Genomic DNA, 114756 nt, shown 5'->3' on the forward strand with positions numbered 1-114756 from the left:
TCCTCGGAGCACACCCCCGACGAGGAAGGCGCATGAATTCACCTCATGGGCGGTGCTCGAGTGTTGCCGTCTCCAATGGCCAACACTCGAGAGGAATGGAGAGAATCGAGGGAACATCATGGGGGAGGGTACCTCCGAGCCCCTGCGTCTGCTCCTCTCTTTGTTCCAGCTCTGCCCAGCCGAGGAGGGAGTGGTTGGGGGCCTGAGGGCATGATTGTCCTTCACCTCCTCCACCTCGTGTCAAGCTCTCCCATTCTCTTTATGCCAATAAAGGCACGAGTTGACACTTCCCTCCTTCCAGTTTTCCCCTGGGGCGGCTTCACCTGGGCCTCTGATTGTAGGAGTAGCTAGGAATAGCAGGTGGCTATTAGCTTGTAAATTTCCTTGTAACACAGGCCTACCTAAGCCTCTGATTGTAATATGTAATTGTTTATGTTTGAATTAATAATATCAAGATCTTTTGTTTTCCTCTTTCGTTTTTTTTTTTTTTTTTTTTTTTTTTTTTTTTTGTTTTTTGGTCTTATTATTATTATTATTATTTTACTAACGTGGGTGTCTAAGACTGTTAGAGCACTTGATTAATCCCTCCGGTGTGTTTAGTCTCCCTCTTAGGGTGGCTCTAAAACGTTGATCAAGAAACTATACCAATTTACCCCTTCATTAATTACATAAAACTTGGAAACCACTTAAAACAACCCAATTGGATTAACCTCTCTGAAGATGTGTCTCTCGCTTTCATTGAGGAAAACTTCTTGAAATTTCAGTCATTTTCAACCATCTTTGTTTATCATTAAGAGAATTGGATGCATTTACTACCATCAAATAAAACAATCTCCATTATCACATACAAATTTAAAGCCAGAATAACTATCTTAAAAATGAGGGAGAACTAAAGTTGATAAAAAAAATGGAAACCCCTTAAATTTAGTAGAACCTCCTTTATTATAGATATATGCAGGAAAAATGCCAGAATTTACATTGGTTTTTAAATATAATGGATGAAAAAGGAAACCTATAGTTGTATTGTAGTAAACCCATAGTATTGTTTATTTTTATTTTTTATAATCTAAATCTCCACTATGTGTATGACATTGTAACTAGACGTTTGGTTGGGCTATCCAATATGCCATAAGGAAGAGCCCGGAGGCTATGGAAGTAAACACAATACAAATTGCTCCATCCTTAAACATTTGTTTCCTCATGTCCTCGCAAAAATCTGGCATGTAGCCAAGCATGCTCATGTAGTCAAACGGATAGGCTCCTGTAGCGGAAGCTGTAAACAAGATTCCCCCGGCAGCGAAGAATGCAACCCTGAGACAGATCAATGAAACCAAATTGGAAAACATATGAGCATAATATCTTACAGAAATTAAAATTAGTGACCCAATTGAACTAAGCAGCACATATGATGAATTGTGTTACATTTTCTTGCGACTAGGTTACTGAAGGTAGCCATATCTATATCTCTCTCTATATGTGGAGATAAATGCAAAAGAATATAAGTTGATGTTACAAAGTTACTGATTAAGGCCGAGTACCTCATTACTCTTATCTATATGCAATTAATTAAGCGACTCACTAACTTGCAGGTGGGGGTAGGGTGAAAATGAAGAGGAAAAAGAGAACTCTCACCAGGAAGCAATGAAGAAAGCAAATGCCCATGCCTTAGAACAACCAGGACTCAGATTCCTCCAACAAAACAACTGGTTTCAACCATGACAATCATTTGAGCACACGTGAGTGATATACTGGAGAAAATGCCCAACAAGGAAGCTTCGCCATAAGTGTAGGCACAACAGGCAGAATTCGTCTCGGAATTGTGTACCAGCGTTGCCTGATCAAGAAGAGGTTGATGGATTATTGGATATAATCATTCTGACAAACAATAGAAAAATCACTTGTATCAGGCAGCCAATGATCATTTTTAGCACTAATTGGATGAGTTGGCTAATGCAAGAAAGGTATTGATATTTAGTACTACTACTTTAAAGTTAACATTCTTGAAACTTTAAAGTTATTGATATTTAGTACTACTACTTTAAAGTTAACATTCTTAAAACTTTAAAGAGACTTAATTATTTAAAAGAGAACTTTGGTAGTTGATTAATTTTCTCATACTAAGGATTTTTCTAGGATATGCATTGATTACTAGAACGTAGTTTTTTTCATATAATTACATAATGAGCATTTGAGAATATTGTAGAATTTGTACATTTCTTGAGCATATTTTGTTTGGGGCCTACGCTAGCTACTATGCAAGTGTTCTTGCTATCAATTTTTTAAGTTCCTAAAAATGATTTCCTCTTTCTTGGCCACTGTGTCAAACTGATCAAAAAATCCTACAGGCAATGCAACAACATAAGCTATTCACTTCCAATAAACCTCATATAATGGAGGTAGCAAATAGAGGCCAATAAGAAATACTCTGAAGTGTAACACAAATAATGAGAAGTGCCACAAAACTCATCAATTTCTAAAACAGAACAAAAGAATGGATCAGTGGATTCTTCAATGCTTACAAAACTGCGTTTCTGAGCCATATAAGCCAAAGCATAGGACATCACTTCAGCAAGGATGATGAGGGAAAGAAAGAAGAGTAGAGAAGGCAAAGTTTTCTCCGTGATCACTCTGTGTTTGTGTCTTTGAGGAAACTAAAAGAGTTTTCTCATAGACTATAAGATAGGTGAAGGGATATATATATATATATATACACACACATACATGCAAATCTACAAAGACAAATTAAGGTAAGGGAATTCTTTGGGAAATTACATGGTTAACATAAAAAGGAAAAGTGACACACCATGTTAAGTAGTGGTTACTTGTTCTCCAAGTAAGTTAAATAATAATATATTAAAATTTCACTAAAGTAAAACAAGAAACAAAACTAGCAAGAGTTGAAATTTTACTTAAATATTGTGACTTGTATCCATATGTTATAAGCAATGCTACATGAATCAAGGTAACCATGGAACAAAGGGTAATGTATATCATCAAATACAGCTATAAAATTTCTATAAAAAATAAAAAATAAAAAAGGAGAAGAAGAAGGAAACATATCAAAAAGACCACTTTAATATTTTAATTTTTAAAACTATCAAGAATCCAATTCTATAATTATAATTATAACATTAATGTGTGAACACTTTATACAATTGTGATGAAATGTATCATGTATCATGTATGTATATATATATATATATATATAGTGAATCTCATAAATATATAAGACCACCAAATGGAATGGGTAGTGCTTGATCAGTAGAAAGAAGTTTATATTAAGACATTGTGCTAAATGCCAAATAGGTGACCTTTTAGGGTTATAATCTCTCACTTTCATCCATATTTCAAATTTCCTATAATATATAATCTCTCTTGGTTGGGCAAAAGGACAACGAGCCTAATCCTCAAATCATCAATGCTATAACCTGTTTATGTGATTAACACTTTTTTTTTTTTTTTTAAAACTTAGTTCTCTCCCACGTCACCAAGGTAGAGGCTAGGGAGTTGATGTGCCCTATATGGAGACCTTGGACTCTAAATGGTATTAGACCTTTTAAAATTGTGAAGGGCAATTTCATGCTAGTGATGAGTCGGGACATGACTAAATGGTATCAAATTAGATTCGACCCATTGGGGTGGTAGGTAGGTTCCACAAAGGGACATGTGGCCTTTAAGTGGGTTGACTTCTAGGAAAAGAAGCAAGAATTGAGCCTTGTACTCTAACTATATTACAATTCTGACTCTAGAATTTAATTTGTTACATTTCAAAAGTTCAAACTCCCCGCCCAAAATAGACAAAAAGGAGTACCACAGTCTGGGATTCACCTGCCAAGAATTTGATTGGTAATAATAGTACAATACCTAATATTACCTATAATAATAGTAGCCTTGCTTGAGCCTTTGACAACGCATACACGTTATATCTTAAATTGGCTGCTGTCTTAACTTCTGCTGACTAAAGGGATTTGAAGATGATCATTTCCATGACATCTCTCTTCAATTTTTTGGTCCATAATTTTACCATAACTCATGCCATGACTCTGCCATAGTTCTTCTCTATTTGGATTCGTTGATTGTAAATTTAGTTGATTGGTTACCTTGTAAGAGAATTGGGGAATTACTTAGCTAAAATAATTCATGTATAATCTCTATAAATATCTGGCCAAAGAAGTTCTCGTGAGAGAGTAGGAAAATCAGTAGTTCTCACTTTTTGTGAATGTAGGAATAAGATACTTTTATTTATTGTGTGTTGACTTTTTTCAACTCTATTTTAATTATTCATACAGGACTACTGAAGCTGGATTGTGTGAGTTTGATTAGGGTATCTCAAGTAGATTTTTCAAATTTTTATATGGTTTAAAGAATATAAGGTTATTTTTACTTTTTAACTACTTACTTTTTTAAATATACTTTTTAACAGATTTTTTATCCCTTTTTTTATCTTATTTAAATATTATTTCTTCATTCATTCATTATTCTTTTTTTTTTTATCATCATTTATTCTTCCTATATTTATTCTCAACAATTATATTTTTCAATGAAAAGTGTTACGTCCACAATATTTTTTGCAATACTTTCACAACAAAATTTATGTGAAAAGTTGTTACTAATTCTAATTTGAACCCACCACTAAAATTATTTTTTTACTCACCAATATTAACTAATAACAATCGGTTACTTAAAATTTATTGTGAAAATATTGTTGTAACATTTCTCAATTAGGATTTTTTACTCTTTATATTATTTCTCCTTTCTCTCATTTTATTTTTTTTTCTTGTTTTTCTCCTCCACACACGTTGTCCTATCTCTATCCTCCCCCCCCCCCCTCCCGTCCCCCTCTTTTATTTTCTTTTTCTCCCTCATTCAAGAACATTCCAGCACTCTCTCTCTCTCTCTCTCTCTCTCTCTCTCTCTCTCTCTCTCTCTTGATTCTAGAACATTTGTCCCAAATGTAGTCCAAATGGGTCATCTTCGTCCCAAAGCAGTTGGCCCAACTTGGAGCCATTGCTCATCTTTGTCCCAACGCATCCAGATGGGTCAGATGACTTCTGTCTTCTTTCTTTCTTTCTTTCTTTCTTTCTTCTTCTTTTTTTTTTTTTTTTTGGCTTTTATTGTTATGATTTGATTAATTTTAAAATTGTTTTTTTGAGTTTGTATTCTGATAATCTGATTATGCTTGAGTTTAGAGATGTTTGAGAGAAAGATTGTTGTGTTTGTAGTCGTTGTGTAGCTGTAAGAGGAGAGAGAAATTTTTTTTTTTTTTTTTTATATATATATATTGAGATGTATGAATTTTTTAAGTATAAAAATTCATTTTGAGTTGCTATAGTATTCTCTGTATCTAGAGAAGCATTGTAGCAACTTCAAAAAATATTTGGCAAAATTTTGGATTTAGAGAATCTGTTGGAGGGTGAACAGTGGGTGAATAGTGGAGTTTTCTCTCCAAAAAATAGATATAGACTATCTATTGGAGATGCTCTTATCTGTGAAGCCCAAGCTAGTCTAGTTCATAAAACGATGAAGCATAGGCTCACGTGTGGCATGCAACGTTTGTAAGGAGGAACTCTGTGTCTATGGAGTGTGGACCAATAATTCTCATGCATTTATAGTAGATTCACACAAATGGAAAATTATTGAATACTCCGGGAGTATCATAAATACGTACACTTCCTCTCACATAAATTGTGGGTGGGTCAAGTTTAGGTTCAGTGTCTAATAATACTGGACCTGTTGAGATAATGACGTGTGTTTATTTTTGGACACGCGTCACTATCTGACTGTGTTCAGTGCACTGATGCATTAGACCTAAACTAATTCCATTGTGGGTTCTACCATAATTTAAATAGTGAGACTCATAGATAAATTTAATTAGTAGGACTCACAGTTATGTGAGAGTGAAAAGTATGTATTTATTGTACTCTGAGATACCTAATAATTACCCCATACTCATACTTCCCATCTTGCTTCAATGGTATTATCCATTCAATTTGTGTATAATTAATTTTTCTTCATCAAGGACTCAACGTTTATTTCAAGGATAACTACCTATTTTTTGTTTGTTTTTTGGTCTAATTTGTTTTTATTATTATTATTATTATTATTATTATTATTTTACTAACGTGGGTGTCTAAGACTGTTAGAGCACTTGATTAATCCCTCCGGTGTGTTTAGTCTCCCTCTTAGGGTGGCTCTAAAACGTTGATCAAGAAACTATACCAATTAACCCCTTCATTAATTACATAAAACTTGGAAACCACTTAAAACAACCCAATTGGATTAACCTCTCTGAAGATGTGTCTCTCGCTTTCATTGAGGAAAACTTCTTGAAATTTCAGTCATTTTCAACCATCTTTGTTTATCATTAAGAGAATTGGATGCATTTACTACCATCAAATAAAACAATCTCCATTATCACATACAAATTTAAAGCCAGAATAACTATCTTAAAAATGAGGGAGAACTAAAGTATGATAAAAAAATGGAAACCCCTTAAATTTAGTAGAACCTCCTTTATTATAGATATATGCAGGAAAAATGCCAGAATTTACATTGGTTTTTAAATATAATGGATGAAAAAGGAAACCTATAGTTGTATTGTAGTAAACCCATAGTATTGTTTATTTTTATTTTTTATAATCTAAATCTCCACTATGTGTATGACATTGTAACTAGACGTTTGGTTGGGCTATCCAATATGCCATAAGGAAGAGCTCGGAGGCTATGGAAGTAAACACAATACAAATTGCTCCATCCTTAAACATTAGTTTCCTCATGTCCTCGAATAATCTAAATCTCCACTATGTGTATGACATTGTAACTAGACGTTTGGTTGGGCTATCCAATATGCCATAAGGAAGAGCTCGGAGGCTATGGAAGTAAACACAATACAAATTGCTCCATCCTTAAACATTAGTTTCCTCATGTCCTCGCAACAATCTGGCATGTAGCCAAAGCATGCTCATGTAGTCAAACGGATAGGCTCCTGTAGCGGAAGCTGTAAACAAGGTTCCCCCGGCAGCGAAGAATGCAACCCTGAGACAGATCAATGAAACCAAACTGGAAATCATATGAGCATAAGATCTTACAGAAATTAAAATTAGTGACCCAATTGAACTAAGCAGCACATATGATGAATTGTGTTACATTTTCTTGCGACCAGGTTACTGAAGGTAGCCATATCTATATCTCTCTCTATATGTGGAGATAAATGCAAAAGAATATAAGTTGATGTTACAAAGTTACTGATTAAGGCCGATTACCATTACTCGGCAGGTGGGGGTAGGGTGAAAAAGAAGAGCTAAAAGAGAACTCTCACCAGGAAGCAATGAAGAAAGCAAATGCCCATGCCTTAGAACAACCAGGACTCAGATTCCTCCAACAAAACAACTGGTTTCAACCATGACAATCATTTGAGCACACGTGAGTGATATACTGGAGAAAATGCCCAACAAGGAAGCTTCACCATAAGTGTAGGCACAACAGGCAGAATTCGTCTCAGAATTGTGTACCAGCGTTGCCTGATCAAGAAGAGGTTGATGGATTATTGGATATAATCATTCTGACAAACAATAGAAAAATCACTTGTATCAGGCAGCCAATGATCATTTTTAGCACTAATTGGATGAGTTGGCTAATGCAAGAAAGGTATTGATATTTACTACTACTACTTTAAAATTAACATTCTTGAAACTTTAAAGTTATTGATATTTAGTACTACTACTTCAAAGTTAACATTCTTAAAACTTTAAAGAGACTTAATTATTTAAAAGAGAACTTTGGTAGTTGATTAATTTTCTCATACTAAGGATTTTTCTAGGATATGCATTGATTACTAGAACGTAGTTTTTTTTTTTTTTTTCATATAATTACATAATGAACATTTGAGAATATTCTAGAATTTGTACATTTCTTGAGCATATTTTGTTTGGGGCCTACGCTAGCTACTATGCAAGTGTTCTTGCTATCAACAATTTAAGTTCCTAAAAATGATTTCCTCTTTCTTGGCCACTGTGTCAAACTGATCAAAAAAATCCTACCGGCAACGCAACAACATAAGCTATTCACTTCCAATAAACCTCATATAATGGAGGTAGCAAATAGAGGCCAATAAGAAATACTCTGAAGTGTAACACAAATAATGAGAAGTGCCACAAAACTAATCAATTTCTAAAACAGAACAAAAGAATGGATCAGTGGATTCTTCAATGCTTACAAAACTGCGTTTCTGAGCCATATAAGCCAAAGCGTAGGACATCACTTCAGCAAGGATGACGAGGGAAAGAAAGAAGAGTTGAGAAGCCAAAGTTTTCTCCGTGATCACTCTGTGTTTGTGTCTTTGAGGAAACTAAAAGAGTTTTCTCATAGACTATAAGATAGGTGAAGGGATATATATATATATATATACACACACACACACATACGCGCAAATCTACAAAGACAAATTAAGATAAGGGAATTCTTTGGAAAATTACATGGTTAAAAAGGAAAAGTGACGCACCATGTTAAGCAGTGGTTACTTGTTCTCCAATTAAGTTAAATAATAATATATTAAAATTTCACTAAAGTAAAACAAGAAACAAAACTAGCAAGAGTTGAAATTTTACTTAAATATTGTGACTTGTATCCATATGTTATAAGCAATGCTACATGAATCAAGGTAACCATGGAACAAAGGGTAATGTATATCATCAAATACAGCTATAAAATTTCTAAAGGAGAAGAAGAAGGAAACATATCAAAAAGACCACTTTAATATTTTAATTTTTAAAACTATCAAGAATCCAATTCTATAATTATAATTATAACATTAATGTGTGAACACTTTATACAATCGTGATGAAATGTATCATGTATCATGTATGTATATATATATATATATAGTGAATCTCATAAATATATAAGACCACCAAATGGAATGTGTAGTGCTTGATCAGTAGAAAGAAGTTTATATTAAGACATTGTGCTAAATGCCAAATAGGTGACCTTTTAGGGTTATAATCTCTCACTTTCATCCATATTTCAAATTTCCTATAATATATAATCTCTCTTGGTTGGGCAAAAGGACAACGAGCCTAATCCTCAAATCATCAATGCTATAACCTGTTTATGTGATTAACCCTTTTTTTTTTTTTTTTGGTTGAGGAAATGTTTATGTGATTAACCTGATTGCTATCAAATTATTCTTTAGCTCGATCAGCATAGTAAGTACAACAATTTCACCACAAGCATATATGCATCTTTCCGATGAAGTTATTAGTCCAAGAATAATCAAATTTAAAAATTAAAGGTTAAAACTTACGGAACAGCATCCAATCCTTAGTAAATTAATAAATACGAAATTACATACCAAGCATAAAAAAAGCATCCACAAGGCAAATGCACGGGTAAAAAGAAAGGGGAGGCTAGAAAAAAAAAACCATGATTTGATGTATTGTGGAATTATAAGTGTTCTAGACTTCTAGTCCAATTGCACGCAAGGGTTCACATCACATGTACTCGAATCATGAGATTTATGATCAAATTATTCAGACTTGTAAAACTACCACATCAATAAAACATTACAAATAATCCATTAAAGGATACAAACTATGATAAGACGGTATTTATTGATGTAGCCTCACCCTTCTTCTTTTACTTCTTTTTTATTTTATTTTATATATTTATATACATGATAGATGAAATTTGTTCAAAAGAATTATATATATATTATATAGTACGGATAGACATCTATTTTTTTTTTTTTTTCAAATTCATGGATCAAAATACCAAAATGTTTTTTTGGGATATAATAGAATTTGAACCTATGACTTGTGTGCTTCACGACGATTGCACTTTATTATTAGGCCAACACATTAACAGAATTCCTTTTGATATCATATATCCCATATTCGATTAATAGAAATTTTACCATATGAATAATAGTATATTTATTAATTTATGAGCAAAAATAAAGCAACCCCCTTTGTTTTATTATAGGGAAATGCAAAATAATTATTACTTTGTCGTATCTTATGTAAAAGTTTTAAGCATTTGATTATTTTGATGAACTTTAAGCATCTGATTATTGTATTAAGAAACCAAAGCTTTTATATTATTTTGTAAAGATCAAACTATTTCACATAGACCTGTTGCCTAAATAAAGTTGGTTCTAATTTTGCTCAATTGGAATCGTACGGCATGCAATTAGGAGGCTTCCATTTATGCTTCAAATGAGCATTCACATGGGTGACATGGTTTCTTGACGCGGACAAATAAAATTAATTTGTTAGTGATGGATTGATTGATGGTTGTGGTTGAATTTCAATTCTCTTCAACTTTCCTGGGTTTAGTAGTCAGCTGAAATGCCAAAAATTTGTTCAAAATGCAAATTCTATCTCAAAAGTTTCTAATTTTTACTTAAAAGCAATTTTTATTTTGTGTTTATGTTCATATTTTGTCATATATTAATTTCTAGGCATTTCATTATACGTAATCAACTCTATTCCCACAGGAAGATACAATATTCAACATAAATGCAGTAATAATATGTTAGATTAATGAAAACACACATACATACCAAAAATTATTAGACATTCATATGAATGTAGGATCATACCATAAATTTAAATTATGGAATCCACTATTATATGAGAAGTAATTATCATTTGTACGTGGTAATCTTGAAATATATAAACACACTTCCTCCCCCACACCTGCATGTAAAGAAAGGAGAGTACGATCCATTATTTTTCATTTCCAACTGATGCCATTCAACCTTTCATATTGCAAAAAGGGCGAGAGATAGCTATAATACTACTGACCTTAAGCTAATCGTGAACTAATTTTAGGGTTATGTTACTTGCAATACGAACATGATTCTTAATAGTTAATACAATGAATTTGGATTTCGATAACTCAAAGGATTTAAGATAGTAAAATGGGTCAAATACCTTTAATTGTGACATGCATATTAATAAACCTTACTGACATGTTTTGCTCTATCCTCACCCGTTAACAGTAGTGGTGGTGTTTGAGGTAGCGCATACTCCTATAGTATATTCCTTGTTCCCTAAACTGTTTTAATGGGTTTTGAATGTTATAATGGGAAAGAATGGATTCTTGATGTTACTTTTCATTGTAGCAGCACCATGTTATGTATTACTATTTCTTTATACAAGTTGCTTTCTACTCGCATCTTGGGTGGCTCTAAAATGTTGACTAAAAGACTTGGCCCCCTTCATGAATTCCATGGGACTAAATAAACGAACCCAATGTAGTTAACCTCTCCTTACTTCAAGGTGCATCTCTTGTTTTCATTTAGGAGAACTTGTTCAAAATTCAGGCATTTTCAACCATCTTAGTTTATCATTAAGTGAATCGGATGCATTTACTACTATCAGATAAAACAATCTCCATTATCACATATAAATTTAAAGCCAGAATAAATATCTGAAATATTGAGGGAGAAAGTAGAAAAAATGAAACCCCTTCAATTTAGTAAATCCTGCTTTATTATAGATATATATGTGCAGGCAATGCCAGAAATTAAATTGGTTTTTGAGAATAATGGACAAAAAAAAGGAAGCCTATATTAGTATTGTAGTAAACCCATTGTACCGTCTAAGCCCTGACATTGTATATGATTTTTAATGCCAGAATTTACAATGGTTTTTGAATATTCTGGATGGAAAATGAAGCCTATAGTATAATTGTAGTAAATCTAAGCCCTGAGCTAGCCCCTGACATTGTATTTGATTTTTCTTTAATCTCAATATCCACTATGATTGTGACATTGCCACTAGACATTATGTTGGGCTTTCCAATATGCCCAATGGTAGATCTGGGAGGTTACGCAAGTAAACAGAATATAAATTGTTCCATCTTCAAACATTTTTTTCCTCATGTCCTGGCAACCAACTGGCATATATCCAAACATGGTCACATAGTCAAACGAAAAGGCTCCTCTAATGGAAGCTTTAAGAAGGATTCCCTCTGCAGCGAAGAATGAAACCCTGAGACAGATCAAATGAAACCAAATTGGACAGTATATGAGCATAAGATCTTACAGAAATTAAATTAGTGACCCAATTTAGGGGTAAGTGTAGCATATGATGAATTATGTTATATTTTCTTGGGACTAGGCTACCAAAGTTAGTTCGTATCTTTATCTCTCTCTCTATATAACATATATAGAGATAAATGGAAAAGAATACAAGTGAATGTTACAAGGTTACTGATTATGCCGAATTCAAGTACCATAAAAGTAACAAATTAATCGACACACTAAGTTGCATGTGGTGGTAGGACAAAAAAAGGAGGAAGAAGAGAACTCTCACCATGAAGCAATGAAGAAGGCAAATGCCCATGCCTTAGAGCAACCAGGACTCAGATTCCTCCCAACAAAACAACTGCTTGCAACCATGAAAATCATTTGAGCACACATGAGTGATATACTGGAGAACATGCCCAACCAGGAAGCATCATCATAAGCGTAGGCACAGTAGGCAGATTTCGTATCAGAAATGAGCACCAGCTTTTAAAGTTAATATTCTCATACTTCAGAAAGATTCGAAAGAGAACTTTGGTTATTAATTATTTTTCTGATACTAAGGATTTTCCTATGATATGCATCTAGTAATTTACTAGAACGTATTTTTCATATAAACAAGCACATGAACATTTGAGTATATTGCAGAATTTGTGTATTTCTTGAAGTATATTTGGTTCGTGGCCTACGCTAGCTAGTAATAGTATGCAAGTGTTCTTGCTAGCAACAATTGAAGTTCCTACAAAAGATTTCCTTTTTTTTTTTTTGGCCACACTATGAAACTGATCAAAAAATCCTAGAGGCAATGCAACAACATAAGCTATATATTCTCTTTCAACAAACCACATATAATTAAGTTGGCAAATCGAAGCCAATGTGGAATACTATGAAGCGTAACACAAATAATGAGAAGTACCACAAAACTCATCAATTACTAAAAACAGAAAATAAGTAAATAAATAAATAAAGGATCAAGTGGGTTCTTGAATACTAACACTACCGCGTTTCTTAGCCATATAAGCAAGAGCGTACGAGAGTGCTTCAAATATGAGGATATGCAGGAGGACAAGCGAAGCCAATTGTATTTTGGAAGCCATGATCACTGTGTGTGAGTATTTGAAGAAACCAAAGGAGTTTTCTCATGGACTATAAGATATGGCAAGGGATATATGCGCATGTTTGCAAAGATAAAGATAGGGGAGTTTGTTAGGAAGCTACATAATTAACATAAAAAGGAAAAGTGATATACCCTGTTAAGTTGGGGTTACTTATCTCCAAATAAGTAAAATGAATAATGTATTATAAAACATTGATAAAGTTGCAAGGAAGCAAAATTCATCCTAGAATTTCATCTATGCTCAATTTCATAATATGCTTAGATGTCAACTTATAATTGGTGTACTATAATTTTAAATATATATATATATTTTTTTTTTACCAACTACCAATGGTGGACTGTGTAAAAGATGAATTTTTTTACCAACTACCAATGATGGACTTGTGTAAGTGGTGAAATTAATTACAAGTTAACACTTAAACATATTGTGAAATTATATGTGGATTTGGATGTGTCTCGTAGACGAACACCCAACTTTCTAGATCCTTTTAGATGTCAGTCAAGAAAAATAGGGAATAAAGCTAGCAAGAGTTGAAATTTTAACAAAAAATGTTCTGGTTGTGCGCATATGTTAGAAGCAGGGCTACATGATTCAAGTTAACAATGCAACAAAAAAAGGGGGCAACATATCAAATTACAGCTATAATATTTCTCCAAAAAAAAAAAAAAGATAATATATCAGAAATTTTAGTTTTAGATTTCTTTTTTTTTTTTTTTTGAGGAAGAGTTTTAGAAAAATTTATTAGGAATCAAATTCTGTAATTTTATTTTTTTGTGTGGGATGTGCTTGGTTATAGCAGAAAATAATAAAGTGTTAGTTATAAGGACAACCCCTCCAATCCTAAAATTCTCAATGCTATAACCTAGTTCATGTGGTTAACCTTATCGCTACCGAATTAATCTCTAGCACGATCAGCATGGTAAGTTCCTCAGGTATTCAAAAGAGAAAAATGAACAATAATTTCAACAAAAAAAAACATCCTCATGATGAAGAAGTTATTAGTCCAGAATACTTGCATTTAAAAAGATTCCAAGGAAGATCATCCAAACCCTATAGCAAATAAATACAGTACCAAATTACAAACCAAGTAAGAACACAAATTAACTTAAGAAAAAAGAGTAGGAATACAGAAAGTTCATCCACAAATGATGTTCTACGGTTTTTGTATTGTGCATAGTTTTCTCTCTCATAGAATACACTATATGTTCACATCATATTATCATATACTATATACTATATATAATAAAAGTTGAGTTGTAGTTGCATTAAGTGGCTGCATTCATTCTCCAAAAAAAAAAAAAAAAAAAAAAAAAAAAAAAAAAGAAGAAGAGTGGCTGCATTAAAGTTCTCAAAAAAAGAAAAAGAAAAAAAGTGAGCATTAAATTGCAATAGTTTTTACTAGATAAAAACAACACCTTAACCGTTCTTATATCAACTTTTCCTGGAAGGCTTTATCAATTTTTTAGAAAGACACAAAAACTTAATTGTTGATATCAATTCTTCTTCTATCTTTTTTACTTCTAATAATAATTTTTTATAACAAATTTGTGATACAGGCTCATACGACTAGTGGGTTTCAGTTAGCTTAACTGGTAAAGTCTTTGATGATTGAATAAAAGATTTGGAGTTCTATCCCTGCCTACACCAAAAACTAACCAGTGCCTTGGTCTAATGATAAATGACAATTATCAAAAACGGATATCATAGGTTGAAACTCTACAGACTCATACGACTAGTTGTTATGTGATGAGGAAAAATCCTAATCCTAGCTAGCCATGCATTTTCCTAAATTCCCTCCATTAGTTGTGGAACAATAGCCTAAAGAGTCTTCAATGGGCTGGGTCAGCCCATATTTACTTGGCCCAAAGGCACAATGAGTTGGACATAGCGGGTTGTTGACCAATTAATAGAACTGGCCGAAAGAGAAAATTTCAGCCCATGACCTTGCCCTTGGGCAATGCCCATTTTGTCTTTAGCGGGCTGGGTTATTGGGTTAGACTTAAAGGGTTGGGCTTGTGTTAGTATCTTGTTTTATTATTTTTTTCATAAAAAAAGAATTGATTTTTTTTTTAATAAAGGAAGAATCAATATTTAAGGAAAGAATCAAAAAAATTTAAAACTTATTTAATGGTCAAATCTAAGCTCTTCTTAGATCTTTCATAAAATTGCATTGTCTTCTGGCTAATGCAAATATGAGGAATAATGACACAAACACAAATATTTGATGTGGTTAAGGATATTATCCATCTAGAAACCCTAGACGGAAGAAAGGTCTAAAATGACATTTAAGTAATAATTCCTGGATCGAAAAAATATTTAGGTGATTCCCTTAGTGGAACTAATTAAGTCACAAGCATAAAACTTTGTACACAGATTTTTGTCAAACCACTAGTAGTAAATTATTTGTAGCTTACTCAACAAATTAGTTATTGAAAACTTTTATTACACAGTAATCAAAGAGAATTATAAAGAAAAACTCTGTGAAGAAGAAGAAGAACAAAGAGAAAGATAGAGGAAGAGAGAGAGATTGAGATTGAGAGAAAAATATCTTCTTGATTGAAATAAAAATATGAATACAAAGCTTAATTACATCAAAGATACACCTTCCTATATATATAGTTACAATCACAGCTATAACAGAATGGATTAGATCCAAACTATGCGTTTAAATTCACAGAAGCTCCAACTTAGCCATAACCGTTCTTTGTGCCACAATAACTATCATTTGAATAGCCCAAGACAACACCATTTAACACATGAAGGAGAACACTAGTTACACAATCAAAATGGTGCGTATCAATTATACCTTTAATGAAATGGTGTGCATCACTTATAGTTTTAATGAAACAATGTGCATCATAACCTCAACTGTTATAATCTCAAATGGTGCATTTGATGTTGAACCTGAGTTGAACCTGAACCTTTATTTTGAGTAGTTTGAGCTTCATCTTCAACATCCCCCCTCAAATGACAGGGGGAGGAGTCCACCAGGAGTTTGAAACGAAAGAAAAGAAAAGAAGGGGCAGGTAAAGGCTTGGTGAATATATCTGCCATGTTATCTTTACCAGAGACAAAACCAATTTTGAGATCTCTGTGAAGAACCTTTTCTCTAACATAATGATAATCAACTTCCAAATGCTTGGTCTTGGAATGGAATACCAGATTTGCAGAAAAAGCAATAGTTGACACATTATCACACCATATGACAGGAACATAGGGAAGAAAAATTTTAAGTTCCTTGACCAAAATCCTTAAACAGGAAAGTTCAGTAGCAGTTGTAGCTAAGGCCCTGTACTCAACTTCAGTGGAGGAGCGTGAGACAGTTGGTTGTTTCTTGGCAAACCAAGAAATGGGATTTGGACCTAGAAAAACCAATAAGCCTGTGGTAGAGCGTCTGTCTGTAGGGTCACCTACCCAATTAGCATCAGAGAATGCAGTGAGGGACAAGGGGCCAGGTGAGAAGAAAATACCATGATGCAAAGTGCCCCTAAGATATCTAAGGACACGTTTAGCAACTTCCAAGTGAACTGAGGTGGGCTTGCTCATGAATTGACAAAGTTAATGAACACTGAAGGCCAGGTTTGGTCTTGTAAATGTAAGATTCTAAAGAGCACCCACCATACTTCTATACATAGTGGGATCAGACAAGAGAATACTAGAATAAGGCACCGAACGAGAAGATGAGCAACGAGGAGTCTTCATAGGCTTTGAATTTTCCATATTGAACCTATGTAATACATCAGAGGCATATTTAGACTAAGTGAGAGTTATGCCATGCTTAGTTTGAGAAATTTGGATCCCTAAGAAATAGATTAAGGGACCTAAGTCCTTGATTTCAAACACCTGACTAAGGGTAGTGATGAGATGAGCAACCTGAGAAGCATTATTGCCTATAACAATAATGTCATCAACATATAATAATAGGCAGATAATGGTGCCTGAGGACAAAAAGATGAAGAGAGAACTATCAGCCAAAGAGGCAGTGAACCCCAAATGGAGAAGTTGAAAAGTGAACCTCTCAAACTAAGCTCTAGGAGCCTGTCTAAGACCATACAAGGATTTATGAAGCTTGCATACATATGAAGGATGAAAGGAATCCACATAGCCTGGTGGTTGCTGCATATAAACATCCTCATTAAGATATCCATGTAAAAAGGCATTTGATACTTCAAGCTGCCTCAAACTCCAATTGCAGCTAACAGCAATAGCAATGACAAGCCTCACAGTAGCAGGCTTGATGACAAGACTAAAAGTTTCATGAAATTCAATTCCTACCTGTTGATGAAAACTTTGGCCACCAATCTGGCTTTGTACCTTGAGATAGAGCCATCACTATTCAATTTCAACTTATAAACCCATTTACACCCAACTAGATTAACATTGGGAGGTGTAGAAACCAAAGACCATGTATGTTGCCTTTGTAATGCTTGGAACTTAGCATCCGTAGCCTCACACCACTTAGGATATTGAGAAGCAACCTTATAAGTGAGAGGTTTAGTAAAAGTATAGTCCAACACAGCCTTGTAACATAATTTGGGATGAGGTTTAGAAATACCACTCTTGGACCTGGTATGCATAGGATGGTGATTTGTAGGTATTGTGGTGATCAAGGGTTGAGCAAAAGGTAGATCAAGTAAAGGGTCTAATGGAGAAATAACCAAGGGTGAATTTGAGGTAGGTAACATATCTGATGTAGATGCAAGCTGTGAAGGCAGTGGTGGGAAAGTAGTAGATGGAGGTGAATATGCATTAGAATTTAGTTGTGGTAACAAGGTATTAAAATCAGATGCATTGGTAGTAGGCACAGTGGTGGAAGAAGGATTAGTGATAGCATATGGACCTAGAACTAAGAGTTGATTTGTAGAATGAAGATACAACAAATTGGAGAACCAAGAAAGATCAGAAAACAAAGGAAATGGGGAAGCAGTAGAAGAGTGAGTGATGAGAGAAGAAAAGGGAAATTTGGATTCATTGAAAACAACGTGCCTTGAAGTATATAAGTGGTTTATGAGTAAGTCTAAGCATAAGTAGCCCTTTGTGCCTATAAGGTATCCAAGAAAAATGCATTATGTGGTTCTTGGAGCAAGTTTATGCGGAGTATAAGGTTTGAGATGTGGGTAACAAGCACCACCAAACACTTTGAGTTGGGAAAGATCAGGAGAAGAAGAATGTAGTTTACTCCAGGGAGAATTGAAGGCAAGGACAGAAGTGGGAAGAAGATTGATCAAGTGCACAGCAGTGAAAATAGCATAAGAAAAATAGGATGAAGGCATGGAAGCTTGAGACAAAAGAGTGATGGTGGTTTCAATAAGATGTTTGTGCTTCCTTTCAACTAAGCGATTTTGTTGAGGAGTGTATGGACAAGAAATTTGGTGAACAATACCTTGTTGTGAGAGGTAGGTTTTGAAAGCAGTTGAGGTGTACTCACCACCACCATCGAACTTAAAGGTCTTAATTTTTGTAGAAAACTAAGTTTCAATCATGGCTTTAAAATGAACAAACTTAGTAAAAACACTAGACTTAGATTTGAGCAAATAGATCCATGTAAATCTAGTAAAATGGTCAATGAACAAAACATAGTATTTAAAGCCATTAATGAAGGAAATAGGAGCAGGGCCCCACAAATCGAAGTGAATAAGCTCAAAGGGAGATGATGCAGTAAAAAAAGACTTAGGAAATGGTAACTTGTGCATTTTACCACACAAACAGTGTGTACAATTAGTATTTACATGGATACACTTATTTAAATCAGATTTGGCATTAGGAAACAAATGTTTGAAAACCTGGTCAGATGGATGCCCAAGTCTCAAATGCCAAAGAGTTTTATTGAAAACAGAAACATGAAAAGCACTATTACAATTGTTAGGAGACAGAGAGTTGAGAAGCCTTTTGAGGATAGATGGGGTAAACACCATCTTCACTTTGCCTCGGTACAAAACTTTCCCCTTGGCTAAGGCTTGAATTGAAATGATATTTTCATCAAAATAACACCAACATTGATTATCATGATAGATTTTATGGACTGAGGCAAGGTTTGATGCAATAGAAGGCATTCTAAGCACATTATTGAGATGAAGTGCAGAGTGAGGAAGGGGAATAGAAGCATTACCTAGATGAGTTATAGGAAGGTTTTGAACATTGCCAACAGTAATCTGATCTTGACCTTAATAAGGCTTAGGGAAGCTGAGATGGCTAAGATTGGAAGTGACATGATCTGTTGCAGCACTATCAGCAAGCCAGGGCTGTTCTTGAGTGAGATATGCATTGGATGCAATGGCCATAGCTACAAGCTTGGTAGGTGGATGCTTACCTTAGTAAGCATAATCCATCCTCTGGTAACAATCAAGGGCCAAATGTCCAACCTTTCCACAAATCTGACAAATTGGCCTTTCTGACTTAATTCCATTGGAATTAGATTGTGCTTACTGAAACTGATTGAAAGGAGAGAATTGAGATGGTCCATTAGATCCTCTACCACCTCTGCCACCTCTATTATTGAAGTGACCTCTACCCCTTCCTCTGTTAAAAGACTGATTAATGCCATTATTATTAGGCTTTGGGGTTGATGTTGTTGCCATAGCAAAGATGGTATCTTTGATCTTGGATCCATCATTTAGAGACTCCTCTTCTGCATTGAGCGTAGTTGAAAATCATCAAAACTCACATGAGTACTCCTAGTCCTTATAGCTGACCTAAAGGCATTGTACTCTTTGGGAAGTCCTTTGAGAGTGATGTGAAGCAATTCTTCATCATCCACAATTACTCCAACAGCTAACAATTTATCTCTGACAACTTTTATTTTCTGCAGATATAGATCTACAGAATCAACTCCCTTCTTGATATTGTGAAGCTCACTCTTAAGGTTCATAACATGTGACCTGGAAATGGAGGAGAATCTGTTTTCCAAAACCTTCTAGACCTCTAATGCTAAAGAATGCCCCACAGCGAGTGCTAGAAGTGAGGGGTAGAGCTCAAGAAGTTAAGTAAAGCATTCTCTTTTAACTCCCAAATAAAAAAATTAGGATTCACAACAGTAGTATATACACCTGAGAGATCCTTGAGATATTGATCCAGAATCAACTGCGGTTCTTCAATCAACTCAAACTGTGAATAAGTTTCTAGCACCATTGTTATTTGATGCCTCCAAACTATTTAGTTTGTATTGTCCAGTTTTATGGTCATCATGTTGGCCATATTAGAGAGAAGAAGAAGAGGTTGATTAAATACATTGATTAAAGAACTTGAAGAGAACAATGACGATGAAGATGCAGCCATCATCGAACTTGTAGCTGCTGCCATTGTTGAACTTATAACTGCCATTGTTTCAATAACAGATGGCTCTGATATCATGAAAAATTTTATTACACAGTAATCAAAGAGAATTACAAAGAAAAACTCTGTGAAGAAGAAGAAGAACAGAGAGAAAGATAGAGGAAGAGAGAGAGAATGAGATTGAGAGAAAAATATGTTCTTGATTGAAATAAAAATATGAATACAAAGCTTAATTACATCAGAGATACACCTTCCTATATATATAGTTACAATCACAGTTATAACAGAATAGATTAGATCCAAACTATGCGCCTAAATCACAGAAGCTCCATCTTAGCCATAACCGTTCTTCGCGCCACAATAACTATCATTTGAATAGCCCAAGACGACACCGTTTAACACATGAAGGAGAACACCAGTTACACAATCAAAACGGTGCATATCAATTATATCTTTAATGAAATGGTGTGCATCACTTATTGTTTTAATGAAACGATGCGCATCATAACCTCAACTGTTATAATCTCAAACAGTGTGTTTGCTATTGAACCTGAACCTTTACTTTGAGCAGTTTGAGCTTCATCTTCAACAGTTATGACTTCAATAACCCTTTCTTTAGTTGATAAAAATTTCAAGGGGAAATTACAAAAGCCAATTAGCTAGTTTTCAGGAGCTATCTACAAGCTAATTTTTGAGTTACACATACAACTGCTACATCTAATTGCAGGAGTAAATTGAACCATTTGATTAAATCGATGGTCTCATGCTGAGTTATTCATCACCATCTTGGTTTTACCAATTCTTTCTTGCACTTTAGTTCATGGAAAACCACATATATTGTTGATAAATTTTCACAACCTAAAGAACAGTTTAATCAAGCAACAAGAACCTAAAATCAACTGTCACAATAGGGTAAAAAGAGAAAGGGAATCAGACTTTTTGTAACCAAAGGATTTTAAGCCTTAAAATCCATGAGAATGACATCTTGAAGCTTTTGCCAAAAATGATTATTTTCCTTTGAAATATCCACAAGAAGGTATTACATTTGGTGGAAATCCAGATTGACGAATATGCTCTGAATCCTGTCAAGATGTCAGTTTCTTTGGTTTCGTGTGAGGACTGAGGAGTGCCATAAGTCAATTTATATTCTTGCCTTCTTTTTCTTCCCCCCCCCCCCCCCCCCCCCCCCCCCCCCAAACACAANAAAAAAATAAAATAAATAAATTCTAATCGAGGACAACTTTGTACTATTTCCAAATTGTATATACATACTAACCACAATTAACAGATAACTATGAAAGGTAGTAATGAAAACATGTTACATGAGAAAATTCAATGAGGAGCTCTTCAAACAGAAAACCAGAAATGTCACAGGAGCTCGTGCCTAGTGCTATAAAAGGCAGATAGCTTTGTTATCTTACACGAGTTGTATGTTTCTGCCACAGCTCTTATTTTGTACAACCTCTTTCTTAAGAGCCCTGAATTTAGCTTCTATATCATCACAGTTGGGCAATTTGGGATGAACATGATTGGGATGTTGGAAAGGGCAAGAATTGGACCTTAGTATAGTTTCATTGCGAGCTTCTGTAAGCCGTTCTGCGGGCATTGTCTCAGCTCTGGAGTAAGGGGGCAGAGTTTCTTTTCTTGTAAAAGCACTAGTCACCCTTTGACTGGAAATGTTGGAAGAAACACAGCTGCTTGGTGAATAAGATCTGTCTGCTTTGCCTTTCATTTCCTCATGCTGCTTATTAGGCAGGAAATCTGGGTAGGTGAAAACATCATACACAGCAGCACCACTGTCATAACTTCTTCTTCTCCTAGGTTTCTTGAAGAAGGTATTCCATTCCATTTCCTTATCTAACTCTCTATTCCAGGACCAGTGGTGATGGTAACATTCATTACACACAAGCTCTTGTTCAGGACCATGAGTTGGGAGGCTTACCAAAGTTGTACTCCCTCTCTTTTGCTTCCACGGCAAAACTTCCCCGTTCTCTTCATCATCATAGGTACAAAAATAAAAAATTGGGTGTCTCAGGCTGCAGTTACATGACTCGAAGTTACTTCCTAAATCCAAACAACAAGGTTTCTTGAATCTCTTCTGAGAATAATATGATTGTTGCCTTCCTACTCCAGGATTCTGCTTATGATGCTTGATGTGATGATGAGTTGGAGAACTCTTGCGCAGATTGTCATAATATAAGAGACATTCAATATCTTTAACACTTTGAATTTCCCGAGACATTGATCTCCTCCTCAATCTTTTCCCTGATGCCTTCCCTCTCTTTCTAGAGCTCCTTGAGCCAGACTTCTCACTCCATGATTCATAATGATTCATATTACTTTGATCACCACTGCCTCAGCTTCTCCACTCTTAGGCAGGACAGATGATTTGAACTTAAATATTCTTTGGTCTGGGAAAGCTCTATTGTTTTTAGTCAAAGACTGAAACTCATCTATGTCATCAAGATAAACTACTGTTTCCTCAGGAAACTGAGGCAAACTTTCTGAAGAAGATGCTCGAGTCTTCCTCACTTCCTCATGCTCCAAACCCAAATTTTGTATTTGTATGGAGAATTCAGTTTGGAATTTTCTACTTCATGTGCTTTGTTATTCACAGAAGATTCCACTACACCTGAGGATGATTGACGAACAATAGAGGAGTTTGCAGAGTGAACAATGGAACTAGTAAAAGTAATACTCATATCAGAATCTTGGTGACTGAGAGAGTTGCACGGTTCTGTCAAAATTTTATTGCTCGTTGATAATGAATCAACATATATGACTTTTCTTTCTATCTCTTCAACACTTGAAGCTTGCATTTCAGATCCATTGGTTGCATCATAATAAGCTTTAACATCTGTATCCAATACTTGATGTCCACTATTTTCTTTCACCTGTAGTTGCATAGTATGGAAGTACATTATATAAATTTTGGGAATGAAAACATCATGAATGTGCTTTAACATTTTGATTCAAGTAAAAAGAATCACCTGCTCTTGTTTCCATTCAGGATAGTATTCAAGTGCTAAAACCTCTGGTTTTAGACTGTAATCCCTAGCTATTTCATCGATCAATCTATGCTTTACATCTTCTGGTACGGACTTCTGGGAGAGTTTCTCTATTATCTGTAGAATTAGATTTTATTGATTTGCATGCATATATTAGTGACAAATCCTTTCTTGAATAAACAGAAATAAGTCCCATCAAATTATATTGCTATTGTTGAAAATAATAACCTCACGATTCACAAGATTCCCAGGAAGTAGTTCAACAGCAGTCAATGCAAATTTCTGACCATACCGCTCTCCAAAGAGCTTCCGGATCACCAGAAGCTCAGGTAGATCCCCACATCTTGCAGAGGCATATATAAGACTTGAAACTGCTTCATTAATATCATTTGGACGGTCCCTAAGGTTGGAAAATTACAATAAAATATCATTGTTTTAGATCACAGGAACTTAGAAAATAGGAAAAAAAGAAGAAGAGGGTGGGGGGGGGGGGGAGGAGTGGTGACTTTAGAAAGAGGTTGTTGTAGTCCCATACTTGTGCTTTCGGATATAAGAAAGATTTACGAGGATTGATTCACAGAAATGGTCCAACAATTCATACAATGCCACAATGCTTTCATCTTTAATGAGCTGCTCAACCTGAAAAGGCAGAAAAATGATCACATAAGCAGGCCTGCTGAAACAAATTCCTGAAGCTATAAGTAAAATTTGCAATAAAAATTTGGTAACTATAATAGAAACCAATTCCACAAACAAGAAAGCAAATACAATCCAAGCATTGGTAAGTACAGGATGCTATTAAGATATTCCACAATTGAATTCCTTCAATTAAATAAAAAAAATAAAAGAGCAAAAGATTGCAGATCAGCTGAAAAAGTCATGATTTCATACCCACGTTACCTCAAACCCCTGAATTTCACAATTGTTAGTTCTCAAGTTTTACCAATCACTTAAGAAAAACAAAGAAATCATTTGCAGCTCTATGTTATTACCTTGAAAACATATTTTGATTATCTTTCACAAGAGATTGCAGGCACTTTTGCTAAGTAACTGTGCAATTAACCACCATTTTCTAGGTATAACTCCTACATTTCTGACTCTTCAAAACAAAACCAGGCATAAATTTCAATTATCAATCAAATTGAAGTTGGAGTTGATACTATTTAAGTCCTATTATTGTTGTATGCATGAATGGGACCACATCCTCAATTATAATTGCCAATCTGGCTAAGAACACTATTAATTTTGTGTACTCCTTTTTCTTTCCTGTTTCTAAGTTTCTCTCTATCTCAATCTTTGTGTAATTCAGCACTTTATGTGTCAAGAAATGATCATTACCTAACTCAAGGCTTTATCATCAATGATTAAACTTATCCTGATTGATTGGTTAACTTTATAACGACAAAACAGGACCAAAGATTCCAAATCAAGTTATCATGGAAACTTGGTTTATTGTTCTTTATACGAATCCTATAGAAACTTTTAGGCAAGCAATAAAACTTAAAAACCGGGAAATTCTATAATCAACAAAGAAAACAGAGGAAACAACAGAGGAGTGCTTGAATAAACTCATAGTGGAGAATTCATTAGAATACCCGGGTGAAGGCAATTTGTTCATGCCCAGTTTTGATCAGTTGAGCCACGTCTCCACGTATTTGCCTCACAATTGAATTCCTCTTATTCTTCAGACCCTTTAGCCGGCACTGAACTCGTTTAATCAGTTTCTTGCTGCAACAAGAAAGAAACACATAAAATTTACACGGTTGGCACACAAACCAACACTAAAAACTCTTTGAACTTAATGGGTTTTTACCATTTTGAAGCTTTTCGCCACCCGAACAAGATGTCAAACATGTCTAAAATCTCAGAGAAATTCTTAGGGTTCTCTTTGCTTTGGAGCTAGTAAAGCCGGTAGAGTAGGCTATATACAAGCCCTGAGAATGAGAATAAACAAAGATGAGACTGAAAATTTGACTTACATGATAGTATTATTGGAATGGTTATAAGTTGTGAAAGTGAAAGATTTGAAAAGACAAAAGGTGACAAGAGCAGCATGACAGTTAGACTAAATATGTATGTAATGTAGAAGTGGCGTTTGAAAAGGTGGAGAGATAATAGAGGGAGTGGGAGAGAGAGAGCGGCGCAGACACTTCTGGTCCACTTCAAAAACTGATCCACTACACCGGTTTTTGGGACACTTGTCAACATTCACATTAAACTCTTTGAAAACGGCATAGGAGGACATGGGGACGAGATTTTTTTTTCTAACACCTACGTGTGCAAACCCACAAAGAAAAACTTGGGCAAAACTAGACTGATGTACAAAATATTCTCAATTTGGTAATGTATAGGAGAGGAAAATTACTTGAGTGGTTCGAGAGTACAATAAATACATGCTCCTCATCTCTCTTAAAAGTGAGTTCCACATTTTTGCTAATTAAATTCATAATAAGACTTGCCTATACTATTTATGAGAGGAGAGGACACACGTTTAATATGTTTCCAAAACACTAAATAATTACACATTTTCAAATAATGTGATCCTGCTAGGGATAAAATTTAACTACTTAAAATAAAAATAAAAATAAAAATAAAAACCAATGCATGACATTCCATGCTTCGCGGTGTCAAGAGACTACGGGTTTGATTCCCCACTCGCTAATTAGAGGGAAGAAAAATAAAAATCTTTTTTTTTTTTTTTTTGGCGCTTATCATACATGTTAATCCGATTTATGAAATTAGCCACTAGTATAAACCATGTGTGCCCAATATTTGTGGATAAGAATAAGATGTGCGAATAAAATCATTTGAATATTTGATGAAAAATTAGGATCACAAAGTGCAATCATACAATGTAAAAAAAAAAACTTAAAATGAATGATGGTGAGTTTATACTTTATAGGTTCCTAGTCGACGGACCAACAATAATTATAAAAGCCCAACTTAGTCTTCTATATTATATATTTAGATTTTATTTTTATTTTTGTAGGCCACTTGAAGTTGGAAGAAAATGTTGGAAAATCGTTAAATAAAAGAAAAACTTAGCCTAGAGCACACTGAAGAGGCAGACGTATATAATTTTACCGATCCTTATTCCTTAACATTGACGAACTGACACAGCGAGCCAACCTGCTCAATCTCTTTATGTCAGGTGAAAGTGACAAAAAATATACCCGACATACAACAAGTAATCCAACAAAACAATAGCGGCGTGGTTGTTAGCATTTCAGTCAAAGGAACAGGTAATCAAACCCACCTCTCTCTCTCAATGGGCTGGTGACCAACTGATGGAATAGCATGTAAATGTGAAAGAAAGAATGAGGTGGGGTCTTTGCTGAGGCGTACAAGCTAGCTCTTGCTCTTAGGACCCATTGCTTTATGTCTTTTCTTACGGGTAGTCTGCCAGTGGAGTAACTTGAAGTATGTAAGGGAGGGTTAATTCTTATATATTCTCGGATAATAAAGAATTGTGCTCTTTCCTTGTTAAATTCATGGTGAGGTTAATTATGAATGTGAGAAGAAGGAGTATCATTTTACTATACTTTGAAACTACCTAAAAATTTTCTGTAAGACAGACTTCCCCTCTGCTCTGATGTTTTTTAATAAAATACTATTGAAGGTTAGCAAAATAAAAAGAAAAGCATTCAGGGAATTGGAAAACTTAGCAGATTACAGTTTAAAAACAAGTTCTATTGAGAATGGCCAAAGAAACAAGTCTATAGTTTTGTTAACAACAATAATTTTCAATAAATCTTAAGTGACTAGTTGTGATTCTTGTGAACTTGTGATTGGTTCTAATTTGAATTAGACACCCACTAGTTACAACCAATAACAATTTATTGCCTAAAATCAAAATTGGCCTAGTACTTAAGATGAAAGATTTCTTTGGGGCCTTTTATATATAAATATTAATTAAAAATAATTTAATATTAATCAAATTGAGGTTAATTGATGCATTAAATACATAATATAATGAATAATACTAATTAAAACTAAGGTTAATTTCTATAGAGAATTATATATAGTGAACATTTAAGATATTTATTTGAATATATGATGATACAGTGGGTTTTAATTAGCTCAACTGGTAAAGTCTTTAATGGTTGAAAAACTTATTAGTATTTGGTCTGATGATAAAGAATATCATTAAGAGCGGATGTTATAGGTTGAAACTCTCTCCAAATATATATATATATATATATGATGATAATAGTTAAGTAAATTTGTAATCTAATTTTTAAGAGAAATAGCTAATATTATTTGGTGTGTGGCTTTGTAGGAGATTAGTTTACCAAAAAAAAAAAAAGTCTCAAACTATTAGGGTAGATTAATCATCATTGATGATTTAACACATATGCAACTTTTTTTTAAAAGTATTTTAGGGTTTCAATTGTTTAGGTTTTTATTAGTCTCATACTTTGAAAGTCTTGTTGGAAAAAAAAAAAAAAAAAGTGCTAAAAGTAATTCAAAATATTCACAACATGATGTGACAATAAATGTGTTTGATGAATTCTAATAACATAATTAATGAATGCTTGAATTACTTTTTTGTTTTTTACCCAAAAAAATTACATTTTTGTAATTGGTGATATGTCAATTTGTAAGCCTATTAAAAAAGGCAGTATCCCTAGCATCAATAATATAAAAAATAAAATAAAATAAAAAAGTGCACAACCATTTAAAAAAATTCATATTTTTTTATAAAATTTTGGGTCTTTCACAATGGAGGTGGGCCTTTTTTTTTTAGAGGTAAAATTTTTTTGTGGTGGAGGTCTTAAGCCAAGTCCTAAATTTTTGTTGTAAACATCAACTTTCTCAAAAAACAAAAGTGACTTACTGAATTTTGTAATGTTTCATTCATGAGAAACATAAGAGAATGTGTAATCATTATTGCACAATGACCCAATTATCGCCCATTTGTTTATAAGGAGCAAGCATAATTAATTGAAAAGTTCTGAAGTAGCACTTTTGGTGGTTGCTATGCTTATGAATGGTAGACTCGTAGTACCCTAGTAGCAATCTTGGATATTGAAAATTAATCATAATACCCTAGCAGCGGAAACTATGATACCTACATGTTATGTGTATGCAAACTATGATGCCTATATTTCTAACAAAGTTTTGATATCATCGAAGGAAAAAAAAAATGGAAATCCCAATTAAATATGCTAGGAAGTCGAGAAATGTTTACGTAGGTACAAGTAAAATATCCTCGTCTCACCAGACTCTATACATATATAATACATGATGTTGGCAAGCGACCAGTTATATTTATCTTATCGTTGAATGATGTCCTACTGATAATTATGGAATAATTGGCTATAACAAATTAATCATTAAAAAAAATGGCTATAACAAGGGGTTACCTTTATAATGTAAATACAGTTTAAGTTTTCTTGGTTTTGGTCAACTACTTGTATTTTGGAATTTTAGGTAGGTTAGGAGTAGGGGTTATCCACCAGTAGGATGAAAATTTTCCCTAAGCATTAGAGAAGTGTGTAAATCACTAACTCTATCTATGAAAAGACCAACCGATAATATAAGAATCAGAATAGTATCCCAAATATGGAGCAGTTACATGGTGATAAACCAAATGTACCTTTTAACATCAAGCATACTAATATTAAGCCAAAACTTATTATACACAACTGTAGTTAACATACACACACAATTTGAATTTAAATTATGATAAATTGTGGGTTCCAATTAACTTGATTGCTAAAATCTCTAATAGTTGAATAAGAAATTTGGAGTTCAATCTTAGCTTACACTAAAAACCGATTAATATCTTAATCTGATAATAAAGAGCTGTTATTAAGAGCGAACGCTATAGATTAAAAAAAAATCATGGCAGCTTACGTATGTGTTTGGTTGTGTGAAACAAAGTGTGTAATAAACACTACTCTTAATATTAATAATAAATCATCATTGTGTATAACAACCCATATTGTAATATTAACATATTCAATATGACTATGTTACAAATCATATTATAATGTCTCATTCTCACAAACAAACAAAAAAATTGGTCATAGGTAGTCCAAGCCTTCAAAATGTTGGGTCATAAGAAAAATCAATCAATAAATATTTAATCAATCCCGAAACAATATTATCACTAAAATTACTAAGCCAAGGTATAAATTAGAACGTACACAAAAATTAATTTACATATAACACTTTTCCATCAAAGAGAAAGAACTGCCTGATATATTCTCTCAAGGAATTTAATGTAAAAACCTTCATTCACTCTGAATATAGATGTGCCATTCCTAGGAGATGTGGGCTGGACCATAAATCCAATGAACATACTTGGAGATACTTAAGCATTTTTTATATTTTTAACCATAGCTGAAGATTCCGTGACTCAGACCAAAACAAACAAACAAACAAATAAATAAAGAAGAAAATTCGTATGAATAATTATTACCCTGTTGCAAATAACCTTCTGATTGCTTTAATAATTATTCATGCTATTACAAATAAATTTTTTTTTTGTATTTATTTTTAAAATAAATAAATTCATGGGTTACATTTTACTGACAATTTATATAAGTCACTGGGTTTGGCTTGGTCTTTCCAATCCATAAGCTAGAAGTGGTAGGGTATAATTTTTAGGGCAAATAACACTCCCCTCCCTTGAGGTTTAGAGAAATGACACTCACTCCCAAACTTGAACGGAAAAAACACTCCCCCCTACCCCCCCCCCCCTTTCAGAGTCAATTTGATTGATTGATGAACAAACTCACAAAAACTTATTCTTTATCATCTAATGTTAAATTAGAAAAGCAGCTAAAAATATGGACTTTTGATGGAATAAGTTGAGAATAAGTTGAGGGCAATTTTGGGAATACATTATTAACCAAATGGTACGGTAGTGCACAACATTTTTAACGTTAATTTAACAGAGTTTAGATAAATAAATGTCAAAGGGGGGAAAAAAATTTTTTCCTTTAAGTTTGGGGGTGAGTGTCATTTTTCCAAACCTCAAGGGAGGTGGGTGTTATTTGCCCTAATTTTTATTCAACCACTGGGTCATAGGTTCATTGCACATAAATAATGATCTAGTCTCTGTAGTCCGCATTTATGGATGCAGTCACTAAATCTCTATTATTCTCCATTGATTCCCTGCTGATTCTGCTTTGTTTTCATTGTGTTATATCTAAGACAGTTTCCTGTGCATCAATAGAGAGAGAGAGAGGCAAGTATGAAGTAATGGAAGTCAAATAAGCTTATTCAGCTCCATTTATTCCACGCTAAAAACTCTTATATTAACAAGTCTCGCTCTTATAAGTTGTAACATTAAACTGTTACAATACAATGGCACACTACATTTTGATCGGTTGTGTCATGTGTGCCCAAAGAAAAGTAGTACCTGCAGGCTGCAATATTATGCTTGCTACTATTACCCAAAACTGGTTCTGATTATGCAAATCACATTGCTCAGTCTGGGGTATTGTATTGTATTGTTGTTTGAGGGTGATTATATTTACATCACTCCCGTTGTGGATCAGCTTCTATTTCTTTTGCTAATTCCCGGGTCAACATGTCTGCCCGATCATCTTGTCCACCTGCAAAGCTGTAGACCCGAAATGCAAGTTGGAAAACCCTCCAGAGCATCTTTAAATGTGCCTTCGCTTGGTTTTCAGTTTTGGATCTATTTTCTGCCTTGGCAGTTGAATTTGCATCTCTCCTTTCCTATAGCAAAAGCCAAAATATCATATACAAACTAATATTTAACTTATAAATTTGATAACCTAAGTAATAACTAATAAGTTGAACATTTTACCTTAAGTGCTAACTCTATGCAGCTTGAAGAAACATCAACCATAGATTCTTTAATTTGCACCAAAATATTAAAGTCAAAATGAATATTGTGACTCTGCAGCCGCTTGGACTCTTCATCTTTGGTTCTTTCTAATGCATCCACTTCCCCCTTGATCTGTTTGCAATAAATTTATCAGGTACGTGAAGAAAGTGCCTCAAGTAAAATTTTGGTTCATCCTTAGTCCTAAGAGTTTACCTTAGTGAAATATGATTCAACCTTGTCAAGAAGCTGGTTCAAAGGAAACATTATTTTCCAGTTCTGCAGTGTAGTAACTATTCCTTCCAATTTTATGTATAGTGCGGCTGCAATCCTCAATGATTCGAGCTTCTTCATGGGAAAACCTTCAAACCTTGCTAGCACCTGCATTACAAGAAATAGCGGGCTTTAGTTTCAAATAACCAAGATGGAACAGGATTAATAGATTGAACTATATGAAATGAGAACTAACCTGGGTCTCATCAGTCAATTTCTCCAAATTTTGTTCTACATATTTGTGGAATTTAATAAGGTCAGCCATGTCCTTTGTTTGAAAGGAATTAAGTGCAATTTTAACTTCCACAATTGCTTTTGCATGCTTCTGAACATCTTCTTCAATTTGTTGAAAATATGCTGACCTAAGAAAATAAAGAAGGAAATTAGTGGCAGGAAAGAGACTAATCTTTTTTGTCTGGTCTATAACTACTACCAATGGACCAGGCTGCATTTGTAGTCTGGGGTTGTGGAAAGAAGACCTTTTTGTCATCTCTGCTAGTGCATCAGCCATTCCCTTTTGTCCCCCAGCAGAACCTCCTACCTGAGTTTTACTCCCCCTTGTAAGTTTGTCCTTTAAACTTGAGCCTTCAACCTTTCCTTTCAGAACCCGATACATGTTGCCCATATGGGTTGATCTCTTAAGTTTGGTAGTTGCCTTCTTTGGGCGTAAGGCCTTGATGACACCGGGTGGTGGAGGAGGTGGTGCTGTGGCTCCCTTTGTCAATGGCATGGGAGGTGGTGGCATTGGCACAGATCCTTTAGAAGGTGGAATGGGTGGTAGTGGTGGAGGTGGGGTTGCAGAAGGATTTACAGATGGACTGGCTGGTGGTGACGGAAAAGTTGGAGGTGCATTGTAATGTGGTGTTGATGGTGGGGTTGGGGGGGTTACTGCTGCTGACTTTGCTTTGGGCATAATATTTGGTGGTGGAGGTGGGGTTGCAGAAGGATTTACAGATGGACTAGCTGGTGGTGATGGAAAAGTTGGAGGTGCATTGTAATGTGGTGTTGATGGAGGGGTTGGTGGTGTTACTGCTATTGACCTTCTTGCTTTGGGCATAATATTTGAAATATCTTGCAAAGTGTTTGTTTCTTTGGAATTATTTGGCCTCTCATGACTTTCTCTTTCTGGTGATTCTTCAACGACTTCTTCCATTTCTGAATTATGGTCAATGGCAGCCTTGTTTTTCCCTTCAATGGGGCTGGAACCTTGAGCTGATACACTAGAGGACAATTTGAATGAGAGACTCTTCATGTCAGTGGACATCAAACTCCCTACTGCCTGAAGTCTGAGAGGCAAAAGAAGAGGTCGGGAGCTGGAGACATTATCGAAGTTACCAAGTTTGATAGCATAGGTCATCTCAGGAGGAATTGAAGTTGGGCTATCTGGGGAAGGGCAGTAGCTTCTGTTTTGTGAATAGGATTTATGTAAACCATCCCCAATTGTGGATTCTTGTAACCTTCCATTATTGTCCTCGTCTTCTTCCATCACATCAAACATTTTTTTTGCTATGTTAGTCATGGAATTGAGCTTTGCCTGCACAAGTCCACCTTCAATACAATAAACTTATCAGTTTCCAATAAGAGAGTTTCTACATTTTCTGACACTAGTTTTCACAGAAATTAAGTTATCCTACCAAGTTGCTCCAAACTGATGTTCTCCAAGCTGTCTTTGGTCTCATCCCCGGCATTGGTTATCCACTTGTGGTTCTTTTCCCATGAATCTCCAATGCATCTCAAAGCATTATAAAATTGGGCCAATCCCTGTGTAAGTTGTTTTTATTAGTTTATAGATTCATGCAATCAGGAATAATAATTGCTAAGTGTCTTTGAGTAATTTATGGTCTTGGTAAGTGAACCTGATTTATTGAAGTTCCTTTCTTTTCTGAATTCAGATTGCAGGGAACAACGTTAGGGTACAGATTATGGAGATCCTCTATTGTTCCCATCAACAACTGCCAGAAGATAAAAACAAGATAAAATAAATGAAATGCAATTTCAGATAAATGTCTTTTCTGGTAATGGCGTACTGCTCAAGTAAAAAGTTGAATACCTCATAAATGGAGCTTGAACACTCACAAGGAGGAAGGTCAATGATGTCTCTAAAGGTTAGTATCTTCTTCCGGAGCTCTATCATCAGCATTAAATTTTGTCTGCACACGCTTGAACTGTCTATCATCGTTTCTACCACATCTTTTGTGGTGTTGGATACATCTAAGCTTGTTGCCTGCAGGAACAAACATTTCTTTTTTTCAAATGATAATTTATGCATCTAGTATTTTTCAATGTATTCTTATGTAACTCTCACAAATTTGATTTCACATTGTCAAAGTTTTCTCTGTTTTCACGAAATCTACTGACTGTTACAAGAAAAGCTTTTTCAATCAATAGTACAGTGATTGCAAGAACTCTTATAGGTTATCAAGTATTTCAAGGATTTATGATTTTGCAAACAAAGTGATTCTTGATCTGCTTAATCAATTTCTCTGTACCCCAAGAAAATCTTTCCATACTTTAGGTTGCTATCTTTATTAAACAAGCTGAAACTAGGAACACGCAGGAGGTGGCATAAATAGTTTTTCTTAGATTTCCATTTCTTTTAATCATTTTGTTTTTAAAAAATTCTTTTTACCTTATACTAGATGTACTGACTAAGTAAGGTGAGATATGTTTTGGCCATGATCCGGGAAGTGTGAAGAAAATTCATGCTCACAGACATCATGAAGTGAAGCACATTTTGACATGCTCAAGCTCCATTTGGTACGCAAGTTTAAACACATATTTTCAGTTTTTAAATAACATTACATGTATTTTCTTATACTTTTTCACCGACACGTATTTCTAAAAAAACTGAAAGCTGTTATTTAAATACACGTACCAAACGGGCCCTCAAGTGTCATAAAGTGAAGTAAAATTCAATTTGTAATAGTTAAGCAAGTTCTGCATCTGTCTTGAGTTCAGCGTTCAAATGCTCATCTTTTGTGGGATTTATCCTACTACGATGTGTAAAGGTTTCAACATTAAAAAATTTTATGTGCAACATGTCTACATGGCTCGCTCTTCTTTAGTGAGTTTCCATACGTTATAAAAACAAATAAAATTGCGTGCAACAGAAAATATGAAGTTGACAAAAGAGAACCATATATATTCATGATTACCTGGATTCTGCTTAAATTGCAACGGGAAAACAATGGTGCTGCACTAAATAATCCAGTCGCCATCTCTAACTCCAGTGCTTTTTCTTTTTTTTCTTTTTTTCTTTTTTGGGCAGAGGATGATGTTCGAAACTTTAATCACCCACCAATTTACACTTTAGATAGTTTCTGACATTCAAGAGCACAGATGACTAATCGAAACTAAGACTTGGGTGAACAACAAAGAAAAAGAAAATTGAAATAGCTAGTGAAGAAAAATCACCAGGTGCAACAATATCTTTACGCGCTAGTACATTGCCATTGAAAGAAACTAAGAGACGTGGCCAAGTTCCCAGAAAGAAAATGTTGCAATGCAGATACTCTAGTTAGAAAATAGCAGCAACACCTCCAAAATATCTTCTGTTTAGGGACCAAATAGAGTTAATGAACCGGTTACCCGGCAAGCTTTTTGGTGTTATTGCTGGAACTTGTATAGCTAATGTAGCCTTTCCCTAAAATTTAGAAACTCACAGGTTGAGAGATTGCCACTTGTGTGTATTTAGCTCTATATTAACTTCCAAGACAGCAATTCCACAGTCACCTCCAACCCTTTCGCTCTTTCTTTGGAACTGCATCAAGATGTCAATTTAGCTAATTAATATAGGCCCCAAATGCCAAACCCCTCGATATCACTGCATCGTTAATTGTTGATCATAAAACGATTTCTAGAATATATAAAAAAATAAAAAATAAAAATTATGCGCATGCTGTAGCATTTCGTTTTAAATGATTGTTTTTTATTTTATTTTTTGCAACACGTTTTATATGACTGTTTTTAACTATAGTGTATTGCAATCCAATGCAAGCTCTAAATGAAGAGGGGCTGGCAGCCTGGCACATAAACAAGCTAGGTAGTTGGTATTTCTCAAAAAAATAAAGGCGAAAATCACATTTTAGTTTCTACATTTTTAGGTGATTATCATTTTAGTCCATACATTTTATTTTTATCACTTTTAGTCCCTATCTTGAAAAACGCTTCTCATTTTAGTCCCTATCGTTACTCATTTAACAAAAATATCCTACGTGGCAAACGGTTCAACAGTAAATGCTGACGTGTCTATTAAAATAATATTAAAAAAATATTTGCATTTTTAAAAATGCCACGTCAGCAATTTAATTTTTTTAAAAAAGCCACATCGGATAAAAATAATATAAAAATTTCTAACATAATTATTTTTTTTTTTAAAAGAAAAGAAATTAGTTAAATTATTTTTTTTTTCCTTTTTTTTGAAAGAACATGAAGAACGTGCCAGGAGCATGTTTCCCATTCCTCTTGTTAAGACATATGTGTTTCACTTGTTAAGAACATATGTCATTCATTTATATAAATTGGCTAATCCTTTAATAAAACGCACTCTACTTGAACGTGCCAGGAGCATGTTTCCCATTCCTCTTGTTAAGACATATGTGTTTCACTTGTTAAGAACATATGTCATTCATTTATATAAATTGGCTAATCCTTTAATAAAACGCACTCTACTTGAACGTGCCAGGAGCATGTTTCCCATTCCTCTTGTTAAGACATATGTGTTTCACTTGTTAAGAACATATGTCATTCATTTATATAAATTGGCTAATCCTTTAATAAAACGCACTCTACTTGAACGTGCCAGGAGCATGTTTCCCATTCCTCTTGTTAAGACATATGTGTTTCACTTGTTAAGAACATATGTCATTCATTTATATAAATTGGCTAATCCTTTAATAAAACGCACTCTACTTGAACGTGCCAGGAGCATGTTTCCCATTCCTCTTGTTAAGACATATGTGTTTCACTTGTTAAGAACATATGTCATTCATTTATATAAATTGGCTAATCCTTTAATAAAACGCACTCTACTTGAACGTGCCAGGAGCATGTTTCCCATTCCTCTTGTTAAGACATATGTGTTTCACTTGTTAAGAACATATGTCATTCATTTATATAAATTGGCTAAATTTGCTGAGGCGTACAAGCTAGCTCTTGCTCTTAGGACCCATTGCTTTATGTCTTTTCTTACGGGTAGTCTGCCAGTGGAGTAACTTGAAGTATGTAAGGGAGGGTTAATTCTTATATATTCTCGGATAATAAAGAATTGTGCTCTTTCCTTGTTAAATTCATGGTGAGGTTAATTATGAATGTGAGAAGAAGGAGTATCATTTTACTATACTTTGAAACTACCTAAAAATTTTCTGTAAGACAGACTTCCCCTCTGCTCTGATGTTTTTTAATAAAATACTATTGAAGGTTAGCAAAATAAAAAGAAAAGCATTCAGGGAATTGGAAAACTTAGCAGATTACAGTTTAAAAACAAGTTCTATTGAGAATGGCCAAAGAAACAAGTCTATAGTTTTGTTAACAACAATAATTTTCAATAAATCTTAAGTGACTAGTTGTGATTCTTGTGAACTTGTGATTGGTTCTAATTTGAATTAGACACCCACTAGTTACAACCAATAACAATTTATTGCCTAAAATTAGAATTGGCCCAGTACTTAAGATGAAAGATTTCTTTGGGGCCTTTTATATATAAATATTAATTAAAAATAATTTAATATTAATCAAATTGAGGTTAACTTGATGCATTAAATACATAATATAATGAATAATACTAATTAAAACTAAGGTTAATTTTCTATAGAGAATTAAATATCATAGTTGAATATATGATGATACAGTGGGTTCTGATTAGCTCAACTGGTAAAGTCTCGAATGATTGAAAAACTTATTAGTGTTTTGGTCTGATAATAAAGAGTTATCATTAAGAGCGAACGTTATAGGTTGAAACTCTCTCCAAATATATATATATATATATGATGATGATGATATATAGTTAAGTAAATTTGTAATCTAATTTTTAAGAGAAAGAGCTAAATATTATTTGGTGTGTGGCTTTGTAGGAGATTAGTTTACCCAAAAAAAAAAGTCTCAAACTATTAGGGTTGATTAATCATCATTGATGATTTAACACATATGCAACTTTTTTTTTTAAAAGTATTTTAGGGTTTCAATTGGTTTAGGTTTTTATTAGTCTCATACTTTGAAAGTCTTGTTGGAAAAAAAAAAAAAAAAAAGTGCTAAAAGTAATTCAAAATATTCACAACATGATGTGACAATAAATGTGTTTGATGAATTCTAATAACATAATTAATGAATGCTTGAATTACTTTTTTGTTTTTTACCCAAAAAAATTACATTTTTGTAATTGGTGATATGTCAATTTGTAAGCCTATTAAAAAAGGCAGTATCCCTAGCATCAATAATATAAAAAATAAAATAAAATAAAAAAGTGCACAACCATTTAAAAAAATTCATATTTTTTTATAAAATTTTGGGTCTTTCACAATGGAGACGGGCTTTTTTTTTTTTAGAGGTAAATTTTTTTTTGTGGTGGAGGTCTTAAGCCAAGTCCTAAATTTTTGTTGTAAACATCAACTTTTTCAAAAAACAAAAGTGACTTACTGAATTTTATAATGTTTCATTCATGAGAAACATAAGAGAATGTGTAATCATTATTGCACAACGACCCAATTATCGCCCATTTGTTTATAAGGAGCAAGCATAGTTAATTGAAAGGTGTGTGGCTGTGTCACTGTGTGCTTGTGTGTGTGAAAGTTCTGAAGTAGCACTTCTGGTGGTTGCTATGCTTATGCGAATGGTAGACTCGTAGTACCCTAGTAGCAATCTTGGATATTGAAAATTAATCATAATACCATAGTAGCGGAAACTATGATACCTATATGTTATGTGTATGCAAACTATGATACCTATATTTCTAACAAAGTTTTGATATCAGCGAAGAAAAAAAAAATGGAAATCCCAATTAAATATGCTAGGAAGCCGAGAAATGTTTACGTAGGTACAAGTACAATATCCTCGTCTCACCAGACTCTATACATAATACATGATGTTGGCAAGCGACCAGTTATTTTTATCTTATCGTTCAATGATGTCCTACTGATAATTATGGAATAATTGGCTATAACAAATTAATCATTAAAAAAAAAATGGCTATAACAAGGGGTTACCTTTATAATGTAAATACAGTTTAAGTTTTCTTAGTTTTGATCAACTACTTGTATTTTGGAATTTTAGGTAGGTTAGGAGTAGGGGTTATCCACCAGTAGGATGAAAATTTTCCCTAAGCATTAGAGAAGTGTGTAAATCACTAACTCTATCTATGAAAAGACCAACCGATCATATAAGAATCAGAATAGTATCCCAAATATGGAGCAGTTACATGGTGATAAACCAAATGTACCTTTTAACATCAAGCATATTAATATTAAGCCAAAATTTATTATACACAACTGTAGTTACCATACACACACAATTTGAATTTAAATTATGATAAATTGTGGGTTCCAATTAATTTGATTGCTAAACTCTCTAATGATTGAATAAGAAATTTGAAATTCAATTCTAGCTTACATTAAAAACCGATTAATATCTTAATATGATAATAAAGAGCTATTATTAAGAGCAAACGCTATAGGTTAAAAAAAAATCATGGCAGCTTACGTATGTGTTTGGTTGTGTGAAACAAAGTGTGTAATAAACACTACTCTTAATATTAATAATAAATCATCATTGTGTATAACAACCCATATTGTAATATTAACATATTCAATATGACTATGTTACAAATCATATTATAATGTCTCATTCTCACAAACAAACAAAAAAATTGGTCATAGGTAGTCCAAGCCTTCAAAATGTTGGGTCATAAGAAAAATCAATCAATAAATATTTAATCAATCCCCAAACAATATTATCACTAAAATTACTAAGCCAAGGTATAAATTAGAACGTACACAAAAATTAATTTACATATAACACTTTTCCATCAAAGAGAAAGAACTGCCTGATATATTCTCTCAAGGAATTTAATGTAAAAACCTTCATTCACTCTGAATATAGATGTGCCCTTCCTAGGAGATGTGGGCTGGACCATAAATCCAATGAACATACTTGGAGATACTTAAGCATTTTTTATTTTTTTAACCATAGCTGAAGATTCCGTGACTCAGACCAAAACAAACAAACAAACAAATAAATAAAGAAGAAAATTCGTATGAATAATTATTACCCTGTTGCAAATAACCTTCTGATTGCTTTAATAATTATTCATGCTATTTCAAATAATTTTTTTTTTTTTGTATTTATTTTTAAAATAAATAAATTCATGGGTTACATTTTACTGACAATTTATATAAGTCACTGGGTTTGGCTTGGTCTTTCCAATCCATAAGCTAGAAGTGGTAGTGTATAATTTTTATTCAACCACTGGGTCATAGGTTCATTGCACATAAATAATGATCTAGTCTCTGTAGTCCGCATTTATGGATGCAGTCACTAAATCTCTATTATTCTCCATTGATTCCCTGCTGATTCTGCTTTGTTTTCATTGTGTTATATCTAAGACAGTTTCCTGTGCATCAATAGAGAGAGAGAGGCAAGTATGAAGTAATGGAAGTCAAATAAGCTTATTCAGCTCCATTTATTCCACGCTAAAAACTCTTATATTAACAAGTCTCGCTCTTATAAGTTGTAACATTAAACTGTTACAATACAATGGCACACTACATTTTGATCGGTTGTGTCATGTGTGCCCAAAGAAAAGTAGTACCTGCAGGCCGCAATATTATGCTTGCTACTATTACCCAAAACTGGTTCTGATTATGCAAATCACATTGCTCAGTCTGGGGTATTGTATTGTATTGTTGTTTGAGGGTGATTATATTTTCATCACTCCCGTCGTGGATCAGCTTCTATTTCTTTTGCTAATTCCCGGGTCAGCATGTCTGCCCGATCATCTTGTCCACCTGCAAAGCTGTAGACCCGAAATGCAAGTTGGAAAACCCTCCAGAGCATCTTTAAATGTGCCTTCGCTTGATTTTCAGTTTTGGATCTATTTTCTGCCTTGGCAGTTGAATTTGCATCTCTCCTTTCCTATAGCAAAAGCCAAAATATCATATACAAACTAATATTTAACTTATAAATTTGATAACCTAAGTAATAACTAATAAGTTGAACATTTTACCTTAAGTGCTAACTCTATGCAGCTTGAAGAAACATCAACCATAGATTCTTTAATTTGCACCAAAATATTAAAGTCAAAATGAATATTGTGACTCTGCAGCCGCTTGGACTCTTCATCTTTGGTTCTTTCTAATGCATCCACTTCCCCCTTATTTTCAGTTTTGGATCTATTTTCTGCCTTGGCAGTTGAATTTGCATCTCTCCTTTCCTATAGCAAAAGCCAAAATATCATATACAAACTAATATTTAACTTATAAATTTGATAACCTAAGTAATAACTAATAAGTTGAACATTTTACCTTAAGTGCTAACTCTATGCAGCTTGAAGAAACATCAACCATAGATTCTTTAATTTGCACCAAAATATTAAAGTCAAAATGAATATTGTGACTCTGCAGCCGCTTGGACTCTTCATCTTTGGTTCTTTCTAATGCATCCACTTCCCCCTTGATCTGTTTGCAATAAATTTATCAGGTACGTGAAGAAAGTGCCTCGAGTAAAATTTTGGTTCATCCTTAGTCCTAAGAGTTTACCTTAGTGAAATATGATTCAACCTTGTCAAGAAGCTGGTTCAAAGGAAACATTATTTTCCAGTTCTGCAGTGTAGTAACTATTCCATCCAATTTTATGTATAGTGCGGCTGCAATCCTCAATGATTCGAGCTTCTTCATGGGAAAACCTTCAAACCTTGCTAGCACCTGCATTACAAGAAATAGCGGGCTTTAGTTTCAAATAACCAAGATGGAACAGGATTAATAGATTGAACTATATGAAATGAGAACTAACCTGGGTCTCATCAGTCAATTTCTCCAAATTTTGTTCTACATATTTGTGGAATTTAATAAGGTCAGCCATGTCCTTTGTTTGAAAGGAATTAAGTGCAATTTTAACTTCCACAATTGCTTTTGCATGCTTCTGAACATCTTCTTCAATTTGTTGAAAATATGCTGACCTAAGAAAATAAAGAAGGAAATTAGTGGCAGGAAAGAGACTAATCTTTTTTGTCTGGTCTATAACTACTACCAATGGACCAGGCTGCATTTGTAGTCTGGGGTTGTGGAAAGAAGACCTTTTTGTCATCTCTGCTAGTGCATCAGCCATTCCCTTTTGTCCCCCAGCAGAACCTCCTACCTGAGTTTTACTCCCCCTTGTAAGTTTGTCCTTTAAACTTGAGCCTTCAACCTTTCCTTTCAGAACCCGATACATGTTGCCCATATGGGTTGATCTCTTAAGTTTGGTAGTTGCCTTCTTTGGGCGTAAGGCCTTGATGACACCGGGTGGTGGAGGAGGTGGTGCTGTGGCTCCCTTTGTCAATGGCATGGGAGGTGGTGGCATTGGCACAGATCCTTTAGAAGGTGGAATGGGTGGTAGTGGTGGAGGTGGGGTTGCAGAAGGATTTACAGATGGACTGGCTGGTGGTGACGGAAAAGTTGGAGGTGCATTGTAATGTGGTGTTGATGGTGGGGTTGGGGGGGTTACTGCTGCTGACTTTGCTTTGGGCATAATATTTGGTGGTGGAGGTGGGGTTGCAGAAGGATTTACAGATGGACTAGCTGGTGGTGATGGAAAAGTTGGAGGTGCATTGTAATGTGGTGTTGATGGAGGGGTTGGTGGTGTTACTGCTATTGACCTTCTTGCTTTGGGCATAATATTTGAAATATCTTGCGAAGTGTTTGTTTCTTTGGAATTATTTGGGCTCTCATGACTTTCTCTTTCTGGTGATTCTTCAACAACTTCTTTCATTTCTGAATTATGGTCAATGGCAGCCTTGTTTTTCCCTTCAATGGGGCTGGAACCTTGAGCTGATACACTAGGGGACAATTTGAATGAGAGACTCTTCATGTCAGTGGACATCAAACTCCCTACTGCCTGAAGTCTGAGAGGCAAAAGAAGAGGTCGGGAGCTGGAGACATTATCAAAGTTACCAAGTTTGATAGCATAGGTCATCTCAGGAGGAATTGAAGTTGGGCTATCTGGGGAAGGGCAGTAGCTTCTGTTTTGTGAATAGGATTTATGTAAACCATCCCCAATTGTGGATTCTTGTAACCTTCCATTATTGTCCTCGTCTTCTTCCATCACATCAAACATTTTTTTTGCTATGTTAGTCATGGAATTGAGCTTTGCCTGCACAAGTCCACCTTCAATACAATAAACTTATCAGTTTCCAATAAGAGAGTTTCTACATTTTCTGACACTAGTTTTCACAGAAATTAAGTTATCCTACCAAGTTGCTCCAAACTGATGTTCTCCAAGCTGTCTTTGGTCTCATCCCCGGCATTGGTTATCCACTTGTGGTTCTTTTCCCATGAATCTCCAATGCATCTCAAAGCATTATAAAATTGGGCCAATCCCTGTGTAAGTTGTTTTTATTAGTTTATAGATTCATGCAATCAGGAATAATAATTGCTAAGTGTCTTTGAGTAATTTATGGTCTTGGTAAGTGAACCTGATTTATTGAAGTTCCTTTCTTTTCTGAATTCAGATTGCAGGGAACAACGTTAGGGTACAGATTATGGAGATCCTCTATTGTTCCCATCAACAACTGCCAGAAGATAAAAACAAGATAAAATAAATGAAATGCAATTTCAGATAAATGTCTTTTCTGGTAATGGCGTACTGCTCAAGTAAAAAGTTGAATACCTCATAAATGGAGCTTGAACACTCACAAGGAGGAAGGTCAATGATGTCTCTAAAGGTTAGTATCTTCTTCCGGAGCTCTATCATCAGCATTAAATTTTGTCTGCACACGCTTGAACTGTCTATCATCGTTTCTACCACATCTTTTGTGGTGTTGGATACATCTAAGCTTGTTGCCTGCAGGAACAAACATTTCTTTTTTTCAAATGATAATTTATGCATCTAGTATTTTTCAATGTATTCTTATGTAACTCTCACAAATTTGATTTCACATTGTCAAAGTTTTCTCTGTTTTCACGAAATCTACTGACTGTTACAAGAAAAGCTTTTTCAATCAATAGTACAGTGATTGCAAGAACTCTTATAGGTTATCAAGTATTTCAAGGATTTATGATTTTGCAAACAAAGTGATTCTTGATCTGCTTAATCAATTTCTCTGTACCCCAAGAAAATCTTTCCATACTTTAGGTTGCTATCTTTATTAAACAAGCTGAAACTAGGAACACGCAGGAGGTGGCATAAATAGTTTTTCTTAGATTTCCATTTCTTTTAATCATTTTGTTTTTAAAAAATTCTTTTTACCTTATACTAGATGTACTGACTAAGTAAGGTGAGATATGTTTTGGCCATGATCCGGGAAGTGTGAAGAAAATTCATGCTCACAGACATCATGAAGTGAAGCACATTTTGACATGCTCAAGCTCCATTTGGTACGCAAGTTTAAACACATGTTTTCAGTTTTTAAATAACATTACATGTATTTTCATATACTTTTTCACCGACACGTATTTTTAAAAAAACTGAAAGCTGTTATTTAAATACACGTACCAAACGGGCCCTCAAGTGTCATAAAGTGAAGTAAAATTCAATTTGTAATAGTTAAGCAAGTTCTGCATCTGTCTTGAGTTCAGCGTTCAAATGCTCATCTTTTGTGGGATTTATCCTACTACGATGTGTAAAGGTTTCAACATTAAAAAAATTTATGTGCAACATGTCTACATGGCTCGCTCTTCTTTAGTGAGTTTCCATACGTTATAAAAACAAATAAAATTGCGTGCAACAGAAAATATGAAGTTGACAAAAGAGAACCATATATATTCATGATTACCTGGATTCTGCTTAAATTGCAACGGGAAAACAATGGTGCTGCACTAAATAATCCAGTCGCCATCTCTAACTCCAGTGCTTTTTCTTTTTTTTCCTTTTTTCTTTTTTGGGCAGAGGATGATGTTCGAAACTTTAATCACCCACCAATTTACACTTTAGATAGTTTCTGACATTCAAGAGCACAGATGACTAATCGAAACTAAGACTTGGGTGAACAACAAAGAAAAAGAAAATTGAAATAGCTAGTGAAGAAAAATCACCAGGTGCAACAATATCTTTACGCGCTAGTACATTGCCATTGAAAGAAACTAAGAGACGTGGCCAAGTTCCCAGAAAGAAAATGTTGCAATGCAGATACTCTAGTTAGAAAATAGCAGCAACACCTCCAAAATATCTTCTGTTTAGGGACCAAATAGAGTTGATGAACCGGTTACCCGGCAAGCTTTTTGGTGTTATTGCTGGAACTTGTATAGCTAATGTAGCCCTTCCCTAAAATTTAGAAACTCACAGGTTGAGAGATTGCCACTTGTGTGTATTTAGCTCTATATTAACTTCCAAGACAGCAATTCCACAATCACCTCCAACCCTTTCGCTCTTTCTTTGGAACTGCATCAAGATGTCAATTTAGCTAATTAATATAGGCCCCAAATGCCAAACCCCTCGATATCACTGCATCGTTAATTGTTGATCATAAAACGATTTCTAGAATATATAAAAAAATAAAAAATAAAAATTATGCGCATGCTGTAGCATTTCGTTTTAAATGATTGTTTTTTATTTTATTTTTTGCAACACGTTTTATATGACTGTTTTTAACTATAGTGTATTGCAATCCAATGCAAGCTCTAAATGAAGAGGGGCTGGCAGCCTGGCACATAAACAAGCTAGGTAGTTGGTATTTCTCAAAAAAATAAAGGCGAAAATCACATTTTAGTTTCTACATTTTTAGGTGATTATCATTTTAGTCCATACATTTTATTTTTATCACTTTTAGTCCCTATCTTGAAAAACGCTTCTCATTTTAGTCCCTATCGTTACTCATTTAACAAAAATATCCTACGTGGCAAACGGTTCAACAGTAAATGCTGACGTGTCTATTAAAATAATATTAAAAAAATATTTGCATTTTTAAAAATGCCACGTCAGCAATTTAATTTTTTTAAAAAAGCCACATCGGATAAAAATAATATAAAAATTTCTAACATAATTATTTTTTTTTTTAAAAGAAAAGAAATTAGTTAAATTATTTTTTTTTTCCTTTTTTTTGAAAGAACATGAAGAACGTGCCAGGAGCATGTTTCCCATTCCTCTTGTTAAGACATATGTGTTTCACTTGTTAAGAACATATGTCATTCATTTATATAAATTGGCTAATCCTTTAATAAAACGCACTCTACTTGAACGTGCCAGGAGCATGTTTCCCATTCCTCTTGTTAAGACATATGTGTTTCACTTGTTAAGAACATATGTCATTCATTTATATAAATTGGCTAATCCTTTAATAAAACGCACTCTACTTGTAATTGGGTAGTTCTAGGTGTTTTTAATACTTCGAGAAACAAGGTTTCAAGATCAAGTATTGAAGTCATCAAGTCTGTCCAAGAAAAACAAGCTGAAGTGCAAATTCATTAAATCTCGACACCTGCTCGATAGCTCCTCGACACCTGCTATTTGTCGAGAATTATAAAATCAGATTTTCTGATTTAATTTCTTGGAATCCGTGCATATGATTTTGGACCTTCTTTTCTCCTAACCCTAAACATATAAAAGGATTCTTTTTAGGGCCGTCAAAGTGTTCACAAGTTGCACAAGCATTGAACAAACTTTGTTCAAGCAAATTGTGACCAGAGACAAAGTTTTTGCCCTAGTTCATCTCTTCTGAAGAAGTTGCTGTGTATTTTGCACCAAAGGGTTTTGTGATCAAGCATTTTCTCAATCTTCATCGTGTAGGATGAACTGAAGAACTTTGCAGCCAACCTCTCCTTCAAGTTTGTGTTTAAAGTCGCGTACTGAAATCTGCGCATTGGTTAATCACGTACTTGGGAGCCGTGCATCAAAGGTGAGAACTGTCACTACAGATCAAGTCCAATTGGGTATTGGGATAAAGGTTCAACTGTAGGTTGATAAGGTATTTGGGATTCCTTTACTTGTAACCGCTTGATTTGATAATAGTGGAGTTTCGGGAGTGGTGACCTGAAAATCACTCGATAGGGTTTTTGCCACGAGATTTTTCCCCATTCGTAAACAAATCACCGTGTCATTTAATTTCCACTGCATATTTAGTTATTTGGTGATTTGTTTGTGCTACCACGCGTTTGCATGATAAATTGATTAATTAATAACTTGGTTAATTAATTAATTAATTTCTATCACAAGGGATCAATTCAATTTGTGGCCTATCAAGTGGTAATAGAGCAGGCACACTCTGATTAGGTTTTAATCTCTGCTATATTTGATCCATTAACCCTTGTTTGTCATGGATAGAGAACAGTCGTTAATTATACCTCCTTTATTTGATGGGATTAACTATGCATACTAGAAAGTACGCATGAGAGCTTTTTTGCAGTCCTTAGATGAAAATGTGTGGCAAGCTATAGAGATTGGCTGGACTAAGCTAAAGGAAGTACCGGCCGATTGGGATGAAGCCAAGATCAAGGCGGAAAACTTCAACAGCAGGGCATTGAATGCGTTATTCAGTGCGGTCACCAATGAGGAGTTCAAGAAGATATCCTCAACTGAAACTGCTAAGGAATCATGGACCATCCTCCAAACAACCTATGAAGGTACAAAAGCTATCAATGATTCAAAGTTTCAAAAGCTCACTACAAGCTTTGAAAAAATAAAGATGAAGGAGGATGAGTCATTTGATGAGTTCTATGCCAAGTTCAAGGACATAGTGAACTCAGCCTTTACTCTTGGGGAGATCATCCCTAAACCCAAGGTTGTAAGGAAGGTGCTTAGAGCTCTACTCGAGAGATTCCATGCCAAGATTACGGTGATAGAAGAATCAAAGGATATTGACAAAATTCCTTTGACTGAGCTGGTTGAAAACCTGCAGACCTATGAGCTAGGGCTGACAAGGATTGGCAAGACGGGTAAAGGCAAGAGCATGGCCTTGAAGGCAAAGAGCAATGATACAAATGAGTCTTCCGATGATAAAGATTCCAAGATGAAGTCCTACATTACGAGGCAGTTCAAGAAGTTTATGAAGAATGCCAATGGGAGGAGCTTCGATAAGAACCGCAAACAATCCAGTTCTTTTCAGTCTGAAGGGCAAGACAAAGGGAAAAAGGATGCTAAGGATGGCGGTCAGTACACTGTTCCTGCAGGACCGAAGTGTTTTGGATGTCATGAATTCGGTCACATGAAGCATGATTGCTCTACATATCTCAAGAGCATTGGAAAGAGTAAGGCACTTGCTGCAACATTGAATGACACTGAGCCTGAAGATGATTCCGACAATGAGGATGACGGAATCTTAAATGCCTTCACTGCCGCTATCAATCCTACTAAAGGGATTGTTAAAGAAGTGGAAAAAGAAGAAGAATTGGTGGAGTCCAAATTCGAGAAGATGGATGATCAAGATGATATCCATTCAGCTTATAAGAAACTTTACAAGCTCTCTAAGAAGCATCAGAAATTGTATAGGCTAGCCAATAAGAAACTTTGTGATGTGGAACTTGATCGTAAAGAGTTGTCCACAAAGTTTGATGAGACGAATCAAACTATTGGAGCGCTGAGTTTTGAGAACAATTTCCTAACTGAGAAGACCAAGAAGCTTGAAGCGGAGCTATTTCAAGTCAAAGCTCAACTGGAGAGGACTTCAAGTGCAAAGCTTGATGAGATGCTCAGCATTCAAAAATCTGCTTCGAATCGAACAGGTTTAGGGTATGGTTTTTCTTCCTCTCATATTGCTTCTACTAGTGCTACTGTTTTTATTTCTCCTGCTAATAACACTGATATTGAGAACACTGATGATAAAACTAAATTAGCTAGTGAAAACTTAGATAAGGGTAAGTCTATCTTAGGAGCACCCCATAAGCAGGATAAGAAAGATGTTAAAAACCCTAGAGTTAAGAAGGCTAACTCTCAAAAGCCTGAACAAAAGAAGCAGCATCTCTGTCATCATTGTAGAGCTGCCGGTCATACTTGACCAAATTGCTATAAGTGGCTAGCCACTCAACAGAGCAACAGCATGATCGCATCTGGAAGCCAAAATCAGCTTCAATCCTCTCTTACTCCTCTTGGTAATCTTCTTAAATCCCTCATGTTCCTTTCGAACTTGAACGGTTTCAATTCTTCCCTCTCACCGCCAGTTCAAGGGTTTAATCAAAGGAAAGGTTTTTCCAAGGTGTGGAAGAAAAAGGACTCTAAGTGATTTCATAACTTTCTTCTATCTTCTTATTTCTGTTTGTTGCATTGCTTGTGTGTTTTGCATTTATTTTGAGTCAGTCTAGTTTTATACTTTGCTTTGTTTAACATGTTTTTGTGTGTTTACTTTCAGTTTTGTTTATTTTGTTTTTGATATAAAAATAATAAAAAATTGAAAAATCATAAAAATACAAAAACAATGTGTGTTTTATGTACTTTAGTACTTATGTACCTTGGATGGCCATTGAAACAAAGTTTTCTAAACTTTGTATCTTGTGTAGCTTAGATGAGCATCTCTATGCACAACTAAACAAGTGAGTTTTGTGGCTCTTGTTTGTGATGAGTAAGATTAAGTTATATCTTAAACTTAACACTCGTATCACTCTTTTTGACGGGTATGACTAGAAAATTCTAAAAGAAAGGTATAAATAATCATCTCACCACTGTTACCCACTAATCATAATATAACACATGTATGCTTCGGCATTGCAGAAGTGCAGTGTCAAAGACACTTGTATGCTTCGGCATAGAAAAAGTGCAGTGTCTATGCTTAACATCTTGGGTATTTCTTTTCTCTCTTTTTATGCCCATGCATGATATGCTAAAAATAAAAGAAAATATGCAAAGAAAAATAAAAAGCAAAAATTTCAAAAATGCTTTAAATATGATTGCAAGCGTGTTTTCTAGGAGATGTGGGAGTTATAAGATGTACCTCGAAGGTGATAATCCTCATCAAACAGTTATGATTATGTCTGAGTTAAAGTCATTTTCTCATATCTCAGATCGTCATAACATGTATACACATATGCAATCTTGCGATGTTTTTCACACACAACACGCAATATTCTTTGCTACTCTTGATACATGTGCAGGTACAATGTGATTTGGCCATCATAAGTGTTTACATGTGCTAATGTATGCTCACTAAACTGTCTTGACTTGTTTTTGAAAAATAAAATTGGTTAGACTTGTTTAGTGTGTGTCTGTGTTTCTGAGGATCCATGTGCTTAAAATATTTATTGAGAGATGATTTTGAGAGTTTAATATGTTGATTGGATCATTGATTGAGGTGCATGATGGATTGCATTTATGTCTGTATTTTTCACTTCTCGAAAAACTGTTTTTAAAAGCTGGTCGTTACCTTGTCATCTGTTGAGATTTTCAAGCCTTTTTCTTATCACAATCTCGACACATCCTCGACACCTGGTGGATCGATCGAGAAAGTTCCTGCCTCCTCGTTACCTTCTCGATCGATCGAGCTTCTGTTCTTTGAAATGTTTCTTATTCCTCGATACCTCTCGACACCTTTAGTTATCGAAGGCCATTTCCTCGACACCTACCTCGATAGCTTCCTCAATACCTCTCGACACCTCAGCTGTCGAGATTTACTGATGCTCCTATATAAGCTGCTGTCACGATTCAGGTTTCATTTTCTCAATCTCTCTCGACCTATCCACGGCTGTTCATCTCCCTAAACCCTTTTTCTCACTCAAAATCTTCAACCCACGCGATTTTCGGCCATTCCTTGCTTCAAATCACTTGGTAAGATCTCTTTTTCCTTCATCATTCATGCATTTCATGTTTTGAATCTTAGGTTTTGGGGTTTTTGAAAATTTTTTGGGATTTTTCAAATTGATGAGTTTTTTTTTGAGATTTTGGGTTCGGTTTTCACTTAAATGTGTTCAAAATGTCATACATTGCATTTCATGTGCATTAAAATGGTATTTTCATGCATTTAGATGTGTGTTCTATGCTTGTGTGCTGGTAGGATTGGATTGGGCTAAACCCATGATGATTTTTATTTTGCATGACACATGTTCATGCTTTCCTCATGCATACGTACTCATTGTTCAATATATTTGATATATATGAATTGTTTTGGGACTTTTCTGATTGTCTCCTTCTCTATCTCTTTCTCATTTTGTTTACGTTAGTAGTGTCTATGGCACCTAAGCGTAAATCCACTTCTGCTCGGAACCCTCTTCGTTCTGAAGCTTCCTCCTTTTCTGATTCTGTTCCTCTTAACATTCAGTTCCGTGATAATGATGCCCACAAGGCATTCTTAAAAAACTTTTCTCGATGAGGTATTCATTTGGAACACCAAGTCATTTTGGCAGACTTCGCCAATACTGACCTTCCCTCTATCATTCATAGTAGGGGATGGGAGTCACTATGTGACGTCCTAGTCATTTATCCTCTCGTACTCATTCAGGAGTTTTACTCCAACATGCATGGGATTGATCGTTCAGTACCTCTCTTTTTCATTCGCGTTCGAGGTATGCGCATCCCTATCACATCGCCGCTAGTTGCGGATGTGCTACGGGTTCCTAGGATAAAGTTTCCTGATTATCCTTCTTGTGAGCATCTGAGGACTGTGTCCAAAGATGAGCTCATATCTGCTTTTTATGAGCGCCCCGCTGATTGGGGTAAACATTAGTATATATCATGTAGACCTTTTACTAAAGGTCCTAGATTCTTAAACATGGTGATGACTTTTGTACTCCATCCACTATCTCACTACAACTCCATCACAGAGCCTCGTGCTCGATTTTTTTATCTCTTCTTGAGCATCTTACTATAAATTTTCCTTCTCATTTCATTCTTTCTATCATTGATGTTCATTTAGATTCGGCGTCCCGTGATAAGCTCATCTTTCCTTCCGCTATCACGAGAATCTTACGCCATTTTTTTGTCCCTTTTCCTGTGTCCGACCACTTTACACACATTTATGCCATAGACGCCGCTACTGTAAAATGTAATGCAGCGCAGTTTAGGTCGCGACAGCTGGATTCCAATCCTTCCTCCCACTCTACTCCATCTCGTACCGCTCTATCTACATCTGCTCCTTCTTCCTTTATGGATGATGTATCTCTCGGAGACATCATGGCGCAGCTGCAGTGCATGGATGCTCGTCTTGATACACTTTCTACTAAGTTGTATCAGGTGAATGTTCGTGTTGGTCGTATTGCACGACAGCAGGCAACCATGGGTGGGTTTGCTTCTGAGGCTACTCCTTTACCACCTCCTCCAGCGGCTTCTAACTCTGAGGATGATGATGACGATGATGCTTTGGATAATAATAGAGATACTAGCTCTACTGATGAGATGTCTGCTTGACACTCTTACCTTTTGTCACTCATGACAAAAAAGGGGAGTAGTTTTGGATATGAAAGTAGTCATCTTAGGGGGAGAGTTACTATAGGACATTTTTGTTAGGGGGAGTGTTGATATTTGAGGGATGTAGTGAGGCTTTGATGTATCTTTTTCTTTTCTACTTTTTAGATACATTGTTCTTGTATATGAGGTCTTGAGACCAGTTTTTACATACATTGTACGTATATTCTTTATATATTAGATGTATATTTTTTTCACCTCTCTCTTCATGTGTTATTTCTTCTCTATCTTTATACACATGTTTCTTATACTTGTATGCAATCTATTATTTCTGCTTTACACAAAGATGCCTTGATGAGTTTTGTTTAAAGTGTTTCAAAAATACAGGTTGTCAAAGTCTACTTGTCATAAACTCTTTTCTTGTAAAGTTTTTCAAAGGTTTGTGTTAGGATAGATTTTATTGTATTCAACAAGTGAATATGAGTTGAGTGATTTATAACTTCTCTCAAATGTTCATTTGTTTGTTGTGGTTTTGTCACGGATTTCCAAAAGGTGAGATTGTTAGGACATATGTATTTCACTTGTTAAGAACATATGTCATTCATTTGTGTAAATTGGCTAATCATTTGACAAAACGCATTCTACTTGTAATTTGGTAGTTCTAGGTATTTTTAATACTTCAAGAAACAAGGTTTCAAGATCAAGTGTTGAAGTCATCAAGTCTGTCCAAGAAAAATAAGCTGAAGTGCAAATTCATTAAATCTCGACATCTACTATCTGTCGAGAATTATAAAATTAGATTTTCTGATTTAATTTCTTGGAATCCGTGCATATGGTTTTGGGCCTTCTTTTCTCCTAACCCTAAACATATAAAAGGATTCTTTTAAGGGCCGTCAAAGTGTTCACAAGTTACACAAGCATTGAGCAAACTCTGTTCAAGCAAATTGTGACCAAAGATAAAGTTTTTGCCCTAGTTCATCTCTTCTGAAGAAGTTGCTGTGTATTTTGCAACAAAGGGTTTTGTGATCAAGCATTTTCTCAATCTTCATCGTGTAGGATGAACTGAAGAACTTTGCAGCCAACCTCTCCTTCAAGTTGGTGTTTAAAGTCGCGTACTGAGATCCGCGCATTGGTTAGTCACATACTTGGGAGTCGTGCATCAAAGGTGGGAATTATCACTACAGATCAAGTCCAATTGGGTATTGGGGTAAGGGTTCAACTGTAGGTTGGTAAGGTATTTAGGATTCCTTTACTTGTAACCGCTTGATTTGATAATAGTGGAGTTTCGGGAGTGGTGACCTGAAAAACATCCGGTGGGGTTTTTGCCGTGAGGTTTTTCCCTATTCGTAAACAAATCACCGTGTCATTTAATTTCCGCTGCATATTTAGTTATTTGGTAATTTGTTTATGCTACCACGCGTTTACATGATAAATTGATTAATTAATAACTTGGTTAATTAATTAATTAATTTCTATCACAATGGGTCAATTCAATTTGTGGCCTATCACCTCTTTCTCTTTTCTTTTTCTTTATTTCTCCTCTCTTCTCTCTGGATTGAGATCGTCTTCTCTCCGGGTTGAGATTGGCTTTTTAATTCTTCACACTGATATTTTTCTTTCCTTTTCTTTCACACTTGTGGAAAGCTTTTTTTATTTGGGTTTGAGATTGGCATTTCAAACGGTGTGGGGCTAGGATTGATGGCTTTTGTGGTGGTGTCCCTCTCCTGTGCACACCGGTGAAGCCACCACCAATGGCCGTCGACCTCTCTCTCTTCTATTTATTTATCTTTTTTGAATTTTTTTTTTCCTTGTGTGTCTAATGGTGTTTATGTTTTGGTTTTGGGATGGATTTTGTAGTGGTTTTGATGTCTCAGGTGGTGGTGGGTTTTGGTGCTTGCTGGATCAGTTTGATGGTGAGATTTGATGCTTGCTGGGTCTGGTTGGTGGCTGAGTTTCGTGATGGTCTTTTTGGTAGTTGGGTTTCGTTGGTAGCCGAGTTTTGGTGGTGGCTGGGTTCTATTCGAGGTGGTGTTGGTCGTGCATTTGGGTTTTGTTTGGGTGTTTGGTGATTTTTTGTTTAGGTGTTTGATTAGTTAGGTATTGGTTTTGGGTTTGAATTGCTCGGCAGTGGGTGGTTTGATTTATGGGTTTGTGGTGTATGTTGATTTATGGGTTTGTGGTGTATGTTGTCTGAATCCAAATCGACCACTCATTTGGAGAAGATTTCGAATCCAGAGTGGAATCAAGTGTACGCTTTCTCTACGATCTTATTCAGGCTTCATTGGGTTTGGTTGTGCATGGAGGCCGAAAATCTGGGTTTGAGTTTTGCGTTTTTTGTGTTTGGTTTCAAACCATAAGAAAATCTTGTTGAATGTTTATGTTTTGTAAATTTTTATGGGCATATCTTTTTATTTTGTAAATCTGAGTGATTTTATGGTTTTGGTTGCTAAGAAAATGCAAGAAAAGAAAAGTAAATTTTTAATTTTCTGGGCAAGCTTAGCTGGGGAAGAAAAATGAAGAACACGTTCTTCATGTTCTTCCAAAAAAAAAGGAAAAAAATTTAATTTAACTAATTTCTTTTCTTTTTTAAAAAAATAATTAGGTTAGAAATTTTTATATTATTTCTATCTGATATGGCTTTTTTTAAAAATTAAATTGCTGACATGGCATTTTTAAAAATGCAAATATTTTTTTAATATTATTTTAATAGACACGTCAGTATTTACTGTTGGACCGTTTGCCACGTAGGATATTTCTGTTAAATAAGTAACGGCAGAGACCAAAACGGGAAGCGTTTTTCAAGATAGGAACTAAAAACGGTAAAAATAAAATGTAGGAACTAAAATGAGAATCGCATAAAAATGTAAGGGCTAAAATATGTTTTTCGCCAAAAATAAAAATAAAAATGCTAAGTACTTAGGCCAGAAGGCCCACAATCTTGATGAGGGCCTTATTATCTACCATTCCAAAATCCTAATTGCTCTATAAAATTAAATTTTATTATTGTTAAAAGGATCTTATTAAGGGATGTCATTAAGGCATTTGCTTATGAACTATTTTAGGAAAGTTTTAATATCACTTTTATGGAAAATATAAAAGATGTTAATAAAGTTAGTTACTGTTTTTTTTTTCCATAAAAAATTTCTAATAAGTTAAACCATCTTTAACTTTTCCTTCTTCCATTTTTTTTTTTTTTTTGAGAGAGAGAATTTCAACCTATAGCGTCCTCTCCTGATAATAATTTTTTATCATCATACTAAGACACTAATCAATTTTTGGAGTAGGCAGGGATTAAACCCCAGATCTTTTATTCAACTATAAGAGATTTTACCAGTTAAGCTAGCTGAAACCTACTACTTTTCCTTTGTTAAAACTCAAAATTCATCAAAGTAATACAATTTGATACCATGTAAAGGAGGCAAGGCAAGCACCAAACCAAAGTCAACCCTGCTCCCCTTCATGAATAACATATTAGCAAATCAACAAACCATGTGTCGTGTGTTGGTGCATAATATTACTTCTCTCTCTATGAATAAAAATCACTAGTCTCATTTTGAATGTTCCACTATATACTCCATAGAGTGATGTAAAGATCACCAAATCACCCATTGCCCATGGCCCAACCCAATAGTCTGACGGCCCATCGGGCTAATGGACGGTCCGTCCCACTGTTATTAAGGCGCATGGATAGCCCACTAGCCCAATGGGTCTATAGACACTTGATTTTGCACCCATGATTTAATCAAGGAGAATAACTAGAATGACCATTCATATACCCCAAAAATTATGATTGTATTACATGCATTAACTTGTTCATTGCATATCATAAAAATGATTTTGAGATTCTAATGGTCGCGACAATATGCCTAGTTTCCAAATCGAACCGTCGGATCAAAAGATATCGCATGATCAAGCATGGTCAGCATGCATTGTATTTAAGTAGAGTCGACCACACATGATTAATTTAAATTAATTCTGATTGGTTAAACAATTAAAATTAATTTAATAATTTTGTGATTAGTTGATAATTAGTGTCTAAAATAGGATTGCTTGCATGAGAATAAAGAGGATAATTGGATAATAATAAAATTGTGAATAATCTGAACTTTATCAAGATTTATTTTAGAATATTTATCTTCAAGATAATTGTTGCTGAAATGACCTGAATTATTCAGAAAAGAGATAAAAATCTTAGAATAGGAATTAAAAACACGTCTAAGTGCAAGACCCGGCTCAAGAAAACCTAAAAAATGAGTCTAAAACGCACCCGTACACGAAAGTGTGATTGGCATCCAAGAGTGCCATTCGGCACTTTTGGAGTTCTAATCGGCACTTTTGGAGTGCCGATCGGCACTTTCAAAGTGCCGAATGGCACCTATAAGGGCTTTGGCCCGACACTCTTCGGGTGACGATAAAACACATCATTTTCGACTTTTTCATAGAAGGACGCATCTCGATTCACATTTTAATCGTCGTTACTTTTTTTTTAAGCATTCCTACCTCTATAAATAGAGATTGGATCTCAAAATTCAAGACACTGTTCTATGCTCTAGGGGAGACACTTTTTCACACTCTCAAATTTCTCATATTTCTGATCTCCCTTTCTGATATTCTCTCTAAAGCTAGGGTTTTTAGGTTTCAAAGATAATTGCATAAATTTCTTTGAACCCTAAAATATCCCCTCAAGAAGAAGAGCGCTCCATGCAAGAGGTTGTTTCTTATTAACCATTTTTTTTTCTTGTGTTTCTCTTGTTGTGATGATGCATATTTATATATTTTTTAGTTTAGTTGTTTCAAATTTTCATATCATGAATTGTTGATTTATTTTGTTGAAACATGTTCTTGATTCTTTTTATTATTGTTATGATCTATTTCTTAGTTTCAAAAATCTGCATGTTATCACTTATTTTTCTCAAATAAAAACGGATCTACATCTTCATTAGATGTAGATTTGATTTTTTTCTTAAATTAAAAATGAATCTGCATCTTCATTAGATGCAAATCTGAATTTTTCTCAAAATAAAAATGGATCTGCATCTTCATTATATGCAAATCTAAATTTTTCTCAAAATAAAAACGGATCTGCACCTTCATTAGATGCAGATACAAATTTTTCTCAAATTCAAAACGGATCTACATCTTCATTAAATGCAAATCTGAATTTTTCTCAAATAAAAAACTAATCTACATCTACATTAGATGTAGATCCAAATTTTTCTCAAATCAAAAACGGATTTGCATCTTCATTAGATGCAGATCTAAAATTTTTTAAATAAAAATTGATTTGTATCTTCCTTAGATACATATTTTATTTTTCTTAACATAGCAGATTTTTAAATAAATAAAAAAATCATGAATGGTTGTGTTTGTTTTATTTAGTGCATATAGCACAAATTTATTTCATGAATGAAATCCTCTTCTCAAGAAATCTTTTTCATATTTTTTGTTCATATAAAAAAACAGATCTTATTTTTCTTTCATGAAAAAACCAATTTTTCTATTCCTAAAAGCATATATGATTTTTCTTTCATCAAAAAACCACTTTTTTTAAGTTCTCAAAAAAAAAAAAAAAATCTGATTTTTCTAAACCCAATTCAATTTTTTTATCACAGCAACAGATCTGAATTTTGTTTAACAAAGAGAAGGATGCATTCATAAATAAACTTGTGTGATTTAGCTTTTTAGTTTTTTTTTTTTTTTTTTTCACGTGTGTAACATATCATTCATGTCATGCATAAAGAGGTACATTGGTCACAAGAGTCTAGAAGACCAGACTTTGTCTGAGTGGAATGGGTGTCTAACACATTCCCATTCTGTAACCTAACCTATGAATTTAGTTTCTTTGGATATGTAGATCTAGACTTTGTCTTTATTTTTATTTTGGGTAGATTTTAACTAGGACAAAAAGGCATGTAATTATTTGGTAGTTTGTATCTAGGACCCAAAGCCATGTAATGCTTAATTTATCAAATATGTATTCTTTTTTATTCAATCAATGACAATGAACTATTTCAATCATGTATTTTGTAGTTAGTTTTTTCTTTTTCTTTTTTGTATAAAAAATAAGTAGTGACTCCACGCCATTTGCCCAAAAAGAGAGGTGCCCTTAAAAGCACTCAAAGATCTCTCTTTTTTGAGAGGCACTTTTGCGGTCTCTCACAGGGTCAAACCATGGACTAGTTTTTATGCCCATGGGTGTCCAATAAGCTAGCCTTGTAGCCCAGCCCATTAGCCCAACCTACTGCCTAACTCAATAACTTAGAACTCATAACAAAAATATATATGAGGAGTATGAAGGATTGATCTTGGAACATTATAGAAGAATTTCTTAAAAGAACCCTCTCAACCACTAAGATATTAGTTTACTAAATATATATTTTACTAGTAGTCTAGCAACTTTGAATTAACCATTTGACTTATTTTTATTATAGATAAAAAAAAAAATCATTTAAAACCTTAATAAAAAAAATTAAATAGGTTTCCATCAACAAAACAAAAAAGTAAATAAATTTAATCGTAAAAAAAATATATTAATTAAGTATTAAATTCTTTGATTCTTTCCTTTAAAAAAATAGATTAATTATTTCCTTATAAAAAATTGAGTCTTTCCTTATAAGAAATAATTAAATAAGATGCTAATACAAGCACATGGATAGCCCATTAAGCCCAACCCACTAAAGACAAAATGGGCATTGCCCATGAGCAGGGTCATGAACTAGGGTTTTCTCTTTTGACCCAGCCTATTAACTAGTTAATAACTTACTATGCCTAAGACATTGTACCCATGGGCCATGTAAAAATGGGCTAGGCTGGTTGTGATGTTAAAGATACTAAAAATTTTACCACATATCCTTTACAAAAAATGTGTCACCAATCATAATAAAGCAATTTTGATATTTATTTATTATGTCATTGAAATCTATCAATTATATTGCCACATTAATTTGTAAACTATGTAATAAAATTTGTATTAATATTTTTAGTATTTTCCAAAAAATAACTGAAATTAATAATTTAAAAAAAAAAAATCAAACACTTGGCATACAATAGTACATTATACTTAAATAAAACACTAAAAATGGGATTAAGGATTTCCATTTCTCTTACTACTTGTAAAGTTGTATGTTTCCGTTTGTTAAAATGAAGCTTGTTTTGTGCCTTCCATATTTGCCATAACACAAAGATAGAGATTTTGGTGGTAAGGTTGTCAAGGTTTGGACTAAATTGCATGAAAAAGTGCTCCCATCTCCAAGCTACTTCGTAGATATGTCATTATGGTTCATTGTAATACAAATTTTGTACTACACCCTTATATAATAAAGATGTAGCCTTTAAGGGTTTCTTCCGTGGATGTAGGCCGTCAAGACTGAACCACGTAACCCTCGTGTTCTCATGTTCCTATTTTATACTTCCTCTTTCGTATCTACTATAGTATATGTAACATGGTATACACATCAATGCTAATATTTAGCATGGTATCAGAGCCAAACTTTGTTCTAGGCTTCAAACAAAATATCTCTACATAGCAAAGAAAATTCCCACATGCAAAACACAGATCCACCACAGTGCCATTGCTTGCCTCCAGATCTGGACTCCACAGCATCACACAACCACCGTCGCTCGCACCTATGTTTAAGATTCAAAAACACAAGAAATCTGTGACTCACTTCTCAAACTTGTGCAAATTGAGGCTTCACTTGATGACACCAACCATATAGGTGAATTCTATGACCTCCTATGAGCAAAACCCAAGTTTCCCAATCTTACCTCTCTATTGCACATGCTGCTACATGCAGCAAGAGGCTTCGGTGTCGTTCCCACTTGCTTCTCTAGTTACTCACTCTTTGCCAATCAACTAGCCACATACGCCACTCCAACGTCTTGGCTAGACTCCAATCTATTGAACCTAGAAACTCGGTAACCAACGACGTTTGCACATGCTTCCTCGAACCACTACATCGCTACATTCTTTTTCATGCGTTTCCACTCAACAGTAATTGCTTATGAAGTCATTCATGACATCATCATGCTACGCTAGTAGAGCCACATCTTCGAATGATGTCAACAAGTGGTACGTTAGCCCTAGTCAACGTCATTGCCACATCTACCCGCGTCAGTATTCGTGCCATGTAATATGTTCCCAACTAGATCTGTGACCCGACCCAAACCAACCTAGAACATGCTGACCGCTAACCGTTGACTTTGACTTTACTGTTGCGTTGACCTTTGACCAAAAGTCAAAGTTTCTGAAATAGCTTATCTTGCTTAATTTTCTGCGTATATTTTGATTTTGGACTATGTTTCTTCATTTGAAACTCCAAAATTACTCAATTGGCCAATTCATAATTGTGGTTTCTTCAAGGAATTTTCTCAAGCTTATCCAAACTCAAGCTTTCATCGAGCTTCCATCTTGAATTTGAGGGGGGTGTTAGAAATATATTAGACATATTAGCCAATGAAATAGGCCCAAGCTCATCTACTTTGTGTGTAAGAAAAGTTTCCTACTTGTACAAGAAGTCTACTATACATACTCATGTTATGATTTATTATAACACAAGTTTTGTACTACACTCTTATATAATAAAGATGTGACCCTTAAGGGTTTCCTCTGTGGACGTAGGCCATTAAGATTGAATCACGTAATCCTCGCGTTCTCGTATTTCTATTCTATGCTCAGAGACGGAGGCAAGCTTTGACTTGGGGGGCAATGCCCCCCCCCCCCTCAAATTTTTTAATAAAAATATTAGTATATATTCGGATCCTAATTTTAGCAATTTGTTCTATAAAATTACACTTTGCCCCTCTTTAATAATATCATTAATTCTTTTAAGAATAATGTTATTGCTACAAACTTTTCTACAATATTTTTACAAATTGTTGAGGTAGAAAATTCATATTGGTTCGCACTTGGCTCATTGCTTACACCACTTTTTGACTTACTAATAATCACTCACTACATCAGTAATTTATAAAAAATTTTGTAGCTCTAGCATTCCTCCTTGTAAAGACCATAAAAAAGTCAATGATCTAAAATCTAAAACAAAATATACAAGCCCAGAAAATTAGCACAACAACAAAAATTACCAACAGTAAATCTAAAACAAAATAAGTCCAATTTACTAATTTTACCCAACACAAAAAACCCAGCCCTTTAAAAATTTTAAATAAAATTATTTTGTCATTACCCAACATCATAGTCACACACACTAAAAAAAAAAATCCCTCAAACAGCTAAGTAGTAGTAGAGTCAAAGGTCAGAGCTGCTACACATAGCCAACAACAAACCCGCCCCTCCTAACTCTAAGTTCTGGCTTTGTCCCAGTCTATGCTTTCTCTTCTGCATCTACTGTTGCAAATACAATATGGTATAAACATCAATGCTAATATTTAACATATAGGAAGAGATGAGAGCTGCCATGTGAAGGATTTGAGCCAGCCTGTAAGCATCAAATGTCGACGCATAATTCTCATATGCTGACTTAAATGCCTCACATGCAAGCTTATAATCCCCACACATAAGTTTTGGAATTGGCCTAACAATATGCATTATTGCCTCTATCTTTGATGGTCTTTTTGAAGGTCTTCTGGGTCATGAATTTGATAAACCAAGCTCATGTTTGGAAGTTTATGAAACAAGTTTTCCAATGGTACCAAGTTTGCTTTCAATCGAAAGCCTGGATCAAAAGTTATGCTCTTTGAAAGTTGATATATTCCAAACTTTTGGAATTTCCGTTTCACCATTATGCAAGTTGTGCACGCATTTGGAGGCTTTTCCAAACTAGGAATTGAGTGATCCAAATTTCTTTGGTAAGCATATGGCACTAATTTTATATTTATTCTTTATTTTGAGAAAATTGGACTTCGTCATAAGAATTACAGGCGTGTGAAAGGGTTAGTTTTTACATGTTTAGAAGTTTCATTATGCACAAGACTTTATGTGTGTGTTTGTTTTTTTTGTAATTTTAGCCACCGAGACCCCTCAAAATGAAGTTTTTCGTATGAGATTTCCAATGATATATGACTCAAATGATTACAAGATCGTTTGGCTACCATTAGAACGAAATCAAAATTAGATAAAAAAATTTCTATACTTACTCAATTTTCTGATTTGGTTTCAAAATTTTTTATGCTTTCAAGATATCTCATCTGATTTACGTTGGATTTTTGTGCCCCAACCCTAATTTCAAAGGAAATTGAAATATCCATGTTAGTTCAAGATTGAGCTTGATCAACAGTCATATTTTATGGTCGATCAAACTTGGTCCAACCTTATTTTTTACCACGAAACTCTCGAGTTTATCTTAATTTGACCAAATTTTAACAAGTTAAGATGCTTGAGATGGTTTCATGATCCCTCTTCATTTTATTGTTGAAATTATTTTTTTCTTGGTTTTGGCATTTAAGCTCCATAATGCTTTCAGAGGACAAAACTAGGTTGTGACAAAATTAATTTTAAAGCACAAGACAACATTTATTTTTGTGTTAGTCAATATATATATATATATATATTCTCCAATAATATAACCAAACATAAATTCCTTTTGAATAATTACTTTTTAGTAAAAGTTTCAGTATAAATACCTAGTAGGAACTGCTTAATGAATAAATTATGATAAATAAATATCATTATTGTTGGGATATTTGAATATATAAAAAAAAATGATATTTACAATTTATTTCCCCATTAATTATATAGTCATATTTTGTTGACAATGAATTTTCATTCATTGATTGGGTTTTAATTGAGATTTATAACCATATTAAACCCATAATTTTATGTCCATTATCTTAGATTTATTTAGTCTATTTAATCTTTTTGTAACTTACTAATCTACTAAGTCTATAAATAGGTTCTCATCCTTTACCTATTTGGATATACACACCACTAGATTATATAGAAAAAAAAAAAAAATCATTCTCGTTCTTTGTGTTCTTTACTCTTGTTCTTTACATAAACATAGCAATGTACTTTCTATAACTATATTATGTGGGTATGGACGTGAGTACTATTTTAAAGCTTCCTATCTTGCTTAAAAGTACTGTAGACTAGTAAGAAAACAGTAACGGACTTAAGAGAGGTTGGATTGTTGTATTGTTGTATCTTAGAGATGATGGCGTGCCTAAAATGTTAGATGTATCGGTTAATAAACATATCTTGCAAATAGTGCATATAATCTCAAGAGAGTAACATTGTCTGGACCTCAACTTGGTCACCCTTAATTTCATAGAATTTATGGTAACAATTTATATTTTATATATATATATATACACACACACACGATACACCAATGAGGTAATTATCTCCTAATTTTCAAGAAATTTTTTCTCTTTCTTGAGGTGAAATACAACTTTTGTGAAATATTCAATTATAAAATATAATTAAGTTTGTAAACTATCAAATATATTTTTATTAATTAATTCATGTTCATCGAAACAAAAATAACAAACGCAAATTTTCATTAAAAAAGGGGTACATTTTCTCATTTTTCATTCCGTTGGAATCCTTTCTAAAACGAATGCAACAAGAATTTGTAGGGGAAAATAATTAATAAAAAAAAGAAAAAAAGAAAGGTAATGAGACATTGAGGAAACATAACGATGTTTTCCAGGAATTCTTTTTACAAGAAAACTCGCATCCAAATCCAATAAAAGCCTATAATATTGCACAAATCTAGAACTGCAAACACCTCTAATATTTGTTAGCATATATATATTTTCTTGAAATACAACTATATATAAAACATTACAGAAGGAACATTTAGAAATTCAACTCTTGACTTAGATCCCTCAGAAAAGAAGCCGAGATATTTATATACCTTCAAATGCTTCCACTGCTGCGCGCCTCTAGTTCCACACGGCCAGTATATATTATCGAGGAACTCACAAACATCAAGATCAAGGTTTTTTGAACCAATTAAAGTCAATGTCATAATCGTATTTGGCAGATAAAATCTCAACTTTCTTGTTGGGTGACAAGTTATCGATGACCAAGGAGCAGTTTACATAGACATCAAACCCCCTCAATGGAAAACGTCCCAGCACAACGTTAATTGGTGCCTTCACTCTCACAAGCAAAGGTATCTTCCCTGTATGCCTGTTTTCCAAAAGGGCTTGTTGTAGCCCTGACCCAAATGGACTAGTGCCTTTTAACACAATATTTATCATTGTTGTATTCTTTTTTGGTTGATAAAAACTTGGTATTTTCCCAGAGCAAAGCTGAGAGTCCGAATAGGACACGTTAACCTGACTGTCTTTGCCATATAGGAAGCCCATATATGAATTTGGGTTCTCAGCTTTTACAACCACAGCGAATTCAGTGAAGAGGCTCATATCAGATTGGAGTTCAAAAGCATGAACACCGAAGCTATCAACATTGTAGGATGGAACTTTGGGCCTGTACATGTTGTAGAGCAAGAAAGTGAGGCCAAGGAAGAGGGCAGTGAGGAGGAAGAGACAGCAATAGCAGCAACATATGCACTTAAAGAGACAACTACCGCGTGACTTTTTGGAATGGTACCGAGGAATGTTACGGCGATAAGGAGGGGGCCTGAGGTTGCCTTGGTTATCATTATTCCCTGAGAGCATGACATATTTTGGTGGTGCATAGGGAGAATTTACAGGCAGCTCCATGATGAATGATAATTATGAGTTATTGTTATTATGGAGATAGCTAGGTGAATGTGTGAGAGGTGGAATAATGGTGGACACTTTGGTGGGCATTGGACACAGACAAAGGAGAAGAAGAAGACGAGGAAGAAGAAGAAAGAGAGGCTATTCTTTCTTCTCTTCTCCAACTATTTTTTTGAGGGAAGGTCGTTGGATAAGGAGAGAGAAACATTCATGGCTTCCATTGTTTAAAGGCCTATTGTTACATGTGTGTGGACATACAATACTGTCCAGTTGTTTATCTAACTGTAAAACTGGTTCTCTCTCTATTTTTTTGGCATTTGTCGTTGCTAGTACCTTCAATTTATTTCTTTTTTTTTTTCTAAATTTAGGCACAAACCATGTTGCGTTGCATTTTTCAATTAATTTTAATTTGTTTTAATATGAAAATGCTAAAGTTACAAATAATTTTACAATTTGTTTTTACAAAATATTGACATGGTGAGTGGTTATTTGGAAGTAAAAAAGTGATATCAATTATAGACTCAAATGAGAACCAATAAAAATTTGTTACATCAATAGTTTGTTAAAATGTTCTAAAAAGGTTTGTGTCCATATCTATATATATCAAAAAGTTGAAACGTAACATTTATTTTTAATTTGCTACATCAGCGGTTATATTATTATCATTTTTTTTTTCTAATTTTTCCTATAATTTTTTTAACATTCACTCATTTAAGGTGAATTAAAAAATCTATTATTTAACAATCAAAAAACAATTTCTCTGTCCTATGTATACATATATTTATATTTATATTTATATGAGATGAATTCAAATTATACTTGGTGTAACTTCAAAAGAGTGATACCTTTTTGTAGCCATTGATTTTTATAAGATCTAGTGGTGATAAAGAGAGTAATTTCTGGTATCATTAATATTCTAGAAATTAATAACTTAGCTACCTCCACAATAAATGTATATTATTTTATTCTTTATTTTCTCAAATTCCCTTCTCTTTTTGGCGTCACCTCTACCATAGCTCCATCCTCTTCAGCATAAAACCTGCCAGGTTTATGATTAGGTTAAAGAACTAAACGTATTAAATTAGTTGGGTTTCAGATGGAGACCCACCCTCACAAATACTAGCTATAAGTATTGTCTCTTCAGTCTTCATGGTTAAAGATTGAAAATGAAGTATTGATTTGTTTGCCCTTTAGAAGCAGATGGTACACATAGACAAAACTAGATCAATAATTTACAGAGTCTCCTTTATTAAGCTCTCACCAATATCTTTATGTATATGAACACAAACCAAGCCTGAAATGGTGAAATCATCAAGTTTTATCTCTAACAATTACTTCTTTGGTGTAAACTTTGGATACCAATTTTGCCACACGATGACAGTCCCCGCACATTTTAAGGTTCTTTGTGATTCTAATTGATAGCTACATATGTATTACAAAGTGATAATGGGTTTAAACCAAAACCATCATTTTTAACCAAGGACCAAGTCTTTCCTGCCACCGTCGAGATTTACCAAGACCCACCCTTTTTGAAAAACCCAACTCGTTTAAGAATTAAAAACCACCTCCAAAAAATTTTGTTTTTGAGAAAAACAACCTCCATAAAATTGGTTAAGTATATTTTGTTCCTTTGCTGGTTTTGCGCCAACGTAATAAGGTGGAGCCATGGGAGAGATGAATTAGAGAGAGAAGGTGCATAATTTTTGTAAAAAAATGAATAATAAAGTGCTGTACATTAATTTCGGGGGTAGTTATGTAATTAATTTTTAATATATTAATGATGTGAAAATTAGTGTCTCTAGTAGATCTTATAAGAATCAAATGTTATGAAAAGATGTAACTTGAACCCATCTCTATTTATATATATATATATATATATGAGCTGGGTTCAAGTTACACCTGGTGTAACTCTAAACAATATTACACTGCTCAATAATTTTTAATTGGATGCAAATATTGACAAATCCACCATTAGATTACATTATCTTTGTATATTCTTTATGCATGCAAAATTTCAAAGTGATCAAAAATTAATATCCATGTTATCAATCAATTGTTAAATTTCAAATTTTTGTAGTTTAAAATAATGCATAAAAGATGAGTTTATGGATCAAATGATAAATAGCATCCGATTAATATAAAAATTGGCATGCATATTAAGAACATATAGAACATATAATTCAACGGTTAGATTTTCAAAATATTAATTCAATAACAAGTTATTGGTTGGTATAACATTACTAAGAATTACGTCAAGTGTAACTTGAACCCAATTCTATATATATATATATATATATAATCCTTCTCTTATTTTTAACTCTTCTTATTATTATTATTAATTTCTCAACTTATTGTTACACATTCTTTGATCTTTCTCCATCCCTTCTACCTTTTTATCTTCTCACTGCTCACTCTATCTTAAATCACTCTGCCTATATCCCTTTATCTTCCTTTATTTTGGCTCTTCTTATTCTCATCATCTTATTATAAATTTGTCATTCTCTCTCCCATTCTATATATGCATAGTTTTCCCACCTAAAATCTCTCTCTCTCTCTCTCTCTCTCTCTCTCTCTCTCTCTCTCTCTCTCTCTCTCTCTCTCTCTCTCTCTCTCTCATTTTTTGATGAATTATTTTATTTTTCTCGCATCCCTTCTTTAGGTTAATGAATTTTTGTGTTATTTAAAATTTTAATTTGAGTTGATATGATTTAGTTTTTTATTTTAATTTGTTATCCTTTTTTTTTCTCTGTCTTTGATCATCAAATGTTATCATATTTCATTATAAAAAATAGTATCTAAGAATATAATGTTATTCTATTACATAGCATAACTTGAATAATTTGGTGTTTATTACTATATCTTTTATTTATTTTTCTCTTTTTATTCTCATCTTATTTTATCCAACATTTAAATTCAACCACATCCTCTATATCAATAAATTATTTATATTTTCTTTCATTTTTTATTTTAAAATATTAAGCATACAATATTTTACTTAAATTCAAATGAATAACATTAATTGTCCTCAAACGTTACAATACGAAAAATAGAATACAAAACACATGGCAATTTAGAAACACTGATTTTGTTCTTATTCTTAGTTTTTTTATTTATTTAACTCCTCATTATTGTTCTCTTGGAATATTCTAATATCTTGTGCGATGGTTATTATAATTATATCTTTCTCCGCCTTTTGGACTTTGGCTAAGTTCAAGAGTTAATAACCGCGCGTAATTAGGCATGAATACTTTTTTGTCTCTTTGTGTAACTTTTCACTTTGGGTATAGGCCAAGGCGGAAGCAAGTTAAGAGGGGTTCTAATCAAATGAATGTGTGTGTGTGTGTGTGTGTGTGTGTGTGTTGGGGGGGTGGTGGTTGGGAGGGTGGGGGGAACTATGTAGCTACAATAGCAATTATTTATGTGAAGAGTTACATTAGCCAAAAAAAACAAAAAAGTGCTACATTACAAGAAGGCTTTATTTACAAATGAAAATGATGATTCGAAATCATAATTAATAGAAATACTGACCAGTCGGAAATCCCACAGCTCCCACTGACCACCACAACACTGGAATATATGTTAATTCATCAGTACTGCTTGCTCATATACACTTTATTTAATTTGCTTCAACCCTACATGACTTGCTCCAAATTAAGACTGACCCCAATGAATTTTAGCATGCCAATGATCAATCATTCTAAATATAAGAAGAGAGAGTTCACTCTAAAAAACACTCGCAATCTTCATTTCCTATGCAATATTGGTGAGGATGCACGTATTGACAATCGACAATTACAAGACCTTGTTAAGCCAATTCGAACGGATGAAACTATCGACGCCACAACTTTCTTCACCTTTATCACCGTCTTCCTTAGTTTCCGAGTCGACCTTGACCTTCTCAATGAGTCCATCGATGCGAACTTGTATGATTTCAGAAAAATTCGCCGCTGCTTAGCTCGGTCACGTATATAGCTTAAAGAATGCACCATGTTGTTATGACTCTTGCGCCTAGAAAATGTTCTTCGTCCATGATTCTTTTCTTCCCTCGTTTTTTCACTTTGATCAAGTTGCTCATATCCATATCCATCGAGTTCTCTGTTGAAAGACTTGGTGGTGTTGCGTATAAGGGTGTTCATCATGGCTAGCTTCACAGTTCACACACTTTTGGAGCTTGTAGAGGTTGCTCATATATATATATATATATGTATTATTTCACTGAATTTTATGTTAGCACGTTTTAATTGGTTCGAATGAAATTTGATGTTGGGTATGACTGTTTTTCTTTCTTGGCGGGCGCTCATAGGCTTGTACACGGCACCTCGTCTTGGCTTGTGTAGCGAAGTCGACTGCTACACCACACTGCACCAAGAGAATTTCAGTGTATTTGAGGGACACATAAATCAGGACTCTGCGATACGCTAGTGGACACGTGGCAAGCATCCACTGCACGTACTAATATCGAATGGATGTTATTTGGAGGAAGGAAAATGCTGGCTGTACTGGTAATTAATGATAGGATCAAAATGGACTGTTTGGATGCAATGTTGTCTCACAACCAAGCTGGGGTACCTAAGATTGAAATAAACTTGTATGATTTCAGAAAAATTCGCCGCTGCTTAGCTCGGTCACGTATATAGCTTAAAGAATGCACCATGTTGTTATGACTCTTGCGCCTAGAAAATGTTCTTCGTCCATGATTCTTTTCTTCCCTCGTTTTTTCACTTTGATCAAGTTGCTCATATCCATATCCATCGAGTTCTCTGTTGAAAGACTTGGTGGTGTTGCGTATAAGGGTGTTCATCATGGCTAGCTTCACAGTTCACACACTTTTGGAGCTTGTAGAGGTTGCTCATATATATATATATATATGTATTATTTCACTGAATTTTATGTTAGCACGTTTTAATTGGTTCGAATGAAATTTGATGTTGGGTATGACTGTTTTTCTTTCTTGGCGGGCGCTCATAGGCTTGTACACGGCACCTCGTCTTGGCTTGTGTAGCGAAGTCGACTGCTACACCACACTGCACCAAGAGAATTTCAGTGTATTTGAGGGACACATAAATCAGGACTCTGCGATACGCTAGTGGACACGTGGCAAGCATCCACTGCACGTACTAATATCGAATGGATGTTATTTGGAGGAAGGAAAATGCTGGCTGTACTGGTAATTAATGATAGGATCAAAATGGACTGTTTGGATGCAATGTTGTCTCACAACCAAGCTGGGGTACCTAAGATTGAAATTTCATTTTGACCATATATAAGATTTTGGGTTTGAGTCTCACCGTTGTGTCTAGCAGTAGCACACGTGTTTACGGGGACTTAACCAGTGCAGGCTTGCAGCTAATTAGTAACAATGAACAAGAATGAATTAGCTTTAAACTCTCATTATTGACCATTGACCAAAAGGTTTTATAATTTACTAGTTAGGGCAGCTCGTGCTTGCCATGGAAAAAAAAGTAGTAATTAAGGTTAATTTTAGATTTTATTTGTATCACAAAACAATGATATGAATCATTTGATTTTTAAAGTATATAGAGATTTACATTAATCAAAATACACATTAATTTTAAGAATTTTGATAATTATGTCATAAAAATTTAATCTCATTCGCATAAGAATTTTGATCAACCACAAAGTTAGGATAGCTATTTAACATATAAATATTTATTTAAGTATAATAGTTTTTTAGTACCTACTTGCTAAAGACAATATATCTACTCTCTAAATCTTCTAAGAATGATAACGAATATCATTATTTTCCAACAATAAACAATTGAGTTTTGCTAAGAAATTTAAAATAAAATAAAAAAAAATAACAAAAGGCATGTGTCATCGAATTTTTCATTAGATAAATTATAAGATTTGAAAATTTAAACCTAGAAAATCAACGTTCTTTAGATAACAAATAAAACACCTAATATCATCATTCTAACTTTCTAAGAATTTCTATCATTTAAAACTCAAAATACGAAAAGAAAATTTTTAGGATGTTAAAATTTAGTGGGAGTAATTTAGACATTACACAATAAAATATTTTAAGAATCATAAGTTTTCATTAAGGTTTAACTGAGAGAATAACAATATGACATATTTGCTCTTTTCTAAAATATTAAGAGAAAAATTGCTTGATTTTAAAGTTTAAGGAAGAATTGTAAACTACCCCAAACATAAAGGATGAAAAATGTTTTTTTCCTAAATTTTTGTTTTTGATTTTGTGTGTAAAACTGTGTTTTTACTTAAAATAGTGTGTAAAGAAAAAAAATATACAAAAAGTCAATACAAGAAAATTGTATGTGAAATAGTGAATTTTGGCTCAACCAAAAAAAAAAAAAAAATTCTAAAAACACAACAAAATAACGCAACATTTTCATAATATCTTTATAATTTTGTTATATTTTATTTTAACTTGTGAAGAATTGATAGCTCAACAATTTTGAAAATATTGTGATGACATCAAGATGTCTTAACATTTTTCATACAAAAAAATATTATATCCATGACATTTTCATAATAAATCATAAGTAGTAGGTTACTACAAGTTGTTATTGGTGGGCAAAAAAGTAGTTTCATTGGAAGTTTAAATTAGAACCAATAATAATTTACCATAATTGATTTGTTATGAAAGTGTTGTGAAAATTATTGCGGGTATAGCACTTCTTTTTCACAATACTTTTACTTTTAGTTGTAATTGGTTCTATTATGCCATTTTATTATTTTATTTTGACCTATAATGAATTAACATCTCAACAATTGTGAAAATATTGTGCCAATTTGTGATGTTAATATTTTATTATAATGTGAAACAGCACAAACCAAAAATAATATAGTAAATATACTACAACTTTATGCATTCACCCAAAAAAAAAAAAATGCGGCCAGTAAAACACTGAAAGTTGAACAAACCAAAACTACTGTAGCGAAATTACTGTAACTTTTCTCATTCACTCTTTTTATATATAGAAATGTATATTGCACTTATAATATAAATTTATATTGTAAACACATAAAAATTAGCAAATGTTGTACACATTTACAAAATTTGTACAAATTTTTTTTTTTTTTTGCAAATGTATATAATATTTGCTACTTTTTGTGTGTATACAATGTCAGCTTACATTACAAGTAGAAAGTAAACATATAAAGATCCTTGAAAAAAATAAATAATAAAAAAAATAAAAAGCTCAAACCAAGTTGGTGAACTTGAAGAAATAAAATAATAAAAAAGGGAAAGAGACAACTCACTAAACCAAAAATACCGTTCATAACACTATTCATGAGCTTATTAAATGTATATAATATTTGCTACTTTTTCTGTGTATACAATGTAAATTTACATTAAAGTACAAAGTAAACATATATAGATCTTTAAAAAAATATATATATATATATATATATATAAATAAATAAAAATAACTCAAACCAAGTTTGTGAACTTGAGAAAAAAAAAGGGGAAGGGGGGAAAAAGCAAGTCACTAAACCAAAAATACTGTTCATAACACTATTCATGAGCCTATTCACTCGTTTTATATATAGAAAAAAAAAAGCACAAATCGATGACTAAAAAAAAAGATGAATAGTACATATTGGACAAACTAAAAGTATTGTAGTTTTACACATTCACCCAATAAGTGTCACAACATTTTCACAAAATATTTATTTTCAGTTGTAGTTGGTCACAGTTTCATATTTTATTATTTAATTTTGACTTATAAAAAATTGACACCTCAATAATTATGAAAATATTGTGAAATTTTTTGTGTCAGTATAACAATATATACGCGAGTTCTTATAAATATTTTTAAAAAAAAAGTACAAACGAAAGACTGGAAAAAAATGCTCTAGTTACTGTAGCTACAAGGCCACTTAAACAAACCAAAGTGGCATTGTAGCAAATGTTCAAAACTTAAAAAAAAAAAAAAAAAAAAAAAAAAAAAAAAAAACCCAAAATTGTACTGTAGCGGCATTGCCACATTTTATATAGTTAATAGATTGTCGGCACAAGTTAAAAAAAAAATATTCTGTATCTGTAGCCCAAAAGGCAGGGCCCCCTGAAGCAGAGTAAATATGAATTATGCATATTATGGACCTAGTAAGAGATTTCTAGTACGTTATTTAAGTGTTGTAAAAATACGTGTGAGTTAAAAAGTACAATGGAAATACATGTTGCGGTGTTTAAATACTAAAAACTGTTATTTAAATATGAAAGCTCAGATTTGTGCTAAAACACACAAGCTTATTTAGACCTCAATTTTAAAATTACACCTAAATTACTTTGACTCTAACTTATCTAACTGCGGAATAAGAGTAAAAAAAGCACAATCACCGAAACTACTCTAGTACACAAACATGAACAATAAGCAATAAATGTTAAGTACAAGAGTAAGGGAAGAGAAATGTAAACACAAGATAACACCAAAACGTGTTATCGAAGAGGAAATCAAAGAATTCGGCAAAAAACCTCTTCACAACCCTCCAAATCGAAATCAATCTACTAGTGAATAAGTTGGAGCACACGAATAACAAAAAACCCTCCAAGCCTAATCTACCAAATATACTTGAGCCCTCCAAGCTCCTACTACTAACGGACTTCTCGAAATCTTGTCTTCACTAGCTTTTCGGATCCTGCAATACACCCGATTGCATCTGCCAAGCCTCACTGGCTTCTCTTAGCAAATCCCTAAAACTTTCCAAACTCCAAAATACTCACTACACTCTGAATAGATGTGGGTTGTATTTGGGTACAAATCTCCTCTCAATGTATGACAATAGGAATAATGCATCTAAGCTACAATGATTTCTCAATAAGAATGAGTAGCTCTCTCTCTAAAAGATGGGTGTGTTGTATTGTAAAAACCTATCTAGGGTTTTCTCTCTGAATATTAGCATTTTCTACTTTTGTGAATAATGAGGGTATATATAGTATGGGTGAAGGGTAAGAAAATCACACTTAAAAACTTCCAGGCAAAGAGTTTCGCAGGTACCTCACGAAATGGTCTGTCTCGCGAAGTACTTACGAAATGCAGCTTGGCATTTGACTCTTCAGCTTCCAACATATGCTTCTCACATGCCCTTTTCGCGGGAACCTTTCTTGCGAACTTCTTGCAATCTAGTCCCGAAACTACACTGATCTTCATTTCATGCTCAATTTTTCACCAATTTAATACTAAACACAATACAATAAAATCCTACAAAATACAAGGAAATAAATTAATGCAGTTATCCCACTTTTTGTCATAGAATAAAATTAACATAAAACATAGTTGTAAATTACAACTTTACAAAATAACAGTACCAAACAGACCCTATATATACACACATTTAGATGCATTATTTAGAAGGAAAAAAATAAGCATATATTGTATTATTTTTGGACAATATTGTATTATTTTCAAAGTGGAAGACACTGGTAAAGAACTAAAGTCTAACTAACCTATACAGTGTACTTGTGTGAACATACTAGTTGGGTAAAATGTGCACACTTCAAATAGTTGTTCTCCAATCAAACTAACCTTCTAATATGTACCATGTAGTACGTTTTAAAGGCTAAATTCACGTGTATCCACATATATTTAGCTTTTGTCGCCATTGTATTACTATTACCTAACATGTCATATTAGCATCTTTTTTTTTTTTTTTGTTGAAAGGTGAAACTTTTCTTGATTCAATAGAACACTTCAGAAATTGAAGTACAACAAAGAAAGGCAGTACACGTAAATTTTCTAACATTTAGCCTTATCAATTTGGCAGAGTTTATGAACCATAGAAGTCTCCATTTCATTCCAGGTCTGTGATGTCTTGGACTCTATAGCCAATTTGGCTAACTCATGAGCCACTTTGTTGTATTCCCTTTTCAAGTGCTTGACTTTCCATATATCAAAGGAATAGGATAGCGATAGGATCCCTTGGACGATTGGCCTTAAATATCCATAGGGCGAGTTTGAGGAAATAGCTTCCACAACCAAGAGCGAGTCAGACTTAAGAATAACTTGCGTGAGCATCTTTTGGCAGGCTAGAAGAATGCCTTCTTCAACAGCTAAGGCTTCAATGACTTCTACTCCATATTGTGCAGGTAGTAGCTTTGCACTTGCTTCCACAACCACTCCTCTACAATCTTAAATTACCACGCCTACACCTGAAGGTCTACCATCTTCGAACATTGCTCCATCAATGCTTATCTTATGCATACCCGATGGAGGTGCACTCCAACCAACCTCCGGAGGTTGCTACCGAAGAAGATTGATAGCTACAACAACATTATAGTCATTAAGGACTCATTGTGCAGTACCCCAAATTCGCATTAAAGGAAAACTTTGAGCCTCATGAGCCACTTGATTCCGATTGTACCAGATCGACCACGCTATGACAAAACATATTTCCAAGTCATGACTGGTTCCAACTTCCATAATTCGCATTGCCACATCCACTACGTCATTTGTTTCAGCTAAGAGATTTATTGGGCAAGACACCACCAAACATCACAAATTTTTTTACAATAGAGAAGAGCATGTTTTGTACTTTCTCCATATTTTCCACAGAGAGGGTAGGTTGCATCAATATCAATTCCTCTTGTCTCCATGTTCAGGCGAGTTGGCAACCCATTCACACAGGCTCTCCAAGCAAAAAATTTTACTTTGGCCGAAAGCTTAAGGTGCCACATTTTCCTCCAAAGTGGGATTGATAGTCTCCAGCTGAGCATTCACCCAATCCTGGTTCTTTAACCAAAGGCAAGGCCACATAGTAAGCACTCTTAACCGTAAACACGCCCCTTTTGTTGCCCATCCAGATTATACCATTACTTGGTAAGCTGTAGCTCAGGGGTATATTGAGTATAGTTTCTGCCTTAAAAGGGTAGAAAATTTCTCTTACTCTATCTGGCCTCCAACGTCTTGTGTTCTCATCAATGAGAGATGAGACCATTGGGAAATCATCTATGTCTTTTTGGGGGGAGCAGACCGTATAAGTGGTTGGGTTGGGGAGCCACTTGTCCTCCTATATGTGGATCGTTCTCCCATTCCCTACCCTCCATCTAGTGCCCTTCCTTATTACTTCCAGTCTATTATAGATACTTTGCCAGGCATACGAGGGATTACATCCGAGCTTCGCCCTAAGGACATCACCTGTGAGATAATATTTAGCTCTGTAGAGCCAAGCCACTAAGGATCTTAGGTTGGTAAGGAGGCGCTATCCCTGCTTTTCTATCATAGCTAAGTTGAAAGCCTTTAGATTGCGAAAGCCCATCCCTCCCTGTATTTTAGATATACACATTTTCTTCCACCCCACCCACGATATCTTTGCTTCTTGGCCCTTTTGACCCCACCAGAAGTTTCTCATCATCCTTTCCAAGTCCTCACACAAACCCTTTGGAAGTAAGAAGTAACTCGTCGTGTATGTCAAGATAGCTTGTGCCACAGCTTTAATTAAAATCTCCTTGCCACCCATTGAAAGCATTTTTTCCTTCCACCCCAATAGCTTTTTCCCTACCTTCTCTTTTATTTCCTCAAAATTATAGAGGGGAGGCCAAGGTATTTACCATGCCTTGTGTCTTGCATAGGGCCAAGAATGCCCAAAACCTCATTCCTTGTGTCGGATTTTGTATTTTGGCTAAAGAACACTGAAGACTTGTTCGTGTTAATTTTCTGCCCCGATGCCATCTCATACCGCTCTAGAATCTCCACCAACGTCTGGCTCTCTTGCCTTTCTGCCTTACAAAATAATAGACTATCATCCACGAAGAATAGATGGGTGATTCTAGGACTCCCCCTGCATATGGATATGCCACTGAGCCCCTGGTTGTTATTTGCATCCACAATCATGGCTGAGAATGCCTCTGTACACAGCAGAAAAAGGTAGGAAGATAATGGGTCTCCCTGCCTTAACCCCCTTGATGGTGTGATGCAACCATGAGTCTCAACATTAATTAGGACAAAATAAGAGATAATTGTTATACACCTTAGAATCCATTCCACCCATCTCTCGTGGAAGCCCAATCTCTTCATCACTTTTTCTATAAAGATCCACTCTACTCTATTGTAAGCTTTGCTCATATCCAATTTAACCGCCATATAACCGTCCTTCTCACTCTTCTTGTGATCCAAATAATGCATTAGCTCAAAAGCCACCAGTATGTTGTCAATTATTCGGTGCTTTATCAAGAAGGCACTTTGATTTTCTGATATGATCTGAGGGATAATCACTTTAAGGCGGTTTGCAAGAACTTTGGATATCAGTTTGTAAGCCACATTACTAAGGCTTATGGGATGAAAATCTTTCATCTTGGATGGATTCTTAACTTTTGGCACAAGAACAATGTTAGTTCTATTTATTAGCAAAAGGAGCATTGGAGTTAAGCACATTAAGGACCATATTAGCAGTATCAAAACCAACAATGTCCCAATACTTTTGATAAAAAATAGTTGACATACTATTTGAGCTGGGAGCTTTTGTAGGGTGCATCTGTTGGAGTGCTGCTTTGACCTCATCCATGGTAAAATCACAGATTAGATCATTATTCATCTCACTAGTGACCTTGGCTGGAATTAAGTTTGTCACTTCATCAACACTGGCTAGATGGGTGGTTGTGTATATGTCTTCAAAATATGCAATGGCTATGTCTGCAATACTTTCCTTGTTGCTACACCATAATCCTTCCTCATTCCATAAACTATTGATAGTGTTCTTTTTCTTTCTTTCTGAGGCACGATGGTGAAAGTATTTAGTATTTCAATCTCCCTCTCCTAGCCACTGTACTCTCGATCTTTGCTACCATCACACCTCTTCTTCATCCAACAATTCATTAACTTCCTTCCTTAGCTTATTGATCTCTGCCCCATTCTATCCATCGTCATCATTCTCAATTAATCTCCCTAGAATCTCATTTTTTCCCTTAATCCTCTTCGAGATTCGCCCAAAGGTGGATTTGCTCCAACTTGTTAGAGCTGATGCACATTGTTTGAGTCCTTCAATAAGCCCATCCGGGGTACTTCTACTTGAGCCATCATTCTAAGCCTCCTCAATAACATCCTCACAATCTGCCCTCCTCATCCATATAGCTTCAAAGTGAAATCTATGTTTCCTTTGATGACTGATGGTACTAGTTTCAGCAAGTAAAAGTGGGCTATGATCTGATGTCATATCAACCAAATGGTGTACCTTTATATTATGGAAATGTTGCAGCCAATCCACAGTTGCGAAAGCATGATCCAGTCTCATATAGATTCTATCTCTTCCTTCTTATTGGTTGCACCAAGTGTAGTTTGCAATATCCCATGTCCCTAAATTCACATCGATCAATTACATTTTTGAACATTGCCATATGTTGCCACAATCTTGGAGCACCACCCTTCTTTTCCTCTCTTAATAGAATCTCATTAAAATCTCTCAAACATAACCAAGGCAGATGATATTGGTTGTTTAAGGTATCAAGAAAATTCCAGGATTCCTTTCGATGATGTGTTTCCAGATGCCCATAGAAACCAGTTATCCTCCACTTAAATCCATTCCCCTCCTCAGTAACCACATCGTCAATATGGTTCTTTGAAAAACTCTTTATTTCCAAGTTCGTCTCTCTTCTCCATAGCATAGCTAAGCCCCCTCCTTTTCCTTTTCCTTTGACATAAAATCCATTTTCAAAACCAATTTTTACTTTTACTTTCTGCATACCTGAGTTTTTTTTCTTCGTCTCTGATAAGAAGACGATTTCAGGATCCCAACGTCGCACTAGTTCGCTCAACGCACCAACTGACCGGGGGTTCCCAAGCCCCCAACAGTTCTAGTCTAAGGCAATCATGGCTCTCAGCGATGTTGCCTAGCAGCCATCGTCATTTCATCAATCATGAGAACATCACCATTGGAAGCATCCTCACATTTTTTCTTTGTTTTCCTTACCCCCTCTGCTTCTTGTTTTTCTATTTTCCTAGGCCTTTTTTTCCCAACTTCTTCTTCTTTTTGGGCTGTTGCTGCACCACCCTCGGCTGGGCCTTGTGCTCTAGCCAGCTTCTTCCAACTTCCCTTTCCATTGGGCTTCTTTTCTTCATTCTGGCCTACGTCTAGAAAGCCCACTACAACCTCTTCACTTGTAACTTGTTTGGGCTTTAGTGGGCTTCTCACCTCTGTCTCTTTCCCTTTTTTTCCTTCCTTTGGTAGGCCCACTACTGAAGTTTCATCCACATATATCTTATTCTTCCCTTTTACTTTAGCAATGTCCAGCGTCTTCCTTTGCTCACGTGCAACATCTCCCTTCCCCATGCTAGGCAAACTTCCTTAAGACTTGTCCCATCTAATAGGGTGACTAGCCACCTGACACGCTAACCCCCCATCATCACCTCGAGCACCCCAGTCATCAGCTTTTTCACTTTCTTAATAATCACTAGACTTTCAAATTCCACCACCGATGTCAATCACCGTGTCGCCCATCACCGCCACCGAAGGTTGCGGTTGTGTTTTTTCACTTCCACTGCTTGACGCAGCATTATCATTCTTCCTAGTTTTTGCTTTATGCTAAGTCCCACTGTAGTTTCCATTGGCTTTAAGCCACTCTTCATACTGATACTCAGCTTCCTACCTATTTGTGGCTTACAAACAGTGCCAATCATCATGTCCCATTCTTCCACATACATAGCACATAGTGGGTAGCCTCTCATACTTGAAGGTGACCCATACTCTTTCATTCTCCATGTTCCTGATGTACCCCCACCCCCCCCCCCCCTTCGAAGTGGCTTGTCGATTTGCAAATCAACGCGGATTCACATAAATTTCGCTTAGCCTGTTTGCCATGATCTTTTATTTGTTTCAACATAGATACCTATACTGTTGCCAATGTCTTTCCTTGATTCTTCGAACATAAGCTCAAAAGGTAGCTCCTACACCTGAACCCAGAAGGGTGAGTGCGTGAAGCTAATGATCGCCGCTGAAAGTCCTTTTCTCCATCGACACAATAGCAACAAATTATTGTTGAAGTTCCATGGTCCATTTTTCTCTACCCATTCCATCTAGTACTTTGAATTGAACTTGAACTATAGTATGCCATTGCCCACCTCCACTATTCTTATATTTGATCCCATTTTCTAGACAGCTCTCAAGGTGCTCTTCAGAGCTCGTTGGTTCTGCTGCCTGCTTGACTAAAGCTTCCCAAAGAGGCTTAGATGGCATTCCTCGAGAAGCTCGGCACAACTCTTGTTTGTGATTTGGATACATTCCTCCTCTTCCTTAGTGAGCTACAAATTATGCAATCCATCTAGCACAGCCTGCTTCATTCTAATGAGTTATTTCTTGACCAATCTCTAAGATTAGTATAGTCAAACAAAAGCCCCTAGTTAAGAACTAAGGGAGGAAGGAACCCTTACTCAAGAGAGAGAGAAAAGCTCCTACTTGAGAGAGAAGAAGTCTAGTTAAAAGAAGCAAACACTTAACACTTATGTCATATTAGCATTTTAAAGGATAGTCATAACATGAATATAATTTTTGTTTTACAAATGTATATAACATTATATACATTTATTTAAACTATAATATAAATTTTACATTACTAATACAAGATAAACTTATATAATTACTCCATTATAACATTAACATTATTGACTAAATATTGTTTATAAAAAAGTATGCTATGTTGTTCCCATTGTGATGATAAAAATTAAGTATAAGTGTATAACCATAGCATTTAGGTGTTTTGAAAACACAAATAATTTGATGAAAAAAAAAAAAAAAATTGAAGAGCAGGGTCGTACTAGTACCCGGTAACCACATTAAAAGTGCTGGCTGAACAAGGTTTAGTCATGTCGGCTAGATTGTGCAGAGAAAGAACGCTGATTTTTTGTAACCGGAAGAGAACACAAAAACCAAAAAAAAAAAATTGAAGAGCAGGGTCGTACTAGTACCCGGTAACCACATTAAAAGTGCTGGCTGAACAAGGTTTAGTCATGTCGGCTAGATTGTGCAGAGAAAGAACGCTGATTTTTTGTAACCGGAAGAGAACACAAAAACCAAAAAAAAAAATCATAATTGTGTTGCATGTGAAAAGACTGTTCGGCATGCAGTACTTCCTCGCCTTCGAGACAATAATTCCTCTGCATTGATGTAGTTTATATCCAGCCACTATTTGTACCAAATTCGTGAGAACCACAACCCACGACTAGGATTCAGTAACTGTACGTTTGGGAAGCGCAACACGTTTTGTGTTTTACCCAGTTTTTTTTTTTTTTTTTCCCGAAAGTTTTGACTTTTTTTTAAACAGTACACAGTATATAATATTTACAAACTCACAAATTTCACTTTTTAATAATTTTTTTATTAAAAATGTGTTTTACGGTACTATTTATATATTTAAAAATTATTTTGTTCCAATATTTTTTAGTTTTTAATTTTCAACTGTATCCAAACGAACCCTAAATATTTGTAATTACACATTATTAATTCATAATGCTCTCTCATTTTTGTTTCATACTTTGATTATTCAAATTACTGCATGGCTTCTGGCACCAACTTTCTAGCTGATATCTTATAATTTCTTATAGTACATTTTATCTTTGTTGATCTTCTTTTACAAAAAGAATGAGATGTGTGTAGAATTCTGTAAATATCTGATTACTCTTCGGATATATACCGTCCTCCGTCTCTTTAATTCTTCACAAATTCTTTAAATAACATTACCGACACAATGCAGTAATGAATCACCATCTCTTTACATCACTTCACCTTTCTTATACCATATTAAGAGCATCGGTAGCATGCAAGGACGGAACCATGTACAAGTTGAGGGGCTGTGGCCCCCCAAATTTTTTTTAAAATATTAAATAATAGGTATATATTTAAGATTTTAGAAAATAAGCTCAGGAAAGATTTATATTTGTCTCCTTCGACTTTGAATCTTAGTTCCGTCCTTAGTAGCATGTTACTTAAAATTTCTTTATCTTTTAAGATAATAATCTTTTTTTTTAGCTAACAATTTTTTCTTTTCGCCCACAAACTTGGTTCTAAATTAAGACTATAACTTCATTCAATACTTTTTATTAGATGTGAATTTTAACAAATTCACCATTAGATTACATTTTCTTCTTATATCTTCCATACTTGCAAAATTTTAAGAAAATTAAAAATCAATAGTTATGTCATCAATTAAATATTTAAATTTTAAATTTTTGTAGTCTAAAATTATACATAAAAAATAAATTTATGGATCAAATACATAATTGACATGAAATTTGACATGTGTTTTAAGAATATAAAATACATGTAATTCAACAGTTCAAATTTCAAAATATGTAATCATGTTAACTTTTTTAGTGAGAGTTGTAACCTTAGACTACAACTAAGTTTGTATCCAAAATTTATCTTTAAACTTTGGTATGCCCCTTAACAATATATTAGGACCCTATAAACCAAAAAAAAAAGGCCCAAGAAAATTTTTATTGAACTCAAATTTTGAAATAGATGTAACTTGCAGCATTGATAATGAGACTATCATGCAACAATTTCAAGAAAATTCGTAGAAGGAAATTATAAGACTTTTTATGTATTTGCTTGTGTTTTTTGTCAATATATGAAGTTTTCTTTTTATTATATTTTTTATAATTTAAGTTTCTTAATAACCACCCTAGGGAAAAAAATTCATAGAGCCGCCATTGACTTGGATAAGCATATATTTTATAGATTGTGCTTGTATGAGCTGTTGGATTTGAGAAGTTGCATGCTCCATTGTTATTCACGTAAATGCACTTTTGGTGCCTACATTTTGACCATATTTCTATCTTGATCTCTACTTTTTTTTTTACCGCATTTAGTCCCCAAAATGAAAAACTCGTGCTATTTATTCCTTACCATCATCTAACTAATAGAAAATAGCCTATATTGCAAACGAAATGCACAGTTAGCATATAAAATGCCACGTGGCCATTAAAATAATAATATAAATTTTTATTTAGATTTAAATAATACCCCCATCAACATTTTAAATATTAAAAAAGCCACATCATAGAAACAATTAAAATAAAATTCTAAACATATGATTTTTTAAAATAAAAAAAATTAAGTAAAATATTCTTTTCTTTTCATTATTTTTTTTTTTTTGTTTTTTGTGTTCTTTTATTTTCATGTTTGCTTTTCCCCAGAACATGTCTGTTCATGTTCATGTTCTCTTAGAAAATTAATCCTTATTTTCTTTGTCTTTCTTGTACTTTCTTTATAACCAAACACATCAAAACTCAAAATTGAGATCAAACAATAATCAACCAATATCAGCAGATCTGCACACTAGAAACTAAACCCAGAAATTTGAACTCAACAAACACAAACCAAAATCAATAGATTTGCATCCTCTTTGTTCACAAAATCAACACCAATCTCCAAGTTGGAAACCCACCAATCCAGCGAAACACAAAATCATATCCAACTTGGAAAACAAAAAATCAAATTTGCTACAAACCCACAAACCCAAATCAACAAAAATCACAACCTAAAAACCCACCATCAAAATCCACCACCACCTATCTCCACCGCAATCTCCACCACCGAGCTGAGAGATAGAGAGATGAAATAGAGAGATCCACCGATTTGAGAGATAGAAAGAAGAAAGAAAGAGACCCACCAAATGATGCTGCTCTTAGAAATGTATTGGTAAAATAAAGTGGTCTTGAAAAAAAATTGAAAACAATCAATCTGTTATAGACAAAACAAAAGGAATATAAAGACCAAAAAGAACAATGAAAACACAATATATTAAACGTAAAAATACACTTTTGGTCCCTATATTTTGGGCTGATTCTCATTTTGGTCCTTAAATTGGTTTTGCTACTAATGTAGTCCCTAAAAAAAGAAAATCAATTCTATTTTAGTCTCTGTCATCAACCCACGAATGGAAACCTACTACGTGACAAACGGAGTGCTATGCTTGCTGACATGGCGCTGACGTGACCATTAAAATATTATTAAAAATAATTATTTGGCATTTTTAAATGCCATGTCAGCACTTTAAATTTTCTTTAACAAAGCAATGTCAAAAAAATTTATAAAAAAAGAAATTAAATTAAAAAAAATCCTTAAATCTAATTTATTTTTTTAAAAATTGTTACTTTTCATTATTATTTTTCGTAAGAACATTATAACTTGCTCTTCCCAAATCAAACTCAGCAACCAAGAACTCAAATCCAAATTACAAGAACACAAACCCAACAATCAAGAACTCAAACCTAGATCACAAGAACACAAATGAAAAAAAAAAAAAAAAGACCAAACACAAACAAACCAATCAACCCACACCAACAACAAACCCACCACAACCAGCAAATCCAAACCAATCCACAATTACCACCACCTAGGGTTCACAACACCACAGCCACCAACCATCAAAAAAAAAAAAAAAAAAAAAAAAAGACCAAACACAAACAAACCAATCAACCCACACCAACAACAAACCCACCACAACCAGCAAATCCAAACCAATCCACAATTACCACCACCTAGGGTTCACAACACCACAGCCACCAACCATCGATCCATGTTTCACAACACCCACATGCAAGACTCCAAATTTTTCCCCTTTTTTTCACCGCATCAAGACCCCATGGCCTCCATGATCAAAACCTCGAAGATCAGCTTCTTAATCTGCTCGCCATTGGTCGATATCACATGTAAGGTTTTGAGCGGAGATAAGATTTTGAGATTAGAAAGTTTGGGTCAAATCGACGATGTGTGGTGGAGAAGAATCCAATTGGACACCAAATCCTCCACAAACCCAATCTCCTCTGCCGACCCCAGCGAGTCCACCAAAACCACCGAAGCGGTGGCACTCTTCTTCACCGAAAAAGGCAACCTCAATGCCTGAGCCAGATTGGCACGATTGAGATTAACACGAACCAACTCAAAGAGTGGGGTTGGTTCGTCTTGGATTGCTGGGGTTTAATTGTGGGTTCTCTTGATCTTGATTTTGAGTGGTCATGCTGTTTAGGTCTTAAGACCGAGAGAGGTGTTCTTTTTAGGAATGAATGGAAGAGCTCGGGTTTAGTGTATGTGAGAGAGTGAGAGATGCGAACAATGAAAGCTTGAGCTTCAATCTTTACAACTTAAAAAAAGTAAATTTTTTTGTTTGTTTTTTATTTTTTTAATTAAAATTAAAATTGAGAAATCTGGCTTTTTATTTTTAATTTTTTTTATTAATTAAAATGCTGATGTGGTATTTAAAAATGTCAAATAATTTTTTAAATAATATTTTAATGACCACATCAGCGCCATGTCAGTAAGCATAGCACTCCGTTTACCACATAGGAGATTTCCGTTAGTGAATTAACGGCAGGGACCAAAATAGAATCAATTTTCTTTTTTTAGGGACTACATTAGTAGCAAGGGACCAAAATAGGAATCAGCCCAAAATTTAGAGACCAAAAGTGTATTTTTGCCTATATTAAAAGTACGATAAAGAACATACGGGATCATAGGCCATCCGTTGTGTGTGTGTGTGTGGTGGTTGTGGAAATTAGAGAGAGTTCTTGATGAGACTTGAGAGAGAGGGAGATATAGGAAAGGCCAAAAGAAAAGTTTACGAATGACTATGGGTTTTCAATGGTTGTCAAAAAAAAGTTTAAGAAAAGTTGAGAAATTTACTATAAATTTTTTTTCTCAATTTATAAAAGTAAAAAAGCAATTTTTTAAAAAAACAAAATCTAAATTAATTTTCTGGGTAACCAAACAAGATAATTGGAGAAGAAAATGAACAATCATGTTCTTCCAAAAAATCCAAAAAATATAATGAAAAGAAAAGAATTTTTTTTAATTATTACTTTTTAAACCTCAAGTTTTTATTTAATTGTTTTTATTGTTTTTTGACATGGATTTTTTTTTAAATATTTTAAATGCTGTTGTGGTATTATTTAATTGCTAAGTAAAAATTTATTTTATTATTTTAATGGCCATTTGGCATTTTATATGCTAACTGTGCATTTTGTTTGCCACATAAACTATTTTCCGTTACTTATAGAACGCATTTTTCAGTTTGGAAAATAAATACAGTAAAGTAAAAAATTAAAAACCAAAATAAAAATAAGATCAAAATGTAAGAATTAAAAATGCAGTTATACGCCTTGTTATTCAGGTGGCACTTGTATTATTTTATATATATATATATATATATTTTTTTTTCTATTTTTTTTTTTTTTTTTTTTTTGGTTGGGGATCAAGATGGATAATTTTTACGGAAGTAGTGTACAATATATACCGCAAACAAGATCCCGAGGTGGTCCGTAAAATCCCTAGAGGTGAGGGATATAGAGAGGAGCAACATTAATGGTAGTCACATCAGAGACACATACCGAATTTATTAGCTTAAAAGCTTAAAATTTTCAATAAAATTTACCAAGCAACTCTGCATTTATGGCTAGGTATATTCCTCAAGTGCTGGTCAGAGTTCACGTAAAAGAAGCTCTTTGAATTCAGTAAATTCTTCCATTATTAACATCATCCTTTCTTCCATGGAACTAAAAAACTTGAGTCCTGTGACAAACTGTGAGCAATCTTCTTGTGCACCCTCTTTCATGTGACCTTCTCTAATCACACACTCCTTAGTCCCCTACTCTTGCCTGTGATTGCTTCAATTCCATATTCCTTCAAGCACGCCTTTAAATATAGAACACCCTCTCACTTTTCCTTTCACACCATCTCCATCTCAATATTTATCTTGCTCTTACAATAGCTAGCTCACTCAAGAGAGAGAGACAAAGAGAAAGCCATGAAGATTAAGGGTTTTGCTTGTGTTGCTGTTCTTCTCATTGTTCTCCTTTTAGTCCCAGAAGAAGTTAGTTCCGTGAGACACATTGGCCGGCCACGGTCACGTACGAGACTCTCTCTCTCTCTCTCTGTTAGGCTTAATTTTTTATGTTCACTGATAAGTTTCTAACTAGTTTATATGTTTTCGGGTTGATTAGGAAGTAGGTTTTAAATATAGAGTTTGGGTCTATATAATTATATAAAGCCACAACTTTTTCTTTTTTTCTTTTTTGGGAGTATTTTTACTTTTGAGTTTTTGTCAAATTATAGGAAATAATATCTTAAAGTTTTAGTAGAGTTTCTTCCAAGTTTCAACTTTACCCATAAAAATGTTTTTAATTTTAAGGGTCACTTAAAACCTTTTTTTTTTTTTTCTAAATTACCTTTTTAGAGATAAATTAGGCTATGCTAAACATAGCTGTAGACAGACCCTAAATAGTCCTAAATGTCCAAATGCCATTTATATTAGATTTGTGGCCAAAGTTTTGTGTTTAAGAGCTAGGTATTTAATTTTAATGATAATAGCATATCAACTTATTAAATTCTTTTCCTTAATTTGTCTTTGTTAAACAGGTCATAGCCATGGCCATTCCACAAAGCCCAAAACAAACGATGGCAAGGTAGCAAAATCCGGTTTCTATTGGGAAAGAAGGCCAACGAAGCGAATGGGAGCCGATACGCTCGAAATTGCAGGGTCAAGGTTGCCTGATTGCTCTCATGCTTGTGGAGCATGCTCACCATGTCGATTGGTCATGGTGAGCTTCGTTTGCTCATCACTTGAAGAGGCTGAGACATGTCCTATGGCTTACAAGTGCATGTGTAATAACAAGTCTTATCCTGTTCCATGAATCCCATATCTTCTCTTATATATATATATATATGTATGTATGTATATATATATTCCATCCCAATTATGTAACATTGTAACATAGTGGTCCTCATCTTTTTCTTTTTTCCCTTTGGCCCCCCCAAAAATTTTCTTTGTAAGCTAGACATGACTTCGTATGTGTAATCAGAGAGTTTCTAGTTAGTGAACAATGTAATCGAATCAACAAAATTCTAGCATTCAAGTGCTGTAATTTCCAGAAAGTGAAAAATTGGTTAGTATGGTTCAGTTAGTGTTTAGATGACAAAATTATTATGTGGTTCGTTCATAACATAGGCCTAGGCTTAACTTGTTAGACATTACTGGCCAAGCTTCAAACTCTTTTGCTTTTGGTTGTGAAGGCTCTGTCGGCTTGGACATTGCTGACAAGAAAGTGATGGATGGGCTAGGAGGCAAGGCTCAGAACCCAAAGTCTGACATTAGACCTGACTAATGACTATAACGGTTTTACAACTTAACGTGGATTGAGTAAACGTAATTGGGCCAAGCTAAAAGCTTTCGTTGACTATAGGCTCACTTTAGTTCTACCCTGTTTATCATAAAGCGATTCATTTATGTATTATAGGCCGTGGGAACAGTGCACACACATAAGACAAACTGGCTGGCACGTAACGATTATCATGTGTTGTTCCTGCTGTTCATAAAAATCGTATAAGCGAGGGAAGGACCACCCTCACACACATGACACAACACATGGCATGAAATGTGTGTTTCAGATTCAGAAGAAAAAATATAGTACAGCGACTTTCTTGCCACAGCTGCAACATGATAGATTATAAACGGTGGAAAAAAAAAATTAGACTACATGTAAAAATGGTTAACAACTATTTATAGTCTATTACGTTAGAATTATATTTTAAAAAAAAATTGTGGTCCTAAAATGGTTGGATTCATAATCAAGTGCATGCGAGGTTCAGTCTAGATTGGATTTAGAATCGAGTGAGGTTCAGTCTACTCTACTTTTATGGTAGCATTATGCACTCTCTCTACATTTAGTGACAGTGTACTATGCTATGAGCATTATGCATCAAATATGTTATAAAAATATGATATTTTGGTGAGCAAGATTTAAGTACCGTATTTAAGTACTGTTCTTTAAGTTCTTTTTTTATAATTTTGTCATGTGGATTTTTTTTTTTTATGGGATAAAAGTGTAATTTTTAGTTTAGTAGTCACATGGCTGAATCTTAAGAGATGAACCTAAAGAATAGCATCTAAAATACTGTACCTAAGTTTTGTCCTATTTTGATATAGAAAAAGTTTTTTTTTTATCTATTTTAACACACTACTTAACACTGCACACTATAACACATCTATTTTAATATACAACACATTAAAATACTCCCTCTGTCCCAATTTATTTGTACTGTTTGAAAAGTCAAACTTTTTAAATGAATATCATTTATTATTTTGTCTACCTTATAAAAATGTATAAGTTCACAAAACCACCCTTAAATAAACTTATTAGTTTTTTTTTTAAGAGTTATTCTTAATGAGACAACTAAAAATGTGCCCCAATTAAATTGATTTTTTAAATATTTGTTAGTTTTCTTTTCAAATAGTTTTGAAAATAAAGTAAGGGTATAAAAGGAACATTAGTAAATTAATAACTTTTACTTTTAAAAACAAGACAATATTTTGGGACATTCCCAAATGAAATAGAGGACAAACATACTGGGACAGAGGGAGTAATATAAATAAATGTGATGGCAAAGAGAAAAAAGAGAAGCAACAGAAGAGAGAAAAGAGAGTCTGACATGAATGAGAGAAGAGAGAAGAATGAAATAAAAATAAAAACATATATAATTTTTTTTTACAACATGCCACAATACTCTTTTACCCTTTACTAGGTAGTATATTGTTAAAAAAAAAAAAAAAAAGTTTTAGCACATATCATGAAGCATGGATTTTGGTGTTTGGTATGATAAATGTTAAAAATTTAGCATTTAGCACATTTAATTCTAGTGCTCTAACCTCTAATACCACAAGTCCACAATCGGTTCAACTTCACTTGCATCACTAATTCCACACATCTCTTATATTTGAGTTTGTAAAATGATCAAATAGGTAGATTATTTTAAAAAGGGGTCATGTTAACGGTTGTTTTTAGGACAATTATTAATAAATCATTTTAGAAAATTTTTTACACTTCTTTTATGGAAAATATAAAAAATCATAAAATAAATGTTAAAAATTTAGCATTTATCACATTAGTGCTAGTGCTCTAACCTCTAATACCACAAGTCCACAATCGGTTCAACTTCACTTGCATCACCAATTCCACACATCTCCTATATTTGAGTTTGTAAAATGATCAAATAGGTAAATTATTTTAAAAGGGGTCATGTTAACTTAAGGCAATTATTAATAAACTATTTTTGAAAATTTTTGACATTACTTTTATGATAAATATAAAAAATCGTAAAATAAATTAATTACTTTTTTCTTTTCCCATAAAAAGTTTTTAAAATACATCCTAAGGACAGAAGATTAATTTGTATGCTAATGTTGATTTTATACATCAATTAATGAAATACTTCTAATTAGTTTATTTCTTTCATGCTAAACATTTTTTTTTTTTTGGGAGAGGTTTCGTGCATTTTTTTCTCATCTCCCCCATATTTATATACATTACATATATATAATATATTTATATATATCTAAAAGCTGAAGTGTAACATTTATTAGTACTATCCTCCTGTTAAGCCATATTAGCGGCCACATCATCCACTTATTTTTTATCTCTTATTTTCTCTTTTTAAACTTTTATTCTTCCTATTATAAATTTAAAAAAAAAAAAAAAAAAAAAAAACCTCATCTTCTCCCTATTAGCCCACATTTACTGCTACACTTTCTCCAACATTTTCCATCTATTTTTGTCTCTTTATCTCTCCACTACTCTCTACTTTACCGTTACACTTCTTTTAACCTTTGTCTTTCTTATATTTTGACTCTCTTTCTTTACATTTTATTTTGTATAAATTCAATGTCATTTCTCTCATTCAATCTATATTTTCCGACAGACAAATTGTGAGTACTCTCTCTCTCTCTCTCTCTCTTTCTCTCTCTCTTTACTTTCTTTTGGTGGATTTTTGTTCTTTCTTATAACTCTAATTAAGATTGATGGGTTTTTTTTTTAATATGTGTTTTGGTATTGTGTTTTTTTAATTTCTCATCACAAAGTCTTCTCTCTCCCTTTTATTGCTTTGGTTGAATTTTGGTTTGCATTAATATTTAGTTTTTTTGGAACTAGGAATTTGAGTTTATATCAAAACACAATCTACATGACTATGAATTTGAATATATCTACCAATTTTTTGAGTAATAAATTATTATAAATTCTATTTTTTTTTCCTATGGTTTCATTTTAATTTTAGTTGAGATAATATTGTAATTTATGATGAGTTATTATTATTATAATAATCTCCTTATTCCTTAAGAGATGAGAAATTTAAATAATAAATTTGAAACCTATAAAATTTAGTTGTATATTAGGTAAATATAACACACAAAACAAAAGTTAAACAAATATGGTTCACCTTAAAAAAGAGTAATCAAACATAAAAAAATAAATAAATAAATAAAATAGTATGATATTTTTGTAGAGATAAAAAGATTTAAAAAAAATACTTGAAAAAATCTTTTTTTTTTAAATAGATAATTCTTGAAGTAATTGTTACTTTTTATATATTATACCTCATATTACATAATATTTATATATTCTCACGCATCACGTGTGTCTGTGGCTAATTAAATTTAAAAGATTAAAAATAAGTTCTAGTTAGCTCTCATCTAAAAAGGCACCTAGACCCAAATATAATCTATACCAAAAAAAAAAAAAATCAATTAATATATTAATAAGAAGATAAAGAACAACCATCAATAAATAAACACCATAAGATACATCAATTACTTACAATGGAGCAATAACTTCGTTTGGAATTCATTAGTTCAAAGGGAAGAATAAAAATCAAATTCTTCTTCCATCATAAGAAAATGAGTACAATGATCAATTTTTTTTTTTGTTAAAATCAAGATTACCATTATCACATTTGGTCAGATCCTCAATCCCAAAAATGAATTAATAGTATTATTGTAAATTCCATCGTGAACACCTTACAAATTCTTTTTTAGAGTACTAGGAATGAATGACCAACTCAGATGCTGACTATTATGCATTCAGAGCACGCGGATGGGCCACAAAGAAAGGTCAGGGACAGGGAGACACAATGCAAAACAAAAACAAAGCACCCCGAGAGCTACGGTTGTGCCTTGTTTATAGGAAATTGGCTGGTTTTCAACGCCATTGCACAAAAGGAGACAGACAACACAACACAACACAAAACTTAACCTTTCCTCAACGGTGTGTGTTTGTTTGTTTGTATTGCATGCCAAATCACTCCTGAAGAACAAAGGAAAAAAAAAATGAAAAATGACATTCTTCTTCTTCTTCTTCTGCTTCTTCTTGATGTTCTTGTTCTTCTTCCTAGGCCTGGTTCAGTTCTGGTCCCACCACTTTCTCCAAGTGGATCCCACCTCATCAATATCGGCACCAAGTCTCATTAGATACCATAACAGGTACTTTTCTCTTTGACTTTTTTTGTATTCGATTGCATTCTCTCTCTCTCTCTACCTTTCTTTGTGGGGATGTTAGTTTTGTCTTGTATGTATGCTAATGTTGATTTTATGAAGAAGAGCAAAGACACCCACCTCCACTTTTTCCATCTTCTTTTATATTGCAATGCAGACTAATAAAAAAGGAGGCCTTTAATTGCGCTGTTTAAATCTAAAACCTTTCAGGAAAAAAAAGGTTGTCTTTTTGGCTTCTGGGTAAGCCTGTATATGTATACCATTATTACATTTCTTTCTCGAGACTCTCTCTCTCTTACTTGTAAGGGGTAGAGAGAGAGAGAGAGAGAAAAGAGAGAGGGAACCAAAATGATGGGAGTTGAAAAATAGGAGAGCATGAGTTGGGTGCAATTATATGTCACCCATTTCTTCAAAAAACATACTTGTCTTTATGCCTTTTGCTTTCGGTTAAAAAGGGTGTAAGAATCTCAATCTTGATTTTGGTTTGGTCCCCTCATGAGATTAAGGAGGCGTAGGCAATGCTTTCGTTCTTGCTCTTCTCTTCACAGAGTAAATCCAACCCCTCCTCTATCAATATTATTAATTTCAAGCCAATGTTAATGGTTTAGGACTTAGAAGCCTCTTAGAAGTGACCATTAGCTTAAAATGTGCCTTTGTTAATCTTATCTATTACGAATGCTTTTGTGCCCTCTGATTAAAATAGCTCTTAATTACAATAATCAGCTTTGCAATTCTTTGTTGCTTGCATTTCTACCTAAAATACGGATCGGGTTTTCTACTTCTCTTGCTTATAGTTTTGTAGTTCATTTATGAACCTTTATTTTACCCCTCGTTCTGCCCCTGCCTAATATGATTCTTAGGTGGTGATTCCTAGGAATGCCTACTAACTCACAATCTCTCTATTACACATTTGATGTAAAAATTTTGCACATTGTGATGAAAATTGACATTGCTATTGGTTGTTGCAAGCTTTTCTGCCTGTAATGCTAACCGGGATTTTCTCACTTACCATGTAGTACTTTCAAGTTATATTTTTAGAATCTTTTTTCTTTTTATTGCTAACCTTGAGTTGCTATATGTCATGAATACTAGAAGTAGAAAGTCAGTACTTAAGAAGTTTTGAAGCCGTTTATATCTTTATCATGAGTTAAATTATCTTTTTTATTTGTGTGCTTTATTAACTTTAAAGCCATGTGCATGCACAATGTTGATAAACCAGGGCATACGAGTGCTGCATTTGTAGCCCTTCACTCTATTTGGCCCAGAAAATTGGTTCATTTTGACTAATTTAGATAATGAAACCTCAGCTTGTTACGTTAAAGATGTCAATGAATTGGGCAGGTCACTCCATTGTCTATAGTCTTGTGTCTTGGATCTACTTTATAGTTAAAGGCACATTCAAAATTCAAATGTAGGTTGATGAGGATGAAATATACTGGAGACAGAAGAAGGGTGATGAAGAGTTGGAATGGTCACATAGTTCCACTCATGTAATATCACAGTTTACTCAATGTTTTGGTAAGTATAGTTTCCTGTACTCTTTTCTTTTTTGGTTTTATTTTTTGTACAGAAAATCCATGCATTAGTAATCTATAATTTTCTCCAATTCAGTGTAATAGAAAATCAATATTTAATTAATTCCTACTTTTTCATTTCCAATACATTATACATGCTAGGTTAAATCCAAGACGTAAAGGATAATAGCACGATTATTACTATAACTTTAAAATGAATTTTCCTGGCAAACAGTACATAGAAAAATTCCTGGAAATGTCTAGGCAATCAAAATGAAACCAAGGGCCACAAACTGATTTGGTTAACAAGAATCTTTTCTCTTAATCAGTTAATGGCGTTAGTTCCTTGATTGGCAATCAAATTTAAGAGATCAGGATAAGTAGGATTGTTAACCTCTTTCTATCATATTGAATTACAAGATGGCTTAGGTTTCTAATTCATGCCTTTCTAACAGTCAATCTACTTTTTGATGATGTTTAGTTTGCTAATTAAAACATGGAGAAATTGTAAGGTGAACCTCCCTTCCCCCCCACAACAACTGCTAATCCATTTTTTGATGAATGAGACTTCTTCAGAAGAATAACTATGCAAAAGAAGTCTAGAACAAGTGCAAACAAACTCCAAACGAACAAAGACTCTGTTTAGTGAAATCACAGCCAATGAATAACTGGTCTGTATTGTTTTACGGCTAATCTGCTTGACATGTGTTTAACTTGACCTGCATAGTACTACTACCATTCATGTTGTCTCTCCTTTGTGGAAAGGATATTTCTTACAGCTAACCGAGCAATGGACTATTAGTTCAATTGAAGTTTCAAGAATGTTCATGATGTCCAACTATTAGAAGTAGTTTCAGGAATACCTTATTTTTAAAAGAAATAATTTCAAAAGTGTTCTTGATAATTCAACTCACACTATTAGGGTTCAAGTTCGAGCATGATTATGGTTTAAATGTTTTGCGAATGTTTTTGATAAACCAATTTCAATTTATTGGAACACAAAAATCAGACTATATTTCTATGGATGATTGTTTTGTTATACCTGCCAATGTTTTGGTGGGTTTTGGAAAGTGAGAGAGCTACCTCTGTTTTGTACCCCGGCCACTGGTGGGCTCATTATCTTTTCGGTAAGCTACTATCATGGCTTTCTTGAAAATTACAAATGCAAGACACTCTCTATCTGCTTTTCCATCTTCCATGTTAGACTTTATAGCTTGGAACATATTATAGAATGTAAAATTATTAATTTAAGATCATCTTTTAACTAATTTTCCAATGTTATTTTATGACCTAACCTATGTCATTCCATTTGATAAGAATTCTCTTATTTCACTGATCAGCATTTGGTGGTTGTAGCTAATGCTATGGTTGGACCACGATCGTGGGTAGGAGCACTCTTTAATCGCTCAAGCAACAAACGCAATGAGAAGTTTAGCGACTACCCTTTGAGTCCTCTTCAGGTAAATGGGATGTTACTGCAGTGTAATAGTATTCCTTGCATTCTTTGATTGGCCCACCTTTGCTTCTGATCTTGTGGTTGTTAACAAAGACACGCCTCCATCTGTTTGCTCTCTCTCTCTCTCTCTCTCTCTCTCTCTCTATAGATTTTTACTTCAAAATCCCTTTTCTGTCCATGAGGGCTTTAGTGTGAAGACATCTCACTGAAATAATTTATGGAATTGGTTTTGAATTAGTTAAAATAATCAATTTGTAGTTGGGGATGGTTTTTGCAATGATATGACCTGATGTCACTTTAGTTGGCATTCTCAGCCTCACTAAACTTTTATGTTCTTAAACTTCTTCCCAGGCACAAAGACTTCAGAGGCTCCAAGAAAGAATACAAGTACCATTTGATGAGACTCGCCCAGATCATCAAGTATTTTTCTTCAGTCTCAGGCTATTTCTGTCTCTTCTTAATATTTTTCCTACTTTTCTCTGTGATGAGTTCAATGAACTTGAGCTATATGTAAATCTGATGTGAATTTAGTGTTTCTTATAAGTATGATCTTCATTTGTGCTCCATCAACAAGAAACTTGACCTTCTTAGGCAAATCTCTCTCTCTCTCTCTCTCTCTCTTTGTTTCTCTTTTTCTCTGACTTGGTTTACAAATCCATGGTTCATATAGGTTTTCATCACTATGGATATAAAATCAGCAAATGAAATTTTGTCGGTTTGTATTTTAAATTTTTGTGGCTGTTTCTGGAGTGACTTTAGCTACAATCACTGCGCTAACTCATCCACTTATTTTTTCTTCTCACACAGTTTCTTCAACTAAAGCACGTGCTTATAAATTTTATCTTATTTAGTTTTCATCACGGTTTAATGCTATGTCAATAATGTTCCTTCTTATTAACAGGAAGCCCTTAGAGCATTGTGGCATGCTGCCTTTCCAAATATTGCTCTCAATGGTTTGATTTCTGAGCAGTGGAAAGAGATGGGTTGGCAAGGTCCTAATCCATCAACTGACTTCAGGTACGAGTTACATCACTTTTCTTGGTAGTTTGTGTTACATTTTAGTTGGTCATTTATCTATATCTTATTGATAACTCTGGAATGAAGGGGAGTGGGAATGGGAGATTCAAACCAGTAGCCTCCACTTCATGAGGAGTGGTCATCAACCGATTGTGTTACCCTGTTAATCATTACATAAAATCATCATATTCAATGGAAGAATAGGAGATATGTTCCATAATAAGTGAACAACACATGAAAATGTACGAGTTTGGCTTACCTCCATTACTTTTTTAACTGGATATGTCATTTTGTTTTAAATATACCATGCCAAGATCTTATCCAAAAAAAAAATACCATGCCAAGTGGTAATGTGTTTTAATCTACATCTTTTATTTAGTTAGTAAGCGACGTGACAATTTCTCATTAAAACAAAAGGAAATTCCAGTGAAAAAATATATTGGAGGTAAGCCAAACTTAAAATGTATTAACTCCATTAATTCTCTACATAGCACTTTAAAGAGTCCATAAAATTACTCACTGCCATTGACGCTTGTTCTGTGAAATTTATTCTTTCATGGATTTCAAGACATGATTTGATTTTCATCTTCTATGATCCAAGTTGGTAATAGCTTTCCTGTGGTTTTGCTGGAGATGACTAAACATCTTCATATGTGGATTTTGGTTGTACATGATGTTAAAGTACCACATGATAGGTAGAAAAGACATGAAATAATATTAAAATGTTGCAGGCACAACCTTGGCATCTTTTAACTGAATCTGTTTTTTTTATTGATTAATAAATAAATTTAATAAGTAAAACCATTTTAGACAGTGGCTCTATGCTTTATCCAATTATCCTTCCTCTTGCTCCTCTTTTTTTTTCCCTCCCTGCAATTCAAAAGTATTTTGTCTCATATTGATCTGCTCTCCTTAGGGGTTGCGGTTTTATTTCCCTTGAGAATTTGCTGTTTTTCTCCAGGACTTACCCGGTATGCCTTCTACCTATTTGTTCAGCTCCTGAAAATTATACTAACAAAATCTGTCTGTGTTCTCTTTCATTTCTTGTGTTCTGTGTTTCTTTTTACTAGTCTGTCTTTGCACTAAAGATGGATTATTACTAATCATAGTAAATATCAAAATGAAGGCATCTTTTCATAGGTTATTATTCAAGCAAGAGGGGACGCGAGCAGATTGGGAATACCCATTTGCTGTTGCTGGCATTAACGTAACATTTATGCTGATTCGGATGCTGGATCTAAGCTCAGGTTTGTAGACAAATTTAGTCATCATCTGATACCATTTTCTGTTTTGTCCATTGAAATTGTGCTGATTTATCCATTAATTCTCTACATAGCACTTTAAAGAGTCCATAAAATTACTCACTGCCATTGACGCTTGTTCTGTGAAATTTATTCTTTCATGGATTTCAAGACATGATTTGATTTTCATCTTCTATGATCCAAGTTGGTAATAGCTTTCCTGTGGTTTTGCTGGAGATGACTAAACATCTTCATATGTGGATTTTGGTTGTACATGATGTTAAAGTACCACATGATAGGTAGAAAAGACATGAAATAATATTAAAATGTTGCAGGCACAACCTTGGCATCTTTTAACTGAATCTGTTTTTTTTATTGATTAATAAATAAATTTAATAAGTAAAACCATTTTAGACAGTGGCTCTATGCTTTATCCAATTATCCTTCCTCTTGCTCCTCTTTTTTTTTTCCCTCCCTGCAATTCAAAAGTATTTTGTCTCATATTGATCTGCTCTCCTTAGGGGTTGCGGTTTTATTTCCCTTGAGAATTTGCTGTTTTTCTCCAGGACTTACCCGGTATGCCTTCTACCTATTTGTTCAGCTCCTGAAAATTATACTAACAAAATCTGTCTGTGTTCTCTTTCATTTCTTGTGTTCTGTGTTTCTTTTTACTAGTCTGTCTTTGCACTAAAGATGGATTATTACTAATCATAGTAAATATCAAAATGAAGGCATCTTTTCATAGGTTATTATTCAAGCAAGAGGGGACGCGAGCAGATTGGGAATACCCATTTGCTGTTGCTGGCATTAACGTAACATTTATGCTGATTCGGATGCTGGATCTAAGCTCAGGTTTGTAGACAAATTTAGTCATCATCTGATACCATTTTCTGTTTTGTCCATTGAAATTGTGCTGATTTGGGTACAAAATATAGACAACCTAATTTTATCTTATTTTCTTCATAGCACTTAATTGAGTATATATTTCATCGGTTTAATAATGTAGCATTAGGACTTTAAAGCCGCATTGGGCTGTATACTCATTTTTTGTGACCTCAAGACCTTGGAAAACATAGATCAAATGTTAATCATTCTTCTGGTGTCTTTTGCAGTAAAGCCACGATGTCTTCCAGGAATCAATTTTGCTAAATTATTAGGAGGTAAATCTATTAGAGCTCAAATTAGGTGCCACTCAAAGGTCAAAAATTTTATAAAAAATTTGCTTTCAGGTTTTTAATTCTGGCCCTCACGGTGATTTCCACTCATGATTTGCATGTTCTCAACTGCAGAGGATGAAGAAGCCTTTGATGTACTATACTGTATTGCTTTTGAAATGATGGATGCTCAATGGCTTGCTATGCATGCGTCCTACATGGAGTTTAATGTACAATCTCTCTCTCTCCATTGAAATCTCAAAATTATTTAAGTAGTTCAAAGCCATGTCTACCACTTTAAGATGCTGCTAATATATCTTTCCTAAGCACCTTAATTGTAGCTTCTTATTGAAATCTTGCACAGAACCTTTCAAATTATATAGGGTAATGTCCTTAACTGTATCACATTATGAATACTCTTATAGTTTGAAAGCAGCACAACATTATACAGCCTCAGGCCTGCATCTCCAGAGGTTTATCAGAAGGCTAATAAAAGAGAAAATGAGAAAGAGTAGAAGAAGCCATGCCATTTTGTAGAAATATTCAGCATCATTGTTGCGTGAACTGCCTGAAAAGGTCCCTAAATTGGTGTCAACCTGTTTGTTTTATAAATATTATAATGACTACAATGCCTTTACTCTTTCCCAGATAGCCCCTTATAGACATTGCCTCATCTCACCCCAAACAAGGTCTAATTTTCTTTTTTGTCCCTTGTTAGTATGTCCCAAAATTCTTGCCCTTCTTTTTTCAATGCAACTAGCTTCTCAGCTTTCTTCCACATTGTTTTTTGCCAATGAATTTATTTCTAAATAATTGGTGTAACTAATTAACATGACATCCCAAAATACTTTTAAGCTACTTCATTTGTTCTTTTCAGCTCCACCCTAGTGTGGTAATTGTTTGTTGTTTCCACTTCTTCAGGAGGTATTACAAGTAACTCGGACACAGTTGGAAAGAGAGCTGTCTTTAGAAGACATTTACAGGATACAAGATCTTCCAGCTTACAATTTGTTGTACCAGTAAATTTGCCTTTCAGCTCTTCAAAAGCAACTAAAGTATTACACAAACTTGGCCAAATTTGTCATGAATGCAGATAATTCAAGATGAGGATTATCTTGAGGTGTATTGAACAAGGAGATCTTCCCGAGGATTTTCTTAGTGAGCATATACGTGCCATTTTTGGAAGTTTGATAGCTGAAATGTGTACTCTAAATGGACTATAAATCAGCTGGTATCGGAGGCCGGATTTATAATAAACTTTGTAACTCCATTAATTGTAGCTAATTTTCCTCTTTCTTGAAAGAAAAAAACGATAGAAGAAAATCTAGCTAGATTAGCGAATTGACATAGATTTAGAAATTTACACATTTTATTAGCAAAGTAAGCTTCTTAGGTCATGAATGGACCAGAGATTGCAGCTTCCATCTCAAGTCAAACTGGAGTTCTAGTCATGGATTACATTTTGCTATAGCATGTGGAAACCTAAAATATTGTTTTCTTGTCTAGTTCGCATGAATTTTATTTTGCATGCCTAAAATTTAAAATTCCTTTTTTGTAAGTCCTTAAATTATTAAAAACATTACATTTTCTGGCATGACATGCCATCTACTCGTTAATTTTTATTAAATAAAGAATAAAAATAATCAATTAACAGCTAATAGCAATGAATTTTAAAGATTAAACTGAGTACATAAAGTTTATACACCTAATTTAATTACTTAAAATAATTGAGTTATACAGCATTGATTTTTTTTTTTTTAATTTGTAGAATTCAACTTTCATTCTCTCTTCTATGAATTGTTTAAAATTTAAATTTATAGCAAAAATCTAGAATTTGATATTATGAAAGAGTTCAGAGATTAAAAAAAATATTAGTGGAGGAAAGAGGGATAATGACAATAAAGATTTAGTGCCATTTTTATTATATAGTTATTTTAAGTTTAAAATATGGGACCCAATACTTTGAGTTATAACTTATAAGGTAGTGCGAAAAATGAATTCTATTTGAACCTAATAAGTATCCAAAAAAATAATCAGGATATCGGAAATTAAATTTTAGTTGTTGTAAAAGACTAAAGTGTTGTGAGCCTTCAAATTTTTGTAAGAACAAAAGTACCATGAATCATTGTATGTTATTTATGTATTTGATAAGAATCATTATATGTTATTTATTTGTGTTTTTGGTTTTGGTTTTTTTTTTTATTTATTAATAATTTATTATTCTTACCGCTTGGAGGGGTGAAAAGTGAAAATTAATTTTGAAGGGAAAATTAATCTTAAGCTGTTAGAGTAGAGGAAAATAGTGTAGACTTAGTCCAAAATTAGTCTATTTTCAGTCAAATCTACTTTACTCCTCTCCACTTCCCCTCTCTTCCCCCCCCCCCCCCCCAAAAAAAAAAATCCATACAAACCCTAAAGGAATTTTGGGGGGCATTACAGGCAGACATGGTAAAATAGGCCGAAATTAGCTGACCCGACCTGAACTCGTTCGTTTTGGCCCGACCCGAACCCCTTTATTTTGGCCTGATTGAATTAAATATGGTCCAACCCACAGCTAGCCCTTTTTTGCGAGCCCTCACGAGCATTCCTATAACAACTATTGCATTTGAATCAAGTTTTAACACAGGGAAAAAAATTCTTACTCTGTATCAATCACATCTTTTGCCTAAGAATGTAGAAGCTACGTTGTGCACTAAAAAATTGGCATTTATTTGTTTTTTTTTAATGTGAAAAATATGGGCCAACTCGACCCAACTTGCTCGCAATGCAAGTGACCCGACTTGACCCAGTCTGCTTGCAACACGATTGACCCAACCCAACCCGACCATTCGCCATGTATAGGGCCAACACGACCTAAACCAATTTTAAACATTTTTTTTCTAAAAAAATATTTAGACTACATGCCAAGGTGCTAGGTACATAGACATAGGCACAAAGCATTGCACTGACACTATAGCCATTTAGTAGCCACTCATGGCAATGGCCATGCCCCCATTTATTAAAAAAAGTAATTAAAATGAAAAAAAATACAAAAGGCAAAAGCATCTACGAGCCTACGACTACACGTCTACACTACTAAACGTCTAACACTAATTTAAATACTAAGTAGTAGAGGAATGAAATACAAAAGTATAATAGTAACACATGTATAATAGTAACACAAATAGTCTAATAATAGTAGGTGCCCACTTAACTGGGAAAAAAAACGAAGGGTATTATGTACAATTCATTTCCTTGATTGAAATTGAGATGATAACCCAAATGAATTTGATTATTTTGTGTGTTTCCAAAGTAACTCTTATCAATTAGCACTATTCTAATGTGAACTTTTATTTTAGGAATAATTCACTGAACTGGTTATATATAAAATAATAATATCTAATTTGTATGATCCAAGTATGAAATTAATNGAACTATTTAATTTTTTCATCAAAAAAATCTAGAATTAAAATTAAAATGGGGTATTATCTTTTGGATAAGCGGTGTGGAGTGTTAAACACTTTCCCCACATTTAACAGAACTCTCAAGTCCAAAATCTTTGATTCGAGACTTTTGGTTTACCTTAATTAAAAAATCTTTAAAATTGGTTTAGTTAATTAGGTAACTAAAAAGGAATTAGACAAATAGGTGACCAATTACACCCAATACAAAACCAATGGTTGGTGGCAACTCTTAAAATAAATAAGAAAAAGAGATTCACACACACCTCACCCTAGAAACATATTCACATAAAGAGTCATGTTGCCAAGGACTCAATGTGCGATAAACCAAAAAGAAAGGCCTTCAACAAGCCTTTTTCTCTTTTTTTTTTTTTTTTTTTTTTGGCGTCCACAACCACTATTAAAAAATATATAATTTTTACCAAAAAAAAAAAAAAGTGAAGGTTTCAAAGTACTTTTCAGAAAAATTCTCAAATAAATTTTCAAAAAAAAAAGTTTACAAAATCTTTTAAATTCTTAATGGATTTTTCTTTCCTAAGTAATTCCCAACGAGGTTTAAAAAAAAAAAAAAAAAAAGATGATGAAATTTTCAAATTTACTTTTTTTCAAACAAATTTTCCAAAAAGGAATTAAGCTTTTTAAATCTTTTCTCAAATAATTTTTTAAAAACAGTTTTACAAAGAAAAAAAACAAAAACAAAAAAATAGTTTTTTGCAACTAACCTTTTCCCAAAAGATTCAAATGGAGGATTTTTTTTTTTTTTTAAAGAAAAAAAAATCTTTACTTTCAAATGAATCTTCAAAGGTGTTACCAAATTTTTTTTTTTTTTTAAAAAGGTTGACTCATTTTAAATTTTTAATGGCCCAAGTTGTTTGATGATTCAAGTCTTTCATTTCTAGTTTTGTCAAGGAGTCTTGTGTTTATTTTGTTTTATAGTTTTGCTTGGGACTTAAATCTATATTTACCTTGTCTAGGGGAATTAAATCTATTTTTCATCCTTCATCTAGGGGGTTTAAGGCGCACCTAGTTCTTTGTTTGTGCATTAGGCCCATCCTTGTTTGTCTTGGGGTGTTAGGCCCATCTTGTTTTGTCATAGGGCCTTAGGCATATCTTTATTTTTGTCTAGGGAAATTAGGCCTATCATTATTCTCTGATTGGGTCTTAGGCCCATCCTTGTGTTTTTTAGGAGCTTAGGCCCATCTTGTTTTGCCATTGGCCCGCCCTTTTTGGTCTAAGGGCCTTTAGGCCCACCTTGTTCTCTATTTGGGCCTTAGGCTCATCCTTGTTTATCTTGGACTATAACTACGTCATGTCCTTTGTTTGGGTCTTAAGTTCATCCTTATTTTGTATAGACCATAGAGCATTAGCATCTGGAATGCAAAGAAGTGTCTATTATACATCTTTAAAACATACTTTATCCATTTTACCATCCCATTTTACAACTCAGTAAACATTTCAATTTCTATTTTTGCATATACTCATTAAAATAATATAAACTATACCAATAAATAATATAAACAAATCAATTATGTACATTGTTTGCCCCTTTGTGTGCTTTCATATCTTGTTTGCCCCTTTGTGCTTTCTATATCTTGTTTGCCCCTTTGTGTGCATCCTTTGTTTCTTTGTTATCTCTTTTACTTGTCTGTTGGTTTTGTGTTTTCTTGGTTCTTGCATGTACACACTTGGAACGAGGACGCAACTTCCAAACACAAGCTAAAAAGAGCAAAATGCAAGTAGACGCAAGCCCAAAAAAGGCAATATTTAGTAGATAAGACGCTTAGCCTCTCTGTGTGGTTATCTCTTCCTCTCTCTTAGCCCTTTCTTTAGAACCTTGCATCTAGATTAAAGCTTTCTTTCCTTATATCTTTTGGGCTGCATTCTTAGGGTATGACAATGTCTGATTTATATTTCCTGTACTTTGTTGAGCCATACCCTTTGGATGTAGGCAATGTCTATTTTATCTTCTGTACCTTGCTTGGGTCGCGTTCCTTGGGTATGACATTGTCTGATTTACTTTTTTTGTATCTTGTTAGGCCATACCCTAGGAACGTTGGCAATGTCTAGTTTACTTTCCTACTCTGTGTACTTACACTGTGCATGGTGTGTGTGTGTGTATATATATATATATATCTATCTACTTGTTTAAAGATGGTCCATGCACTTTGTATGATGGACTCACATGGTTAGGATAGCAACCCTCTCGTGATCATGGGTGCTCTTGACCTTAGAGTGTGGGTATGTACTCAAGGCGACTACTATAGGTGCATATTCATGCTAAATTGTGTGCATGATCGTCACAGTGTGATCATCTTGATCCATGTTAGCTAGTGATATTGGTTTTCCCGTGTATGCGACACGCATCAATTTGTTTGATGGTTTAGTAAGCTTCAACTCACCCTAGCATGAACATGCTAACGTGCACAATATACACAAGCACGAAACCTTGTCGATGCGCCATAGTGCACCAAACGTGAAACTCTATAGAATTTTCACCGTGAAAGTGGGGTATCTTTTTGCTGTATTCTCACTATGAAATCTTGCTGAGGATAGTGTTTTGTGTGTTATGATGCACCTAAGGCGAAATGCTATCAAATTTTCGCCACGAAAATAAGGCAAAATGTTGCAGGATTTTCGTTATAGAAATTTGGCAACAATTCCAAATGTGCAAGCAAAGCATTGATAAAGGCCACACCCTTTCCAAAATCAAACCTCAAAACCCAATTCTCTTAAAGCTTTGAAAGCTAATGCCAATAGCTTGTTTTTAACTGTCAATGTCCAAAAATTAAGATTTTACCAAAATAAAGGATTGTCTCCGGACAGGCGTTGTGTGGTGTCTTACACCTTCCCCATACGTAACCAAACTTCCGAACTGAAGAATTAAAGATTTTTTGCCATCCGCATTAGCTTAGGAAAAACAGCTATTTTTATTAGCCTAGTATTGGTAATAAAATCAAATAGAATCAAGTAACCAATTACACCTTAGAAAAAATCCAATAATTGGTGGCGACTGCACTTACCTTTGGTAATAATAGGTTAAAATTTGACTCAATTCAGTCACACACCAGATATTTTTACCCTCTTTTTTCACAGCACCCGAGCTCAAGCCGTACCCTAATAGAGGAGGGGCACAAGTGTCGCCGCGATGGGTGGTCGACCGCCGCAAGGCATTTTCTACCCTATTGAAAATTTTCACCTTTGGTCAAAAGTCAACCCATAAAGTCAACATAAGGTCAAAGTCAATATTGGAAGTCAACTAGGCCTGATGTGGCAAGAAGCGTTGACGTGATTCTAACGTGTAGCTAATGATGATGCCATGGATGACATCATTAGAAAGAGTACAACATGTGGTTGACCAGGAAGTTCTCTTGGTGGCGAGTGGTGGCGCATGGAGTATGTGGGCTGTCTCACCAACTTCCATCGACACGTGAAAGGTCTGTTAGATGCCAAATTTTGTGGTTTTGTAGATCGGGAGACTAAGAAGCCGTTCAAGCAGTGCTTGTGACAAATTGAGGAGATGCGAGTGAGGAATCCAAGAGGTGCATGAATCGGCACAGAATATGTAGGTTGCACGTGGTGGCATGTGTAGATGATTCTAGAGGTGGGATTCTTGTGTTTTACTTATAAGATGCTGCAAAGCTCGACATTGTGATTGGTTTTGTCAAACAAAGCCTTGAAAGTCACAAATTTGAGAAGATTAGACATGACTTGCCTGAGAATTTTGAGATCGTGGCAGTTGTAAGGAGATGTCGATGGTGATGACAACGAGGCAGTAGTGAGACATGGCCCAAAGGAGGCTGTGACAGATCTATGGATTGAAGGTAGAGGGAGTAAGCCTGATATAGAAATTAGAGACTGATTTTGCTAGATTCCAAGAACGGAATTTGGCTCTGATATCATGTTAAATATTAGCATTGATATATCATATTGAATATGCTAGTATAGATACAAAAGCGGAAGCATAAAATATAGAATAAAAGAATACACGACAGTTACATGATTCAACTTAACGACCTATATTCACGGAAGAAACCCTAAATAGCTACATCAATAATATATTAGAGTGTAGTACAAATCATGTATTACAATGAATCATAATATGTGTATATATAGTAAGCTATACCCTAACCTAGAAGGATTTAACTTGTGCCTATTACATTGGGTTAACATATCTTTAACATATAAAAAGAACATTAAATTTTTTAGTCCCCAAACTTCACTAGAACATTATATTGGGATTAATAAAATTGCAAGTGGAGGAAAAATAGATTCTAACAAAAGATTCTATTTTGAATCCCACCCATTGTTTGAGTGCAAACCTATTTTTAGTTTGCTCGAAGTGATTAAACACCACTTCACACAAAAGAGGAATGGATTCAGTATGGTCTAACTTGAATAGGACTTTTTTTGTGAAATGCACAAGTTAAAAATGAGAAGAAAGAATACTTTATATATAAGAGTAACAAGATTACAACACCTAAGTTACAAAAGCCTAAGTTGCAAAGTATAAGTTACAAAGCCTAATTCATGCAAGGTGAATCTAACACCATTACATAAAGTGATAACCTTTGGATTCCAGGTACATGACAAAAATAATGTCTTTGGTTTTGATAGGTGAGTGTACATGCCTTGCTTGAGGAAGTATTTTTCTATTTATAAATGAAGCTCTGACAATTAATTTTGTTCCCTCTTCCACGTGTCATGTTTGCAATGATTTCCATAATCCTTTCTTAAGAATCCTCTAAAAATCGTCGTCGAGGTAACCACTCATACTCACATGCTTGTCATGTGTCTCCTTTATTTGAATGACTTCATGTGAGGCATAATTATCACTACCCATGTGCTTCTCACGTGTTCTTGTCTATGCACTATTATACGCAAAATGTTTCTTATGGCTTAAAGTAACTGTCCTGACTCACTCTCCACTTGTCTCTCTAAGCGCTTCATTTATTGCCAACATGTCTGTCTCTCTTGCATTACGTACAATATAGACACACATTGTTGGTAGAGTATATTTTAATAAACTAAATACTTTAAATACTTCCGGTGAATTGTTTTCATAATTAATCAGTATGATGGGGTGGAGGATAAGGTCGTGTGAGTGGAACTTACCAATTTTTTTTATTAAAAATCTCCAAGAATAATGTAGGACTTATAAAAATGGAATAATAGTATTTCTTGTTGTAAAATTTGTTGGGTTATGATGATATAACTTTGTTTTGATTTCCTTTGCGTTGTCTCTTTACACCTAGAACCAAAAAGGGCCTTTGTTGTGTTGCAACTTCCCTTCTTTTTTTTCCTAGCTCTAGTAGGGTTGATTTGGAAGTTAATTCTGTTAGTTAATGTGGTTCAACAAAAACGTAGTAATAATAAATATTATGCTTAAGATTTTAGATATTACAAGTTGGATATCTATATTTTTTTTCAATAAATTTGGATTTAGAGTAGGTACTTTTAACCCAAACATATTGTTTCCTTAAATGTAAGTGCATAAAAATGGATCGAAGTGGACACAAATGGACAAAATAGAACAAAGTGGACCGAATGGACATAATATGATAGAATGGGAATAAGGTGGACCGAATAAGAATCAATGGACATATTAGGACTGAAGTGGACATACGGACTGAATAGGAACAAATAAGACAAAATTGGACCAAACAGGATCATAGTGGACCAAATAGCACCAATGTCCACTGAATAGGGTTGCAATGGACAAAATAGACCAAATGAGACCAATGTGGATTGAATAGAACTAAAGTGAAGTAAATGGATTGAATGTGACTAATGTGGACCGAAGAGGATTGAAGTGGATAAAATTGGACCAACTGGACCCAATAGGACCAATGTAGACCAAATATAACTAAAGTGGACCGAAGATGGCAAAATGGACTGAATAGGACTGAAGTGAACTGAATATGACTTTTGAATATTTGTCATTTTTATTGCACTTTTAGGACTCCTATTTCTAATTTATAATCTCTATGTTGTATATATTTTTTAACTCAAAACTAAATTGTTTAATCTATATATAATAAAATTTCATAATTTTCAACCCAAAAAGTAAGAGGAAAAAAAGAAAAGAATTTTTGAGCTAAATTTGAAAAAGGTAACCTACAAAAAGAATTAATTTAAGGGCCAAATGAGTCCAAAATAGGCCGAGGAGGACCGAAATTGACTGAGTGGATCAAATTGGATCAAAGTGGACTGAAGTAGACCTAATTGGACCGAATAACAATTGTTTAATTTTTAGGGAGAACAAATTATGTTCAACAAATTTTAGAGAACAAATTATACATTATATTACAATTACAAAATAATTATTTATTCTCATGTATCGCGTGGGTCCGGAACTAGTAATTGTAAAAGCAATAGCCGAAAAACCTCCACAAAGTTAAATATTGTCAAAGAGGTCTTAGCGCACATCTTTTTCTTGAAAAAGAAAATGCTAATTTCACCCAATTTTTTTCCCTAAATGGTAATAATTTTCATTCTTTATAATTCGGCCTTTTTTTGGTGAAATAATTTTGTTTATAAATCTCACCACGCCCTTTAGGTAATTTTGGGCCCGTTTGGTAATGTTGTTCTAGTAACGTTGTTTGTATTTTTTAGAAATACGTGTAGATAAAAAAGTATGTGAAAATATATATAATATTGTTTAAGTACTGAAAACTATTGTTTTAATAATAGTAACAAACGGACCCTTTATAATTAAAAATGTAGCAATCCCTAATTTCCATAAATGAAAATTGTTATTATTATTTTTTGTAAAAAGGAGAGAATTTTGTTAATACATTGGCCAAAGAAAAGAAAAAGAAAAGAGAGATGCTACGTCTACAACAATTTTACAACATTTTTACAACAAATCATAGGTGGTTAGTTATTATTGGTTCAAATTTGAAACTAATAGTAAGATTACTTTTTTGCCCCAATAATAATAACCAGTAACAACCTACCACTTAGGATTTGTTGTAAAATTGTTGTAAAAATGTTGTAGACATAACATTTCTCAAAAGAAAAAGAAAAAGAAAATAAGCAAATAGTACATTACATTGGCAGTCTTGTAAAATACCCGAAATTTATGTACTTAAATTAAATGCACACATACCACGTCTCACTTTTGTAAAAACCCCAACGGCTCTCTACAATTCCCAGAGGTCTCCCTATGTTCTCTTAGCTCTCTCAGATAGATACCCCCAAACCCCCAAGATTTTCATTTCTCTTCTCTCTCTCTGAAATTTTCTCTCTTAGCCCTAGGGTTTTCAACTTAATGATAAGGTTTAGATATTTGTGAACACGAGGAGATTTCAAGGCCTTCGAGTTAATCAAAAATGTGAATATTTCTCATTCTGCTTTTTGGGTTTTGTTTGATTATTATTATTATTTTTTTGGTTTCTTCTAGGTTTTTTTTTTTTTTTTTTTTTTTTTTTTTTTTTTTTTTTTTTTTTTTTTTTTTTTTTTTTTTGAATTTGCGGAGGAAACCCTAATTAGGGTTTTTTAATTTAGGGTTGAAATGGGGGGGTTTTGGTTCTACGTGTTCAGTTTCTTTGGGTTTTTGTGGTTTCTGTTACGCTAAACCCTAATTGCGTTGGGTTATTTGTTTGTTTGGAACCCTAACCCTAACCCTAACCCTGACTTTGTTTTTTTGTGTTTTGTGCGTTCAAGATTGATTGGTTGCGCTGGAGTGTGAAGTTTGGGTCGAACTTGGCTTCTGGGATTTGTTGAAGCTGGTTTGTATGACTTTTATTTTAACGTCACATTGTATCGTCAGTTTCATTACCATCCTTCAACTTTTTTTTGATAGAGAATCTTTCTACTCTTCCTCAAAAGCAATTTATGTTGTTCATTAAAAAATGAGATGGGTCATTTTATAAATGATTTTGAAAGTCAATTTCTTTGATCTTATTAGAGAAATTAAGTTGCTACTTTTCAAGGCGTTTGTTGCACCATGTTTGGCATCTAGTTCATTTTGCTTCACTCTTTATTCTTGTTATCTTTTGCTTTTTTATTTTTATAATTTTTTAAGGACACATTTCGATTTGTATTCTTTTAATTTGAGACTGGATTGTGTGTATTGTCAGTCTGCATTATCTGGATTTATGTGTTTGTATGGGTTTAATTTAATGGGGTTCACTTGTGGTGTTTTAATTAAGGCTAATTTGATTTTTTTTTTCTCTTTTCAATCATACATATGATTTGTTATAAGGATTTATCTTTGTATGTATTTGTTGGATTCTACTAAAATATAGTAGTTCTAGTTCATTTTATTTGTTCTGTCATTCTTAGGGCATGTTAAAATTTTATTCCTCATAAGTCTATAGTAACTGGCATTTTCTTTTTGGGTCCTTAGTAGAAGTGGCTGAGTTTGATATAGTGATAATCTCTCTTTTCTCATCGTTCTCTCTTGCAATCATAAGAAGTATAAAATTTTGGGCTTTTTAAATTCTTTATAGTACTTGGGCTGCTTTTCTTAGGCTTTGGTGGACAGCCATAAAATCAATGTACCATTCTTTATTTTGGTTTTAACTAATATTATGCTTGTGCATCAGTATGAGGTTTAGTGTAAAGTTTAAAACTTTATATATAGCCTAGTTTGTCATGATTATGTACTCTTCGTTACTGATTTACAGTAGATTTGTCATGGTTACAAACAAACTTTTTTTTTGGTTGTCTTTTGGAGGCCACCTCATAGAAGCCACTACAGAGTTATAGTTACAATAAAGAGGAGATAAATCAGGTAGGCATTTTTAGTGATGCTTTTTAAGACTTGAATTAGATTTTTTGGCTGTATGTTACATTTTGACCCATGTATTTGTATGTTACTGCTGTTTTAATGTTAAAACAATGCTGTGAAGTTCTACTACTCATATGGAATAGTACTTTTTTTTTTTTGGGGTTTTGTTTATGAATCATGGAATGATTTATACACCTTCATCGTAAGTTGTAACCATTTTTTTAATTTAAAAAAATTGTGATATGAATTCCTGGATCAAAATACTGCCACAATTATGTCTTGCGACTCTTCTTTATATTTTCCTTCTATTCATATAGTTTAATATAAATATCACTTTCAGTATGTGCAGCTACAATATTATGTCTTTTTCTATTTTCATTTATTCTGGCTCTATATTTAAGTATTAAGCTCCAGAACTACTTCTGGGCCTATTTAATGCTTAAACATATTAATTATATATTAATCAATTCATACTAAGATCTCTTAAAATAATCTTGTTTCTGTTTTTGCAGATTGCATGAAGTCGTCTTTTCTTGGTGCTGCAGATGATGGTGGTGATGTTAAGGTACTTATGATGTTTTGACTCACTGGATCATGGGCGGTGAGAGTAGGGTGGTTCAGGGGAGACAATTGCCCTCTGCCCCACAAACAAAAAAAAAAAAAAGGAAAAAAAAATATTGTCCTTCTAGAAAAACCTATAAAAACATATTCGATCCTCCCCAAACAAGTCTTGCCTAGCCCCAACTAATAGTAAGAGTCATGTTGCCCTCATCACCCACATTTTTTGAGAATCTGTTAGAATTACTATTTGGGTTTTGAGATTTTGATTTGCCTTTTTTTTTCATGGAAAATCATATAATCTAGGCTTTTGATTGAGAGGAATTAATCAACAAAAGCACACTCTCTCTCTGTTTCCAATTGGGATTTTTCTCATCTCTCTCTTTCCCTTACTGTGTGTTTGGGTTAACAAAAACCTTTATGGGAGGAGCTAGAATTTTAGAGACAGAAATCCTAGGTCTCTTCCACACTTACCCTATCAAAATTCACTGTTTCACCCCCACCCACACTTCTGTCAAAACTCACATTTTCAACAAGGCAAAGGGCCAGTTTTCAAAGAGAAACTCTGCAATGTCCATAATTATCAATCCAAAGATATTGAATTCTAATTTGAATGTAGAGATTTGACACATGAGAATTCGTTTGTGCAGTACAAATTTGATGCAATATTTGCAGCTCATGTCCAAGCTTATGAAATTGTAGGTTTTCTTGTCTTCTTCACTTAATTTGAGTGGTTGGTTAGAGATTCAAGTATAGTTAATTATGCGGGTGATAAATCATGTCTAATATAGTGTGTTTTTATTGAGTTTATGTCTTTATGCTGAGGTCGTTGTACTATTGCAGAATTTGAGCGGCAAAAAATGTATAAAGGTGCAATTGGCTAAGAGTGGTCAAGTTAACTTTTTTATATATATCTTCAGATAAATATCACTCTTGATGATGGGAGAAATTTTATTAAGAATTATACCATATGCATATCCATTTTAACAGAAATTTTGTTTAGTCTGTTTCCATCCTGTTCTGGTTTCAGGGTTTTGCAACTAAGAATTTGGAAAAGTAACTTTTGGATTAAGAATTTATAAATTGAATATAATAGGCTAACCACGCTAATAAAGCTTAAACTATATGCCAGTAATTCAGCTAGAAGTTGCTCCTTGATGCAATGACTTTAGCATGTATTATAAATAACTTTAACGTTGTTACACTTGCTGGCTGTTCCCTTTGTACGATATCATGTATCCTGGTTTTGTGATGAGAACTGTCCTAGCTCCTTAATTTTATTGTTAGTTTCTTGCTTTTAATGCAACTTGGTCATCCTGTGTTGGCAGAACTGTAGATATATGTGGCCTATCTTGGATTTCTTTTCTGTTGTTTGTGGGGAATGTGGAGTTCGGTAGCAGGTTTATTATATGGCGTGCTAGGTTGGCCAGTTGCTATACTGCTAGTGGTTATGCTATATTTCATCATCTTTGTAGAGTGTGTGTAAATGAAGTAGTGAATGCCTTACAATGATTTATTTCCTGATCTATGTGAGAAACCTGTATGCCTTTATCAAATCCAAGGAATTGTAAATCTATGTAAAAGTCTGATGTTTGGTATTTTTTTGCCCTTGCTTGAGCTTGCTTATTCATTGATATTCTCTTCTCTGTGTTCTTTCTTGCTCTTTAATCACTTGTTTATTTTTAAATAGATAGTTGCTTATTTTTTAATTTATATTTTTATAACAAAAGCTCGGATTGTCTGTTATTTGTCAGGTTACATTTTTGGGTTTGGTATAATTCCTGCAGTCTTGTGCGATGTGATGCAATTCCGGGTTTTTGAACTTAGGCTGATTTTATTTCTTCTTGTTTCTCAATCTTACATCCTTTTATGTAGCACTCTTCCTTCTTGCAATTTATTCTTGTCTAAGCTGGAGCTTGGAGTTTGTATTTTCAGTTTGCTCTTTCTGGAAATCAATGCCTTTACCGTGGGTTTGCACTTCGATACATGCTTTTACATTCTTGTTTTTTTTCTTGCTGTTTTAATGCCACTTTTTCATCTAGTATTGGTGACCCCATATCCAGTTTGGAGCAGTAATCAGATAGAGCTTGTGACCTGAGTATGGTTGCCGGGTGAGAATCTTCGTTGGACAAATATAAACACAGATTGTATTTTTATCCGTTTGTGATTACATATTTACATATATGTTAGGCTATTAATATTGCTGGTTGTGTCATTTGAACTTGGATTGTTGCTTATTGAATTCCTAGCCATGGAAAGTAAGTGAGCAGATGCTGTGCCATGTTCAACCAATGTTTGTCATTAGTCTGAGGCTCTTGCTATTCTGGATTCATATCGTATTTAGCACTTAGTAACATAGCTTCTTTATGTGTAGGTGATGTTTATTTTTTGCTTTTGTGATGAATACTTTCATAGTTCCTGCAATGCTTTGTGTGCTGGGGAGGACAAAGACAATTTTAATCTTGATATGTCTACTGAAGGGGAAATTGTAAATTTTTCTCGTACTTTGGCTTTGTTGACTGCAAAGATAAGAAAACTGTTATCTTTTTATCTTGATCTCATGTTTTCCATATGAATCTTTTTACATACCATTCCCTCAAACTTCATCATATAAGTTATTCGACTTATGTTATAGGTTTTGGTCCTTGGGAGCATTTTTCAGGCTTGTGATGTTGCAAAGTTGGTTTTTCTAGTTCAATTTTGTTCTATCAAGCACAGATATGTAAACTTTTCTTTCCCTTATTGTTGGTTGGCTGGGTGATTATTACACTAAAAATTTAAATTCAATTTGTGAAAGAAACAGGGTGCTTGGTTGTGTATATTTGAGGATGCATTTGCAGGGTTTAAACTAAATACAGAACTACTTGGCATGTTCATCCTGTTCCCTTTTTCTACTGTCTTTTACTTGAGCTTAAGTCTATGTATTTGTGGCTGCGTTTGTGTAACATCTTGAGTCTTTCTCATACTTTTCACCTTTTATTTATAAATATTTTAATTTTTTTCCCTTGAACATGATCCTATTCCATTTTAATTTGTTTTAGCGAGTTGGTGCTTGGCAGTTTTTTTAAGGCATTTGTTGTTGCAAAGTTGGTTTTATAGTTTGATCTGGTTTGTCTTCTTCAGGTGTTCTAATGTATGTGTGTGTGTGTGTGTGTGTGTGTGTGTGTTTTCCTTTGCAATTTATTTGTCTAAATTGGAGCTTGGATTGTTTGTATTTTTAGTTTGCTCTCTTGCTGGAAATTGATGCCTAAACCTTGGGTGCCCTTCCATACGTGCTTGTACGTTATTGTTATTTTCTTGCTCTAAGTGCAGTTTGTTCATCTTATATTTGCAACCTATACCCTGTATAATTTGGCTATGCACTTGTTGTTTGGAGCAGAAATCACATTGCGCTTGTGACCTGAGAATGGATGCCGGGGGAGCATCTTTGGTGGACAAATGTGATTTAAATATTTGTTAGGCTCTGAAGGTTGCTGGTTTTGTCACTAAATTCATTTAAACTTGGATTGTTGTTTGTTGATTTCCAAGCCATGGAAAGTGAGTGGGACATTGCTGTCCATGTTCAACCAAAGTTTGACTTTAGTATGATGCTCTTAGTATTATTTGCGGGTGATGTTTGTGTTTTGCTTTTCTCTAGCTGTATTGGAGCTGGGATTATGATTAAACCACATATGCAGTGTATAATGCTGATTCAATTTTGTAGCTTCCCAATCAGAAATGCTGATGAGTAAACCCCCACCTATTCTTATTCTTTTTTTTTTTTTTTAAGTATTTTTTTTTTTGGTTTTTTTTTTTTTTTTTTTTTTTTTTTTTTTTTTATTTTTTTTTTTTTTTT

At 34.0% G+C, this 114756-nt stretch overlaps 6 protein-coding genes across 7 annotated transcripts; 2 read left to right on the top strand and 4 right to left on the bottom strand.

Moving 5' to 3' along the window:
* Positions 1–21634: 21634 nt before the first annotated feature.
* On the bottom strand, positions 21635–25723 carry LOC111998584 (uncharacterized). The gene is made up of 6 exons (XM_024030674.2): positions 25240–25723; positions 25022–25154; positions 23962–24065; positions 23655–23826; positions 23409–23543; positions 21635–23312 (listed from the first exon to the last, which is right to left on the bottom strand). The coding sequence occupies exons 1-6, from the start codon at positions 25278–25280 to the stop codon at positions 22947–22949; spliced, it is 951 nt and encodes a 316-aa protein (XP_023886442.2). The 5' UTR covers positions 25281–25723; the 3' UTR covers positions 21635–22946.
* A 4924-nt stretch (positions 25724–30647) lies between these two features.
* LOC136067043 (uncharacterized) lies at positions 30648–35085 on the bottom strand. 2 transcript variants are annotated; one of them, XM_065772297.1, is made up of 10 exons: positions 34918–35085; positions 34659–34823; positions 33554–33727; positions 33360–33455; positions 33138–33264; positions 31983–33051; positions 31700–31865; positions 31447–31611; positions 31213–31365; positions 30648–31121 (listed from the first exon to the last, which is right to left on the bottom strand). In XM_065772297.1, the coding sequence occupies exons 2-10, from the start codon at positions 34719–34721 to the stop codon at positions 30918–30920; spliced, it is 2217 nt and encodes a 738-aa protein (XP_065628369.1). In that variant the 5' UTR covers positions 34722–34823; positions 34918–35085; the 3' UTR covers positions 30648–30917. The 2 variants fall into 2 exon arrangements, with proteins under 2 accessions (XP_065628369.1, XP_065628368.1); XM_065772296.1 differs by having other exon boundaries at positions 34659–35085.
* Positions 35086–40422: 5337 nt separating this feature from the next.
* LOC111998603 (uncharacterized) lies at positions 40423–45108 on the bottom strand. Its single transcript, XM_065772322.1, has 11 exons — positions 44721–45108; positions 44462–44626; positions 43357–43530; positions 43163–43258; positions 42941–43067; positions 41786–42854; positions 41503–41668; positions 41250–41414; positions 41016–41168; positions 40718–40924; positions 40423–40626 (listed from the first exon to the last, which is right to left on the bottom strand). Exons 2-11 carry the CDS (start codon positions 44522–44524, stop codon positions 40423–40425), a joined length of 2424 nt encoding a protein of 807 aa, XP_065628394.1. The 5' UTR covers positions 44525–44626; positions 44721–45108.
* Positions 45109–63477: 18369 nt separating this feature from the next.
* LOC111998564 (NDR1/HIN1-like protein 6) lies at positions 63478–64853 on the bottom strand. Its single transcript, XM_024030653.2, has one exon. It carries the CDS (start codon positions 64573–64575, stop codon positions 63841–63843), a length of 735 nt encoding a protein of 244 aa, XP_023886421.1. The 5' UTR covers positions 64576–64853; the 3' UTR covers positions 63478–63840.
* Positions 64854–86293: 21440 nt separating this feature from the next.
* On the top strand, positions 86294–87179 carry LOC111998602 (EPIDERMAL PATTERNING FACTOR-like protein 5). The gene is made up of 2 exons (XM_024030694.1): positions 86294–86396; positions 86905–87179. The coding sequence occupies exons 1-2, from the start codon at positions 86294–86296 to the stop codon at positions 87177–87179; spliced, it is 378 nt and encodes a 125-aa protein (XP_023886462.1).
* A 4695-nt stretch (positions 87180–91874) lies between these two features.
* LOC111998593 (uncharacterized) lies at positions 91875–99694 on the top strand. Its single transcript, XM_065772298.1, has 10 exons — positions 91875–92356; positions 93223–93325; positions 94678–94781; positions 95129–95197; positions 95679–95794; positions 96711–96765; positions 96921–97041; positions 98148–98195; positions 98325–98419; positions 99111–99694. Exons 1-10 carry the CDS (start codon positions 92303–92305, stop codon positions 99210–99212), a joined length of 867 nt encoding a protein of 288 aa, XP_065628370.1. The 5' UTR covers positions 91875–92302; the 3' UTR covers positions 99213–99694.
* Positions 99695–114756: the final 15062 nt, after the last annotated feature.

This window comes from Quercus suber, unplaced genomic scaffold (genome assembly GCF_002906115.3).
Source record: "Quercus suber isolate HL8 unplaced genomic scaffold, Cork oak 2.0 scaffold_56, whole genome shotgun sequence".
In the NCBI taxonomy this organism is placed as follows: Eukaryota; Viridiplantae; Streptophyta; class Magnoliopsida; order Fagales; family Fagaceae; genus Quercus; species Quercus suber.

What these genes read in the sequence shown, in the direction of transcription:
- LOC111998584 (XM_024030674.2), bottom strand. Translation starts at nt 25,280, where the DNA reads ATGTTTGACATCTTGTTCGGGTGGCGAAAAGCTTCAAAATG. An exon ending in TCTTATATCCGAAAGCACAA is followed by an intron (nt 23,827 to 23,961) that starts GTATGGGACTAC and finishes TTCCAACCTTAG; the next exon opens with GGACCGTCCAAATGATATTA. An exon ending in CTGAATGGAAACAAGAGCAG is followed by an intron (nt 23,313 to 23,408) that starts GTGATTCTTTTT and finishes ATGCAACTACAG; the next exon opens with GTGAAAGAAAATAGTGGACA.
- LOC111998603 (XM_065772322.1), bottom strand. Translation starts at nt 44,524, where the DNA reads ATGGCGACTGGATTATTTAGTGCAGCACCATTGTTTTCCCGTTGCAAT. An exon ending in GCAATTTAAGCAGAATCCAG is followed by an intron (nt 43,531 to 44,461) that starts GTAATCATGAAT and finishes TTGTTCCTGCAG; the next exon opens with GCAACAAGCTTAGATGTATC. An exon ending in GTTCAAGCTCCATTTATGAG is followed by an intron (nt 43,259 to 43,356) that starts GTATTCAACTTT and finishes ATCTTCTGGCAG; the next exon opens with TTGTTGATGGGAACAATAGA.
- LOC111998593 (XM_065772298.1), top strand. Translation starts at nt 92,303, where the DNA reads ATGAGATTAAGGAGGCGTAGGCAATGCTTTCGTTCTTGCTCTTCTCTT. An exon ending in ACAGTTTACTCAATGTTTTG is followed by an intron (nt 93,326 to 94,677) that starts GTAAGTATAGTT and finishes TGGTGGTTGTAG; the next exon opens with CTAATGCTATGGTTGGACCA. An exon ending in GATGCTGGATCTAAGCTCAG is followed by an intron (nt 97,042 to 98,147) that starts GTTTGTAGACAA and finishes TGTCTTTTGCAG; the next exon opens with TAAAGCCACGATGTCTTCCA.
- LOC111998602 (XM_024030694.1), top strand. Translation starts at nt 86,294, where the DNA reads ATGAAGATTAAGGGTTTTGCTTGTGTTGCTGTTCTTCTCATTGTTCTC. An exon ending in CATTGGCCGGCCACGGTCAC is followed by an intron (nt 86,397 to 86,904) that starts GTACGAGACTCT and finishes TTTGTTAAACAG; the next exon opens with GTCATAGCCATGGCCATTCC.
- LOC136067043 (XM_065772297.1), bottom strand. Translation starts at nt 34,721, where the DNA reads ATGGCGACTGGATTATTTAGTGCAGCACCATTGTTTTCCCGTTGCAAT. An exon ending in GCAATTTAAGCAGAATCCAG is followed by an intron (nt 33,728 to 34,658) that starts GTAATCATGAAT and finishes TTGTTCCTGCAG; the next exon opens with GCAACAAGCTTAGATGTATC. An exon ending in CTAGCAGAGATGACAAAAAG is followed by an intron (nt 31,866 to 31,982) that starts GTCTTCTTTCCA and finishes TTATTTTCTTAG; the next exon opens with GTCAGCATATTTTCAACAAA.
- LOC111998564 (XM_024030653.2), bottom strand. Translation starts at nt 64,575, where the DNA reads ATGGAGCTGCCTGTAAATTCTCCCTATGCACCACCAAAATATGTCATG.